The 118,266-nt window shown below is 38.0% G+C and overlaps 14 protein-coding genes across 28 annotated transcripts; 8 read left to right on the top strand and 6 right to left on the bottom strand.

Moving 5' to 3' along the window:
• Window positions 1-3,596: 3,596 nt before the first annotated feature.
• LOC149401064 (Homeodomain-like transcriptional regulator) lies at window positions 3,597-12,311 on the top strand. Of its 3 annotated transcripts, none has more exons than XM_089611569.1 (17): window positions 3,597-3,783; window positions 3,961-4,084; window positions 4,660-5,022; window positions 5,709-5,758; window positions 5,891-6,103; window positions 6,198-6,257; window positions 6,336-6,483; window positions 6,806-6,906; window positions 7,167-7,253; window positions 7,365-7,496; window positions 7,819-7,959; window positions 8,608-8,730; window positions 8,850-9,281; window positions 9,358-9,702; window positions 10,323-10,904; window positions 11,593-11,697; window positions 11,779-12,311. In XM_089611569.1, the coding sequence occupies exons 2-17, from the start codon at window positions 4,027-4,029 to the stop codon at window positions 11,959-11,961; spliced, it is 3,123 nt and encodes a 1,040-aa protein (XP_089467695.1). In that variant the 5' UTR covers window positions 3,597-3,783; window positions 3,961-4,026; the 3' UTR covers window positions 11,962-12,311. The 3 variants fall into 3 exon arrangements, with proteins under 3 accessions (XP_089467695.1, XP_089467694.1, XP_089467696.1); XM_089611568.1 differs by having other exon boundaries at window positions 3,926-4,084; XM_089611570.1 differs by having other exon boundaries at window positions 3,600-3,783; window positions 3,926-4,084; window positions 6,201-6,257.
• Window positions 12,312-16,005: 3,694 nt separating this feature from the next.
• Window positions 16,006-18,401, top strand: LOC149401063 (Polynucleotidyl transferase, ribonuclease H-like superfamily protein). Its single transcript, XM_089611571.1, has 9 exons — window positions 16,006-16,157; window positions 16,260-16,302; window positions 16,398-16,482; window positions 16,705-16,786; window positions 16,917-17,025; window positions 17,358-17,446; window positions 17,528-17,592; window positions 17,726-17,804; window positions 17,895-18,401. Exons 1-9 carry the CDS (start codon window positions 16,092-16,094, stop codon window positions 18,036-18,038), a joined length of 762 nt encoding a protein of 253 aa, XP_089467697.1. The 5' UTR covers window positions 16,006-16,091; the 3' UTR covers window positions 18,039-18,401.
• A 435-nt stretch (window positions 18,402-18,836) lies between these two features.
• On the top strand, window positions 18,837-23,522 carry LOC149401062 (P-loop containing nucleoside triphosphate hydrolases superfamily protein). Its single transcript, XM_089612137.1, has 7 exons — window positions 18,837-19,286; window positions 19,390-20,077; window positions 20,495-20,778; window positions 20,869-21,906; window positions 22,075-22,243; window positions 22,319-22,464; window positions 23,102-23,522. Exons 1-7 carry the CDS (start codon window positions 19,077-19,079, stop codon window positions 23,345-23,347), a joined length of 2,781 nt encoding a protein of 926 aa, XP_089468263.1. The 5' UTR covers window positions 18,837-19,076; the 3' UTR covers window positions 23,348-23,522.
• A 5,228-nt stretch (window positions 23,523-28,750) lies between these two features.
• LOC149401061 (chloride channel protein CLC-c-like) lies at window positions 28,751-32,213 on the top strand. Of its 2 annotated transcripts, none has more exons than XM_089612147.1 (5): window positions 28,751-29,146; window positions 29,536-29,736; window positions 29,842-30,531; window positions 30,780-31,887; window positions 31,974-32,213. In XM_089612147.1, the coding sequence occupies exons 1-5, from the start codon at window positions 28,956-28,958 to the stop codon at window positions 32,076-32,078; spliced, it is 2,295 nt and encodes a 764-aa protein (XP_089468273.1). In that variant the 5' UTR covers window positions 28,751-28,955; the 3' UTR covers window positions 32,079-32,213. The 2 variants fall into 2 exon arrangements, with proteins under 2 accessions (XP_089468273.1, XP_089468274.1); XM_089612148.1 differs by having other exon boundaries at window positions 29,536-29,744.
• A 5,068-nt stretch (window positions 32,214-37,281) lies between these two features.
• Window positions 37,282-49,768, top strand: LOC149401060 (MBOAT (membrane bound O-acyl transferase) family protein). Of its 11 annotated transcripts, none has more exons than XM_089611726.1 (24): window positions 37,282-37,403; window positions 37,532-37,596; window positions 38,385-38,458; window positions 38,852-38,945; window positions 42,857-43,015; window positions 44,814-45,132; window positions 45,216-45,274; window positions 45,453-45,634; window positions 45,754-45,802; window positions 45,977-46,080; window positions 46,165-46,229; window positions 46,337-46,407; window positions 46,748-46,807; window positions 46,922-47,035; window positions 47,392-47,516; window positions 47,609-47,660; window positions 47,750-47,812; window positions 47,894-48,003; window positions 48,085-48,177; window positions 48,288-48,369; window positions 48,521-48,598; window positions 48,696-48,771; window positions 49,216-49,265; window positions 49,340-49,768. In XM_089611726.1, exons 6-24 carry the CDS (start codon window positions 45,036-45,038, stop codon window positions 49,379-49,381), a joined length of 1,572 nt encoding a protein of 523 aa, XP_089467852.1. In that variant the 5' UTR covers window positions 37,282-37,403; window positions 37,532-37,596; window positions 38,385-38,458; window positions 38,852-38,945; window positions 42,857-43,015; window positions 44,814-45,035; the 3' UTR covers window positions 49,382-49,768. The 11 variants fall into 11 exon arrangements, with proteins under 11 accessions (XP_089467852.1, XP_089467847.1, XP_089467851.1 ...); XM_089611721.1 differs by having other exon boundaries at window positions 44,805-45,132; XM_089611725.1 differs by having other exon boundaries at window positions 44,774-45,132.
• Window positions 49,769-51,010: 1,242 nt separating this feature from the next.
• LOC149401059 (putative L-type lectin-domain containing receptor kinase S.5) lies at window positions 51,011-53,525 on the top strand. The gene is made up of 2 exons (XM_089613788.1): window positions 51,011-52,448; window positions 52,520-53,525. Exons 1-2 carry the CDS (start codon window positions 51,176-51,178, stop codon window positions 53,320-53,322), a joined length of 2,076 nt encoding a protein of 691 aa, XP_089469914.1. The 5' UTR covers window positions 51,011-51,175; the 3' UTR covers window positions 53,323-53,525.
• Window positions 53,526-55,132: 1,607 nt separating this feature from the next.
• Window positions 55,133-55,450, bottom strand: LOC149401058 (uncharacterized protein At1g03900-like). Its single transcript, XM_089610590.1, has one exon. The coding sequence runs from the start codon at window positions 55,448-55,450 to the stop codon at window positions 55,133-55,135; it is 318 nt and encodes a 105-aa protein (XP_089466716.1).
• Window positions 55,451-58,634: 3,184 nt separating this feature from the next.
• Window positions 58,635-63,304, bottom strand: ERD1 (Clp ATPase). 2 transcript variants are annotated; one of them, XM_089611204.1, is made up of 12 exons: window positions 62,347-63,178; window positions 61,991-62,142; window positions 61,683-61,912; window positions 61,466-61,574; window positions 61,236-61,366; window positions 60,889-60,990; window positions 60,521-60,802; window positions 60,314-60,408; window positions 59,917-60,211; window positions 59,576-59,809; window positions 59,251-59,484; window positions 58,635-59,148 (listed from the first exon to the last, which is right to left on the bottom strand). In XM_089611204.1, exons 1-12 carry the CDS (start codon window positions 62,973-62,975, stop codon window positions 58,837-58,839), a joined length of 2,805 nt encoding a protein of 934 aa, XP_089467330.1. In that variant the 5' UTR covers window positions 62,976-63,178; the 3' UTR covers window positions 58,635-58,836. The 2 variants fall into 2 exon arrangements, with proteins under 2 accessions (XP_089467330.1, XP_089467331.1); XM_089611205.1 differs by lacking the exon at window positions 58,635-59,148 and having other exon boundaries at window positions 59,362-59,499; window positions 62,347-63,304.
• Window positions 63,305-63,772: 468 nt separating this feature from the next.
• Window positions 63,773-69,343, bottom strand: LOC149401056 (forkhead-associated domain-containing protein / FHA domain-containing protein). Its single transcript, XM_089611203.1, has 12 exons — window positions 67,886-69,343; window positions 67,652-67,786; window positions 67,422-67,566; window positions 66,825-67,127; window positions 66,403-66,652; window positions 65,965-66,131; window positions 65,771-65,881; window positions 65,574-65,625; window positions 65,364-65,467; window positions 65,132-65,260; window positions 64,889-64,978; window positions 63,773-64,728 (listed from the first exon to the last, which is right to left on the bottom strand). The coding sequence occupies exons 1-12, from the start codon at window positions 68,959-68,961 to the stop codon at window positions 64,225-64,227; spliced, it is 3,066 nt and encodes a 1,021-aa protein (XP_089467329.1). The 5' UTR covers window positions 68,962-69,343; the 3' UTR covers window positions 63,773-64,224.
• A 590-nt stretch (window positions 69,344-69,933) lies between these two features.
• LOC149401055 (Amidase family protein) lies at window positions 69,934-73,679 on the top strand. Its single transcript, XM_089610589.1, is given in 11 exon segments — window positions 69,934-70,067; window positions 70,585-70,669; window positions 70,763-70,931; window positions 70,934-70,986; window positions 71,061-71,244; window positions 71,537-71,660; window positions 71,752-71,906; window positions 71,989-72,125; window positions 72,382-72,777; window positions 73,144-73,377; window positions 73,487-73,679. Coding segments are annotated over 11 exon segments (1,683 nt in total). The 3' UTR covers window positions 73,499-73,679.
• Window positions 73,680-78,126: 4,447 nt separating this feature from the next.
• TUDOR1 (TUDOR-SN protein 1) lies at window positions 78,127-84,297 on the top strand. The gene is made up of 17 exons (XM_089613307.1): window positions 78,127-78,320; window positions 78,889-79,057; window positions 79,461-79,535; window positions 79,628-79,741; window positions 79,834-79,938; window positions 80,170-80,376; window positions 80,529-80,738; window positions 80,814-80,921; window positions 81,141-81,311; window positions 81,409-81,606; window positions 81,770-82,108; window positions 82,222-82,452; window positions 82,535-82,723; window positions 82,801-82,890; window positions 83,027-83,221; window positions 83,320-83,694; window positions 83,780-84,297. The coding sequence occupies exons 2-17, from the start codon at window positions 78,902-78,904 to the stop codon at window positions 83,969-83,971; spliced, it is 2,955 nt and encodes a 984-aa protein (XP_089469433.1). The 5' UTR covers window positions 78,127-78,320; window positions 78,889-78,901; the 3' UTR covers window positions 83,972-84,297.
• A 156-nt stretch (window positions 84,298-84,453) lies between these two features.
• Window positions 84,454-85,164, bottom strand: LOC149401053 (NFU1 iron-sulfur cluster protein). The gene is made up of 2 exons (XM_089613310.1): window positions 85,031-85,164; window positions 84,454-84,958 (listed from the first exon to the last, which is right to left on the bottom strand). Exons 1-2 carry the CDS (start codon window positions 85,046-85,048, stop codon window positions 84,518-84,520), a joined length of 459 nt encoding a protein of 152 aa, XP_089469436.1. The 5' UTR covers window positions 85,049-85,164; the 3' UTR covers window positions 84,454-84,517.
• A 143-nt stretch (window positions 85,165-85,307) lies between these two features.
• Window positions 85,308-87,058, bottom strand: LOC149401052 (pentatricopeptide repeat-containing protein At5g61800-like). Its single transcript, XM_089613309.1, has one exon. The coding sequence runs from the start codon at window positions 86,853-86,855 to the stop codon at window positions 85,308-85,310; it is 1,548 nt and encodes a 515-aa protein (XP_089469435.1). The 5' UTR covers window positions 86,856-87,058.
• Window positions 87,059-99,487: 12,429 nt separating this feature from the next.
• Window positions 99,488-109,770, bottom strand: LOC149401051 (isoeugenol synthase 1-like). The gene is made up of 5 exons (XM_089610588.1): window positions 109,600-109,770; window positions 109,386-109,520; window positions 109,193-109,282; window positions 108,520-108,874; window positions 99,488-99,693 (listed from the first exon to the last, which is right to left on the bottom strand). The coding sequence occupies exons 1-5, from the start codon at window positions 109,768-109,770 to the stop codon at window positions 99,488-99,490; spliced, it is 957 nt and encodes a 318-aa protein (XP_089466714.1).
• Window positions 109,771-118,266: the final 8,496 nt, after the last annotated feature.

Here is a 118,266-nt window from a genome sequence, read left to right as displayed (position 1 = left end):
AGTATAGCACCACTTCAAAATAGACACAAGACAACATCATCGAGGAATCTCAGTCAAAATGGTCAAGCAATTCGCATATTATCTCACCACGTGTACAATGAGACCAAACAAGTGAGCTTGAGCCTACAAATCATCTTCTCTCACTGTTCGTCAGGGAAGTCACACTGTTCCACATGCTCAGTAGGAATACTGTTACTCACCCAAAGTATCTATTCATTTTTAAATAAATCAAACCACATCATTTATTAAAACTCATAGTTATCAACTTTACATTATTAACCGATTATTAATAACAAATTATTAAAACTCAATACATCAACGAAGCCTCCGGCATGAAGCTAAGAGTAGCTATGGGCTGCAAGACTCAGGGTGGACGCGCATCACCTACAACCGATGCTAGACCCAAAGTAACTGGGTGAGGTGGGCCCAACGATGGGTAACCCCGAGCCTTGGCCGCGTAAACCTGCAGCGGAGCAAAAGGAAGCGGAATGCATCATCGCTCCCTCCAATCAAATTTTTTGGACAATAATGTCCCTGAACGAAAATGCATCGCCCGACAACGAAATAAGTTCATTCCCATTTCACTTATTCTAATCATACTAGGTTATAGTTTCGAAAACTCTAACTTGCCGCGGAAACTGAACGAGTCTATAAGGTTTAATGTTCACCATTACTAAGCATTTTAAATTCATGAAAAAATCTAAAAAAGGACGAGTAAAGCAACCCCTACCTTTATGGTTCCCCAAAGGTGCTCGACGGGAAGCTAGGTAATGAATGCCTCGAAGTACTTGTCACCGAACATAACTGATTTTTGAAAAGCTCGAGAATCGGGTCGAACAGAGTTCATGGTTGCGTACGGTGTCGAAGAGAGTCGAGAGTAGCCTCTACTCAAAATTTTAACACCGGAGCTCCGGCAACGGTTGCGGTCCCACGACGGTGGAAATCTCTGGTGATCGTTGTCCAAAAGGTGTTCCTAGAACTCCTCAACCTCCTGAATATCTTGGCGGGGTTGGTTTTATGAGAAACCACACACAAAAACACAGATCTACACGAAATCACAAAACTTACGTTTTACCGACGATGCTCCGACGAACGACTTTTGGTCCGATTTGAAAGATGAAATTCTTCAGATTTTCCTCTTCAAAACAAAGCTAATGCAAAAGAATCATGTCACTTAAGACTCGGACGGATGAGATATGTTGAAAAGAAGTTTCCCAAACTCACAATTTCTCCGACTTCGGCCGAGCTTTTCCGATGAACGTCAGTGACTTCATGGGCAAAGTTTGTACTCAAAATGATCATTGTGATTAGGACTTTGGCGATAGTGGGGGAGGTGTATCTCACCTCCCGTTGGTTTGGTCAGAAACCCGTCCAAAAGAAATAGAGAGAAAGAGAAAGCTATGAGAGAGAAAGAGAGACTTAGCTTGTGGGAGAGAGAGAGTGACATGAAGAGTGAGAGAATGAACCTTTTTCTTTTTTAAAAAAAAAACATGCCACCTCAGCTTGGTCAAACCAAAGACAATTGTTCAAAGTATGACCATAAATAATTTAAAAAAATAAATAAAAAAATGGGTTTTACACATATATGCATATGTATATATACATTTATACAACTATATATATATATGTATTTGGTATAAATACGTTGAAATTAAAATTAACGAGAGTATTTGATATTATATTGATGTAGAAACAATTAGGTATTGAAGATTATAAAATATAATTAGCATAAATCTCAAGTTTAAAAATTGAAAGATACATATAAATATATATATATATATATATATATATATACACATATTTAACATAATTATGTAAAATTATTTCTGTTCGGTTTTCAATCGGCATGTCAGTTTATCATGAAAAATGGCATATGAAAAACAGCATATCAGTTGCCCTTTTCCATATTTTTTCCGTTCGGTTTACCGTTAACGTGTCAGTTTTCTGTAAATCAGGAGGCTCGAAACGGCATCGAAAACGACATTTCGAACCTCTATACTGAATATTGTTTTCAAATCATATACTAATTAGTGTTATCTACTTATTGTATAATTATTACTAGTGTATAATGATCATTGTTTTCAAGTCGTATTGAACTATGTCATTAAGTTTGAGTTGGATTTTTGTTGAGCTATTATTGTAGATTTTTTCCATTTTAATCCTATGTTATGTATGAATTTTTTAAAAATATTTATTCACTACATTACTCTCGATAATTACGGTATTTGACGGTATTCCTTGACAATAACGATATTCTTAATGATACGGTTTTTCTTTTCCTTTTCTGAATTCTACGGTATTCCTCTGGCTTACCTTCGGATACGAGTAAAATTTGAGTCCCGGAACGATAATGGTACTTCGTTCATTGGTATAGACACACCCAAGAAGGCATTCATGAAATGAAGTTAAAAAGTTAGGTAATCTTGAAAAACTATTTCGAAGGAAGCGTGTAAAGTAATTTGCAGTTCGTGTTTAATGAACCAAACTTGATCTGATTTGTTTCTCATGGATATTACATATGATAAAGTGATTTTTAAAATTACTTGCCAAAATAACGTGTTTAAATTAGGGAAAATGACACGTATATGCCTTGTGTTTTAGTGAAATGTCGAGATAAACTTTTGATTTTCAAAAAAATCGAGTTCATACCCTATGTTTTAACTACAATGACGAAATTATGCCCTAAAATAAATAACAGTACCACGAATCTTCTTTTTATTGAATATTTATTGACTTTTCATTGACGTTGACTATAATATTTATATGTAAACACCAATTATTTTTATTCATTCGACCATATATGTAATTTATTTAAAAATTAAAAATAAACAACAATCACTTAATGTCGAAGAACACATAAAGAAGTAAATGAGTAAAAATCGACAGTTAATAGTAATCAAAATCACATATTCGAACAGTGAATCCAAGATTCAGAGTTGCAATTCGAACACGGAATGATGTAATCTCTTAAGATATATGAATTTAATTATTTAATTTCAATTAAATGCTATTTTTATTTCAAAATTGAGAATTTGAAAGTTAGGGTACTGATTTGGATTTGATTCGGTTTTTCTTATATAAAAGTTAATATCAATAAAAGAGAGATTTGTGATACTATTATCAATTTTAAGGTATAATTTTGTTATTTTAGTTTAACATAGAGTATGAACTCGACATTTTGTAAACCAAAAGTTAAACTCAATATTTCACTAAAACACATGATATATATATATGTTATTTTCTCTTAAAAATATTACCATAAAAAATAAGTTATAAACAATTATTTTTCTTTATCTTTACATATATTTTGTTTTGTTAAATTGTTTGCAGTATTTAACTTTCTTTCTTTATTTTTTTATTTTATTTTTTATGTTTGACAATAATCTCAGATAACTTTCTATTATCGTTTGAACAAGGATTTAAAACAACCATGGAAATATTACACTTAAAAGCGCTATTTATCTAATTTCCCATTTGTTCTCTTACAGGAGGGATGGGCTAGGCCCATAGTTAAGAATACGACATACATTTGGGATTATGAGGAGAAAATGTGAAATATAGATAATTGGTTCTATTAAATTTTTGCTGTGTAAAAGATATAAAGATATTATTTGTCTATTCCTCTCTGGTTAAACCCAAAACCCTACATACATCCATGGTGATAAAATGCCTCTCTGAAACCTATTCTTCTTCTTCTTCTTCTATGTTTTCTCTTCACTTCTCTATTTCTTATTCTCCTCCTTCTTTTTCTTTCAGAATCAAGCTCATTTGACGCTTCTCTCTGTAAGTGCTTACATGCAATTTCCCCATTTCAATTCACACTACACTCTTTCTTCTCCAACTTCTTCTTCGTCTTCTTCTTCTTCTTCTTCTGTGGCAATCTCTTAATTCGAACATTATATGTTTGCTTCGTTGCCATTGGCAGGATATTGGTATCGAAAATGGAAGTTTTGTCTATAGATTAGTCGCTGGTTCCAGAACTATTGACTTCGAGAGTCGCAGCTCCAGATTGTACAAAGATTAAAGATGAATTCAAAGAGGAAAACTCCTACTCAACTTGAAGCTCTTGACAGATTTTATGCAGGTATAGAAACTTTAATCTTATATATATATATATATATATATATATGAGTGTACTAAGCAAATGAATTTTTTTTTTCTTCTGTTGATTTGAATATCCTCAAACGTCATCGTCTAATTTAGACAATGAAGCCCGTTTATATACCTGAGTTTTTCGGATAATCTTCCTTGTCTCATTCGGTTCTTGTGGTTTTTGATAAAAATATAAGAAAATGATTGATAAAATATAAGTTTTATAAGAGTATGAACTTTCTTTTAGTAAATCAGTTTGATTTATTTATTAATTTTTTTAAAAAAAAATTTTAAATTTTTTTTTATAGAAGAAACTGAAATTTGATTGAAAAATAAAAATGAAAGCTTCAGATAGTCCGAAGCAAATTACATACTATAAGGCACTAGGCCAGTCTCGGTACAGATCAGATCATTAAGCAAATATGAACTGAAATCAGAAATAAAGTAATAGACTACAGATTTATTGAATTATAGCTTTATGAACTACCAATGATTTGGTAATCATACGATTATGCACGTACATGAATGCTTGTAGTTTTTTGACTTTGTTCTTCTTCGATGAAACAGAGAACACCTATCCTTCCCAAATAGATGTAAAAAACTATGCTAAAACTCTAGGATTGAGCAACAAGCAGATTCGGAATTGGTTTGTCAAGAAGAGAAGAAAGGAAAAGAGTGACAATGAGAGTCATGATGGAATTGATTTTGCTGCTAAGAAGACGGTCACGCAATCTTCGCTTTCGAAACTCGGTAAAAGATCGGTGTTTAAGACGAAGATGAACACAGTTGCGAAGAGGAGAAAAAAGCTCCATTTTGCTCAAGATATATTTAGCGCAGATTACATTCTTGCAAAGGTGTTTCGAAAAGACGGTCCTCCTCTTGGGGTCGAGTTTGATTCTCTTCCTTCTCAGATGCGTCTCAGTTCTAAAGGTCTGATTTCTGATACTTGTTTTGTTGAGTATATTCTGTTTTTATTTTTTATTATTTTTTTAGCCTGTATATTACAAAAAAAATGTTGCCCTCTTAGTTCTTTAGACAACATTTTTGCTTTTTATTTATCATCTGTTTATTCCAAGAAAATGGCACACTTAATAAACTATTGCTAGTGTAAATAATTATTCCTAGCTTAGAAGTCGTATGGTATCTCTCCTAGTTACTTTCAGTCAAACTAATTTTTAGAATTTTAACCTATGCTTCACTCATGTTTTGTGTTTCGTTTATGTTCTTAGATACGGAAAACATTTATCCTTTCGGGAAATAGAGCTGAACCATGAAATTACAATTAAGCTCTCCAATGTGTGTCATTTGCGTGCTCAATTTCCGTCAATTTTTGATGGGAGGGCTAAGATGAAAAAACAAAACAGGATTTAGGGACTAATATGGCCAATATATTTCTTTCAGGGGACACAAAGATAGTTGTTTGTTTCTCCATGGTTAAACTCAAAACCATACACATAACTTTGGTTTTAAAATGATTATAGCTTAGAAGTCGTAGTTTACTCTTGGAAATTTTAGACAGTATTTTTTTTTTAGAACATGAGTTTCCTTCGGTCAAACTATTTTTATTATGTCTAGTTATGTTTTACTCATGCTTTGCGTTTTGCACATCTTCTTAGATACGGAAGATTCTAGCAAAGAGAGCCAAATAGCCCTGAAAAAGAGAAAGGTAAACTCAAACAAGCCTCGCAGCTTTGCTTAGAGGATCAAAAGGGTCATTCCATAACATTCACTTCCTTATTTTATTCCATGTCCCCATTCCGGTTATATACATTGATTTTTACTATCACCATCTGATTAGGCTTCAGATTGTAATGACAATGATGCCCCGATAAAGCATGGCATGGGTAAAGGATTGATGACAGCCTGGCGAGCAACTAATCCTCATGGCATAGTTTGTCCCGTTGTCACTGATTCCGAGAACAATGGAATCGGTGTTTCCTCACTATCAAGATCTGGGTCACGGAACTCACGCCCAAAAGTTAGAAAACCACTTAAACAAAACATTAATGCCGTAAGTACATTTATTTTCTCAAAGAAATTTTCATGTTGATTCACTCGGATTATAATTAGAAAATTAGTTGAAATTATTTTATTTTATTTGGAAGCAGGTAAGGTTACGAAAAAAATTACAAGAGAAGAAGAAGCACCCCATTAGAAGTAGAGAGGTAAATATGATTCGTTTCCAGAACCAGTATAGTGACTATATGTTGAGTAGAAGTAATATACATCTTGTTATGTAACAGGTTGAATTTCTCAAAGATGTGTATCTACAACTTCCATACAAAGAGAAATGCGAACTTGCTTTGGAAGGACGAGATTCTCAAGAGAATATTCATCAAATTTCAATGCTCATGGACGACGAAGAGCTAGAGACGAGAGAACTTTGCAAAGGTTGGACGAATTCCATTGTTTTTGGTGTATTTGTTTGTGGTTTATGGTAGTTGACTTTACCTTTTATCCTAAAATAATAGGCCTTCTGGGTTTGGTAGTTTTTTATATATATATATATATATATATATATATATATATATATATATATATATTTTAATTTTTTTTTATTCATTGTCTTATAGCTTAGTATACAGTATACTTGATTTTGACTTGCATTAAAAATATTGCGAATTCATCTTGCCCACAACACTATAACACTCTAAAGTCTTTAACATCGATAATTCTATGAATAATGATGATTCGAGTTTGTGTGGTATTTTAGATCGGTTGGCCAAGTTTCCACCTCAATCAGTTACGATGAAGCAGCCTTTCAGTATGCAACCTTGGGAATCATCTATAGAAACTATCAAAAAACTTTTTAAGGTCAGTTTGATCTTTGCCAGAAAAATGTTGTAGTCTTTGCAAAGTCTTAATTTGGTCTCTAGATACTTTTCTCTTTTACCATTGATATTGTGCATGTCAACATCATTTTATATTGCTGTACTTTTTATCGAATTCATTGAGAAAATTGTTTCATAAAATATATGAATTCATTGATAATATTGGATAATATTGATCACTTAGCTGTCTAGTGCAAAATGTGATGGCTTGTTTCGAATGAGAATTGAAGCTTTCTTTGGCAGGTATTTCATTTCATTTATACTTATGCTCTTGAGATCGACGTTTGCCCCTTCACCCTTGACGAGTTTGCCCAAGCATTTCACGACAAGGTCTTTATCTCATTGTTGACCTCCTTTGCTTCTTTTGGATTTTATGTTTACATTTTAATCATTTCACTACATTACATTCAGTTTGGTATAATTTGTTTTCTAATGTGTCAGGATTCCGTGTTGCTTGGGAAAATTAATATAGCCTTTCTGAAGCTGCTTCTATCTGATGTTGAAGCGGAGCTTAACAATGGATCCTCACATCTGCAGAGCCGGTCCTGTAATTATCTTGCTTTATTTCACTCGGTAAGTTCACATGCATTAAGCAATTTCGGGATCGATGTGTTATTGATTAATTTTATTGGAAGTCTATTAAACCATTGTATTGTCTTATGGCTCTTTTCTTCATGTACTGAGTTTAAATCTAATTCGTTAGCAGACTTGGCTAGGGATTGGGCTAGTGCTATGTAATTTTGTTGTTTTTTTTTTCTTTCTATCATGTACTCTCTTCCGGCTCGGCCGTAATTTATTAATAAAACACCCGATGTTTCTTTTAACTTTTTTTTTTAATTGGAAGTCTAGTTTATTTTGTATTTTGTGCTATGTAATTTATCCTGCTATATTGCAGATTAGAAATCAAGAATTAAGTTTGGAGTCGTGGAGGGGATCCCTAAACCCTCTGACATGGACAGAGATACTACGCCAAGTGTTGGTTGCAGCTGGGTTTGGGTCAAAGCAAAGTACAATTCGAAGAGAAACTCTTGATAAGGTATCCAAGCTTAGGGTCATCCTTTATTTGACTCGTAAACTTTATTAGGATTTTAAATGACACTTGGATAGTGTTTCAATCTTGGCTACGTTTTTTTTAAAAAAAAAAAAAAAAAAAACTCATTTCTTGTCAAGCTGGCCATAATTCGGACTGCTGAATGGTTAAATATCTGATGTTTCACTTTCATGTGTTAGTCTCTTTAAAACTCATTTCTTGTCAAGCTGGCCATAATTCGGACTGCTGAATGGTTAAATATCTGATGTTTCACTTTCATGTGTTAGTCTTCCGTAAATCGTAGTGTATGTAATTCAGATATTTTTTTTGCTATTAATGATTTTTGTTTTTGGAAAAAAAATAATTAATTCACCAAGGTACTTCTCTTTTGGTACAACCCATCAAATAGCTATCAAGAAATTGCTGTTGGGAGTTTCCTGTTATGAAATTCAGGTTTTACATTCACCAAAATTGCTTCTGGATTCCTTTTAGAACAATGACTTCTTTATGCTACCTCAATATCTACTCAGTAGGGACTATTCATTTTGTAGTTCTATCTCCTAATTTATTTTCATTCCTTGTTTGAACATGTATGTGATTGTGCATGTTAGAATTCGGAAATTGAAATTCGGTATTGCATGTCTGCTTTAACAGGAATCACATCTTATGCAACTGTATGGTCTACATCCCAGTACTTTGAAGGGTGAACTATTTAAAATTTTATTAGAACAAGGAAACAATGGATTGAAGGTTTCCGATTTAGCAAAGTCTTTACCTGTAAGTTTCTATACTTTTCATTTTCTTTCAAGGCAACAATCAGAGCCATCGTCACGCTATTCATTATGGCCAAATGATAATTCCACTCATCAGCAATATATTTTGTTCTTGTCTTGAAGATTGTCGATTTGAAACTTGCCAGCACGACCGAGGATGTAGAGTCTTTAGTAGTTTCGATGCTGTCAAGTGACATTACATTGTTTGAAAAGATCTCATTGGCCACATATCGTCTACGCGTTAACACTATTGTGAAGAAGGCAGAGGAACTTGAGTCAGACTCCGAAGATTGTGGATCAGTTGATGATGACCTCAATGAAAGTAGCGACGGAGATTCTGGGTGTGATATCAGAGATGGAAAATCAAGAAATTTAAGCCTCGTTATAAGCAAAAACAGCTTACAATCTACCGAAATTGACGAGAGCCATCCTGGTGAAGCATGGCTATTAGGACTAACAGAAGGCGAGTATTCAGATTTAAGTATCGAAGAAAAACTGGATGCCATGACAGCTCTTGTTGATCTTCTTCGTGAAGGAAGCAGCATCAGAATGGAGGTAAATACATTGATGATCTGTATTGTCTTCATCCATTTCTTGTTCTATAAGTTAACTTTAGTTCTTTTCCATACAGGTTCCTTCAACTTCTACATACTATCCTGCTTTGGGGGGAAAAATAAAGAGGTCATCATCGTCGAAGCCCCAAAGCCAATTCGAAGAAATACAAGGTGTCAAAGAAGCGTTTGCGCATTGGAAGTGTCACGCGATAGATTCTTCTGTATCGATGCCGAAGTATCTGTCGGAAAAGGAGAGATTCCTCGGCGTACATCCGATGCAATCTGTGTTTTTGGGGTGCGATCGTAGGTTCAATAGATACTGGCTTTTCCTCGGCCCCTGTAATGGACACGATCCTGGTCACAGTAGGATTTATTTTGAATCTTCCGAGGATGGTCACTGGGAGGTGGTTGATACCCAAGAGGTAAGTAAAATATTTCTGGCTTTTATAGGCTCTAGGGGTGTTCAGAAAAATCAATAAATTGGATTGGACCACCGGCTTTTTAAGCCACTGGTCCGGCTTAAAATGTTTTTTTATTTTTTTTATTTTTTATTTATCTAATTGTTAAGACTGGTTTAAAACAGTCCGGCTGATAAATTGAAACCACGGTTTAGACTGAACCAGACCGGACTGGTCCTTATTTTTTTTTATATATATTTATTATTTTATATTTTAACATCAATCTTAAACATTTAAAGACTTAAACCTACTAATTTGGGTAGAACGTGTTAATTAATAGAATATTTATGTAAATAATTTATTTTTTTTTAAGTATTTTTAGCTGTTCTCATATTAAATCTGTAATTTTTTTAAAATAAAATGTACTCAAAATGGATTAAACCAGACTGAAACCGTCTAAATCGGTATGGTGTGGTTTGATTTATTTTCTTAAAACGCTCTGGTCCTGTTTCAATTTTCTCAAACCTTTTAAAATGGTCCGGTTTGGAGACTGGTTATAGACTGGACTGGACGGCGCGCACCTGCTCAACTGCTTCTTCGACTCATTATTTCTGTTCTGACTCTTGCTTTGACTGGATTTGCAGGGTTTGGACGCCTTATTGTTAGCTTTGGACGACAGAGGCAAGCGAGAGGCTCTCCTTATCGAGTCATTGGAGAAACGCCAGGTGTCACTCTGTGAAGCCATGTCGAGCAGAACAACAGACAGACAATCGGACCAATCTTCTCCGAATGTAATCCGTGAAAACAGTTGTTCTCCGGTGTCCGATGTAGAGAACAGCCTAGCCGTGAGCAATGCTTTACCCTCCTCCGCTGGGGCTATACTCCTCGAAGGTGGCGGCGGAGATGAGAAAAAGAAAAAGTGGTTCCGACTCCAAGCCTTTGATAAGTGGGTATGGAATTCCTTCTACCCGGATCTTAACTCCGTGAAAAGGGTTAAGAGGTCATTTTTCGACTCTCTCACGAGATGCGAGTGCTGTCACGATCTGTATTGGAGAGACGAGAAGCACTGCAGAGTCTGCCACGCCACTTTCGAGATTGACTTCGATCAAGAGGAGAGATATGCTGTTCACGCTGCCACATGTCGAGATACCCAAGGCTCGGAAACGTTCCGGAAGCTCCTCTGCTCGCAAATTCAGACGCTTAAAGCCGCCACTTACGCAATTGAGGTAAAGACCGTTACTTCAGACAGTACTTTTTTACCCTCAAATAACACTGTTACGTATATAGCCACAAGGTGTTAATAATTACGGAATTAGGCTGTTTAAACTTTTTTTTTTATATATAAAGAAACTTAATATTTATATATAATATAAGAAATGGCAATATACCGTGTCGCACATGCTTTTTACATCCCCAGTGAAGACAAAATACCGAGTTATAGGAAGAAAAAAAACGACCGCACGCAAAACGAACACGCCAGCCAGTCTTTTAAAGGGGCGGAATCACTGGCTAAAAACCCCACGAAAAAATGAAATTACAATGCGCTCGCCCAATCCCCATAAAGATCTGCCTTAGGATAATTCTGGAAACCTTGGAAGAAGATGCGAGCCAGGCTGTTTAAACTTGGCAATAAGGTTTTAAATCATGCTTGGTTATTATTCCGGATTTAGGTTAATTAATCATGCAGTTATGGTTTAATTATGTTAAGTTTATTATTCCAAAACTGTCCTAAAACCTAACTGTAAGTGGGTCTCTTTTTATTAATGAGGTAGCCTTGGGTTTCAGTGGATATTAGTGTTGAGTATTCGTGATTATCGGAACTTGATCACAATGGCCTCTAATCACGAGATCCAAATCCCGGACCGTAATGCAATCAATCTTTGTTTCTAATGTTCCCTTGTCCATTCTGTGCAGTCGGCGATGCCCAAAGAGTCGTTGATCGGTGCTTGGACAAAATGTGCTCATAAGTTATGGGTCAAACGCCTGAGACGTACCTCGAATCTGCAAGAGCTTTTGCAGGTCCATTCTCTAACTCTTCTTATTTATCACTCCACTTCCTTTGATTCTGTTATTTGATCATCAGTGAAACCCTTTTTGCAGGTTATTGCCGATTTTATCGGGGCAATGAATGAGGACTGGCTTTGCCAATGCGATAACGGCGAAGAAATGATCGCAGGCTTTGCGACTTTGCCTCAAACCACGTCCGCGCTTGCACTCTGGTTGCTAAACTTAGACGCTTTAATTTCGCCCTTCTTGCCTGAGAAGTTGCTAGCCAAGCCATAGATATTTTAGTAATATCTTAATATATTTTTTATATTTTATTTTGTAGTTTACCAGCTCATATTTCTTGTTACAGTGTCTTGTTTGTGTAAAAAAAACCCGTGTTCTCTGTTGCTGCTGTGTACTGAGGAAATCATTTTGTTTACAACGTGTATAGTCTAAAGGGAAAGAACCGAACTCTGAAACTTCATTCGACCCTCGTCAAGTCATCCCGGCTTGTCGTTTCTAACAATATCTTCTTTGTATCATGTTTTTGAAAATTTTGGTTATAATAATCACATTTGTAATTACGGATGTTTGCTTGTGAAACTTTTGACTGTAATTATAACTAAAGTTGGGTGGGTTTTTGACATGATTGAGCCCTGTACTCTTTTAATATTCAGGGAGTGATATTTTGAGCGTTACTATTTGCCTTTTGGCATTAACGTTATTTATTTATTTATTTTTTGTTGTTGTTGAAAGAATAGAATCTGGTATTTCATCCCTTCCTGGCTAACCTGATCATTTCAGGCTGTATGAAATCGAGAAGAGGGCGTGTGTTGTTCTGATCGGCGTCTGCCTTCGTCCTGATTTTTCTTCAATCTTAAGGTGGCTCATGTTTCATGTGTGGACTCCCATTTTTATTATATTTTGCATTCGACATTGTGTTTTACTTTCCCTTGTTTGTTTTAAAGTCTCTGATAGATTGGACATTTTTACAAAGTTCATTTGTCGAGTTTATATGACATAATCTAAGTTTATGAAAGTTCAAGATTCTCTTTTCAAGTGTTAGAATATGAGCCTTAAATCCAGCTTAACCTAGAAAACAAATAACATAAAACGAAGAACAATAGACACAAATTTACAGTGGTTCACTCTCAATGTGAGAGTTACGTCCATTTTGGCGCTGCAGATTTCACTATGAACCTCAAAATGGTTCGTATCGGAAATGGTGTTTTACAAACTCTCTAGCACTCTACAAAACAATAGTGGCGCGCATGGTATTTAACGAAGAAAAGCTAGGGCTAACAGACAAGGTCGATCCGCACATCGTTGTCGTAAGGTCTTCATATAGTCATTGCCGATCAATGAGGCTCACACTTCAACATCAAGGTCTATTGATCTAACAGACAAGGTCAATCCGCACATCGTTGTCGTAAGGTCTTCATATAGTCATTGTCGATCAATGAGGCTCACACTTCAACATCAAGGTCTATTGATCTTGGTTGATTGAGTTCACTCATAAACTATAGATGCTTTTGTCAAAGAGTTCACGGCCGGTCATTTTTGTTGTGTATTATTGGTATTCCACTATGGAAATATGATACCCACGAAGGTTATCATCCGATTTAATTGATATGTCAATTTAACTTGAGATTAAGTCTATCTTTGTATTGAGACTTTCAAAATCTTCATTAGTGGTTGTATTTCTTTCTATATAACGAAAGTTCTTTATTTAAAAAAAAAAAAAAAAAAAAAAGAACTCGTGGCTTAAACATAATAATAGTTATTTTGACGAAACTCCACGTGTCTAAATCTAGATTATTCGACCAGCTACCTATTTATTGTCCATTTATTACATAGATTTAATTCACCAATAATCTATATTATCAAGCGATTTAAATATGTAAATAATAGTCTATTATCAAACACAATGCCACATTCGTGCTTATCTATCAGCGTGTTAATTTTCACTGAATTCTGGACGTTGGCATACGCATCCATTTGTACCCTTTCCCGTTTACATTTGACTTGTAGCCTTGTTTGATCATTGCTGTAATACTTGAAACCCCTATCCGCTTTGATGAAATCCTCTCTTAAAACACGTCTCAGTTCGCTAATACTAGGAAAATGCATACCTAACTTGAACTTGAAATCAGTTAGGTTTAACCGCGGGTTATACTCTCTCTTCTTTGGCTAGTCGCCGTCACTATGGATGCTTTCAAGTTCGCTCTCAGATTGAAACTCATCTGACTCTTCCTTTTAACCATTGACGTCGTTTCACACCTCATACACAACTGACCATCATTTCTGATTATCGATCGTGTTCTGTGGATGCACCTCATCTTCTTGCACTTCTTCCTCGTGGTACCCTCTTCGAAATCGAAATCTCCTCCGTGATCAGGGTGTTGATCTTCTTCGTCTTTGAGTTCAAATTTGAGATTTTGGGGCTTTAAGAGATTTTAAGGACTTAGACTTTTGTTTGTTCGTGCATTTTGATTAGTTTTTTTTTTTTTTATTATTTATTTTTTGATATTTTTTTAATTTATTTTCATTGATTTGTTATTTCTTCTGTTTTGTTTAAATTTATTACTTATTTCTTTTGTTTTTTTAATTGATTTTAACGTGTGTATTACGCACTGTTTAATCACAGCCGTTAATTTTTTCATGCAGTAACATCACAACCAAAATCATGAACTTAGTGATTTTTTCCGTCGAAGAAAAAAAAGAATGAGGAGTTTTCCCATAAATAAATAAAGGGAAAATAACACAGATATACCATGTGTTTTAGTGAAATGTCTAGTTTAAGCTTTTTTTAAGCATATCAAGTTTATAACATCTGTTTAATTAAAATGACGAGATTATACCCTAAAATAGATAACATCACGACAAATATTCTTTTTGTTGATTTTTCATGGGCAATGTAGTTTAATAGCTAACAAAAATATTCATGTTTTGGAAATAACCAACGTTTGCAAACGTTTGGAAAAATAACCAAATAGCATAGGTGGCATAAGTGATAGCTAATCAAAATTACTTATGACCTTAGCTTTTTAAATTCTCCATTTTCTCTCCTGGTTTTGAATTCGTCACTTTCTCTCTCTTACTTTCTATGTTCATTGATGAAAAAAAAATATGTTTGAAAAAAAGTAGGAGAGAGAAATGGACGAATTCAAAACCAAAAGAGAAAGAAAGTGACGAATTTAAACAATTAAGGTCATAAAAATAATTTTTATAAATTATCACTTATGCCACCTATGATGTTTGGCTAGTTTTTTAAAAATATGCAAACTTTGATTTATCCCAAACGAGTTGTTTGTAATGACGTATTTAGTTACAAAATTCATAGAAATTTGTAACTGATTAGTCAATTCCAAACATCACGTTTGAGATATAGCCAACATTTGAAAACTTTTAGGAAAACAACCAAACAGATGAGGTGTCACTTGAATAAGCTCAGATTTTCTATATTGTCATTCCAGCCGTTTTTATTTTTTATTTTTTTTTCTACAGTGATTCATCACTTTCTCTCTCATACAGTTTTTTTTTCTTATCAAAACTTCAAAACTCCATATCTTCCTTATATAAAATCGAAATTGAGTGATTCCAAATCCTACGGATTCGTAGCGAGAATAGCTTCAAAAATAGACTCATTGTGTTGGATGAAAAATCATGTCTACTACTATAAAATTTCGTCGGAGTTCACCATTGGTACATTAATTGCCATTAATTGTCGAGTTTTTAAATTATTTAAATTTTTTTTGTTAATTATAACATGTTAAGTATTAGGATATTTAAGTCAAATATAATGATTATTCGCTATTTTCTTAAAAGTTTGCAAACGTTGGCTACATCTCAATTTTATAGTTTAGTTTTAGCTACAAATCTACAACGCCCATTTTTCATTGATGTTGACTCTAATATTTATATGTAAACTCCATTTTACCCTTATTCATTTGTGTCATATATGTAATGTATTTAGTAACGAAAAAAATAAAAATTTATAAATCGTGAAGAACGCAAACATAAGAAATCGAAAGTCGATAGTAATCAAAATCACTTATTCAAGCGTGAAATTCAGGACTCAAAGTTGCAATTCGAATACACAAGGAAGTCATCTATTAGGATGTATGAATTTTATTAGTCTATTTCGAGTAAGAGCTATTTTTATTTCAAGATTGAGAATTTGATAATTAAGGTGCTGATTTAACGTTTAGTTTGATTCTTATATTAGAGTTATTATCAATAAAAAATATATTTGTGGTGTTATTATCTATTTTAAATTATAATTTCGTAATTTTGATTAAACAGAAGATATTTTTTAAAATCGAATGTAAATACGACATTTCACTCAAATAAATCGACTGAAACAAAGGAAACCTTTACAAAACCCTTCACGCCGGAATTTGTTCGGTCTTCTTCTTTGCTCTCAAATGGGAACTCCTAATCCCACCAACCACTCAAAACAACTAAACCCTAACTGGGCTCTTCTTCAAAAGGTTATTCTCTCTCTCTCTGTATGTGTTTCCATACATATCTATTTATATCACGTGTATGCTTGCGATTTTACCTTATTCGAGTTGGTGGTGTTGTTTTTGCAGAAGCTGAACAGCCACGGCCCAAAAACCTCAACTTCCGTTTCAAGTAATGATTTTTCTGTGTAACTTTGAATCGAAATAAGATGGCTTTGTACTGTGCTTCTCAGTTACGCTGACGATTACGATGATTTTTTGCTACAGGGAAGCGCAAGGAGAGATCAGAAGCCGAGCCTGATGATTCTCAAACTTCGGTCAATCCTCTAACTCCAGTGAATGATGATTTTAGGTTATTATCTTGGATTATTAGGTTTTATTTGTACTTTATTGGCTGTTATAAAAATAAAAAAAAATATCAATGCCATGCCAATTTTAGATGAAAAATCTAACAATGTGGTACCCGATAGCAATAGAATGAATGGCATTGAGTCTTCTGAAGTTTGAAACAACTGTTTGAGTCTCGAGAGTAGGATTAAGCCGCGAAATACTGATGACACGTGATATTTGTCAGTCTGACAGATTCGGTGGGCATTGATTGCGAAATGGTTGGCGTCGATCAAGGAAACAAAAGCGCTCTTGGACGAGTTACGCTGGTATTTCTCTCTCCATTGCAACCCTTGAAAATAAAATAGTTGGATAGTGTTTAGAATCGGTCTTTCTCTGTCAGGAATTAATTGCGTTTAATTTTGTGAGATAAGCTTATTGTGTGCTCTGCGTCGACAGGTTAACAAGTGGGGTAATGTTATTTACGATGAGTTTGTGCGTCCAATTGAACGTGTTGTTGACTTTCGGACTCATGTCAGTGGTATCCGACCCCAGGACTTGAGAAAAGGTTGGCATTTTTACCCTCTTTTGACTTCCCATAAATCAATGAGTAATAAAATAAACTTTACAGTATAACATCAATATACTGATTGCTTGTTTAATATGAGTTATCTCACCAAGATTTTGGATGGCCATTTGACTCGTTTGAATATCATTATCATTCATTGTATGGTTGACGATTTGAATTATATTTTTTCAACGGAGTAATTATCAGCTTCGGTTAAGACTTATGTGTAATATAGCTACACATAATGACTTAGCTGCGCTTATGATTCTTTGGCTGTGATGTGCCTTGGTTTATTACTATATTTTATATATTTTTACTATTATATGTTGCAGCTAAAGATTTCGGCGTGGCTCAGAAAAAGGTGGCGGAGTTGATAAAAGGAAGGATCCTTGTAGGCCATGCCTTGCGCAATGATTTCAAGGTATCTATACTTAACATAATTTTAGGTTATCCTTGTTATACAAACTATTATTCTGACAATTTTTGTGATGGATGTGGATAGGCATTGTTACTAAGTCATCCCAAGAAGGACATTCGAGATACATCTGAGTATCCACCTCTTTTAAAGTAATTGATTACCTCTCTTTTGATGTATATTCTTAACTAATAGTTATACGCTACATGTTGTGAAGTTTTTTTTCGTTTGCTAATAATATTATAAATCTCACTCGGGTTATTACGTGTGGTTTTGGTGAAACAGAGAAGGGTCAAAGAGGGCACTTCGACATCTCGCTTCCTTATTTCTTGATGTTGAAATCCAGAATGGAGAGCATTGTCCGGTCCGTCTTTTGCTATTGAAATTTAATTAAAACAAAAATTAGAAAATAAGAATTATGATGTGTTGATTGTGTAAAAAAAAATGGTTTCAGATAGAAGACGCTCGTGCAGCGATGTTGCTTTACCAGAGGAACAGAAGAGAGTGGGAAAAGTATGTTAAAGACCAGACAAGATTCCAACAAAAGCAGAAGAAACGCAAACCCAAAAAGAAAAGAAAGCAAAGCGAGACGACTTGAATGCCGAAAACAGCATTATGCTTAAAGTGCGGATCATAGTAAGAAACGCATTGCCATTTCGTCTTTGAGAGAACATTTGCTGAAAGAAAGGGATATCACTTTATATCTTTCCACCATTATCCTTGTAGCTCCTCACCATTCACTTCCTCATTCCTGTTTTGGTTTTTCAAAAATTTCTGTACTATAGAAGCTGACATCAGCCAAGGCTATTTTTGCTTCATTACATCAAGTAAGGGAAAAAAAATATCAATAGGAAATATTGGATATGTCTCGCTCTCAGCCACCCATATTGTGGAATGAATTTTGTACTCTGATGTTTTATTTTTTATTTGTTCCTAGTGAGACTTGTTTGACGTCCTTTCATTTAGTATTGTAAAATGTTTTAATCTATTAGTAATTTATGAAGTGATATAAGTTGCCTTAATGATGCATTATTTAAGTATGATTTGGTTTAATAATTAATACCCTTTAAACTTTAAGGGCTTCGTTCTATAACTTCAAAAGTTTCAATTTGAGTCTTAAATACGAGTACGGGAGAAAAAACGGTCGTTTGGTTTGGGGAGTCGGTCATTCTTTTAGGGAAAAATATAAAAACCGTCTAAGAGTCAACAAAATAAAATCTAGAGTCAACAAAAATCTCTCCGAAATTTGACGTATAATTTTATTTTATTTTGTTATAGTTTTTAAATAAAATATGGAATGCCTAAAAAAAATGAATAATATATGGGAATGTCCACGTAAGTAGTCTTAGGAGAATTGTCGTCGTGTAACTTAAGGATTTGTGGCTCGCAAGGGACACAGAGCGACGGTAATCGAAGTACACCAATACCAATCAACAGAGGCCACAAATAATAATGTCAGCCAATCACGAGAGCCGTGAAGATCTTTTTGTCTCACTCTCGCTCTTCTTCACTCTCGCCTCTCTCCGTGTCCACTGGAATTGCCACAAGATATTTCATTTCCTCTTCCTCTCATAAACAAGAAGAAGGTTTTATTTATTTATTTGTAAAGTGTGTGCCTTTGAGAGAGAAGAGATCAATGGAAACAGCCGGTGCCACGGCGTCGTTTTGGGCGCCGAGGCTGAGGCTGAGCCGATCCCATTTCCAGCCCCAACGCCTTCTTCTTCTCAACTGCTCCAACAACGACTCTGTCTCCGTCAAGCCCACCAAGAAGATCACCCGCCGAAGGTACAGACCAAAACCCAAACCCATTCCCAAACCCGAGCCATTCTCCGCTCTAGATTCCCAGGTAACAATACACTTTTTGAGGACCCATTATTGTGTTAATTAAAGAGATAAAGTCCTTCTGTTTGATATGACAGTGTTGAGTTTTTTTTTTTTTTTTTTCTCAGGGAGACGATGAGGCACGGCTTGAGCTGACGGCGAAGCTGAACGGAGACCCGCTGGGGCGGCGAGACTTGGGAAAGAGCGTGGTGAAGTGGATCTCCCAGGGGATGAGAGCCATGGCCGTCGACTTCGCCGACGACCTCTCTTCCTCGGAGCTCCAGCAACAAGTCGGGCCGGGCCTGAGCTTCGTCATCCAAGCCCAGCCGTACCTGAACGCGGTCCCGATCCCGCTGGGCCTCGAGGCCGTGTGCCTCAAGGCCTGCACTCACTACCCGACCCTCTTCGACCATTTCCAGAGGGAGCTCCGCGAGGTGCTCCGCGAGCTCGTCCCGGGCCCACCATCGGAGGCCTGGTCCGAGACGCGGGCGTGGAAGCTTCTCAAGGAGCTGGCGAGCTCGACGCAGCACCGGGCGGTGGCGAGGAAGCCGCCGGAGCCGAGCGGGGTCCTGGGGATGGGGATCGACAAGTCCAAGGCCGTCCAGGCACGGGTCGACGAGTTCGTGGACCGGATGTCCGAGCTCTTAAGGCTCGAGAGGGACTCCGAGCTGGAGTTCACGCAGGAGGAGCTTGACGCGGTGCCCGAGCCGGACCGCTCGTCGACAAGGCCCATCGAGTTCTTGGTCAGCCACGGCCAGGCTCAGCAAGAGCTCTGCGACACTATTTGCAACCTTTATGCAGTCAGTACATCTTTAGGTACGTAATCTCAAATCTCGTGTCACGATCACGATCAGCAATGAGAGGAGTAACTTCTGACTTTGTATTTCGTGTTAAGTCTCGTATTTTTTTTTTATGGGAGATTTTTAACATGCTCCTCAGTGAACGGAGCCTAAAAAGGTAATGCAAATAGGTAACATTTAAGCTCTAACCTCAAGGGATTGGTCTAGTGGTAAGTGCGATTCTTGGGACCTTGTACGCCCCAGGTTCGATTCCCCGTAGATAATGCCAGGGTCTCGTGGATATTAGTCGGGTCTAATCCAGACACCACGGTTACATTTCATTATATTTGTGGACTGGGTGCTCGTTGAAGCTCTGATACCATGTAAAGTATACACGATATGGTTCCACGTCTGAAAATGAATTATGAATGATTGCGGTGGTGATGATTGGCAGGGCTGGGAGGGCTGCATTTGGTGCAGCTGAAGGCGGAAGGGGAGCACAGGCTGCCGCCGACGAATCTGTCTCCGGGAGACATGGTGTGCGTCAGGAACTGCGACAGCAGAGGCGCCGCCGCCACCTCCTGCATTCAGGGCTTCGTCCACAGCCTCGGTGACGACGGCTCCTCCATCAGCGTCGCCCTCGAGTCCCGCCACGGCGACCCCACTTTCTCCAAGCTCTTCGGCAAGACCGTCCGCATCGACCGAATCCACGGCCTCGCCGACGTCCTCACTTACGAGGTCTTCCTTCCCATCAAGCCTCTTTTTTTCTATCATCGTCATCATCTTAATTACATACTCATTGATGACTTCTTTTTTTTGTTTCTGCAGCGCAACTGCGAAGCCCTGATGCTGCTCCAGAAGAACGGCCTCCGCAAGAAGAACCCGGCGATCGCGGTCGTGGCTACCCTCTTCGGGGACGCCGAGGACGTCGCTTCTCTGGAGAAGAACGGCGTCGTGGACTGGAGCGAGCAAGCCTCGGCCGAGGAGCTGATCAACGGGCAGCTCGACGAGTCCCAGAAGAGAGCGATCGCGCTGGGTCTGAACAAGAAGCGCCCGGTGCTCGTGATCCAAGGACCCCCCGGGACGGGGAAGACGGGTGTCCTCAAGGAGCTGATAGCTTTGGCGGTGCGGCAGGGAGAGAGGGTGCTCGTGACGGCCCCGACGAACGCGGCCATCGACAACATGGTCGAGAAGCTCTCCTCCATTGTCGGCCTCAACATCGTCCGCGTCGGAAACCCGGCGAGGATCTCCAAGACCGTGGCCGCCAAGTCCCTGGGGGAGATCGTGAACTCGAGGCTCGCCGACTTCAAGGCCGAGACCGAGAGGAAGAAGTCGAACCTGAGGAAGGACCTGAGGCTGTGCCTGAAAGACGACTCGCTGGCCGCCGGGATCCGCCAGCTGTTGAAGCAGCTCGCCAAGGCTCTGAAGAAGAAGGAGAAAGAGGCGGTGAAGGAGATCATGTCGGAGGCTCAGGTGGTCCTCGCCACCAACACCGGCGCCGCCGACCCCGCCGTCAGGAAACCCGGCGGCTTCGACTTGGTGGTGATCGACGAGGCCGGGCAGGCCATCGAGCCCGCCTGTTGGATCCCCATCCTCCAGGGAAAACGCTGCATCCTCGCCGGGGATCAGTGCCAGCTGGCGCCGGTGATCCTCTCCAGGAAGGCCCTCGAGGGCGGCCTCGGAGTGTCCCTTCTCGAGAGAGCCGCCGGGGATCTGCACGGAGGCCTCGTCGCGACCCGGCTCACGATGCAGTACCGCATGAACCACGCCATCGCCAGCTGGGCGTCGAAAGAGATGTACGACGGCTCGCTCACCTCCGCTCCCACGGTCGCCTCACATCTTCTGCTCGATAACCCCTTTGTCAAGGTACCTCCTTTGATTTCGAAAAAAAAAAAAAAAATTGGTTGCTTGAATTGCAAGGTACTAATAAAAAAATTTCAATTTTTTGCCATTTATCTTTTACTTTATCCTGATAAAAATTAATTTTTTTATTTAGCCCTTCCTAACTTTGATTTATGGGTGAGCCCCTGGTAGGTGACGTGGATAACACAGTGTCCACTTTTGTTGCTGGACACGAGGATGGCGTACGGAAGCCTGTCGACGGGGTGCGAGGAGCGTTTGGATCCGGCCGGGACTGGCTCGCTCTTCAACGAAGGCGAAGCCGACATTGTTGTCCAACACGTGCTTTGTCTCATCAACTCGGGTTCGCTTCTTTATAACACAATGCCTATGAATTATCAATCTGTCTCTGCTGGTTGGCTAACATTTGGGGAATCAGGTGTTAGAGCAAAGGACATCGCAGTCCAATCTCCTTACGTGGCTCAAGTACAGCTGTTGAGAGAGAAGCTTGAGGATTTCCCGGTCGAGGTCGCCACCATCGACAGCTTCCAGGGCCGAGAAGCCGACGCTGTCATCATATCAATGGTACCTACTTAAATATTCGATTCCGCTTATCCTCAGTTAACTTTACGTTTTCGGTTTAGGTGAAACTTAATCAAAATCCCTTTTCTGATTCTCTTAATTTAAAACTAAAAAAGACATATAAAACATAACTATTTCTTTTAAATAAATCATTAACCTAAAAAAAAGGGTTGACATAACCCATCTATTAAATGAATCTAGGTCGTCTGTTCCTTTTGTGTTTCTGTGTCTTTGGTGACCCTCCAACCAAAATAATAGCCACGTCATCACTTTATTTTATTATTATATTTTTCATATTTAAAAATAAATTAAAAATATTAACATCAAGAGTGGGAGACACACAAGGTGTGAATAAATATTAGCCGTCTTATAACTTCAAAAGGGAGGTTAAGTATGGTAAACTCTATATTTAAGAGAAGTCATCAACATTAGCGGTCAACTGATGTGAGATATAAGAGGTGGGATCCACTTGTCAGATGGAACTTACACGTGTCTCACTTTAAACGGTCCGCTGGCCGATGATGAATATTTCGTAAATAGTCATATTTATTAGAAATTTACTCTGCATTTTTTATTATTTTGATAGCGTTTTTTATTATTTACTCTACTAGTGTTTGAATAAAATGGGTTTGGCAATCAGGTTCGGTCGAACAGCTTGGGGGCGGTGGGGTTCTTGGGAGACAGCCGGAGGATGAACGTGGCGGTAACTCGGGCACGGAAACACGTGGCCGTTGTTTGCGACACGTCAACGATATGCCACAACACGTTCTTGGCGAGGCTGCTGCGCCACATCCGCTACTCCGGCACCGTCAAACACGCCGACCCTTCCACTTTCTCCGCCTTCGGCCTCCACTCCATCCCTTTGCTTCCTTCCACCATCAATTAATTCTCTACTCTACATGTACATACATATGTTTGTTTTGCCCTCAAACAACATGTATATATATACACACATAAACCATGAAGAAAAACACAAACAAACTGCATATTCATTCATCTTTATCTCTTGTTTTGTATATCCTTTTTTTCATTATGATTATTATTTGCTTGTGTTCTGTTGACGCAACTCCTAGCCTACCTCATGTCTCATCAAATACGTTACCATATATGATATACTTACTCCACGTTTAATCAGTTGAATTTATCATCTTAATGTTTCCGAAAAAAATAATAGAGCCTACTTACGTGTTTAATGTTTGTTGCGTGTATTGTTTTAAAAGCAAGGTACTAAAAAACAAATAAACAATCAATATGCTTGATTTATTCAACATGCATGAATTTAAGAAGAAATTAATATCCAAAGATTGAAAATATGACTCAATTTATATCTAAATTTCTAGTTATATATAGCTCTTAAATTAATGTAGGGACACATTTAATCACTTGAACTTATTGTCTTAATGATTCCTTAAATAGTAGGAAGAACGTGTCTACCAATAAGTTTGTTTAATTCACCGTGTATATGTTTGCTCCTCTGACATTATACTTTATATATAACATGAGAATATATCTATAACACGGAGTGTTATACCTGCTAACAAGAAATGTATGCATTGGAATGGGACAACACGATGACCAGCTGTCAGTAATAAGGATAATAAAAATAAATTAGTCCTCTTTTTCCTTAGCCAGATCACCATGGTCGGTTAAAAAATAAAGAATGTTGCCAATTAATCAAAGAATAATTACAGCATGTCCTTTGGATTCATAGGACTATGAAAGATATTTAAATGTGGAATAATTATGTTATATATGATAATATATATATATATATATATATATTAAAAAAATAAAAAAAAAATCTTGGGTTACATGATCTTCAAATCCGTCAAATAATGTTGGGAGCGTTTACTATTCACAAAGACCTTCAGGGGTCAATTATTGAAATGATTAGGGTTCATCTTAAACCATTTTTTAGAGATCACGGATGGAGTTTGAGTATATATTTTAAAGGGAGAGGGAATAATATAATTTTATTTTTTTATATGTGAAATAAAAATAGTAACAAAAAATTATAAATCAATATTGAGGGGGCGCTTAAGCCTCCCGTGCGCTAAAGCCCCCGGTCCTTGCTGAAACTAAACCTCGTTAATAGTATTCTGCAGGACTAGTTCCCGCAATCTTGGTATCATCCGAGAAGCTGGAAAAATCGTTTTCAAAATATAGTTTCGAAAATTTGTCTCGATAAGATTTGGAATCCTAGTTTTGTTTTAAAGTTTTTGTTAGGGGTTTTTTTTTCCTTGTTATACATATGTTTCCTCAAAATTAAAGTAAATATAAAATATTAAACGTAATGTCCATGAGAAATTTTGGTCCATGGAAAACAGTTCCAAAATTTTTTAGTATTGTGTCACATTATTTCCGTTCGGTTTTCCGTCGGCACGTCGAATTTCCATGGAAATCGGCATTTGAAAACGGCATTTTACTTGCCCATTTCCACAATTTTTCCGTTCGAAATTCCATCGGCATGACGAATTTCCGTAAATCAGGAGGCTCGAAACGGCAACGAAATCGGCATTTTTTTCCTTGGTATTGTCTACCACTATTGGGAGTCTTGTTTACCGCAAAATATTAGACGAGATCAAGGGATCAGTTACCAAATTTTATTTGGCCAATTTTGTCGGACTAATTGAAGATGAGAATTTTGATTCATCAAGATTTCCTTAGGCACTTGTGAGCATCTAGGCGATTCATTCCAGGTGATTGGGGCCTTCTCTTTGAGCCCAAACCTGGCCACGTGGCAAGATGCTGTCCAATAGATTCCCAAAACTCAAATTTGTAACCCCTAAAAATGACTAATTAAGCCTTCGATTGAGTTGACAAAAAATATTTCTTAGACACCAAGAATTATTGATTCACAAAATCTGAACAGATTTTTTTTGTACCACACAATTTTCTTTTTATATAATATCCATGCAACATAATAAAGACTTTGAAACTTAGCATTCAATATAGGATAGCTAGTTGTTATTATGGATCGGTCTCTGTAAGATAAAGTTATCAATTATTAATCAATCATCATCATTTTTTATTTCTTAATTATCTTAAAAAATTTGATTTAAATCAGCTTCAAATATATATATATATATATATTTTGTAGAAACTCTGGTAGAAAAGAAATTTTTCGGAAAAAATGGAAACTAATACGTACGTATATATTGTTTGAACATGATGACTTTTCACGTGGAGTTGGGTTAAAATGGAGATACATAGTAAAAACCAAATAACGTACTATGCTGGTATTCCACAAACAATGGCTGAAAGATACGAGACGAACTACATTCATTTTGATGCTTTTATTGGCAACAGGTAAAAGTTAAACGTAAAAAACAAAACCTTGATATAAAACATGAGACATCAAATATTGTTGTATTTGGTACAGATAAAATATATGCGTTATACTAAGACGAAGCTAAGTGAGCTTGATGCGCTGCTATGATAAAATTGGAATGTAGAAATTTGTATTGTTATAAAATTCAGTGTAGTAAAATCTTTTACAACGATACAAGTACCGTTGTAGAATCTCGAAATTTATAACAATATGTACCGCTGTAGAATCTCAAGAATTTTATATCCTCTAAGCAAAAGCTTAATGTTATTTTCTAACTTTTCTTCCAATGCTTATTTTTCCCTCACTTAAAAGAGTCTTAATCAACATGCCCTAATCCAGCATAAATAAACATGAAGGGAAAACAAACCAACTGCATATTTATTAATCTTCATCTTGTTTTTTTTTTTATATTTTTTTTATTATTATATTAGTATACGGTTATGTATGTGTGTGTTGACATAACCCTAGCTCTTATCTCATCATATAAATGCAGTAACATTACCATATATAGTTACTCCACATTCAATCACGCGAACTTGTTATCTTAATGATTCCTTAAAATAATCAATAATGTTGCGTGTATTATTTCAAACAAAATATAAATCATCAATATGATTTTGTTATTCAACCATGCCGTACCTGCCAGCTCTGACATTATAATTTATATTTATATAGCATGAGAATATTTATATTACAATCATACAATGGGACACGAAGAATCTGTCAGTCTAATAAAGGTCGTAATGTTCTAAAAAAAATAAAAAAATAAATAAGGGTCGTAATAATTTTTTTTTTCATATTGCTTACTTTTTTTTAATGTAAGAAATAAACGGCTAAAACACAGACTTGCAGAAATTACTTAGCACACAAGAAACGATCACAAGCACAACAATTTATTGACTGACGAGGTTCAGCTGAGCTAGCTTGATCCCCACGAACTCCTAATTATCGGAAAATTCACTAAATTTTAAAGAGACAAATTACACCCTTTTATTCACGTTCACACCCTGTGAAATGAAGTCTGCCACGTCAGCAGCTTCAGTCAAACAAGCTCACGAGGACTGCCAGCGTGGAGGAGTTAGTTAGGTGGTTAGGAGTCAGTTCGTCTTAGCTAACGACCAATCAAATACTCTTGTAAAGTGTATATACGAAGATGTAACTAGTAAATTATTCAATCAATACAAAGATTCTGAGATCAGAGCATTCTCTGATTCTCCGAAAATTCTTGTGGTTGAACTTTCTCTCACCCCAAGAGCAGATACAAATCTTAACAAGTTTAGAGATCAATGATCGTCCTAAAATACCTGAGATTCTGGCCGCTTTTTTAGAACAAGCTCTCACGCTCAGATTTGTGTTATATTTTTACAAATTACCCCTCGAGGTTTTTTTACATGTTCCGTAGAGGTGAAGCTGACTTTCTACTGATCACATGGTCAGTTATCAAAAATAAAGATTTGTAAAATGACTTGTAAAATTTGTAACCCCTCAAAATGACTTGTCATTAAGCTTTCATTGAGTTGACAAGAAATATTAATGAGACGCACCAATATTGATTCACACTGGACAAGACTTTTATAGTGATACCTCCCAATCTATTTTTCACACAAATCTAATTAAGACTCCCCAACTTAGCATTCAGTAGGATATAGCTGGTTTTTATTGATCGGTCACTATTACATAAAGTTATCAATTAATTCTATGATATTTTTTTTTTTCATTATTATCAAAAGTAATTTAATTCAAAGCAATAAGCTCCAACATTACTTTTTCCCCCGGTAGAAACTAGTTTTTAAAAAAAAAAATTAAAACAAAATAAAACTTCCGAAAAAAGTAGAAAGTACGTACTATTGCATGCAAAGACTTTGTGATTGAGTCATCATTTGGAAGTTGGGTTAGAGTAGAGATCCATATTAAATACCAAATGACGTACTATGCTTGCATTGCACACACAAGTACAAATAACGACTGAAAAAAACGATCGAGCCAACTATTCATGTTCATGCTTTCATTGACAAAGAAAAGAAAAGTTACAACACAAAAAACAAAACCTTGGTCATGCCTCATCATGAAATGAAGAAGTCATATATGAATTATAGTATTATTAATTTATTTTGTATAATATGCGATGTCACGACCCGTGTTGTGGGACTCAATTAATCCCTCTGATCAGGTTGTCATATTAATGGCCATTCCTATTCCCATTGGACCACCACGATGTCGTTTGTGGCTGTGAATGCATTTCAATTATTGAATAACACCACGTTTATGTACCGCTATCTTCCCATACTTACTTTGTGCCTCTCGATTCACTTTGAATATTAGTATTTAATATAAATTATATAATCAATCTTCAGTATTCGGTCGGTCTTTTGTCGTTATCTTATGATTTGTATCGACGAGGTGGACCATATTATAGGTTCCCAGATAAATACATAAATCTGATGTCTATCCAATTGTAATAATAATAATCATGATGTCTAAGGAGATAAATAAGGTCATTGGAAACCAGATTTGACTGAATTCATTAAAATAAAAAATAAAAAATTCACTTAGGCTTCCGATAACAGGAAAAGAAAGAAGGAATATGAGTAAATAAATAATTTATTAATTTAACCTTAACCTTATGGCCATAGTAGATACTAATTAAAAAACCTGACACGGCCAGTAAGCTCTTCACCAAATCCCAAATCTAGCGGCTAATTGGACTGGCGAGGAGTGAAATAAATCTATTTGTTTTTCCAAAGTAACAGTGAGTGAATGATAAATATTTTCTGTTTATATGAATAAATTTTCTTACAACTCTTTTTTTTTTGCTCAAATTTTTTTCTTACAACTCATTGACTCAATGTAAAGCTTGAATTTATTATAGGTAATCTACTTCCTCGGTTATAGCATCATCAGTATTAGTCAACAATTATTTTAACAGAGACGGAAAAATTAAATAAATAGATAGATATGAAGTCTTGTTAAGAGAATGATAGTCTAATTATTATCAGCCTCGAAGAAAAGGAAGGAAAGAGAAGCAATAAAGGAACCTCAAAAAATATAATTAGTATCGTCATCTTAAGATGAATTTCAGTACTACACGCCTCGTTTTCTTTTCTGCTGAGATATAAACACAGTTGAAAAGATTCAGTCAGATTCCATAGCTTCAAACAAAGCCATGGAGGAACAGAATCTCACTGAAACGGAGACCGGAAAGAGTAGGATCGACGTGGAGAGTCAGGATTTGGAGAGGTATTGGTCGGAAGTTTCACCAATGAGTCAGCCTTTGCTGGTGAAGACGGTCAACACGAGCTCTCAGATCGCCATTGTTGGCTCCAATGTCTGCACCGTCGAGAGTCTCGACTACGAGTAAGTCATATAATCGAACAGAGTATCAGAAACGAGAGAGATTGGAACACCTGATTTCCTCTCTATCTGATGAATCTAAAGACGATGACAGAACATTAAAGGTCTAATTCGTACAAAGTTAACTTAGTACTGTACTAGTGACTAGCGTTAGAGAATTCATTTTCATTCATTAATTGATCGATCGATGGATATCGTGATAAATTTGGGTTACGAATATATATAGGGTGGTTAAAAATGAAGCTTTGAAGCAGGATTCGAGGTCAAGGAAGAGAATCCAGATTCTCCACTACCTAGCATTATATACATGTTTTGATCAGTACAGAGCACGAGAATTAATTGTTCAATCGATCGTGATTTTGGTTGAATTCTCTGTGTATATATATATTTAGGATGGTTGAAAACGAGATTTTGAAGGAGGATTGGAGGTCAAGGAAGAGAATCAAGATTCTTCAATACGTGGTGTTGAAATGGGCGTTTGCGCTTCTGATCGGCGTCGGAACCGGACTGGTCGGAATCTTCAACAACATAGCGGTGGAGAATATTTCAGGTTACAAGCTTCTTCTCACCGCCGATCTCATGTCAAACAAAAAGTCAGTCAGTCAGTACTCAAAACCCTCCCCCTTTTTTTTTCTTCCTTTCCTCTCTTCATTCCCTAGCTAAGCTCATCATCAATTCTGACACGTGTCACAACGCAGATACTTCACGGCGTTCGCGGCGCTGCTGGGTTGCAACGTGGCGCTGGCAGTGGCGGCGGCGTCTCTATGCGCCTACGTGGCGCCGGCGGCTGCGGGGTCGGGGATCCCGGAGGTGAAGGCGTACCTGAACGGGATCAACGCGAGCTCGATTCTCGCTCCGTCCACTTTCTTAGTGAAGATCTTCGGGTCAATTCTCGGAGTCTCGGCGGGTTTCGTGGTCGGAAAAGAAGGCCCGATGGTCCACACGGGGGCGTGCATCGCCTCGATGCTGGCCCGGCCCTCGCTGACGTCATCCCTCAGCAACGACAGGGACCGGCGCGACCTCATCACGTGCGGGGCCGCCGCCGGAGTGGCCGCGGCTTTCCGAGCTCCGGTGGGAGGGGTCCTGTTCGCCTTGGAGGAGGCGGCCTCGTGGTGGAGGAGCGCTCTCCTGTGGAGGACCTTCTTCACCACCGCCGTGGTCGCCATCCTACTCCGTGGATTCATGCAGTTTTGCTCCGACGGAGCTTGCGGGTTGTTTGGCCAGGGCGGGCTTATCTTGTATGATGTCAGCACCAACGGCTCCGGCGCCACCTATGGTGTTTCCGATGTTGTAGTCGCGGTTTTCCTTGGCGCCGTTGGTGGACTTCTCGGTAGCCTTTACAATTACTTGGTCAACAAGGTCGTCAGGACTTACAGCATCATTAATGAGTGAGTAAAACTTTCTGATGCGAGATTTTTAAGATTCACTTCATTCTTCCTGCGCGCTCATTCTAGACCGTTTCTCATTATTTTTGGATCTCTGCTTGTTGGAGCTCTGTAGGCTATGATTATAATAAAAACTACCCGTCCAAGATCGATCGGCAATGAGACGATTAATTCACGACATTTGTCTCAAGCGGGTGAAATAGCCAAAATATGCAACTAACATATTTCAATAATTTTTTTGTTGGGTACAGAAAAGGGCCGGTGGCGAAGATCATGCTAGTAGCTTTCATCGCGGCGGTGACGACGTGTTGCTCGTACGGGCTACCGTGGATAGCGAATTGCATTCCTTGCCCGGACGACAACTCGGTGCGTTGCCCAACGGAGGACGAGTCAGGGAACTACAAGTCGTTCCAGTGCCCAGCGGGGCACTACAACGACATGGCGTCCCTGTTCCTCAACACCAACGACGACGCCATCCGCAACCTCTTCACCCCGCGCTCGGCCAAGCGCTTCCAGATGACGTCTCTGCTGGGGTTCCTCCTCGGCTCCCTCTGCCTCGGGATCATCACCTACGGCATAGCCATCCCCTCGGGGCTCTTCATCCCCGTGATCCTGGCCGGCGCCTGCTACGGCAGGGTCGCGGGGAGACTCCTGGAAGGGGTCTCGGGAATGGACACGGGAGTTTTCGCTCTCCTCGGAGCGGCCTCGCTGCTCGGGGGAACCATGAGGATGACCGTCTCCTTGTGCGTGATCCTCCTCGAGCTCACCAACGACCTCTTATTGCTCCCTCTAGTCATGCTCGTCCTCCTCGTCTCCAAGACGGTCGGGGACGCCTTCAACAAAGGCGTCTACGACCAGATCATGAAGATCAAGGGCTTGCCCTACCTCGAGGCCCACGCCGAGCCTTACATGCGCCACATGGCGGCTCGGGACGCCTGCTCCGGCATCCTCGCGACCTTTTCCGGCGTGGAGAGGGTCGGGGACTTGGTGGAGGCTCTGAGGGTGTCGAGGCACAACGGGTTCCCGGTGATCGACGGGGGCGAGCTTCGGGGCCTCGTCCTGAGGTCGCACCTCGTGGTGCTTCTGCGGGCCAAGAGGTTCAAGAGGAGGAGCGATGACGTGGCCGATGCCATGACTGCGAGAGAGTTTTCGAAGTGGACGGCCTCGACGGAGGATTATATGGATTTGGGGGTGGAATTGGAAGAGGAGGAGATGGACATGTACGTTGATCTGCGACCCATCACCAACACGTCGCCGTACACTGTGGTCGAGACCATGTCGCTTGCCAAGGCAGCCATTCTCTTCCGCCAGCTCGGCCTAAGGCACATGTGTGTCGTCCCAAACTCCCAAGCCCAAGGGGTAACAAATGCTATATTATTAGTGTATTATTCAGCGATCTACCACCGCCCACTGATTTTTTTTAGTGTGTTCAAATAATCATGCAGAGAGCTCCGATCGTGGGGATTCTGACGAGACACGATTTCATGGAGGAGCACATCTTGGGTTTGTATCCTCACATGAATCCTCATTATCACCACCACAACAGCTGAGCTGAGCTTTGGCTGCCTTGCTGTCCAAGACTTCTATAATTATATATATATATATAAACACGGTATACTCACATTTTATTGTTACTATTATTTTACTTCATTATTCTTGATTGATTGAGGGTTTGAATTGGTTTTTTTTTTTTTAGTATCCCAAAAAAAATTAAAAAATTAAATTTATTGTGTAACGGATGTTTGTTCTTCATTTACGCACTGAATGATCTTCATTTACTGTGTAACGTGTGTCTGTTCTTCATTTAAAAGTTAGATGCTTAAGAAGCACTTTTGTTTGTTTTGGTAAAATTGTGTTTAATTTTTTTTCACTCTTTTTCAATGTTGTAGTTGATATGAATATAAATATATATGGGGTGTTTCTCTAGCCAAATTAGCCGGAGAGGGCACATAATGTATAAATGGTGAAAAAACGATGTACAGTTCTATCAAAACAAACAAAAAATACTTTTAAAGCATCCAATAGTTTTAAGAAAATCGTTAAACTATTAATTTTATTAACAAAAATAATAAATGAAAATTTTCAATGTTTTTCTTCCAAATAATATGGCACTTATCACAAAATGAGCTCATTCCAAGTGGAATTTATTTATTTATTATTATTTTTTTTGTATACGAATGATGTCCCTCGTTTGAATCTCAAGTCTCAACAACGCTTGGATTCAAACTAAACATGGGCTCTTCGTGTACCATGGAATTCCTTCCGGGCTATATCGAAATTCCAGTCCCAAATGGTCAAGAATGTTTCAGTCTGAACGGTATTGGAATTAATTATGCTCAAATTGAAGCAAAACACTTTGTTCCAATTGATTATGGTATTGTTCAAACCGCTTAACTTTCACGACATGTCCCTATTAAAAGTAAAAAAAAACTGCTCTTAATTAAAATCGACTTATCATTTCTAAAAGTCATTTATAGTAGTGAATGTGCACTCCCAACCTTCCCTCTTAGTCTCTGCTACTTGTCGCTTGCTTCTCGACACAGCTTGCTGCCTCAGTTTGCTCTCACCGTCTATGTTTGTGATTTTTTGGTTTGCTCTGAATTGTTGATTTGTAACTTTTATGATTTGTAGATTTTGTTGGTTGTTCTTAGATTATATATGTGATTGTGAATTTATATGCATGTTTTATGTTTTTATGTATACCTTGTATGCGTTGATTGTGAATTTGTTGTTCTGTAGCTTATGTTTGTGAATTTGTTCTTGTATATATGATTGTTCACTATTTTATTTTTTTTGTGATAAGTGGGATACATTCACACTTATTAATATTTTTCGAGCAACAATCGAGACTTATTTTTTAGTCTTTTAATGTTATTTTGTATTTTATTTTATTATATAGGTTTTTAAAGAGCTACAAGTATTTTGAGGGTAGTGGAACAATTTTGAAGTGATTCAAAGACTTTTCGGACAAGTTATAGCGAAACAAGAAATATGGTGCCCTCTTCTTATGGCTTTGAGATTCTAAATTGAATATTTTGGATTATTCTTTTCCAGCATTGAATAGAGATTTCTCTTAACCTTCCAACGTATAATTATTTACAAATGGCGCACTGGCCTAAACAAGAAATATAGTGCCCTCTTCTACATGGCTTCGAGATTCTGAATTGAATATTTTGGATTATTCTTTTCCAGAATTGAATAGAGACTTCTCTTAACTTTCTAATGTATATTTGTTTACATGTGGCACCACGTGCCAGTTTGCATATTTCACCTCGTTTTATCCGCCTTTTGTGTATTTTTTGACCCTTAGATTACATCAAAGAGTTTAGAAGTCTCCGTAAAGGCCTATATACTTTGAGTTTATGTTCATTTTGGATTAGACATTATTTTATAGAGAAATTCTATGGCTAAACTTGAGCTTAGAGGATAAGAAATGGTCATTGAAGGAGATTGAAGCTTTTTTGAGAGAAGAAGAAGGAGAGGGCTTGTGACAATTCTCTCCAACTTATTCTTCATCAACATCTACCCATAATTTTATCATTTCATCCTTATATCTCCTTTGCTTGTTCTTTCTTGAACTCTTGTTGTTGTTATTCCCTTTTCTTGCTTTAATCTTGTTAGTCTTTTGAGATAATCTTTCTTGATCTTAATTTAAATTATTATAAGATTATTGGAATTGGATATTGACTGGTGACGGATTATTGATGATAGATATCTCTTTTTAGATATATATTGATCTTTTTACTCATTGTCATATTTATTTACTTGATTAAAATCATGAGTAGTTAAGCACATAAGAATGGTGCAAAAACATATTAGGTTTTTGCTTAATTATGGGTTAGAAGAATAAAAAATATTGTTACCGATGCCGTACCAAGACTTAAATTTTGCTGGTATACCTTAGTTTACCGTGGTATCCAATAAAGGACTTAAATTATGAACTTATCTTTACCGTCAGGATAAACCGTCAAATATCGAGTTTACCGATGGGTATCCAATATTTATAAAAATCCATACATAACATAGGATAAAATGTAAATAGTCTACAATATCTTCATTACATAACAAATCATAATTCCAATAATTCGACATAAACCATATGAAATAGTTCAATACAAATCAAATGGTAGAGAAAGAGTACATAGGATAACTTGGATGCATCTAGACTCTGGAGACAGTGATGGGAGGTTGTGGTCGTCGTTATAAGTGGAAGATCCTTCGTCATACATAAAGGAAGAGTACTCTGGGCCTTGAGGAGAAAGTCTTACCGATCCGAAGTTGTTGGACAACTCATCAACGCCATTGCTAGATGTAAATGACATGACATCATTCATACCTCCGTGGTGACCGCGCACGTAACATTGAATAAAAAAAGGAAGGGTGAAGACGATCGTAGTCCTCATCCGATGGTGGTATGTATCAAACCCTGCTTCAACCACTTCCACCACTATAGGAACCTCCACCTCCATCATCACTATAGGAACCTCTTCCTCCACCACCACCAAAAGAACCACGATCACCACTAAAAGAACCACTATCATATCAAACACAATAATGTAGTTAGAAACGACGAATTTGAACTTTAATTATAAAAAAATAACAAGAAATTAAAAAAACAATAAATTTCATCAAATCTAACCTTATTTTCGGATCCAGCCAAAAAATTGAAAAAAAGTCTACACAAACTTAGATTAAATACAATAATGAACTTAGAAACTAAGAATTTGAAGCTAATCATCAAAAACCAACAAGAAATTCCATGAAAACACTAAAAAAATCATCAAATTTATACGTTCGGCGGGATCAGACCAAATACCTGAAACTACGCGAAGTTTATGTCGAATTGAAGTGATATTTTGCCTGACAAGCGCCGGAAAGGAGAAGGATTCCAATGAAAGTGGTGGAATCACGTTAAGTTTTAACGTACGGGTCGCGAAAAATTTAATGTCTTTTTGTTGAAAATACAGGGGTGGTATCAGACACAAACAGTCGCTCCGATATCACTTGTAAGGAAACGAGGAGGGGGGGTGGTATCGGACACAAACGATTGCTCCGACACAACTCGTCGGTGAAACACGAGGATATCAGACACGAACAATCGCTCTAATATCACTTGTGGGAAAAGTAATGTGAGACCCGACTTTTGTACACGTTAGCCCCTGTAAAATTTCCTCTCACTAATAAATAAAGGAAATTTTATTTTCTCTGTTGAATGAATTTTAAAAATTCACAATCTTTCTCGTTTCAGATTATCAGAGATATTCTCTCTATACTCTCTCGTTTCACGTTTTAAGTGAAATTTCGAAATTTCGGAAGAAATTCATAAGAATATTGGAAAATCAATAAAGAAATTATGAAATTCTAATCCGAATACCAGGAAAAGGATTTTTTTTTAAAGCACTTGAACGCTAGAATAAATTTAAGTGCTTGAGAACGAATAAAATAATATTAAGGAATTTCTCGAAGGAACGAGAAAACAATCGAGAATGGAAAATTAAGAATATTAAGGTCGATAAAGTTTTAGAATATTTTCACGCATTTAAGGATTGTGAAAGTGAAAATATATTTTGACGACCTTAACTAATTCCAACGTGAAAGGAGTTCGAAAGGAAATTGGTGGATTAATTCCCTCGTCATATTTTCCATCTCCCGGGAAAGGAATTAAAGAAAACGACTTTATTTGCAACAATAAGAGTAAAGAAAAGATGATTTGTGGAGGAATTTTAGAGAGAGATAAGAATAAAGGAGTTAGTTGCAAATAAAGGAGGGATTTATTTACAAAATCCGAAACTTTCCTGATCTCTATCCTTTAGCAAAGTCGGTTCTAGCCAAGGAACTAAATGCCGCCGAATTTCCAGGAATTTCGGCTGGAAATTCCATTTCGGTGGGTCAACGGCCGACGAAGAGCAAAATTTCGTTTCGTCGTCGTTTTTCGCCGAAATTCGTCGTTTTTCGTTTTTGTCGTTTTTTCGCCGAAATGTCGTTTAGTAAATAAGCAAAATTTGAGTGTCATCTGGGATTCGAACTCAGGAGCTTTGATGCATACGTCCAGACGTTTACCACCACACCAGACAACAACTTTGCTTATATTATGCATATTTAATATATAATATGTATCTATATATTAGAGATATATATACATATGTATATAAACATTTATATAATTATACATATGTATATGAACATTTATATAATTATATATATTGGTATAAAATATAAATACGTTGAAATTAATATTAATGAGAGTTTTTGATATTATAGTTGTGTAAAAATATTAAATATTAAAAATTATAATGTATAGTTAGTATAAATTTTAAAATTTGATACAACTATATATATTTGATATAAATATAATTACAAATTATAGAGAGATATAAATATGTATATACATATTTATACAATTATATTTATATATGTATTTGATATAAATAATTAAATATAATTACGTTGAGATTGAATTTAATAAATGTATTTGACATTATATTTGTGCAAAATAAATTAAATATTAAATATTATAAAATATAGTTAAAAATTGAATATATATATATATATATAAATAACATATTATGCAACATTATTTCCGTTCGGTTTTCCGTCGGCACGTCGAATTTCCATGGAAATCGGCATTTGAAAACGGCATTTTACTTGCCCATTTCCACAATTTTTCCGTTGGAAATTCCATCGGCACGACGAATTTCCGTAAATCAGGAGGCTCGAAACGGCAACGAAATCGGCATTTTTTTCCTTGGTTCTAGCAAATGATAAGAGCAACAAGGAAAAAAAAACGCAGAAGAGAGAGGTAGAGGGAGATCGGAAGTGAAAGAGAGAGAGAGAGCTCGGGGAAGAAGAAACGAAGAACGGATCTTGGTTTCGAGGTAAGTGTACGTTTGTCACCTTCCCTTTCTTGTCTACTTCTTTGCTCTTCATCTTCAAAACCCATACATGAAGATCAAGGGTTTGAATCTCTTTCTTTTTCTCTCTCTCGGTTTTGCTGTCCTTGAAGCTTCCCGGAGTGGTACAAGGTCGAAGGAGAAGGATTTAAGTTCGTATTACCATCTTCAATTCAAGGTGAGGAATTGATTTCTCCCAAATTTTGAATCCGAAAATTAGGGTTCTTATTTTTGAATTGGGGCTTTCCTTCTCCGAGCTGTTTTGATGTGTTTTTTATGTGATTGAACTCGAATTCTTGGTGGTTGTAGCTTGGATTAATGATGAGTTGTGATGATTTCTCGAATTTTCGTTTGATTTAATAAACTGTTTGAACAGCCTCGGTAAACGGACGTAGACAGTCCGATATGGTCTGAGATCATTTTTGTGGATATTTTTCATGGATAGTAGACTGTATGAGCTTTCTAAAATGACCAAGAACATGTAAATCCATGGAGTATTGAATGAGATATGAATTTTCAAAGATTGTATTTCGCAGCAGTAAAACGGGATTTCCAAAACTGTAACAGTGAATTACGGGCTGTTTTTGAGATAGCTATTCTTGTCGTATATATGCTTGTAATATCTCGTTAGAAAGCTACGTGAGTCTACTTTCATTTACCGCTAGAATCAATCGATTTCAAGTTATGTAGCTCGAGTTATGATGGCTTAAGTGTTAGTGGGTCAGGCTGTCGGGAAATTCTTTCGACTTGTTTGTGTTTGGCCGAGCGTTCGATTTTGTGTGTTCAGCCGAGGCTGGTTAATTGTCGGTTTGGTATGGTCGGGTTGATTGAGATTTGTGGTTCGTCTTTTTATCAAAGTCTCGGGAGTCTCTCGGGACTCAATGAGGGACCGAGAAATTGGATTTCATGATTCGAGTCTGAATTTGGATTGTGAAATTGACTCGATGCTCGTTTTGAATTTCACAGCTTTTTGAAAGATCGAATCGGGACGAGCAAGAGAGGTTAAAGAATTCAAGAAAGAGTGGATCTCAATCTCACTCGTAAGTCGTGTTAATCGCTGCGTAGCGTTGGACTTTGAGTTAGATCGTAGATCTCATGATTTTAATATCATGTTAAATAATTGTGAATTATTTAATTAAAAGGTGTTCGGGAATTTAATTTTAGTTTATTATTTTAGAATTCTCGGTTTTTATGATTTTGGATTTATTATTTATTTGACTCGTTAAAAATAATTATTGGATTTGATTTCGTACTATTTATTTGGTACGAAACGTGTACGGGTCTTAAATAAATATAATTTCCGAAAGACCGGGAAAATAATAAATCAAACTCTCGAACCCCGAACCGACTCGCAAGAAATCCCGACAACAATCCTTATTCTCTTCGACATTTCCAAATCCCGTAACTAACGAAGTTCCATCTTCGGATTCTAGTTCTCTCGACGCTTCAGAACGTGCTAAAGTCTCGAGAAGCGTGTAAAGCAAAGAGGCTCCGGAATTCATCAAGTTCTCCGACGAACTTTTCCGGGTAAGTGGGATTTAGGTTTGAGGCGCCAAAAGGGGAATGGTGCCTAGTAGAGTAATTGTTTATGTTTATTCGTTTAATCCTAAAACCAAGAGAAACCCTCAGTTAAACAAGACGACCGAATAAGGCTTCGGCCGTTAACTAATAAGATAATAAAATGATAGGGTTAAACGATTAGCGGGTTAAGAACCTTGAAGCCTTTAAAGCTATGTTAAGCTCTTGATGAGGAGGACAACATGAGGAGGAAAGACGGTATCCTCCTGATTCAATACCGAGGGGAACTGTTCTAGGAAGAGGTCCAGCTTCACGGCTGTTGACAATTCTTTCTAAAATACATAAAGAGCCATACAGTGAAACTAATAATGTTAATGACGGGTTTTATCCCGATAAGATCTCCTCTTGTAATAGGATAGACAGGTAGGCTGTAGACAGCTCCTGTAAAACGTAATGAACCTTTGTCGGCAATGTAGCGGGTGACATTCCCAAAGGCCCTTTAATGGAAAGTCGATGGGTGGCTTCAGGTGAGTCGATGGGTGGCTTACCTGTCCTGAGGGAAGTATTAACCCTGGAGCAACCAGGGATTGGTGAAGGTTTGCTCCACTCTACCAAGCGCACATTAAAGCCCTCCTACATGTGCTAGTGGATCCCAGACATTAAAACTTCGGCTTTCCGAGAGCTAGGCTCGAGTTTTCGGAATAGCTTACTCATCTCTCATGAGCGGCTGCGGACTAAAGTGTCGATTGGGCCCTGTCCACTGATGTAAGGCACCGGGATGCGTGAGATGGATGAGATTTTGAGGAAACCGGAGAATGCCGGATTCCTGAATGAATGAATGAACTTCGATATGAAATTGCTCTTGTTAGCCAGTTATATAATTTCTTTGATGCTGGATGATCGTTATTCTTCTAAGTCTGTTACCTGCTGTTGTCATTTGCATTCGTGTATATCATGTAGCACTAGGTTAGATATTCTGCTTACTGAGTCGGTGTGACTCACTCCACAATACCCCCACCTGTAAATAGAGGAAGCTCAGGCAAAGCGGAAGTGCTAGTCAACGTAGATCTCATGACGACCTGCGGCAAGGACGGATACATGTAGGAAAGACATGTAATGTTTTATTTTCTTTAAAATCAGCTCGAACTCTGTTTCTAGTTCATTTGATATTAAGTAAGTATTTTCTTAAAGTTTTGTAAAATGTAAGCACGCGCTGAAGGCCTAGGCCGTGTTTACGAGTAGCGGTCATAAGTAGTTTGTAAAGCATTTTTTTTTTTAAAAAGAAAAAATTTTACTGTATTTTTCTACAAACTACTCATGACGTCAGTGATACTCTTTCCATAAAATGTGGTTTATAAATAATGTATGAGTTGATAGTAGATGAGTATAGGTAAAGGTCGCGATTCGAGGGCGACGGGTGTCCTGCGGGTCGTGACAAGTAAGTAGGTATCAGACACGAACAATCGCTCTGACACAACTTGTTGAAGAAACAAGAGTTGTATCGGATACGAACAATCGCTCCAATACCACTTGTTGGTGACGAATGAGTGGCATCAAACACGAAAAATCGCTCCAATACCACTTGTTGGTGACGAATGAGTGGCATCAGACACGAACAATCGCTCTGATACCACTTATTGTAATTATGTGCTCACCTTGATAACCAGATAAGTTGCGGAATAAATTAATTACACTAACAAGAGCTAATTAAATGTATCGTTATCTAACAAGATCTAGATTTACTTTATTAATTAAATAATGAAAGCATTCAATCATGTCAAGCAACCAATAAGAACAAAGAATAAGGCTTATAGAGAACTTACAGATTAGACTCACGAACAAAAACTTCTAGCTTTCACAATCCGTCTTCAAACGCCTTGATCTCCTTCTTCAAGTTTTCAGATCCTCGTCTTCGAACGCATTGATCTCCTTCTTCAAGCTTTCAGATCCTCGTCTTCGAACACCTTGATCTTCTTCTTTAAGATTTCAGATCCTTGTACTCCTTTTGATGATATCGTAGTCTTCCGAAACGTAATCTCTGGACGAATAAAGAAATACGTCGTGAGATCACACTCTTTAATCTCACAAGATCAAGAAACAAATATTGTTTCAAGATCTCACTCTTATATTCTAAGAACAAAATAGAGCAATTGCTAGGGGTAGAGAGAGAGAGAGAGAGAGAGAGAGAGAGAGAGAGAGAGCTCTTGGTCGAAAATTCTAAAGCACAAAAGTGTATCCTTCTCTTCTCATGAACCCCCTATTTATAGTAATGCAAATGATATATTCTTGGTAGTTTCCAAAATAAATTATTTTCTTTTATTGTATTCACACTAGTGAATCAAAGCTTGGCCCTTGGTTTTGGGCGAGGAAACCAGCTCTTTTATTCGTCTTTCCGTCAGTTTTCAGATTTTGGGCGAGGAAACCAGCTCTTATACCATGGTTTAAAAAAAAACTGAACTGTACTGAAATTGTCGAATCGGGTTCCGGTCTAGTTCCCGCTCGGGTTCCCTCGGAGTCCAAGGGGAACTATGGTTTTGTGACTTCCAGTTCTGGGACTCTAAAAAAAGGATTTCGGCCTGGTCTCCGTTCGGAATCCTCAAAATTTCAAACCTTCGTTAGAATGTGGAATTCAAGGGTCATGGGTTGTTAATCATAAGTTAGTTTAGCTAGTTAATTAGTGAAATTCTTAGGCGTAGAGACTAAGATTTAATAAACGAATGAGTTTTACCCTTTCCTTCATTTGTCTACTAGCCTTTATCGACAGAATATGGGGTGAGTGAGGTTGTTTGAGATCCCAAGTTTAGTGCGGTTATTTGTTTTAGCGTCCATTAGGTAAATAGTCACATTTACAGTTTGACATTGCTAAATAGCCAACGTTTCGTAAATCTTAGGTAAATAGTCAGTTTCATATATTTACAGACGTAAATATTAGGTAAATAGTCATTTCCATTTATTAGGTCATGTCATTTTTATGGTTATTTACCTAAAACTTATGAAACATTGGCTATATAACATTTTCAAATGTTTTAGTTGGTTATTTACCTAATTTTTCGTTTGTTTTAATAGGACCCAATCCGAAAGGTATACGTTCGCCAAATAGTTAGGTCCATTTCTACACGAGAGAGATTAGTGGATAATTAAGTGAAGTTAAGACCAAGCTTTTTCAATTTATTCTTCCTTAGAATCCTCAATTTTGCTGATCGAATCGATGATCCAACGATGTCGTGCCCCTTCGCTCTCGTTTTTATCGCTGTTTAATTATTGTTAATCGCTTTTATTCTCTTTTGCATTCTAATTTCATTTTCACTCTATAACATCAATAACCCACACTTTTATATTTTCATAACTAAAAAAAGTTCTAGCTAGTTTACATATATATATATATAGGAAGAGATTTTTTCGTGGGATCTGATACCGAAGCTTAAACACACATTATTACTTGACGACGTGTGCGCTTGCGTTGTGAGAGTTTTCCTTGAAATGAAAATTTTTCATCAGTACATAATTGATAAATAATTTTTTAATCTGTGTATTTAAGGAGTACACTTACTTACTTATAAGTCCATTATAAAATAAAATAAAACAAATTAGCAAGAGGAAACAAGTATTTTGTGAGGCAAATACGGATAACAAACTAGGCACCTTTGGAAATATGAGCAAAATTTCCTTATCTTTAAAATTACGTCTAAAACAAATTATATACAAAAAATATGTTTGTACTTTTATTAGCCAAAGATAACCCTTTTTATGATTCTCTACTAAATAAATAAAAAATTGAAAGGACCGAAATACCGTTAAATGAAATAACCCTTCATTTAAAAAAAAAAAAAAAAAAAAAAAAAAACATTCCCCAAGTCTTGGTTCTCCTTGTACCTTCGTTGCTAAAAAAAAAAGTGCTCCACCTAACGGGTTTCCAACAGGAAAAAGAAAAGAAGAGAAAGAGCAAAACGCAGAGATTTAGGCAAACGAAGAGATACGCTTAAGAATAAGGAAGAAGGAGAAGAGAATCCGACGGAGCTACAGCTGAAGAATAGGAAATCTACGACGAGGAATCCTGCCGGGGGTTCGAGCACAGCAAGGTATGGGATTTTTCGTTCTTCCTTTCTCTGTGTTGGAAAATTTCCGGTGGATTTGAGAGAGAGAGAATGCCATTGGAGCACAAAACGTTGATGCTCATTTCGAGGGCGGATCCGAGAGGCTTGGCGAAGAGAAGGGCGTTGTGAGCGGCGATGGAGGAGGTGGATGGGCTCACGGCCCTGTCTTTGGCCAGCACCACGGCCCACAGCGGCGAATCTGAGCACCACGACGACGACGACGACGTGAAATGATGAAAATACCCCTTTCCCTTCAAACTCCTCTAAGGTCTCTCACTTCCGAACCCCCGCCAATATCCCCTCCTCTCTCTCTCCTAGATAGATAATCACAAATTGCGCTGCTGATTAGAACAACAAGACCTCTCAAGACTTGTGGTCGAACAACACAACAACACTCGTACTTTATTATTTTCCTTCCTTCCTTGCTTACTTATCTCAGCTCAACACATTAACAAGCTTTTTTTTTCTTTCTTTCTTTCTCTGGGTATGAAGTTTGTGGGTTGGGGTTGCAACCCACATTCGATGATGTTGATCTTGCTTTACCTAATTAATTAATTTTACTAGCTCGTCTCTTGTGCTTAAGCGTCAAAGCCTATCTTCAACTGTCTAAGCTTCACATGCCTAACCCATTTCTGATTTCTCTTTTTTCTTTTCTTTATTATTGGTCGTGTTTTTAGATGGATTGACTAAGTTCTATTCATTCGTGATGTGTTGGAAAGTAGCAAAACGTTAGAGCGGAATTACTATTAAGTCTCTATTCCATCGGAAATTATCAACAGGGGAAAGTTCGTGTTCTCTCTCTCTCTCACTTAGATCGAAAATTATCAACAGGTTCATCTTCTCTCTTCCTGATTAATTTCTCCGTTTGAACTGATGCCTTGTTTGGTAGTGGAGAAAGGGAAGGAGAGGATTGATTTTTTTAGTTGATGTGACATGCGCTCTTGTTTGGTAGGAAGGAGGGAAAGAAAATAGGAAGGATTTGGAGGGATTAGTGATCCACCGGACCCTCCATTTGTAATCTTTTCAATTTGAGAAGGAAAGAAAAGTAGAGAAGAAAAATATTTTTTTTATATAAATATACCCTCAAAACAATCCATCCATCTATCATTTTTTCCTTTCTATCAAACATAATTAAGAAATTATTTAATCCTTTCTTTTCTTTTCCATTCTTTTCCCTTGTAAAAGAATTCATCTATTTCCTCTTAATCCTTCCTACCAAACAGGGCCGAAAATTCTTGAGTTCGTGTGTGGACTGAATGTCTGCGGATTTCACGGCTTTTTCCTTGGATTGATTTGTATATTCAAGAACTAATCTCATTGAAAACGTCTGAGATTTGAACACTTTCCATTCAGTGAAAAATAGTTCTGGCTATTCTTGTTTTAAGTCTGCTGATTTGTAATAACAATTTTTATTTTGTCAACTTTTATTGGAAGTGTTTTAGCTGATGATTTTCACAAAGTGTTTGATGATCTTTACAGTTGACACAACGTGTAGGCATTATTATTAGGCTATATAACGAAATTTTAGCATGCACATTAAGGCCTACTACCATGATTGTGTACAATTTATTAAACCGTTCATGCCATTCAACTTTTTTTTTTCTTTCTTTTTTTCTTTTTTCATTACTGGAATCTGTTTTACTTTGTTTGAAATTTCTCTCACTCTGTACAACATATTTATTTCTCTGTCAACATTTTACTTGGTTATTTTATATAACTAGCTCCCAATATCTGTATACACAGGAATGATATTTTAGACTCTTGCATGTATTAGAAATGGCAGATAATGATACCAGAGCTATGGAGGAAGAAGTGAAGAGTCAAGGTTTGGTTCGATTACACATACACGCCTCTTAAGTTAGAATGAGCCCTTCCTGGACTGCATAACGCGATAATCAGTCACATATAGTTTCAAAAGAGCTCAAAACTTGAAACGAAAGCCCTAGCCTTGGGTTTGAGATCTGGCCTCTCAACGCTCGTGAGACTCTGAGGATTTTAGGAAACGATGAGTCATAGTCGAAGAAAAGAGTTGGCTTTTCTGCTCCTTTACGCATTTGCCTTCTATGCATTCATTATCCGCCGATCGCTTCAACTCTCTCGCGGTAATTCTTTTTCTTCTTCTCGTCCTCCTCTTCTTCTTCCTTATAAATCTCTACTGAATTCTCTCTGCTCAACAAATGTTCAGATCACTACACCAAGCTTTACGGTCTTCGTTCTAGCTCCCTCATTTCTCAACGCCTCAATGTATATCTCTTACACACACATTCATTTTTGCATTATTTATGAGCCTGAATGTATATTATTTGCCTTACTTTGGTTATTGCACACATGGTGATAAAGAATTCCGAATTAGTCTATTTATCGTGTATGTGTGTGACTTTAAGTATTAGAACAAGGTCAAAACCCTTAATCTGTGATGTAGGATCTCTCGGATGCCCAATGGAGGAACTTTCGAGGAAATTTGTCCATTCTCACCATTGTTTTCACAATTTTCGCTGTTGTGGCTAATTTATTGAGAGCGTTGCTTCATTTAAAAGCAAGAGGGATGTCCGTTGTTTGGCTCTTAATCTCTTTGGCCTACCTCTCGTATCTTCACGGTGCTTGGTATGCTTTTCTTTTCCTTTTTTACATAAGATAATCTCTGATATAATCTTTGAAGTCCAATTGTTCGCCTAACATTTCTTCCAACTGTGTTGTCTTTGCTCTATGCTCTCATGTCAAAGCATCGTATTCATCATTGCAATTGCGTCAATGAACTTTTGGTTGGTAAAGGTATGTTCTTTTTCGAGTTTGAATATCTAGGAGGGCAACTTTTTCATATATTCTTAAGAGTGAACTTTTTGGGTTTTCGACATGTGTTGGTTTTCTAATTCTGAGCGTCTCATCGATCCACTTGTTCTCTTTGTTAGCCAAATGATGTTTTTCCAAATCGTTGTCACATTGCAGATATCTGCGCGAACAAAGTACTTCTCATTCGTATTTTGGAGTTTTAACCTTTTTTTCCTCCTTTGCAACCGTGTCTATGACGGATATTCATTCTCCACATTTGGGTGAGTGATCTACTGACTGCTCGAGCGTGTTAATAAACTTTCTCTTTTGTTGCTACTTAGTACTTGTGCTTATTATGTGCATAGCCAAAAGTGGGCGTTCTTGGATAACTACCGAGGAACCTTCCGATGGCACATATGCTTTAACTTTGGTACTTTATTTCCTCTGTTTCAATGCTTAGCTATATTACTTTCATGGTTAACATTTGTTGCGTCTTCACATACAAACATGTGATTTTATCTCCTTGTGCCTCGGCAGTTGTTTTGCGCATGATAAGCTTTGGTTATGATTATCATTGGGCACGCCAAGATTCACGATCCAATTGTAAGGTATTTGTTAGGGGTTTTGTTTTCTAGTGGATAGTTTCTGAATTTTCAAGCCTACCCTTTCTTTTGTTTGTCTATGGATCATCAATCTTTTAGTACCATCCAGATTCCTTTTCTTATGCTGACTGCGATACCAATCGCATTTTCTTGGCTTCAACGTCAACATGATAAAAGAACTTGAGTTTCATGATCGTGAGAAATTCTTAGATTTCCTATTGATTTCACATGGAATGAGACTTGATATATATATATTATATATATGTATGTATATATATATATATATATGTGTGTGTGTGTGTGTGTGTGTTTTTATATGTTCTTAACAGATATTTGGTGATTGTAGAAACATATTCAACGCTGCCATTTGTGTGCATCGGGAAAAACATGTTATCAACTGTTACAGGTCAGTAAAACTTTAATGATTCTTCTCAAGCCATTATATAATGATTCTTGGCTTCAACGTTCGCCATTGTAGTAATGGTTACTTTTCCATTTCTCATAAATGTGTTGGATTCAGGAGAGGAACATCGAGGATGACAAGTTTTCATTCACAATTTACCTATCCTATTTAGCATTTGCACCTGTTTATCTTGCTGGTCCAATAATAAGCTTCAATGCTTATGCCTCTCAGGTCATTTACTTTCACCTTTATCTCCGATTCTGAATTTTGAATTTGGACCATGGCAGTTATGTGAGTCATGACTCATGAGTTCAATGCAGATTTCTAGTAAGGAACTTCGTGTTTATGAAATTAACATCAGAGATCTTTTCGAAATATATATTTTCTTTTGAAAACTATAGTTTTGCATGTGCCCTTAAAGGAAGCCCATTTTAAATTCCATATATACAAATAAGTGCTCTGTTAATGAAACTGTGAAAACCGATACATCCTGAAGAAACATACGATATGCAATCAGAATTCAAAACTACTTGGTATTTCAGAATATTCTTGATTCTAAAGATGCATTATGTTTTATTTTCTCGTAGCTAGAAGTACCTCAGAATAATTACTCCATCAAGGATGTGGCTTTATACGGCGTCCGCTGGGTGTGCAGTCTTCTCCTGATGGAATTGGTGACTCATTTTTTATATTACAACGCCTTTGCAATAAGGTGAACTCTTAGAAGTCCAAAGATGAACCGAAATTTTTGGAATGTCATATTTCTATGTTCCTTAACTAATAAAAATTCCCTTTCTTGTATAGTGGTGTTTGGAGACATTTATCTCCTGTCGATGTCTTCATTGTTGGATATGGGGTAAGAGGTTATGGTTCTTAAAGGATGCAGAATCAGTTTCCGTATTATACTGCTTTTGGTTTCAATGGTAATTTCTCGTTATTTTATAGGTACTAATCTTTATGTGGCTGAAGTTCTTTCTCATATGGCGCTATTTTCGCTTCTGGTCACTGGTAAGTAAGCTTGAAATGCAATTCTTTCACACTGATCTAAAGATGGTTAGCTTTGATCAGTGAACTCTGAAAATGTTGCAGATATGTGGAATCGAGGCTCCGGAGAACATGCCACGTTGCATTAATAATTGCTACAACTTGGAAAGCTTTTGGAAAAACTGGCATGCTTCCTTCAACAAATGGCTTGTCAGGTGTGACCTTCAATTCTTGTCCCATATCTCTATGAATATGATGCAGTTTCATTACTTTTCAATAATGACTAAAAATCGTAGGTATATGTATATCCCTCTCGGGGGATCGCAAAGGAAGCTACTCAACGTGTGGGTTATATTCACGTTTGTTGCCATTTGGCATGACTTGGAGTGGTACTTAAATCTTCCATTTTCGCGTTTTTTTTTTCCAGCTGCATTTTTCTTGTATCACTAAGTTCATAAACTTGCACATCACTGAAATTCTTTTCCTTGGAAAACATTAGGAAGCTACTTTCGTGGGCATGGTTGACATGTCTGTTCTTCATTCCCGAAATTCTATTTAAATCCGCAGCAAATGCCTTTCAGGTAACCTTTATCTTTAAGAATCTCAAATGACCAATTTTATTCTTTTTCTGATTTTAGGAGACCATGCATGATCATTATGTAGACGAATTGGTACATATGCTCACAAGATTTTATTTCTAACATTGTTACTCCTTTGTTTATAATCTTCCAGGCTACAAGTCCATTCAGAGAATTCCTACTCCGTGAATTTCGTGCAGTTGCTGGTGCCATCACGATCACATGTCTCATGGTCTGTTTCACTTTATAAGGCTTTGTGTGAACTTTGACTGGTTGAGTATATTTGCAATATATACAGATGAAAATTCTTCTATAACGTTGCTGTGCAGGTCGCAAACCTTGTTGGCTTTGTTATTGGCGCATCGGGAATTAACTGGTTGACGACCCGGTTTCTTGAAAAAGAAGGTACTGTTTTAAACCTCAACCCACTAATAGTCTCACTAATTGAACTTTATCAAATATAGACATTTTGGACCATTATACGCTTATAAATCAAATAAATAGATTAAATAAACTGTTAAAAAAGATGGGTCGTGTCGCATGGCGTCGTACTATGTCGTCCTTAGACAACAAAATTCTATTTCCTGTCCGGAATCGTTTGAATTTTTTATTATTAAATAGATTGGAATACAAGTTCGAATCTAATCCAAAATCTTACCAATTGATGTTCGAGGTTTTTTTTTTTTTTTTTTGTGTGTGTGTCTAAAAGAGGATCAAAAGTCTAATTTTGAGTTCACATATCAAGACTATTTATGAATTAAGACTAGTTAGAAAGTCTAAATCATGAAATTTCTCTTGGCAATTTATATGTTAACAGTAACAACTTAACTATGTGCTTATGCTTTTTAGGGATACCCGTTTTGGTTGGAATGCTGGTCACATTTTACGTCGGGACCAAGGTGATTGCATGTTTGATCTTCAGTTGTCGCTCTTTTTAACCGTATCGCAATACTAAAGTTTGGTATTTTTACAGCTTATGTTCCACGTCGAAGATCTCAAGCAAAGTAAACGATGAGCACGTTCCTTGTGGTCGAGGATTTGGTCAGAACCCGATCCGGGTAATCTTTTTCGTCTAGAGTTGAATCCATCGAGCTGGAATAGCTTTTGCCTCGGGAAGATCTGAACGTGAGCGCTCATGAAGAACAAAGCACTTGAGTTTATGGCTCGAGACTGAGTCTTGTGACAGAGATTAGGGCTGATTAGCAAGGGTAAAGATGAGATCAACTACAAAAATTGGTTCATAAAATTTAAAGAAACCATAAAAGAGGTATAAAAATTCAATTCAAGAAAAAGAATAAGGTTATGCGTATAATTATATGGAACATGAATGGAGTACACATGCTATGTAGTGGCCTTTTCTTATGATACTATTATTAGCTCAGGAAACATGTGATAGTGTATCTCTGCTGTCTCTTTTTAGACTCAAAAGCCTAAAAAATGATTCTATTCACAACCTAAAAGGAAACCCAACCAACAATTATTTGCACCTTTAGTCTATGATCTTTTTGAATAATGGCACCTGAGTTTTTAAATTTATCTTTATAATTCAGTTTTGAAGGTGTAAACGGAAATTAATATAAACTAATCAGCCGAAAAAGATATTGATAGAAAAGAAAACTGTCATCACGCAGCGTATACATAAAATATAAATAAATGTAGTAAGAATGACTAGTTCTCCGTGAAGACTTCAAATTCCATATGAAATTTGCATTATTCTTAATTATATATTTATACCATCTTTATGCAAACGTATATATTACTCTTATAATATCAAGAGAAGTGTTCGCTTGTTGGTTGAATTTATTCTTAAATCTGCAAGCTTTAATGAAAAGTCGTAGATCTCAAAATCCTTAATTATTGTAATATTATATGTATTGGAACAGAACAAAAGTAAGAGTGTATACATGTGCTTACAAATATCCGTGCCGTATTTTATTCGTAAATTTTTGTCCACATATAATACGAATTTCAGATTAGAATAATCTAACCTAAAGACAATTTAATACGTAGTGTTATCCAGACAAGACAAGTCATAAAGTATCGTAAATATTCCCTGTGTTGTTTGCCGTTTTGCGATGGAGAATGGCTAATTAATTCCATTCTTTTATTAAAACTTGGAACAACCAATGCAATACCATTTACTTTCTGATATGAAACATCAAACATGTATGCTTTAAGTGGAAATCTGCATGAGATAGTAACTTTTCCATTTTGGGATCAAACGCAGGGAAAAAGAGAGGAATATCTGCTGTATAATACGACTCGGTTTAATACATATATATATATATATATATATATATATATATATATATATATTGCATATATATATAAATGTATTCATAATATAGTCGTATATGCTGTCATGACAAATGAATGAAAGGAATAAAGTAAAGTGCATCAAATAGTATTATCATGATCATCAAGTGCTGTAGACAAACAATAATCTACATTTTATCTGTATAAATTTAATACAAACGTGTTTTAGAAAGAAAAAATATAAGTAGAGTCGATATAAACTTGTGCGTGTAAATTTATTTACCGTATGGCGGCTCCTCTTTGGAAGGAAGACAGAGGCGCTATTTAAAATATAAATAAATAAGTCAATTTTGTATTTTACAATTTGGCCATGATTCAAACATTTTTTTCAAGACATTGTTCAGATAAGCCCGAAGACCAATAAATAATCATCCAAAATTCAAATGTCAAGAGTTGATATACTCTCTTAAACTTCAATTATATATTCATTTCTCTCTTGACCTTCAACATTTGAGACGTGTGTGTGTGAGAGAGAGAGAGAGAGAGGAACACAATGGTGAAGATGAACACTGATTCAAGCAGCGTTATAATTCTTGTGTTCCTGATTTGTTGCTGTAACTCCATTGAAGCCCAAACAAGCCTCAAAAAGTCGGAGCACCAATTCGGACCTTTCGACGGAGGATACTACTCAACGTTTGCAGTGCTGACAAACGCCACAATCAGCAACAAGGCTCTCCAAATCACCCCCGACTCCGCCGGAAACTTCACCCTCCAAAACCGCTCCGGCAGAGTCTTCTTCAACCGATCATTCGCTCTCTGGGGCGAGGAGAACGACCAGCTCGCGTCCTTCAACACGTCTTTCCTGATAAACGTGTTCCGGGTCGAGGGGTCGGCCACGCCCGGCGAGGGCATGGCCTTCGTGATCGCCCCGAGCCTCGACGTCCCGGCCAACAGCTCCGGCGAGTGGCTCGGCCTCACCAACGCCGCCACCGACGGCAACGCCACCAACAGACTCGTCGCCGTCGAGCTCGACACTTTCAAGCAGGACTTCGACCCCGACGCAAACCACCTCGGCCTCGACGTCAACTCCGTCAAGTCCCTCAAGACCGTCTCGCTGAGGACCGTCGGGATCGAGATCGCCCCCAACGAGACCCGCTTCCACATGGTGTGGATTCAATACGACGGCCCCGCCAGAAAGCTGAGCGTCTACATGGCGGAGCAGCCGGGGGGCGTGGAGGAGGGCTTCGTCATCCTGCCCCGCCCCGACGAGCCCGTCATGACCGCGGAGGATCTCGATCTCAGCCGGGTTTTGGCTCGAAAGTCCTACTTCGGCTTCGCGGCCTCCACCGGCAGCTCGGTCCAGCTGAACTGCGTTCTGAGATGGAACCTCACCGTGGACTTGCTTCCCGGGGAAAGCGCCGGAGGCACCGTCGGCGGCTCGGGGAGGGTCGGGATCAAGATCGCGGTCGGAGTAGCGGCGGCGGTGGGAGCGGCGGCGATCGCTGCGGGGGTCGGTTACTACGTGTGGAGGCGCAGGAGGGCTACGGCGGACCCCGCGATCCTGGGGGCCTTGAAGAGCCTGCCGGGGATGCCGAGGGAGTTCAAGTTCGCGGAGCTCAAAAAGGCCACCAACAAGTTCGACGAGAAGAACAACAAGCTCGGCCAAGGCGGGTTCGGCGTCGTGTACAGAGGCTTGCTGGCCAAGGAAGACTTGGAGATAGCCGTCAAGAGATTCTCCAGAGACAGCATCCAAGGCAAAGACGACTTCCTCTCTGAGCTCACCATCATCAACCGTCTCCGACACAAACACCTCGTCCGACTCCTCGGTAAAATCCTCGTCGTCCGTAAAAAAATGTCGGAACAACAATTTACTGACACGCGTGTCCTCGTGTAACAGGGTGGTGCCACGAGAAGGAGACGCTGCTGCTGGTGTACGAGTACATGCCGAACGGGAGCCTGGACGCGCACCTCTTCTGCGGGCCCGAGAAGGCGGTGCTGAGCTGGCAGCACCGGCACAAGATCATCGCGGACGTCGCTTCGGGGCTGCAGTACCTCCACAACGAGTACGACCAGAAGGTGATCCACCGCGACCTCAAGGCGAGCAACATAATGCTGGACGCGGCGTTCAACGCGCGGCTCGGGGACTTCGGGCTGGCCCGGGCCATCGAGAACGAGCGCACCTCCTACGCGGACCTCGAGGCCGCCGGGGTCCCCGGGACCATGGGCTACATCGCCCCCGAGTGCTTCCACACCGGCCGAGCCACCCGCGAGTCCGACGTCTACGGCTTCGGCGCCGTCGTCCTCGAGGCCGTCTGCGGCCACAGACCCTCCGCCAAGAGGGAGAATTTCCAGTTCCTGCTCGACTGGGTCTGGTGGCTCCACCGCGAGGGCTGCCTGGTCAAGGCCGTCGACGAGAGGCTCGGGCCAGACTTCGACCCCGACCAGGCCACGAGGCTGCTCCTCCTCGGCCTCGCGTGCTCGCACCCCATCGCGGCCCAGAGGCCCAAGACTCAGGCCATCGTTCAGATCATCTCCGGCTCGGTGGACGCGCCGTACGTCCCGCCGTTTAAGCCTCCGTTCGTGTGGCCGTCGGAGATGCCCGCCGTGCTCGACTTAGACAGCAGCGACAGTAACAACTACAGCATGGCTTCCACTCTCACTACAGGCTCTTCTTGGCCTGTCGGGGTATCTGAACCTTGATTGATTGATTTTTTTTTTATTTTTCTCTCTTTCTAGTTTGATATGTGATAAGGGTCTTCATCAACATCGTACCCGAAGTCAGATGTAAAGAAATATTTGTTATTTATTTTATTTTTTTGTGGTTTTTTCATAGTTCTTGTTTTGATCTATTCAAGCTCCGGTTTGTCAACGTAAGTTGTATATAATATATTTTTGGTTTCTTATTTTTGTCTTGTTTCCCCTAGCGTTGTAGCCCTAGTCAAGGCGTTATTTGACCACCAAGATCTCGAGGCTTTGTTCTCACTCTCGTCCTCGACGAGGGGACGCCAGAGTTGGTCTTGGCTACTACTACCTCCAACGTTAATTAGGGGGTCGACTTTTGACTATTGAGTCTCCTAGAAGACAACCTTGTTACAGACCGAGATTCGGATCTCATGAGAGTGGTTTAAATTCAGGATTTTTGCTCAAGAACACTAATCTGCACAAACACCTAACTTCTTCTCTTTTTGAGAGAGAGATTACGTTATTTGGTTGGCTACTTTACAAATAAATAATAACTAAAAAGTCCCAATTATAGTTTAGGTCTAAAGAAACAATTGCGAAATAATTGATTTACATAATTAAATCATAAATTCGGAATAAAAAAGAACACGATTGAAAAACCTAACCGAACGTTTTAAACCAAATTATTCCATATTTAAAAGGTCCAACGGTTATATAGCTGAATAAGACTTAAGTTTTTACAAAATAACTCAAGTTTACAAGTACATGCAAAATGATCAATAAAGACAGGATTAAAATTAATGAAAGCATGATTAAATTTAATGAAGGCAAGATTAAAATTAATAAAGACCTGATCAAATTTAATGACAATCTGGAAATCCAACGGATCCAGCCGTCTTTTCATGTGCATCAGATTCGGCACCGGAGACGAGGATCTGAAGCACAACCGGAACAACTCCTTCGGCGACGTGATTCTTGCGTCCTCGACGCTCACGACGTTCCCGATCGCTCCGACGGCGGCGGCGGAACCGGATCGCTGCGGGAGAAGACTCAACGGTCTTAGGACGCCTTCTTCGAAGACGATTCTCCGAGCAGCGTCATCGCCGGAGGCGGCGATGACGGAGACGGCGAGGGCGGCGAGATCGCAGAGGGAGTGGTGGTCGAGGAGGACGAAGCCGATTCCGCCGGCGGCGAGAGTGAAACCGATTCAATCCTCTTTCTCTCGTTAAAAGTGTTAGAGAGATGACTATTTTACCAAACAAATATAACTATGACTATTTTACTAAAGAATTAGTTTGAATTGGTCATTTCATACTAATTTTCCTATGAGAAATTGCTCAAAGTACCACCATATCAATAACTTTTTCCAAAAATCCACCAAAGTATAATTTTGGTCAAAAATACAAGTTGCCCACTTGTGAAAAACCAAATATACCCTCCACCTTAAATTTTCTTTCAATCTCACACATACCCTCTCATAACTCATTTAATATCATTTAATCCATTCTGAATTAAACTTGTTTATTTATAGGATAAATTACACTCATGCCCCCTGAACTCGGAGGTCGTTAACAACTCACCCCCTCAACTCCAAAAAACCACAAAATGTTACATGAACTTTGTTTTTCTGCGAGTTTCACCCCTTCCGTCAACTTTTATCAGTTACCATCCATCAAAGAGGCACGTTTTAAGCACGTGAGACTTCAAATGAGGAAAATTATCATTATGCCCTTTCTCTCATCTTTGTTTTCATAAATTTTTTTCTTTTTAAATTTAATTTTTTGTTTTTTATTTCTTATCTCTCTCTCTCTCTCCTTCTTATTCAATCTTACCTGCAGAAGAAAATAAAAAGAATCATATGCTCTGAATGTGCGAGGACGGTCTCTACGGAGGCCTCGCGCGCGCCGGCGGTGACGAAGCAGGCGGCGAATAGGTCGCCGGAGTTTGGGTCCTCGAGGCGGATCTCGCAGCGCCGCGTTCCGCCGGAGACGACGCGGAGGCGGCCGGACCAGATCTTGTCGGATTGGAGCCACTCGCCGCACTTGTAGCCGCCGGAGGTGCTCCGCGGAGGGATTTTGTAGACCTGGACCTCGCGGACCACGAGAAGCGTGTGCTCGAACGTCTCTTCCTCGTCGTCGAACGACATTGTTGATTCTGGAGTGTGTTCGAAGGTTTGTTGTGTGTGGGTTTGGAGAAATCTGAGGGGTTGATGATATCGCGTGGGTTTGAAGACTCGGTTTTCTTTGAAAGGTCAACTCGCCGATTATGAAAGAGCACCTATTATTTTATATCCCTCTCTACTCTTTCTCTATAATTATATATTATTATCATAATTATACTCTTGATCCCATATTCGTTTATGTGTTTGATTCTTTTTATTTTCTTCTGCAGGTAAGATTGAATAAGAAGGAGAGAGAGAGAGATAAGAAATAAAAAACAAAAAATTAAATTTAAAAAGAAAAAAATCTATGAAAACAAAGATGAGAGAAAGGGCATAATGATAATTTTCCTCATTTGAAGTCTCACGTGCTTAAAACGTGCCTCTTTGATGGATGGTAACTGATAAAAGTTGACGGAAGGGGTGAAACTCGCAGAAAAACAAAGTTCATGTAACATTTTGTGGTTTTTTGGAGTTGAGGGGGTGAGTTGTTAACGACCTCCGAGTTCAGGGGGCATGAGTGTAATTTATCCTTATTTATATATATATCTCTCTCTCTCTCTCTCTCTCTCTCTCTCTCTCTCTCTCTCTCTCTCTCTTTCTCTTTCTCTCTCGTCAGAAGAAAAAAGCTCAAAGCTTGCCAAAGTTGAGCTGCTCAAACCCTAGATTTGAGCTCACCCAATCCTTGTCAGAGTTGAGCTGACCCAAACCCATGGATTTGAGCTCCGACACACTCAAGGAAGCACGACCAAAGCTCGTAGATCCGGTCACGACGAAGACCGTAGCTCCGACCAAGCCCGTAGCTCCGATCCTCGCCGAAGATTAGTTTTGTTTTTTGTTTTATCAAACTTTTCTTTCGTTTTTGTGTATGTTTATTCCGGGTATGTTTAAATTTGGGGCAAAAATAAGGTTTCCGTGATTCTGGGTAATTTTTGAAGTTGTTTAGCGAAGTTCGTAAGTTTCGCAGATGTCAACAGTTGACGTCAACAATTGACGTCAACAGTTGACATCAATTGTTGACATCTTATGTCAACAGTTGATGTCATCTGTTGACATATATTGTTGATGTATAATGTCAACAGTTGACATCAACTGTTGACGTCTGATGTCAACAATTACTAACTTTGGATTTCTTCTTGATTTGTACAGTGATAGCAGAAATTTATTTATTATTCAAGCAAGGTGGTACTTTGGTTGAACCTAGTCGGTATCATGAGAAAAGATCTTTCGGAATTATGATGTCGTCCGAAGTGAACTTCGCTAGCTTTGTTCAATACCCTTATGCCATCGAATCCCCTTATGCCGTCAATACTCGAGGAGAGGTGTGATTCGGTTTCAACTCATGAATCGTCAATTCGTGCTACATTAGGATTGGATGACTACTTTTTTATACTTTGTTCAGACTACTTTTTTTTTTAATTTATTATGCTTTGTTCATATTACTTTTGTTTAAGAGTCTATTTGTTTAATTCATTATGCGTTTTGTTCAAACTACTTTTGTTAAAGAGAATCTCTTTTGTGCAGACTACTTGTTGACCTCAATTGTTGATGTTGATGTCAACAATTGACGTCAATTGTTGACATTGATATCAACAGTTGACGTCAATTGTTGACATTGATGTCAACAGTTGACGTCAATTGTTGACATCAACGTCAACAATTGACGTCAATTGTTGACATCAATGTCAACAGCATCAATGTCAACAATTGACGTCAACTGTTGATATCAATGTCAATAGTTGACGTCAATTATTGACATCAATGTCAATAAACAGAGAGCTCATAAATCACAGATGTCAACAATTGACGTCAACTGTTGACATTGATGTCAACAATTGACGTCAAAACCATTAAAAAACAACTACATATTGATAATTGATATATTGTTGATATTCATTAAACATGCTATCAAAAGCATACCAAAAGATTAAAATATGAGTAGTACGTGAACAACATTGCTATCAAAAGCATACCAAAAGATTAAGATAAGAGTAGTACATGAAACACATTGCTATCTATTGTTTACATTGTTTCCTGATTGTCATAAATCTCCATGTCCGATCCAACATGGGTCGCTAACTTCACTGCCCCGTGCCGATATAAGTCGATCGTGAACTTTTCGTCACCAATGCGTACAAATCAAGAAGAAATCCAAAGTTAGTAATTGTTGAATCAGATGTCAACAGTTGATATCAACAGTTGACGTCAACAGTTGATGTCAACCGTTTACGTTAATAGTTGAAGTCAAATCAAGAAGAAATCCAAAGTTAGTAATTGTTGACATCAGATGTCAACAGTTGACGTCAACAGTTGATTAAGATGTCAACAATTGATGTCAACTGTTGACGTCAATTGTTGACATCTGCGAAACTTACGAACTTCGCTAGACAACTTCAAAAATTACCCAGAATCACGAAAACCTTATTTTTGCCCCAAATTTAAACATACCCAGAATAAACATACACAAAAACGAAAGAAAAGTTTGATAAAACAAAAAACAAAACTAACCTTCGGCGAGGATCGGAGCTACGTGCTTGGTCGGAGCTACGGTCTTCGTCGTGACCGGATCTACGAGCTTTGGTCGTGCTTCCTTGAGCGTGTCGGAGCTCAAATCCAAGGGTTTGGGTCAGCTCAACTTTGGCAAGGATTGGGTGAGCTCAAATCTAGGGTTTGGGCAGCTCAACTTTGGCAAGCTTTGAGCTTTTTTCTTCTGACGAGAGAGAAAGAGAAATAGAGAGAGAGAGAGAGAGAGAGAGAGAGAGAGATAAATAAACAAGTTTAATTCAGAATGGATTAAATGATGATATTAAATGAGTTATGAGAGGGTAGGTGTGAGATTGAAAGAAAATTTAAGGTGGAGGGTATATTTGGTTTTTCACAAGTGGGCAACTTGTATTTTTGGCCAAAATTATACTTTGGTGGATTTTTGGAAAAAGTTATTGATATGGTGGTACTTTGAGCAATTTCCCTTTTCCTATTTAAAAAGCCCAACGGCTAAATACGTAACATCTCATAGAAGACCATCTCTACAATCCAACCATGGTCGTTCCGTATTGTCATTTTCCACCGACAAAATACTATAATAGATACCAACATTCTAATTCAATTGTACATGTTTATGTTGGCCTGAATAATTATTTAGATTGCTAAAAGCACTTCAGCTGTTTCAATATAGAAATGTAAGATACCGATTTTATTCCTACTAATTTAGGATATAAATTACATGTACAGTGCTTCAAAGAATAATTTCAGGCTGTACATATTTACAATTACAATTATAAAAATAAAAATACAAATAAAATTATATAACACATGACAAGAGTAAAGGTAAAGGAAACAACGTACATATATGCCTGTTGTTTCATGGAACTGAACTACAAGATTGATGATGTATTGGAGAAGCGAATTCTTGGGTTCGACTGATTTGTGACAAATGGGTTTCCAGTCTCGTCCAAATCGATTATGGCAGTGTCACCAGGCTTGTAATCTCCGGTTAGTAGTGCTTCACTCAAGAGATCTTCAATTATCGACGTGATGGCTCGCCTGAGAGCCCGAGCACCGTAAACCTGGCTGTACCCTTGCTCACATACGAGATCCTTTGTCGACTCCGACACTTCCAAACCAATGCCTAAAGAGACAAGCCTTCCTTTAACCTCTTGCAACATGATATTCACAATCTTGAGCATCTGGAACGACGAGGGCCAAAGGATTTTGAGTCAGTACCATCTTGAAACACACATAATATATACTAGAGGCGTCTTTCACCGATAATTCAAAAAGAAGCGAACCTGAGACTTCTCAAGTGGACGGAAAACAACTACTTCGTCAATTCTGTTAAGCAACTCTGGACGGAAATACTCCTTGAGCTCTTCCATGACTATGGCTTTCATTCCAGAATATGAAGTTGGTTCATCATCTGCAAGCAAGAACCCAATGGAAGCTTTTCGACCCTTTGCAATGGAGCTAGAACCCACATTGGAAGTCATCACAACCAACGCATCTTTAAAAGACACTCTTCTTCCCTAATATAAACCCAACTTCCAGAGGGGGTTAATGAAACGTATCTACTAATAATTGTAATTACAATGTGACTGTTAATATTGTTAAGTGTACCTGAGAATCTGTAAGGTGACCGTCCTCAAAAAGCTGGAGAAGGATGTTAAAGACATCTGGATGGGCCTTCTCAATCTCATCAAATAATACAACTGTGTAAGGGCGTCTTCGAATAGCTTCTGTCAATGTCCCTCCCTCTCCATAGCCCACATAACCCGGGGGCGATCCTATTAATTTACTCACAGAATGCCGCTCCATATATTCACTCATGTCGAGCCGAACCATAGCTTCCTCCTGTGAAAATGAAATGTTTCGATTAGTATTTGATGCTAAGAGTAAGACAATCATGAATATGCCATCTATGAGATTATAGAAATAACAAATTTTGCCTGATTCCTTACCGATCCAAAGTAGCAGGAAGCCAAAGCCTTTGTGAGTTCAGTTTTGCCGACCCCTGTGGGACCACAAAAGAGAAGAGCTGCCATGGGCCTGCTAGGATCCTTGAGACCAACACGTGATCTCTTAACAGCTCGGCAGATGGCAGTCACAGCCTCATCTTGACCGATGACCCGTTTTCTAAGCTGCTCGTCGAGGCCCACGAGGACCAATCTGTCATCTGCAGTGAGTTGCTCAACCGGGATTCCTGACCACAGTGAACATACTTTTGCTATTTCTTCTAATCCCACGACCGAAGGTCTGAAAAAAATCATTAAAGGAAGTAACGCAGGCATCAAATCGTGCTCTAGCGAACTACTACCATTTCACACATCATACATGTTTAAAGGCCAAAAATCTTACTGATCGTTTGACGGGGAAGGCAAAATAGAGTCCGAAGGTTCACTAGCGTCACCCATGTCCGAAGCAGAAATGTTTCTCAGCAAGCTAGTCAGGACCTGCTTATATTTAAAATAAAATTAAAAATTAAAAAAAAAAAAAAAAAAAAAAAGAGACAGACTTAACTAATCCATAAGCAGCAGACTTTGAGTAGAAGTTAAGACTCGTTACCACTTCATGCATGGCCTGCATAGTTCTTATTTCTTGCCAATAGTCACTAGGCGACTTTGAAAGAATACTGACTTGCTTTTCTTTCTTCTCCTTAAAAGCATCCATGCGAGCTCTACTTCCGGCCTCGTCAATGAGATCAATAGCTTTATCTGGAAGATATCTGTCAGCTATATATCTTGCTGAGAGATTCACGGCAGCATGTATAGCCTCCAATGTATATATGCAATTGTGATGCTCCTCATATTTCTTGCATAGCCCTAATAGTATCTGAATCGCATCATCCTATAATTTTGGAACAGCATTCACTTATGTGTCAGGGAAGAAAAATTTAAACTGCAACAAACTGATAAATTGAAGAAATAAAGGACCTTGCTTGGTTCATTAATCCACACTGGCTGAAACCTTCGTGCTAACGCTTTATCCTTTTCAAAATGTAGCCTAAATTCATCTGCCGTTGTGGATGCAATACACTACATCAATCAGAACATTTAAGTAGTTCAGATACAATTTCTTGTATGAAAACCTGTAAAAGATGACTGTAAAGGAAAACCTTTTGAATTCACTCAATTTCCTATAATGAAGATATACAAAAAAAAAAAAAAAAAAAGAACTTAAAAAAAAATAGCAGACACTGGTCTGCCAATCATAGGAAACATTGTTCTTATCTACCTATTCAATTATTCACTACTTTACTTTATAGAGAACAAACTCTCACATGTAAGAGACCTCTCCCAAGTGCTGGTTTCATTAAATTGGCAATATCAAGGCCAGAACCACCCTTGTTTCCATTCCCAGCACTGTATTCCGCAAGTATATGTACTTCGTCAATAAAAAGAATTACATCCCCTGCAATGCAGCCGAAGCACATCATGCTTAAGAAACAATATAGAAGTACTTACAAGTTATATTCCAAAACAAACATACGATTACGAATTCTATGTTCACCTGCTTTTTGCACTTCGGTTAACAGCGTAGTAACACGTTTCTCTAATTCCCCTCTCTCCTTCGCTCCTGCCATTAATAGTGCTACATCCAATGACATTACCCGTTTTGACTGCAAGAAAACATGGCAAAATAAAGTTCTAAAATGCGTAGCATTTTCAACCCGAGCGCATATCAAACCATAAAAGAAAGTGAATTTTAAGTATATTAAGCAGCTAACCAGAAGAAAAGCGGGGACATCTAGCTGTGAGATTCGAGTTGCCAATCCTTCAACAATGGCAGTCTTTCCTACCCCGCTTTGACCAAGAAGAATAGGGTTATTTTTGGTTCTGCGACAGAGTACCTGAATAATTCTCTGAACTTCCTTTTCTCGGCCAATCACAGGATCGACAAGCCCTTCATTAGCGCGAGCAGTCAGGTCCACGCAGAATTGGGCCAAAGCGTTTTTCTCTACAAATACAAACACGGTTAAATTATAGATGCTCACAGTCTGCCTCAGTAATAAAGAAAGAAACCCGACGTTCTCACCTTTGGTTTTTCCATTAGATTTCATAAGAGAAGGTTTGGCTGGAAAAGATTTGTCGGCAAAAGCTGCAGGAGCTTCGGTGCCGTCTTTGGCAAGCTCTCCCTGGAGTCTGGTGACAGCCACAGCAGCCAACTGGTTCACTTTCGCCCCTAATCTGAGCCAAAATCACGATTCAGGTTTCAAGCTTACGACTTTAGGGTTATCTGAAACTCTCCTTCATTGAAACCAACTCCGATTGAGAAAGTAAAATTAAAAGTATTAACAATTAGTACAGTGTTTGATTCAAAGACCCTTCGAATAAAACCTAACAGAGAGGCGATCAATTTAAGTCAAGCTTTGAAATCAAGGTCAAACGTACCTCTGAAGGACTCTAACAGCACTTCCGTCGTCCACCGAAAAAAGGCCTAGGGCAATATGCTCCGGCGCTATGAAATTGTACCCTCTGGACCTCGAGTACTCCACCGCAGCCTCAAGAACGCGCTTCGTGCTGATCGAGAACGGGACTTGCACGGCGGAGCCAACGTCACGGCCGGAATCATAATCTCCGGCGATCCGATCGGTCCAGATTTCGCGAACGGCGCGGCGAGCGTGGTCTAGAGTGATGCCGGAGCCGAGAAAGCCATCTTCCTTTCCGGCGGCGTCCTCGGCGACGAGGCCTAGAAGGAGATGCTGAGTGAAGACGATGTCGCTGCCAAGAGACTTGGCCTCTCTCTGCGAGAAGATGACGGCCTTGATCGCCCTTTCCGTGAACCTCTCGAACACGGCTCGGACCTCTCTGCGGCCATTTCCGTTTCTCTTTCCGGCGGGCTTGCTTGGGAGCGAAGGAAGGCGAGGAACGCGGAAACGGAATGGAGAACTGAACTTCGGCGGGGATTGGCGGGAGAGGAGAGAGTAAGCGGCGGAGGGGAATCGGCGGCGGTGGAGAGAGATCGGAGGCGGAAGCGATGGCGGCGATGAAGAAAGCTGAGCTAGAAGAGAAGAAGCCATGGCCGCTCTCGCTGGGAAGGAATCACTGTAACAAGTCCATTTCTTTCCTTTTGTTTCTTCAATAAATTTATAATTAAAAATAAATAAAAAGGAAAAAAGATGACTTTCTTTCCTTCCAACTGCAAGCCAAGCTCCCCAATGAGAAGGATCAAAAGGAAACGAATAAACGGTTAAACAAGCCGAAGAAAAGTATGTGTATATATATCAGTCTCCTCAACCCAATTATAATAATACGGTAATCTTATATTCTGTATAATCATCTAAGTCTTCCTCACCGACTTAATGATTAACTATCATTCTATAACTTAAGCAAATACCCAAAAAAATAAAGGGGATCTCTAATTATTTGTATTTTCCAAATTGAAGATGATATTTTTATTTTTATTAATTACAACTAGCAAAGAAAAAAAAAAGTAGTATCTTAAGACGACACGCAAGTTAATTGGAAAGTTGAACACGAACAATAGAAATTTCATATTCCTTCTTTCTTTAAATTTATTCGGAATTTTTCCATCGACACATAAATTCAGTAATTATAGCGTCATCACATATGTTGCTGTATTTAGCATTCTTTTGCAATTCAAGAAAAACAATCCTTGGTTTGAAGGTTGGTTACCCCTTATAATGGTACTTTATTGTCTATTTTTTAGAGTGCCAAGCATTATTATAAATAAATAAATAAATCTGAAAAAAAAGGACTGAGGTGTTCAAAAAGAGAACTTTGTAGACTACAATGCTAAAGAACTTGATTTGTAATTTTATTTTCAGACAGATAACTTTAGTATAAACCTATTACAAAGCATACACAGCAACATATATGCCTTTAAATTATTTAGCACATGTGGTCATGGTATTACAAAATAATAAAAGATCAATTCCTGTGCCTGTACAAAAATTATTTCTTGAATCGCTTTCAAGTTCAAACATAAGGAACCATAAAGAGGCTACGGAGAGAGTTCAGTTCAAGAACTGAAAGTGTAAGCTTTCAATCACCCATCTGATTCCAAATATCAGGATATGCCTTTTGAAAGGGAGCTATAAACTTGCTCTATCTATACCACCAATCCCGTATCAAATCCATTTTAAGTCTCGAAAGAATGATATGTGCGATAAAAAAATCAATGGAAGAGCAAGCCAAGCATAAATCTGGGCCGTTGCAAAACCTGCGGGTTTTAGAATTTGTATCTTTCTGACAAGGAGTCTCTGAGCCCCATTTTGAACACGGAAATATATCATGAACGTACTTGTTCTATGACGGGCCAATTTGGCTCCAGAGCATATTGGCATAAGCCTTCTCTTCTTCTTTCTCTTCAGCAACCAAATTAGTTTCTTCGGCCGGTTCATCTTCATTTGGAACCGCTTCTATTTCCACAACACTATGGCTTTCTTTCTGGTTCATAGCTACTAACGCGTCCCTCATAGTCCTTGCTGTCGCTGGCCTATCTCGCGGACCATACTTCGGAGCCGGCACTACAAATGGAAGAACAATGCCATCCAAGTTTGGGCTGCTTTTAATATCAATACTCTTCTTCCTCTCTGTCGGAGGAAAAGTAAAAACGACCCCAAGTTCGTAGTTGCATATGTGAAGTCTAGTATCTGAAGCAGAGGCGGTGAATCTTTCTTCGTCATCTTTTGTAGCGGACGAACCAGAAATCAACCGTCCCCACGCAGCTGCACTGAAGTTATGTGACCCACAATAAACCCAACCAAAGGAAGACTCGTTTGACTTTGACTTAAACCGTCTCCGAGCCACCTGTGTGCAAATTTTCTATATTTAACAAGCCTTATATAAATATGGAGTGACAATTGTAGTCACTCAAATCTTTCTAAAAAGATCAACCATTCTCAAGGACAAAAGATATTCAGGAAGTAATTTTTCTATCTAAAGATTAAAAATATAAAATTATCCTAACCTTTATATGCATCGGATGTCCAACTCTATTGTATGGGTGTGGGATTGCGTCATGAAGTACGTCAAACTTTTGCAATCTTTCCCAGGTTTTCTGTTTAATAATAGTCATACACAGAATGTGAGGATATATTTACTATTATTGGTGGTAACTACATAATTTGTAATCGGTGAAGTAATGCATAAGATAGCATTAATTAACACATGATAGGACTTATTACTCAGAGCTAGAACTGAATAATTGTACCTCAGAGAAGCAAAGTATACGTTTTGAAGGCAAAACTCCATTGCATGCATTTTGTACTCTGCTAATGGTGGGGAAGAGGATTCTAATTGAAGGATTTTTTAATTCTTGACTAGCACTCCAACAGCCCCACTGTCAAAAGAATCAATAGAAATTAATTCAATAAGATATAAATTTAATTTGCACCAGTGAGGTCATATATTCATGAGCATCGTATATTGATTGCTTGACCTACCTCTGGATCAGATTCATCGGAGTCAAACTGCAAAGATGTTTTTCCTGCGGCAGCTGAGAACGCAGCTAAAAACCTTGCATTGATTGCACCGATAGAGGATGCACCTTATAAATGGCGAGGAATAATGCATAAGATAAGAATGAAAACATGGAATTTCCTTTCTTTTTGATCCGTATGTATCTGATCTTATTAATATGAATATGTACTCACTGTAGATGAAATCAGACTGAAGTTCCTCTGGCCATTTATACTGAGCTAAAACCTGTTTAAAAATCGAATGTATGATATACCAAACAATATAACATACCATCTACTAGAGAAACTAGAACTAGGGAACTTGAAAGAAACACATCACAACCAGATATGTTCCCAAGTTAATCAGCTAATAATCCAATTATTTATTATACCTCCTGTAGTCGCCAGAGGCCCGTCGATCTTTGAATTTCGGCAATCATAGAGCTCATTGCAACAATGTGATCTCGTTGCATCATCTTCGTAATATTCTCAAAATTAGGTCCCTGAAAATGTCTCAATCGTTTTAACTTATGATGCTTTTAAAAAAAAAAAAAGGATTTAAACATGTTATCAGTCTATATTTCACCTGTGTAACATGAATGACCAGTGTAGCTTTCTTGTTACTTCCGCCCAAAGCTGCAGCCAGGGCTTGTTTACGAGAAACGCTGGCGAAGAAATTGAAGAACCCAACATCATATAGTGGAGAAACCCACTTCGCAACCTTTCTAGGCAGGAAACCAAGTGGTACACAATCTGGTGACATATAATTAACTCACTTCACTGGCTAAAGAGAGAAACTGAATCTGCATTATGCAATTGGAATCTGTGTTTGCTAAAGCAAAACTCATGAAAACATGTTTTCCATCATTGTCATATAGAATAAACAATTGTTGCGTCCAGGGAATGAGAAGGTCCCAAGAATCCCCCATACCACTAGAACAATCCCTTGCGATTAACCACAGTACAATTTTAAGTATAGAAAACTAAAAGCAATATTTAGATAAGGCAAGAAACTTGAATCTACCTTCAGCGGGCTCTTTCAGGTTAGGGACGAGAATGTTCATAGCGTATTCATCCGCGGATATATTCATATTTCTTCGAAGAATAACCTTTGAAAATCCATCTCCAATTTCGCTTGATTTGTCCATGACAGATGCCAGTTTCTTTAGCAGTGTGCCTTTAGAGTCCGCTGCTTTATGAAATAGGTAGCTTAAACCAATGGCCGATGTTTCAACCGAACCAAGGATCTTGATACCCAATGACGATGATGCGTCCTAATTACCCAGAGACGTGAAAGCTCAGTATACAAAAATATGTTTTCTATTAACCAGACTTTAAGTTATATGTGTGTGATGAGACATGTTATACCAATATTCAGGCATACAAAAAAAAAAAAAAAAAAAAAAAAAACCCTTCCATGCTAATAAAAAATTGAAAGGGACTCACTTGCAAAGATTTAATTGATGCGAATGTCTTGGGAGCTTTATACGTATGAATTCCAGGTACTGATGCAACTAAATGAGCCATTGCCCCACCAAAATCATACTTTGACAGCTCTACAATCCAATGAGCTTGAGTGGGTACGTCTTTCAGAAGTGAAGCCATGAACCCAGCCAGCTGAGAACAAAAGTCGGATTCTGGTTCTTGATTGATGTTCCGACTGTGAATTTGACTGAAAAGGGGCATGTAATCAGGAGAACCCCGGCGAGGGAAATCTTGCCACCAGACAGTATTTGTCACAATGTTCCACTGAAATCAAAATAACCGAATACCATCAAAACATCAAAATGATAAGGAAGACAGTCGGGACTCAGGACTTTTATTTATTCAACTTCAAATAAAATTTGGAACATAACAAAAAAACGCAGAGTTTTCTACATTTGACATTAACAGAGCTTTTTTTTTTTTTTTTTTTTTAAAGAAACAGGGACTTTTATTAATAACTGGCAAAAAGTCCATAATAACATAGCTTGAAGACACCAATTGTTTTAGAATGACTCTACGGTTCTAAATTTACAGAAGAGACCCAAAAACAGTGATCACCTGTGACGGTACTAAATTTGCAGAAGTCACTATAACACGAATGAAATCACCCCTTTGTAAAACCAACAATTTGGGATGATGACAGCCAATGCCTTGTCTCTTCAAGTCTTTACCAAAAGCTATCTCCTCCGGAAACATGGGATATCTAAGACGAAAACGATCACCCAAAAACAGCCCAAATCATATTGCCGAGCTCAATGTAAAAATTTACAAAGGGAAACTGTACTCACACTACAACTAAGTTAGGAAAATCTGGGTAAGGTACAGAAGTCCTTTTCTCCGGGCTCGCATCCCAGCATCTTTCAGTACTATGGCAAGCAAGTGTCAAAGGTAAATTGTTAGGGATCTCACAGGATGACAAAAACCTGCAAAAAGAACAATAAAAAATAAAACCTTTGGTAAGAAACAGACGATGAACCCCAAGTCCATAATCTGAGAAAATGCATAAGTATTTGCAACAATACCAAAGAATATCACTTGTAAAAGTTGCAATGAACATTCGGGTAATGCTTTCAACGGGATGAAGAAGCTCCTGCAAGGATACATCTTTACGGTGACTCGATGACGCGTCGTCCATAAATCCAAGGCGATTCAGGTAAAACGTCTTTCCAGGCGGATCAGGAGCGCTGCGTTGAAGATTTACTTTTCCCTTTGCCGCCCCACAATCTTCACCAACATGCTTCTCTGGAGCTTTGTCAAACCCAGCATCATTATCTGGAAGAACAACGTCATCGCTGCTTTTTCCATACAAATGAATGGCATTCGCACCATCAACAGTGACCGAACGTGTTTGAGTTCGTAAAATGTCCCTACACCGACTCAACAACCCATTTACCCTATCAACAATGCTCTCACATTTAATATCCGGGAATGAAAAATCACAGATGTCATTAAGCTTTGAAGCGAAAACCCTCTTGTGTCCCCTTCGACTAGACACCGACCCCTGTGACTGTGACTGTGACTCTAGTTTCAAATCCGACGCAACCTTCTCCTTGAAAACAATACTTCCGACGATGAACCCGACTCGAACCGAAGAACTACAACAATCCCGGTTTGCGCAGACAAGCGAGACCTCGTCCCCGGCAGATAAATCGACTTCGGTTCTGATCCTTACACCATTGACAAACAATCCGTTCGTTGAAGAAGGAGAGGCCCTCGGCTCCCGAACGTAGATCTTGCAACGGAGAGGGTCGAAGAAGATCTGGCAGTGCCGACGGCTGACACGAGCATCATAGAAGACGAGGTCGGAGCAGCGTGGGCTCCGGCCGATTGTGTAGCGGCGGCGTGGTCGGAATCGGAGGGATCGGACCGGAGAGGATGTGGCAGCAGAGACTAGAGGAACATCAAGATCTAGATATTTCAACTCCATAACCGCGCTTCGAACCACCACGCTCCTTGTTCGTCTCTGTTTCCCGCCATGGATTTCTCCTTCTTCTTCCTCCTCACCGTTGACTCTCCTTCCTCTTTTGTTGTTGTTGTGGGGGCTTGGTAATGAAGAAGAACAAGGATATTGATTATCTGACCGATCAAAATTCTTCATTGAAAAGTCACACAAATTCTGCAAAATCTTTTATCTACAACTTACAAATCACAACATTGAATTCCCCTATAATTTTGAATCGAAAATTTCAAATTCCTAAAAAAAATCTTAAACTACCTACGGATAATTCATCCGATAATCAAACAAACAGAAAGCGAAACGATTCCCCAATGTATGTTTGTATACATAATCTAAATGGACCGAGAAAAGAAAAAATAATAACAGCAGAATCATCCGAGAATGAAGTGGAACAATCGATAGGTAAAAAATAATGAGAAATAATTAAAAGAATGTGCTACGACTTAGAAAAGAATCGAATAGAAATTCATATCTGTAACCCTAATTTGGGTTTCTCTTCCTTCTTCAACATTTTTTTATGTTTCCCTCCAAATTTTTCATCGTCCCCTTTCTGTATTATCTTCAGTTGAAAACGACAAAAGAAATATAACCGACGATGATTACGAAACGACATACTATTTTAAGAGACGACATTGTTAGTCATGATAATGAGCAAAGATACCGCATTATACAGTTTTTTTTTTTTTTTTTGTAAGCTTATATTAATTGTATGAACAAATTTAGCTATTTCTTTCATACAAAGTCACAAATTTGACAATTAGGAATTATACAAAAAATATGTGACATTTCAATGGAAAAAAAACAAGGAAAGCACAATTTTTATTTTAGAATACAAATGTGTCTCATAGATATTGTTCAGCTCCAACTGTTCACCGCAACCATATTGACAGCCTCTCCATGTACATTTTAAATTTTAAAATATTTCCTTTGAATTATACCCACACTGTTAACAATTAATTAGTAGAATAACATAGAAGAGCACATGTAAATTATTTTGGCTATAAACAAAACTGAAGCAAAGAAGCGGCAAACAAAGTGTACCAAAATTTCTAAAATAAATAAAAAGATGTATAGCACGAGATCGAAGTGCATGCAAAACGCTCAAGCAAAGCAATGTCCTACTTAATTGACACGTGTCCTATGTATGTTACGCGTAATAATGTGCCGTACATATTGTTATATTTCTCAATCCAACTGCTTTCATTCTACTGCTTTGATCAAGCTCTTTTCCTTTTCTTCACGATATGGTAACCTCTCAACTTTCACTTTCACTTTCACTCTCTCTGCTTTTGGGCTTCGTTTTTAGATTTTCTTAAGAGTTTATATCTTATATTGATTCACTCTTTCTTTGCCTCAAAAAAAGCATAGTGCTAAATTGCTTAAATTGTTCTTCTCTTTTTAAGTGAAAAAAATAACATTAGTAAGATTGATTGCTGTGTTATTAAAGACGTGCAATTCATTTTCTGACTTGTATTTGAAGAGCCTTGTACAATCTCCGGAAGTCAAGAAAAAAAATGTTGTAGAAAATAAATTTAATTAAAAAGCTGATTCTATTATATTATATTCAGGTAAGAACGTTAAAAAAACTAAGCAAAATGTTGTGGCAGAAAGTTAAAGATCATTCTCATACATTTGCTTTCAGGTAAAACACAGAGTACTTTCTATATGTGTGTTGCTTGATTATTTGAAATTCAATATTACTCTATTGCCTATATATATACGTGTATATATTGCTTTAATTGTGGTTTGATATGATCAGGACAGTGAGAACAAGGCTAATCATCAGCAATCTTTGCACATCAAAACCACGTTCGAGTTATTAGACGCAAACATCTTCGACGACAAAAAGGTCAAAGCTTTTACACTATTTTATTTTATTTTTTAGTAAGCTTTGAAATGATGTTTAGTTTGAGCTACCTGATTTTATAACGGTGTTAATAAGATCGCGGAGATTGTAAAGGGTGTGCGAGATTTCAACATCCCGACAATTAGAGCGAACCGAAAACTGGTTGGCTCGAAGAATGGAGGGTTATGCGATCCGTCTCCTTTGGTGTTCGATCCACATTGGGGAACCGAGCGCGCGAACAAAACGAGTGAAATGTTCGGTTATCCTCGTCCAATTGGGTTAAGAGACCGGCCAACGAAGAAGATATTGCATTCATGACTGTAATGATGTTTTCTTTTTCTAATCGACGTTGAGGAGGTTTCGGTTTATTATTGGGTGATTAATTGATTGGCAGGTTGTGGAGCTTAGCGAACTCATTAGGACGAAGCAAATTACGTCCGAAGAACTCACCGGGATTTTCTTGAGGAGGCTCAAAAGGTACAATGGTGCTCTTGAGGCTGTTGTGTCGTACACCGATGACTTGGCGTACAAGCAAGCGAAAGAAGCCGATGAATTGCTGTCCCGAGGAGTATATTTGGGTAATAACTTTGCTCCGGACAATTTTATAACTTTTACGTTTCTTTACAAGTATTTAAATAACTCATTTTTACAGTATCTTCCTTAATATTATTTGTTTTATTTGATTTTTTTTTTTACTGTATATCGATTCATTTAGCTTTTCTCTTCCTATTTATATTTTCACTAAGAATAAAGGAAAAATTGTCTAATAAAACGATGCATTTATGAAACAAAAAAAATGTGGGATATGTTCTAGGAATTACGGTCTATAAATAGAATATTTATAGAATTTCCCCTTCTTTCCCGTACTAGGCCCGCTTCATGGCATCCCTTATGGGCTAAAGGACATAATATCCGTACCCCAATACAAAACAACGTGGGGTTCGAAAACATTCAAAGATCAAATGCTTGACATTGAAGCTTGGGTTTACAAAAGGTACATACACTACACTACATGTATAGTCTATGACCCAAGGTTGATTGATCTAGCCAGTTGATGATGTAAATATGTATGTATGTATATATAGGTTGAAATCTTGCGGGTGTGTTCTGGTTGCAAAGCTTGCTTGTGGATCGATGGCGTACGATGACATATGGTTCGGAGGAAGGACAAGGAATCCTTGGAACATCGAAGGCTTCACCACTGGCTCATCCTCCGGCCCCGCTGCCTGTACTTCAGCCGGTACTACATCACTTGTTTATTTTGTGAAAAAAAAATATTTCAAGTTTGGGTATAAGTGGAATTATTATTTTGATTTTGCCAGGTATGGTTCCATTTGCTATCGGATCGGAAACCATTGGGTCAATGACTTTGCCCGCTTCTCGTTGCGGTGTGAGTGCATTGCGTCCCACATTCGGCACGGTGGGTCGAACCGGTGTTATGAGCGTTTCAGAAAGCTTGGTATGTATTTATGTCCCCCATAAGTTAATCTTGAAATTGGATGCGTTAGTACGAATATTTTGAGGGCAAAAGAAAAAAAATATATGCGAGTATTTCAAATAGACATTTTAGGAGCCTTTTTTGCGTAAAAATTTATGCATGTTTTGTTCATCCTACAAAAGACACCTCTTTCTCTTGCCATCAAAAAAATAAAAAAAATTCCTCCTTGAGAATGTTGGCTTTATGAAGTTTTTTTATTTATTTTATTGTGTAATAGGACAAGCTGGGACCTATGTGTCGAAGCGTGATGGATTGCGCAGTTGTTCTCGACGCCATAAGAGGAAAAGACCCGAATGATGTGTCGTCTCGCGACGTGTCTCTCGGCGATCCTTTTAGAATCGACGTCAAGAGCCTCACCGTCGGATATCTCGACGATGCCGACGAGGAGGTTGTACACACTCTCAAATCGAAAGGCGTGAAAATGGTTCCTTTCAAATTGGATTACACGGTTGACTCCGTTCAAGGCATCGCTAGCTTTACAATGGACGTCGACATGTTGGCTCATTTCGACGAGTGGCAGAGATCAGGACTCGACGACGACTTCGAATCTCAAGACCAGTGGCCCGTCGAACTCCGTCGGGCCCGCATCTTCTCTGCCGTTGACTATTTGCAGGTTATATCATAAAAAATAATTTCTACATAGTCGCGATGATAGCTATAATACACGCGGCCCTGATAGTGGTACCCACTTGTATTAGAGCCACTACTGCGACTATACAATTATGGCATGGTGGTGAGGGAGATTTTAGAACCCTGGATTTTTTTTTTCCCAAAATAATAATAAATATTTTTTACTATTTTCTTAAATTTATTTATAATAATGTAGATAATTAAAGTTTAGTGATCCAAAACCCTAATATACTCTTATATATATAAGAAAAATTATTAAATATTATTGATTAAAGTCTTTGCCGATGACTAGCAATGCTCTTTTTTTTTAGTTCGTGTTCAAGGATTGATTTAATATAATTCGGAGCAGGCTCAGAGAGCTCGGGGAAAGTTGATTCGAGAAGTGAGAGATGGGTTCACGGTTGATGCGATGATCGGAAGCGCGACGGATTGGGAGAGAGTTTGTATGGGAAACCTCGTTGGGCTTCCCGTCGTTGTCATTCCAACGGGATTCGAGAATATCTCGGAGCCTCCGTGCACTGATTGTCGCCGAAGGAGCGCCAAAAGCATCGCAATATACGCTGCTCCTTACAAGGACGACATCGTAAGACCAACTCTTTGAATGAATTATAAATAAATATTAATTTTATATGTGTCGAAAATCCATGAGAATAAGTTGAATTGGTTTGTATTGAACATGTCTCATGCTCTAGGGATGGCAATGACGTACCAATCAGAGACCGATCACCACAAAAGCCGGCCTCCGATCGACGAGCTTGGACCGACCGACTCGCTCATCAACCCGCCCAAAACATAAATTCCCCCAAAAATGTTACATCTTTGAAAAACTAAATACTTTATTTTATATGTTTTTTTCCTTGGAATTATTCAAAGAAATATGATAAATAGAAGACGTCCGTTATCAAGCAATAAAGTTTTTGTTTTCTATTTTGATGGCAATTTTTATGACAAACATGTCATGAAAAAATTGCATCTAATTACAAATATGTGATGAAATTTTTTTTATCTGATTGCAAGCATAGTGATCAACGTGATAATTTCATGTTTGCAATAATTCATATTTAGGCAACTTTTGAGGCCTTTAGTATTCTGAATTTCAAGTAAAAGACGCTTTGTACCAATGTTAGCCTCAAGTATTTTTCAATTTTTTTTTAGTGTTTATTATTTACGTCATGTACACTCAACACATGAGCACAAATTAAACGTACAAGTTTTTAACTTCAACATGATTTTTCTTACATTTGTGGTGGGATTAAACCCACTCGTCACCAGCTCTTTCATGTGGAGCTTGTTGACTTAGTTTTATATTTGTTTATTTTGCATGGAGGCTTGGAAATTTTGTATTCACTTAGAAACTCGTTCTTATTTTAAAAAAAAAAAAAAAAAAAAAGAAACTCGTTCTTAATATCACGAGTATCCCTTATGTTTAATCGAAATGCGAGATTTATCCCCTCTATTTTTAGAAATATCAGACATATCCCTCCAGTTTAATATAAATGACATATACATCCCCTAAAAAATATTATATTACAAATATCACCATTTTCGTTTATTTTTTACAAAAAAATAATTTGAAATCCCTTAAATACCCTTAATGAAATAATTTTTTATCTTCTATTCTATATACAAAAAAATTAAATTAAAAAAATTTCTTTATAAAAAGTTAAGGTTTTTTTATATAAAAGGGAGATTTTAATTTTTTTTTTATTAAAATAGTAAATTAATATTTATTCTATTAAGTGTATTTTGAGGAGTTCAAATTATTTTTTTGTAAAAAATAAACGAAAAGGGTGATATTTGTAATATACTATTTTTTGAGGGGATGTATATGTCATTTATATTAAACTGAAGGCATATGTCTGATATTTATAGAAATAGAGGGGATAAATCTCGCATTTCGATTAAACACGAGGGGTACTCTAGATATTTTCCCTTTTTTTTTTTAAGTCTCTTTTTATGAAACATATTCATAGAATTTGATGCTTATGTTATCTGGAACTGGAATCGATATAACCACTTTTATCTTATGATATCGTCGTATGAATTGTCGTGGTATAACCGTAAAAGTAAGGTCAATTAAAGTTACGGATATTGGTCAAAACATTGGTTTTTTTAGGGCGTAATTTTTTTTTTTTTTTTTTTTTTTTTTATCGGAATGTGGTGTCGGAATTTTGAGTTTTTATTTTTAAATATGATGTCAGCCTTGTGATTCGCGAGCTTTTGGAACTTTATGTCTTTTTCACCAAAAACAAAAAAAAAAACTTGTTGCTCTGTCGTTTTCCGCTTTCTCATTTGAAAATCAAAGATCTATATACTACTTAAAGATCTATATATAAAAATTAAATTTTCCGACCTGAAATAATATATTTGAAAAAGGATATTTCTTTTAGATCACGTTTTCCAGGAGTAATTATTCATCGCTAACTAATTGCCCTCTTTCCTTTTTACGAAAAACATTTCATAAGAAAGAGCTTAATAACATATTGATAATTTTATGTACTCATAAGAAAGAGATGCTTTCATTTACCCACTAAAATAAATTATCAGGTATTGATGAGCCTAACGTGGCTAAATGCTACACTTCACCTCCATGTGGCTATTTCGACGAGTCCAATGAAACTTATGTCACACCCTCAAGCTTCTTTTTCTCCAATCCTTATCATTTTATTATAGCGCATTATTTTACTAGGACTTACAGGGATTTTATCCACTTCATGTGGGCGCTATCCGAAACTCATAATGATTTATTGTTTGTAAGTTTGGATTGTAAGATAATTCATGATAATCTTAGATTCTCGTGTGATTTGTCCAAATTGAAAAGTAACTCTTTTTTTTTCATGTTGTGATTGTTCGATAATCTAATCCAAAAATTCAAGATCTGTTAGATAGGTGTGATTTGTCCAAATTGAACAATAACTCTTCTTTTTTCTTCATGTTGTATTTGTTCAATAATATAATCCAAAGATTCAAGATCTATTATATAGGTTCGATTTGTCCAAATTGAACGGTAACTCTTCTTTTTCTTCATGTTGTAATTGTTCAATAATCTAATTCAAAAATTCAAGATCTATTAGATAGATCCGAGACGTAATGAGGTTGCTCATCAACATTGCAAATGAGTTATAACATATCATATTTTTTGTTATATAGTTTGAGGTATAATTCCCCCTCTTTAAGAGATTTTTTGTGCCAGATAAATCGTGTATTCTTATTAAAAAAAAATAGGGCTTACACTTGTTATTACCAGGCACGTGGTGCTTGGTTCAATTTAAATAGGGTCTTGTGCAATTTATACACATGATTGGGAAGTTTGGGATCCACGAACCCTTTAGGTTGCTATGATACTAATTGAAAAAGTAAATGAATTGTTTTTGTGATGTCTCTTATGTTGTTATAACAAATTAAGCAACATCAATCAGTTTATCATACTAGTGAAACTAAATAAATTGTAAATAAAGAGACACGCAATTGGATCCAGTTCGGCCAATCGTGCATATTTTCTGGAGGGATGATACTCCCGGTGAAAAGATAACTTCACTAAACGGTAGAGTAAGTACAACAACGGACAACTATGGACCTGAAGAAACCTCATTGGACGATCATAAAAAGCGCGGAAGCATATCAGACAAAAAGTAGACTACAGAAATTCCATGCTACCGACCTTGACGTGGAAAAGACACTAGATGTTATAGCATAGATATTCCCAACATCATAGAGAATAACAATTTTGCCAATAATAAAAACATTCCATCCATAGTATTAACAATATGCAATTGCTTCGACGACCTAGTCGACAATACAAATTGAATTATGTTCGATATTAGCTCTTTTTGGAATGAATATATACATGCTCTTTCTTATTTCAATATGAGACAATGTAAACTCGGAGGCTAATATAGTGTCCGTTCGCTCTCGCTTGTGACTAGCTTTCCTTTTTAACTACCTCTCATCTACAGTCTTACAACTCCTATCATAATCTTTGTTTTTTATTTTTGTTTGGATTTTGCGTTTAAACTGTCAATAGTTTAGGTTGATATGGTATGACTGGTGTATTGTCTGTATATATATATATATATATATATTTTTTTTTTTGACAAAATAGAAGATCTTTACATTACCGAAAAGATGAAACCATCCGATCGAGACACTAATCTTTTCAGCGATAAAAGTCTATGAGTAACATTAGTCTATAGTATTTGAGATATGTAATTCACAAACTTATTTTGTTTGTAATTATGTTCATAGCCACTTAAAGTATCTTGGTGGTTCTTGTCTTTAATCAGTGTTAGAACAACATTTTGGATCACAAAATTGGCGAATTTCGTCACTGATCGATCATTTATAGTTTATAGTTAGTTATAACATGTTTTTATGTCTTGATAAGATATTTTCTAGTGGAATTCACTTTATAGAAAAAAATTGTTATTCTTATTATATTTTTTTTATAATGTTTAAAAAAGTCAACGTGTAGGAAACTTGTTACATTTACTTTTATTAAGGCCCAGACCGTGATTAATTAGCAATAACAATTAAATATATTACACATTATGGTGGGGGAGATACAATACCGTGATCAAATCCTACAGAGTGCTTTTCTTTATTTTTATAATATATATATATATATATTCTTGAATAAATAGCACGTAGAAAATGTATTACGGAAATGACCCCATTATTTTTACTTCCTCTCCTCTCCTCTCTCTCTCCTCAAATAGTACTAACTTGACGCCAAATTCCAAGTACACTTGATTTTTTTAACTACCTCGCTCTTGTATTTTAACCGTGTGACTTTTTGTTACAATATTGGACGACAGCTATTCCATAAATAAGTATTCATTTTATAAGAAAAAACGGATCCAGATCCCCTCATCATATGTTATTGCAAAAAAATCATCACACACAAAAATTAAAATACATTAAGAATAAAATAAAATGTAATAAATATTTCATTTAATTGACAGTTAAAACTTTTTTGTTTTCCATGGTGCAACAACATTTAATTGACCATATTCCTTCTTTCTGTTTTTATTATTCAAATGATAAAATTTTTTATTTCCCTTATAAGAAAAAATGGAAATAGAAAAGGCAAGAGAGAGAGAGAGAACTGTTTGATATATATATATTTTTTTTTGCTCGAAGAGAGGTACTGTTTGTTTGTTAGTCGAGAGAGTGCTCAAGTAAAATAAAATATAAATATAAAATAAAATAAAATTAAAGTGCGTAACTGAATGAATGGTAGGTTAGGTAATTTACCCGAAAAAGGAGGGTATCGTTGTTTGGCACAGTGCTTAGCTCTTTCCCTTCGAGTTCTTCGCTTCGTATATATACATGTATATAAAATCTCACTTTTCTCTTCTATTTCTCGTTTCTTCACGCCTACATCTTAATTTTGTCTTTCTCTTTCTTCGATTCGCCGCCGCGGAGAAGGAAGAGATTGTGGTTCGAACGATCAGATCTCTCACGTCTCTAAGAGATCAGATTCATTTCTGATTGTTGACCATTATCGTTTTCTCGATTTCTTAGTTGGTAACGCTCTCTCTATCTCTACCAATCATTTTCAATGCGTTTGCGATTCAATCACATGCACTGATATCGCCTTCGTAGATCGATGTCCGTCTTTCTTTTTCTGCTCTGAGAATTCCGAACGAGCTTTGTTCTGTGTTGTGTGTGTATTTTTTATTTATCTATTTTGGATCTCAATTAATGTCATTGTGCTGGAAAGTTTCGAATTTGTTACGTGCTCGATCGAAATTGGGGAAAATTTAGGGTCAATATGTTTTTGTTTTATTTGTTATTGATTGATCGAGTTTCTCTAGATCCAGATCAAGCCACTGTGATGTTTTGCTTAGGACTAATCCAAATGCATGCTTAAGTATTTGTTTTGATCGGTAATTATATTGAATTTTTTGTTTTATGTAATTTTTAAATTTTTCTCCGAGTCAATTGTAATGGATCTGGGAAGTGGTTGTGTTTTATCTGACATGGTATATTAATATGCAATCATGATATTTGGTTTGATATTATTGATCGGTCATGGTTGATTTGTAGTTTTACTTTTACAACTAATTGACTGAATTGGTTTTTGTGGCTTTAGATCTCAGATAGCTATGGCGTCGTCTGGAACTGCGGCCACAGGATGGTACCGAGGAAGAGTCAAGGCTGTAACTTCTGGGGACTGCTTAGTGATCGTTGCCATGACTGCCAAGCCCGGACCACCGCCAGAGAAGACCATCACTTTGTCCTCTCTCATCTCCCCACGACTGGTAAGTGATTGAATTCTCTCATCTTTACTTTTGGGAAATAGCAACGAAGAAACATTTCACCTAATGCCTCTATAAGAAAACTCTGCTTAAAATTCTTATTTTGTAGCACTGCCCGTATAATCAGTGGCCAGGTCTCTGGAAAATTTACGATCATAACAGATGATATGACAATTACACAAATTTTTATGAAGTTCTTTGTCTACCTCATCGAACACAGATCAAATATTCATAAAAAACAAACTACAGAGCTTGGAACATCTCTTTAATACATATTTTCACTATTTTAGGACATCAATTTGATTGATGATTTCCAAAACTTAAGTGTGCCTTGTAATTGTTGTGTTGGATATGTTTACAACTGCTGACTGTCAATTGTTTCTTGCTTCTGTGTATCTCATATCAGGCCAGGAGAGGTGGTGTAGATGAGCCATTTGCATGGGAAAGCAGAGAGTTCCTGAGAAAGCTCTGTATAGGACAGGTGCTTAATTTTTTTCCGATCTAATGGTATTATTATTTGCCTAATATTCGTTTTTAATTTATATTTAACAAGATTCTCCCGTGTGTTCACAGGAGGTGGCATTCAAAGTTGATTATACAGTACCATCGATAGGGCGTGAATTTGGCTCTGTGTTCCTTGGTGATAAAAATGTTGCAATGCTGGTTGTTTCTGGAGGCTGGGCTAGGGTACAATATTTATCCCGACTGTCAGAGAATAGAGATCAGGTTAAGCTTTAGATATACTTGTTTTGCCAGGCCTCATCTAAATCTTTTTGCAGGTCCGAGAGCAAGGTGGTCAGAAAGGAGAGGCGAGCCCCTTCCTTGCAGAACTGCTACGTCTAGAGGAGCAAGCGAAGCAAGAAGGCCTTGGTCGATGGAGCAAGGTCTGCACCACTTGAATTCATTCTCCTTGATCATTACATCAATAGTCAACAATTTTTTTTTACCCTCTATTATAATTACTTGAGCTACACAGTTTTATATGCTAATATTTGGTTTCTTCTTGTTCTAGTAACGGACGAGGGTCACAGTTGTGAAATTAGATGCAAGTAAAATTTTTACGTACTATCCATGTGTGTTAAAGTTTAGCTTTTTTTGGGGTACTACAATTACAGGTTCCTGGTGCAGCTGAAGCATCTATTAGGACTCTGCCCCCCTCTTCTATTGGTGATTCTAGCAACTTCGATGCCAGGGGTTTCTTGGAAGCAAATAAAGGCAGTCCTATGGAATGTCTTGTTGAGCAGGTCCGTGATGGCAGCTCAATTCGGGTGTATTTGCTGCCAGATTTTCAGTTTGTCCAAGTGTTCGTAGCGGGAATTCAGGTACTAATCCTAATGAGGTTGTTGATTTGTTTGTGAGAATCAATTCATGACATCCATTCCTATATGTTTTGTTGTTTCGGAATGGATGTTTTCTTGTATCTGTGTTCTATACAACTAAAGGTTTGTCTTCTGATGCTTTTTGTTTGTGTTAGTCGCCGTCAATGGGAAGAAGAGCTGCACCGGAGACTGTTGTCGAAGTAGAGATTCCTGATGAAACAAACGGTGATGCTCCAGCTGAACCTCGAGCGCCGCTAAATTCTGCTCAAAGATTTGCAGCTTCGGCAGCATCATCAGTAGAAGCTGCGGATCCATTTGCAGCAGAAGCCAAATATTATACAGAGATACGTACTCTGAACCGAGAGGTAATTAATCTAACTCGGTAGTGTTCTTTATATTGTGTCTCTTTTTTTAATCTAATTAACAAGATGGAGTTATAGGTCCGTATTGTCCTGGAAGGTGTTGACAAATTTGGCAATCTGATTGGATCGGTATATTATCCCGACGGGGAATCAGCAAAGGACCTTGCACTGGAGCTTGTGGAAAATGTACGTACATAATGTTTAATATTGTGCTAGCGATAGCATACCTATGTTGATTTACGATTGAGGTTTCATAGCTCATATTATTTGTACTCCATTCATTTATTTATTTTGTTAGCACTTCTTGCCTGTGGAGGGGCAATTGCTGTAAACAATTTCTCAGGTTCCAGCTGTTGTTGAGCAGTTCTTGTAAGTACATAGTTAATGCTTCCCATTCATGTATAGGGCTACGCAAAATATGTTGAATGGAGTGCGAATATGATGGAGGAAGAGGCCAAGAGGCGGTTGAAGACTGCAGAACTTCAAGCCAAGAAAAGTCGTCTCAGGATTTGGACAAACTACGTTCCCCCCGTTTCAAATTCAAAGGCAATTCATGACCAAAATTTTTCAGGAAAGGTAGTGGTTCTAACAAGTTATTCACTTGCCAACTTATTTATTTGTTCATACCTTTTCTTATATTTTCTCATCTAATTTTTGTGTATTTTATCGTCAGGTGGTCGAGGTTGTTAGTGGAGACTGTGTCATTGTTGCTGATGATAAGCTTGAATACGGAAGTCCTTCAGCAGAACGACGTGTCAATCTGTCAAGTATTAGGTGCCCTAAAATGGGCAACCCCCGCCGAGAAGAAAAACCGGCCCCCTATGCTCGTGAGGCGAAAGAATTTTTGAGAACACGCCTTATTGGAAAACAAGTACAGTACTATATCCATGCAATATGCGTTGATCATGAACATCCTTTCCTCGTTTTTCCCCACATTAAATATATATTTACGTACAAGGAGCCATCTATCTGCAATAATGTTTCGTTCCATCATTATTTTGAAGTTTGAACTGTCGTCTATTGTGATTCTTCAGGTAGATGTCCAAATGGAGTATTCAAGGAAGATCGATACACTTGCAGGCGCAGCAGATTCCAGGGTAATGGATTTTGGGTCTGTCTACCTGTCATCGCCGAGTAAAGGTGATGGTGATGAGCCCGTTCCCTCTACTGCTGCCAGCAAGCAGCTTGGTGTGAACATTGCTGAGATGTTGGTCGGGCGTGGATTTGCAACTGTTATCAGGCATAGGGAATCTGATGACAGATCGAGTCAGTACGATGCTCTTCTGAGCGCAGAAGCACGTGCTACTTCTGGGAAGAAAGGAATCCATTCTGCCAAAGATCCTCCTGTTATGCACATCACGGACCTTCTTTCGGTAAGAAATATGCCCAGGCCACTATAATTTATTTTGTTTTGTTTTGTTTTGTTTGTGTTGATGATGACTGCCAGAATAAATAATACCAATTACTCCTATTTGCTGTTATACAGTCCTCAGCCAAGAAGGCAAAAGACTTTCTGCCATTTCTGCATCGGGCTAGGAGAATTCCCGCCGTGGTGGAGTATGTTCTCAGCGGTCACCGTTTTAAACTGTTGATTCCAAAGGAAACATGTAGCATTGCCTTTGCTTTGTCCGGGGTACGGTGCCCTGGTAGAGGTGACGCCTACTCAGAAGAAGCAATTGCTCTCATGAGGCGGAAAATTATGCAGCGAGATGTAGAGGTATTCATTCGTTGGCATTACGTTACACGCTGAGTTTCTTTCTCTTCCCGGGATTTCTGATGAAGTTGAGTATGTTGTGCAGATTGAGGTGGAAACTGTAGACAAAACCGGAACTTTCATCGGATCTATGTGGGAGTCGAGGCAGAACGTGTCGATCCCGCTCCTTGAAGCCGGTTTAGCAAAACTCCAGAACTCATTCGGGAGCGACAGGGTTGCTGAAGCTCACCTCCTCGAACAAGCTGAGAAATCTGCAAAGAGGCAGCATCTGAAAGTAAGAAACAACCGAGGCGACCTCTAAGAATATTTTGTCTCGAGCTTTTGTTCTCAGTTCACGTTTGTTGTTTGCAGATCTGGCAAAACTACGTTGAAGGAGAGGAGGTACCGAGCAACGGTGCAGCAGCTGCTGCTGAAAACAGCAAACAAAGGGAGGTGTTGAAGGTGTGTACTTAGTTTGTTTGCAGTACACCAAATATCAGCAGCCAGCATGTTAAAGTAAATTCATTGTAAAAGAAGCAACGGTGATACAATGAGAGCATGTCTTTTTTGTTTTGTTTTTTTTTTTTTTTTTTTACAGGTGATTGTAAGTGAAGTATTGGGTAATGGTAAGTTCTATATCCAGACGGCCGGGGATCAGAAAGTTTCGTCCATTCAGAATCAGTTGGCCTCCTTGAGCCTGCAGGAAGCCCCTGTGATCGGGGCTTTCAATCCCAAGAAAGGAGACATTGTCCTCGCTGAGTTCAGTGTCGACAAATCCTGGAACAGAGCAATGGTGAGTAAAATTCATGTTGTCCAATTGCGACATCAAAGAGAGTTGTAGCTCATAACTTTGTTTCTTTGTTTGTATTTTTTTTTATTTTTACGATGAAGATTGTGAACGCTCCTCGAGGACCAGTGCAATCGGAGAAGGACAGCTTCGAGGTGTTCTACATCGACTACGGGAACCAAGAGGTGGTGACGTACAGTCAGCTGAGGCCGATCGAGCCTTCAGTGGCGGCTGCCCCGGGGCTAGCTCAGCTCTGCACCCTCGCCTACATCAAGGTTCCGGAGGTGGAAGAGGACTTTGGTCAGGAAGCGGCCGAGTACCTGAGCGACCTTTTGCTTGGCTCGAAAGAGTTCAGAGCCAAGATCGAAGACAAGGATGCTTCCGGAGGGAAAGTCAAAGGCCAGGGGACCGGAACGGTCCTCAGCGTCACCCTTGTCGCCGTTGATGGCGAGATCAGTGTAAATGCTGCCATGCTCAAGGTTCGTCAGTGATTTTAGGAGCGGTGGTGAAGATATAGCTCAACGAAGAATAATATGCATAGTAACATGTATGTAAAATTTGCAGGAAGGACTTGGGCGGCTAGAGAAGAAGAGGAGATGGGGATCAAAAGAGAAACAGTTGGCGTTTGAAAACTTGGAGAAGTTCCAGGAAGAAGCGCGCAGAAGCAGGCTGGGCATGTGGTGCTACGGTGATGTTGAGTCTGATGAGGAAGACTCGGGTCCTCCCGCCAGAAGAGGAGCCGCTGCTCGCCGGTGAAAATGCAATGTGACCCTGTCGGTCCTACTTGACTACGCTTAAATTATCAAAACCTACTTAGGGAAAGGGGATGAGATGAGTAAGTTATAGGCATAAAGTATACCCAGGAGTAGGACCAACACAAAACGTGTAAGCTTGAGAGAGAGAGAGTAGTAGACTTACTTGCCTTTTTAATTTAAGTTTTGTTTTCGTTTGCGAATTTTGAACAATTTTTTTAACCTTGTCTTAATAATGGTGAGACATTTTTGTTCTTTTTTTTTTTGGTTTAACTTAATAAACTGCTGTACTCATGTTTCCTTTAATGAGTTTTTAAGTTTCGATATTAATCTATGTGCTCCATCTCTACCATTATTATGCGTCTGTTGGTCAAGGGAAGTGGATCCCTGTCAGGGTTGTCTGTTGGTCAAGGGAAGTTGATCCCTGTCAGGGTTGTTTCATAGGTAATTCTCTTTGTAAGAAATGATGTGATACATTACGAACGGTTGAACGTAGCGATGAAAGATTTATTTATATTGCAAATATGTACACACAGACACAGCCAAGGTCTCAGTGATGGTGGTAGGGAGGTGGGAGAATGGGGTCAACGCCAACATCCTTGAGCGTGAGAGCCTTGGTGGTGGGATTGGCGAAAACATCAGCTCGGGTGTGGTCCTTGACGACGTAGTTGTGTGCCGGGTCCTGCACGTGGGCCAGCCTCCTGAAGAAGGAGTGGTTGAAGAAGTTGTTTGCTTCGTGGATCACTCTCTCGGGCTCTGCCACCTCTGCCACCGTCTCCCTCCTGCGCTTGCTCACCGACACGTTGGGGGCGTGCATCAGCTGGTGCTTCACGGTGTACAGCCCTATCCCCGCCGACAGCCCTATCAGCCCCAGCGCCACATACACCGGCGCATACTCCCCCTTCAACGGCGGCACCCTCCACCTCCTCCTCCGCTCACCATGCTGCGCCGCCATGGTCGCCATCCCTCGCCCCGCCCTTATCCACTGCCCCTGAAATCATGCTGCCTTCACTCACTCTTGTGTCTTATCTTATGTTAGTAGCACCGAAATATTGATACTTACCGTAGACCTCAAACCCATTTTGTTCTTGTGTGTGACAGCCTGAGATCACTCGACAATACCTGAAAACTGGAGTTTTAGCAAGTTTTGGTTTGGAATTGGATATGTTCGTTTCCTTATGCTCTCCCTTTATTTATATATACCAAAAGAATAGAATAGAGAGAGGGAGGTTTCTGGAACTGCGTAGTAGGACACCTGTCTCGTCAACAGCGTTACAGCACCACTCTAGAACCCTCACGAACAGCCACGTTGTCTTCTCATCCATTAAAATAAAATAAACTTAGCATGACGATGGTTCACGTCGATGCCTCTCCAATGCATGGAGAACCGAATATATATCTGTATCTCCATGCTGCAGAGTGTCTCCGGCGACGAACTCGTGACGACCGCCACACAACATGATCAGCACACTCGCTGCCGCCGAACACCGCCGCCCCACCCTGGCCACGTCATCCCACCTCCCCTCGGCCGCGTAAACCCCGGCCATAACCGAGCGAACCCCTCCGTCGTCGTCGGCCCTGCTGACCTCCACGACTCTCTGGGCCGCCGCCGCCGCCCCCGCCACGTCACCGTGGATCCGGCAACCCCCCAGCAGCCCTCCCCAGACGTGCACGTCCCCTCTCATCGGCATCCTCGCAATCATCTCCGCCGCCTCTGCCGTCAGCCCCGCCCGCCCCAACACGTCAGCCATGCAACCGTAATGCTTCACTTCCCTCTCGATTTTGTATTCCGATTCCATCTCCGTGAATATCCGGCGAGCCTCCGCCACCATCCCCGAGTGGCTGCACCCCGCCAAGACCCCCACGAACGTCACTCCGTCCGGTTCGATTCCTCGCTCTTCCGTCATGGCTTCGAAGTGGGCGAGGCAATCCTCGCCCCGGCCGTGGATCGCGAACCCCACGATCATAGCGTTCCATGGGTACGCGGTCGTCTTCTCCGATTTCGTGTTGTCGAAGATTCGCTTGGCTTCTTGTATGAACCCGCATTTTGCGTAGAAGTCCACCAGCGCCGTGGTCACGAACGAGTCGTATCGGATACGGTTTTTGTCGATGTAATCGTGGATTCGCTTCCCACGCTGGAGATCTCCGAGCTGAGCGCACGCAGAGAGAGCCGAGACCAGTGCCACGTTGTCCGGCCTAACCCCGGAGTCCAACATGTGGTGTAAGAGCCGGATGGCTTCCTCGCAGCGGTCGGTCTGTGCATAGCCCGAGATCATGGTGCCCCAAGAAACCGAGTCTCTGTGGGGTATTTCGTCGAACACTTTACGGGCGGCGAGGAAATCGCCCGACTTAAGGAGCGCGTCGATGAGCGTGTTGTGGGAAACGACGTCGCGGCGGTCGGGGAACTCGTCAAAGACTCGTCGGGCGTCGGAGGTGTTTGGGGAGTAAGCCTTGATGAGGGAGTTGATGAAAAACGGGTCGGCGGTGAAGCCGAGCTTGAGGGCGTGGGAGTGAATGGCGGCGGCGAGGGAGAGAGCGGAGGAGCCGAGGCGGGAAGAGGCGGAGAGAGCGAAGGGGAAGGAGTGGAAGTCGGGGGAGAGGGAGAGGGATCGGAGGAGGCGGCGGAAGAGGCGGAGGGCGGCGATGGGGGCGGAGGAGAGGGTGTGGGCTCGGATGAGGACGTTGAATGAGAACGTCGTCGGCTCTCCCATGCGGCGGAAGAGGGACACGGCGTACGGGAGGGCAGATCTTCGGGCTGCGACGGAGGCGAGGAGGGCGGAGATGACGGCGTCGGAGAGAGAACCGGAGACGGTGGCGAGTGCGTGGAGTCGCCGGAGGTCCGGGAGTGAGTGACGGTGGGTGTTTATGGACACGCTTATTTTGTCCATCTAATATACATATTTGTAAAATTTAATATTCACATAAACTAAAAGAGAGAAATGAAGATGTTTGTCTTTGAGAAATTTCAGGCTTAAAACTTGATTAAATATCAAGATTAAACCTTAATTTTAAAAATATCCAGATTTTTTATTTATAAAAAAACGGACAAGAATGCCCTTCTGTATAAACCTCACTCTAAAAAATTATTTCATTTTAACTCTTCAATTTTCTCTCTATCTTTCAAATCCTCTCTACTTAAGCGGATTTCGTAGAATCATGGATAAGATTATTTATTTAGTCATTTTAAAAACTTTTGATTGAATAGGATAGAGTGTAGGGATAAATACCGATCAGATCTGAAGTACATAGTAAAAAAAATGGGTTTTAACTTTTTTGTACGATGATGTATAATATGATAGGATGAGATTTTACTTTTTTATACGATTAAATTTTAACGAAATTCTTGATTTGTACGATGCTGTGTTGAGATGTACGATGATGTTGTATGATGTTGTACGTTATGGTACGATGTTGTACGATGCATATGCTAATTTTGTTTGACTTTTTTTTTGTTTGACTTTTTTGTAGTTTTTATCTTAATTTACGACACTTGGGAGAAGGAAGAATACTTATGGATGTTCACCAATGCAGTTACGCACACTTTCGCAGTTTCGAAAGAGATAACGTACACAGAGTTAGTGAATTTGATATACCAGAAGATCGATGTAGACAGATTCGCATTCGACTTAAAACTCGAAGTCTCATACGCAATGGGTACGATCCCTATAGCTTCTGTTGTTTTAAAGGACGATGGTGACGTTTCGTATTATATGAAGCACAAAAATCGTAAGAGATTTTCACTTTGTGTGAGTTTGGTAACGAAACAGATCATGGCGCCTATTGCGTATCGATGAGTATGTAAAGGGAAAGATGTGGTAGTTGGAGAGGTGTCTCGCAATGAACCGAAAAAGAGACGGAATACTCTTATTATCGAGGACCGACAAAATGATCCTATAATCGAAAACAAACACGATGGCTGTGATGATGACTTGTATAAAGTGTACAAGGGTGCCGAAGACGAAGTGTACATGTGTGATAGAGATAATTACCACAATAGTGACGAATGTGATGAACACAATAGTGACGAAGGTGATGAAGACAATAGTGACATAGATAATAGAGATAACAATGTTAGAGGTGAAGAATTTGAAGAATTCGCTAATCAAGAAGAATATGATGACTTTGTGGAAACTTTTACAGTACCCTCGGGTCACTGTCAACCGTCGCGTGAGCCTCCGATAATCGGATCACCAATCGTGCCTTATTCATGAAAGTGCTCGAGTTCACAGTTGTAGCGACTCGAAATTTTAAGATTAATGTTGTAAATTAAGTTAATCAAAAGGACGAGAAAATTATGTAATTAATTTTCTAAGAATTATTTCCATTATTTTGGATTGGAATAATAGTTTATCGAATTAGTTGAAATATATTAAAGTAAGGAGAAATCTCGGAATAAAATAAAGGAATTATCGAGTTCGTCTCGAGTAATAAATTATTTTCCGAGGAAATGTTTCGAAAATTAATTTAAAAAAAATAAATTACATCATCAAAAGCATCGGCCATCACCGTTCCCTTCTCTCATTCTTCATCTTCTTCTTCCTTGAGCGCCTCCATCACCGAGCGCGCCGTGACTGAAAGAAAACGGTCGCCACGAGCCACCAAGGGACGCCGGACCAAAGGAAATCGCCGGAAAAGGATTGGGTGAGCACCGAAGACCATCAATTTCACGAAACAAGGTAATAATTTCTCTTACCCAGATTGAAATCTGAAAAGCTAGGGTTGAAAATCAATTTGGGGATTTTTGATTTTCTTGGGTGATTTCGTGAAATTGTCCTAGTTGTTGTTTGAGCTTGTTTACGATGATTAATACTCAAATTATAGATTGAAATCATTGTTTGGAATTTTCATTGAATTTTTGGCCGAATTTCACAAAGAATTAGGGTTATGTGTTCATGAGATTTGGGGATTTTGATTTGTGGATGTGGTATGGTGATTCTGAAACTTTTTTGAGGATTCTTGGATTGACTATGCTCGGATTTGTGGTGATTTTTTATTTTGGACGAATTGCTATGGATATTCGTATTTTTTTGACAAGATGGTTTTGAATTTTGACTTGGCCGTGAGTTTTGTTTGGCCGTAAGGTGTTTTGAAAATCTGTTTGTGAGTGGTTAATGATCTGAGTATGATTATTGTGGATTTCGGGGTCGGAAATTTTGGGTTCACGATGTTTCGGGATTTTGTGACTTGTTGATGAGCTTTGTTTCGTTTGAGCTTTGTTATCGAGGGTCTAGGATCGTCTTAGGCAGGCTGCGCAGAGCCCAAAACGGCTGGTCGGGACGACGAGGACGCGGCCCGAGGAATGACGGAGCCGCCGCGCGAGCGTCGACGAGGCGAGGCCGGACGAGACCGAGAGAACGTCGGGTGGATAACGGCGTTTCGGTTTTGGCTCGGAAACTCACGGAGCTTCCGTTTAAAAAATGTAACGAGTTATTTATTTATTATTTTGTAATTTACGAAGTTTAAGTTGTTTTTGTAAGAATTGTTCCGAGTTAGTACGTTAGTATGTTTTTTTAAGGCGGTTTCGATGTTAGTTGTGAAGAAAAAAAAATATAGATTATTCGTTATTATTATTAAGCACGTGTATAGATCTTGAGAGTTAAGACTCGATTTTAATTTAATGTTCGATTTCTCGGTTACGCGAGCTTAATAACGATAAGTTTGAATGCTTTCCTTAAAATCCGATAAAAAAGAAGAAACGAATCTTGTTATGCTAGAATTATTTTCTAGTTTCATTAAGTATAAATGAAATTAGACTCGTTCATAGAATACGAGCTTTGGATTTTATAGTCAGATATGTCTTGGATCTTACAATTTTTAAATCGTATGTTTGAGTTTGAGTATCGTGAATTACTCGTAGAATTCTGATCCGGAATCGGTTTGATTTATCGTGATAGGGCTCGAGACTGAAAGTCGTTTAGAGGGTTCACGGTGTAAGTGAACGTCTGGATTCGTGGTTTTAGTGAACGCTCGGGTTCACGGAGCGAGCAAACGTCTCGTGGACGAGCAACATAGACGCTTATTCTCGAGGTAGGTTATTATAACCCTTTGTCCTGATTTTATGGTTTGGCCTCAAATATATATTATTTTCGAAATGAAAATGTTTGTGAATGTGGCACGAAACCTAGAACCATTTTTTAGAAAATGTGGCGGAACTTCAACTCGGGATATCTGATTATGAAGTTGAGGATATTTTCGATATTATACATATATCCCGTATTTACGAAAGAAAAGTTTCGTATATCATGGATAAGCCGGTTTCACACACACATGTTTACGGTGCGGAGAGTGCACCTTGCTCTGATAAGAGGATTGCCACGGGTTAAGTTGGCAGGGCGGCTCAGGAGATAGTACACGTTTAGATGTATCTAGAGACACAATTTAAATTTCTGTCATTTACATTTCTGCAAGGCATACTTGTACGTGTATGGTGATTTACACGTGACAAGAGTAGTACTATTATAAAGTTAAGTATTATTTTCGAAAATCTTTTTACTCAAACCATTACTATAGCACCTACTGGGCCTCAGTCTCACCCCTATTTTCCTCAAATTTTTTTTTTCTAACCAGGAAACGAGAAGAAGGGTTAGGACGACCTCGGAGTTTAACGTCATCAAGTTTTTTTGAAGTTTCAGTTTCGTTATCTAGCAGGTCTGTATATAAGCTTTTGCTTATAAAAGTTTGTTATATTTACACATTATGTTTTGTTTATCTTTGGATCTGTAAAGTGAATGATTGAGTATGCACTGTGAGATGTTTAGTTACTCGTTTAGTCTTTAATAAAACATGTTTGATATCGCTTATCTTCGTTTAGTTCACGTCTCGTTTTCGGGGCGTGACAACAGTCGATGATGTTGTGAAGGAAGAACCGAGTCATTATCCAAGTCATTCTTCTACATGTAATTTAGATCTCAAATGGATATAAATTTTCAAGTGAAATATGTTAAGGTAATAATTGTTTAACTAACCTTTGAAAGTAGCAGGTAGCTCAAAAGAAATATATATTTGGCAGCAGTTTGAGAGCAAGCAGGTTTTGAAGAAACATATCCACTTGTACGCTTTGAAACATAATTTCGAATTTAGAGTGAAATCTTCTTCGAAAAAGAGATGATATGTTAAATACAAAGATGAGAAATGCACGTGGAGGCTGAGGGGTGTCGTGCAGTGGTCTGATATGTGGGAGATTACGTCGTACGAGAGTAAAGACTCATGTTTGCGTGTCGTTTGAACAGAGGGCCATCGAGAAGTTGCATCATGGGTCATTGGTAATGTATTTAAAGATAAGTACTCCATTAGCTCTATGGCGGAGTATTCGGCGCATAACGTCAGGGAAGAAGTCAAGACAAGATGGAGTTTGAACATATCGTATCTGAAAGCTTGGAGATCCAAATAGAAGGCTATTGGGTACGTGCGTGGTACACCATAACAATCCTATCAGAAGTTACCGTCTTGGCTATACATGTTGCAGCAAAAGAATCCTGGGACGTTATTCGACTTTGTGCGATATATATGGTGACAAATTCAAGTACGCTTTCTTTTTCCATTGGGGCGTGTCGTAGAGGGTTCAAATCATGTCGGCCGGTCATATAATTGGACGGTGCATTTCTAAAGACAAAATATGGCGGACAGTTGCTTTGCGCAATTGCAATGGATGCGAATTCACAATTGTATCCACTTGCATTTGGAGTTGTAGATAACTGTTAGGAATTCTTGTCCACGAGAGATAATAAATAAATGATTACTAAATAGTATAATGGTTTACTTTATTAGCATCATATGATTAGTGGGTTGAGGTCTGAATATCAGAATCAATAGCAACTATCATCCATTGCCTCCGTATTAAAGCGAGTCACGTGCTGAGCACCTGAGTTCGGGCAGTGTTGCTAAAACATGGTCGATGACTGATACATGCATGAACATCTGTATCTAAAGTCATATATGTGAGTCACTAGTGAAGGTTGATCACGACGTGCGAGCATTCTAAACTTGTGCTAAGTGTACGACCCTGACAGACTTTGGTTGTAGATGTGTCGTTTAAGTACCGTTACGACACACTAACCGGGGTCGCTGTGATGGTCACAGTGAGACTTGATCTAAATCTTGAAGTGATCATGGACATTGGATCATGTTACCGAACTCTTTGACTCATTCGCTAAAAGGCTACTATCATGCTAATCACAACTTATGTCTTGGGAGTTTCGGAGCATGATTTGAGTGGGAAGTGGTTGATAGATACGGAATCCAGCCTTCTTGAAAGAAGGTCAATGTTCACTCACCTAAGGGTTGATTCTAAAACCGATAGATTGCCGACACTTCCGAAGTATGTACGTTCGGAAGTATCTTTCGCCGGGGAAGCAACAGTACTTAGGGTATATATGTATCAAGAATGGTATAACGGATTAATTGACATTTCTCGATACGGGTTGAACCTGAAGGATCTTGATCACATACTGACTAGATCAGTGGACACTCGTCTTGATGAGTAAATATAATTCTAGTAGAAATGAGAGTTCAGTCTTGGCGTACCTAGGTGGAGTCTGACCAATATTACACAAATCGATGTTGAAAAGAGAAATGACTTTTTCGTCTTTTCATCGGATTTGTTAAGCTTCTATTACTAGGTCCATAGTTCCCGATTCGGTTTCGATAAGACGAATATAGAACCTCTAATAATAATGTGTTTTCATTATTATAATCTCACTAGCTGTAATTGTGATTGACAACATCAATTCTGAAATATGGGTATTTGCATAATTAAATAATTATTTATGGTAGTATTAATTATTTATTGTTTGATCAAGTAAATAATTAGTCAATTACTTATTTGTTTATTTTTTGACCAAATAAATAAATAATTAATTGGGTTTTAAGCAATTGGGCCTTGCACCAAAGTGGGAATCGAATTTTTAGGATTTGGCACAAGGATATGCGCAAATCCTCTTGGCCGTGAGGTAGAAATTCGTCCACTATATAATTGGTACTTACCAATATTTTCTCTTTAGTTGTTTAAATAAAGGAGATAGAAAAATATTTAAAAGGAAATAACATATTGTCCTTTATTCTCTCTCATGAATATTAAGAGAGCATAATATTTAAAAGGAAATAAGATATTGTCATTTATTCTCTCTCATGAATATTAGGAGAGAATAATATTTCAAATGAAATAAGATATTTCCTTTATTCTCTCATTAATAAATATTCTATATTTAAATAGAAAATAAAATCTCATAGATATTGATCTGATGACTAAGAGAGAAATTATGATTCATGAGATAAGATCCAATGGCCAAGCTTTGATTCACTAATGTGAATGCAATAAAAAGGAAATAATATATTTTGGAAACTACCAAGAATATATCATTTGCACTACTATAAATATGGGGTTGATGAGAAGAGATTTTGGAAGTCCAAAAATTCGTCCAACACAAGTGTGTGGCCGATTCTCTCTCTCTCTCTCTCTCTCTCTCTCTCTCTCTCTCTCTCTCTCTCTCTCTCTCTCTCTCTCGCTCGCTCTCTCTACCCATTGGAATTGCTCTATTCCATTCTTAAAAAATAAGAGTGAGATCAAACAATATTTGTTTCTTGATCGTGTGAGATTAAAGAGTGTGGTCTCACGCCGTATTCGTCCGGAGATTACGTTTCGGAAGACTACAGTGTCATCAAGGGAGTAAATGCTTGAAGAAGGAGATCAAGGCGTTTAAAGATTAGGATCTGAAAGCTTAAAGAAGGAGATCAAGGCGTTTGAAGATGGATAGTGAAATCTAGAAGTTTCTATTTGTGAGCCCAATCCGTAAGTTCTGTATGAGCCTTGTTCTTCGTTCTTATTGGTTGCTTGACATGTTTGAATGCTTTCATTATTTAATTAATAAAGTAAATCTAGATCTTGTTAGATAACCATATATTTAATTAGTTCTTGTTAGTGTAATTAATTTATTCCGCAACTTATATGGTTATCAAGGTGAGCACATAATTACAACAAGTGGTATCAGAGTGATTGTTCGTGTCTGATACCACTCGTTCGTCACCAACAAGTGGTATTGGAGAGATTGTTCGTGTCTTATATCCTACGTGTTTCAACGACGAGTTGTGTCGGAGCAATCGTTCGTGTCCGATACCCCCCTCGTTTCCTTACAAGTGGTATCAGAGCGACTGTTCGTGTCTAATACCACTCATGTATTTACAACAAGTGGTATCAGAGCGATTGTTCGTGTCTAATACCACTTCTGTTTCTCCAACAAGTGGTATTAGAGCTAGATGATTTACTTTATTAATCGATTCGTTCATGTGATTAATTTAAATGGTTTGATATTGATTTATTTTTGGGACATAGATATGGGCCCATATTCGATCCATGAACCAATTTGATATTGGGTTCATCTCTTTTTATTTATAAAGAGTCAAATTGGATAGATCAAATCGAATCAAACCATGCTTGCTCATTATGCTTGTTTATTTAATTGCTTTTCCATGCTTGATATAACTTAGAACTTGGGTCGTGGGTTATTATGGGATTTCATTCATTTGAAATTATCCAATATGATTAGGATAGTTAATTAATGAATGAGTTGAACGGATCGGAAAGGTTTGTCACCAAGCCGATAAGAGGCTAAGCCGGGGGTTAATAAAAGACGATGTCTTCCCTCATAACTGGAAGCTTTTCCGTGATGGAATACTATTAGGATAATCAAGACTAGATGTCACGAAATTCCTAATAATTAACCTATATCGAAAATTTTGTTTTTAAGGGTAGCTTAGAAACCGACAAGTTGTGTCGAAGCAATCGTTTTTGTCCGATACCCCCCCTCGTTTCTTTACAAGTGGTATCGGAGCGACTGTTCGTGTCTGATACCACCCTCGTATTTACAACAAGTGGTATCAGAGCGATTGTTCGTGCCTGATACCACCTCTGTTTCTCCAAGAATTATAACATATAAGAATTCATTTAACGTACCGAATCGTGTAGCCATCTCGTGGACTCCAACAACACCGTGAAGAAATCAGGATGAACGTCACGAGTCTTGAGGCGAACGTAACCCAAGAATTTGTCATTATATTTCGACGTCCGCATCCACTTCACAAAGGGATTAAAATCCTTATCCTTTGCTTCCTTCAATGGCTTGAACGCACTGAGCCATTTTTCGACGTACTTCGGCTTCGTCGGATCTATGCATGCGGTCTTAATGCGTCGTCTTCTATCGCAGCTGCGGCTCATTTGGTATCGGAGTTTTTTGTGGCTCTCTGCGTTTCTTTTTAAGCGGTGTCGTGAGCGGAAGTTGCTTGTCCGGAACGTCTCTTGAACGACGAGGACTCAAAGACGGCTTCAAGGAAGAAACATGCGGCTTTTTTGAAGACCGCTTCTGAGAAGAAGACGACATTTGAGAAGAAGACAGCTTCGGTGATGAAGATGATGACTTAGTCGAAGCTCGCTCGTGAGAAGGAGAAGGATGATGAGGAGTACGGCGACGACGTCGTGAGCCTTCAGCTTGGGTCGTGGGAGCGTCACCCCAGGCAAGCCCGTAACATCCGTGAAGACGACGTTCAGTCTCTCCCACATGCGAATTTGGAAGCAAGTCACCGAATTTCGTAAGAAAGTAATGCATAAGAATGACTAAGAAATTAAATTTATATTAAATATATTTATACATGATCATGCTTGATTTTCTCGATTTTACGTCCGTTCGTGTTCAAGGCATGTAAGACCATCCCTTGCGATTTCCTTAGATCTTCCCACATTTCCCGCGTTACTACAAACGGCTCAGGAACTTTGGGCTGAGCGGCCGCTTCTAGAGCGGGATACTCGGGAACTTTGGCACGAGGAAAAGATGCAGGGCGAGCAGCGGCACTAGGACGAGGAAGACGTGGAGTGTCTGGCACATGTCTCGATCAATTTCTTCATCAATAATACACGGCTCCGTCGCTTCTTCTCCCTCGACGTCTATCAGATATAGACATTTGCTCGTCTGCATCTCGAGCAGAGTGAAAAATTCTTTATATCTGCTGCCCTTGGTCTCAGCATCTGAAGAACGCCCACCTACAAAACCAAAAGTAATTATTCATATTCCAAAGTTAGTGACATAAATTTTATTCAAGTTAAAAAAAAAGACGTTACCGTTTTTTTATTCAACACGGCCTCGATGTCTTTGCCCATGATGACAATGTTGCTGGACCATGAATATATCATGGGCACTCGAATATCGTGACTTGAACCGAATCTCATCCCGATCTCTGGGATAGTGTCGTATGCCCAGTAATGAAGGGTATGCAAATTACCCGTCAACGTGTACTTCACCTCTTTTTTAGCCACGTCTGGCTTTTCCTTCAACTTCTTCTACAACGTCTCGTGATAGTGCTTCTAGTTCATCGAGAGGCTGGAATATGTCTCCGATCAACTGATATTTCCCCATGGCATCTTGAAAAAGAACAACAGGTCTTCAACGATGTACATAAATTTCTGCCACTTTTCTTCGATCACTTTGTTGGCCGACTGCCCAAGTAGATAGCCCAACACAAACAAACAGAGACCGAGCTTGAATGCATCATCCAGACTCTGACATATGTTGACTGCCGTTACCAATGCATTTAACTTGCAACCGGTAACTCCGTTCAGGTGCTCAGTTATCAACCTATCGCTCGTGCGCTGGTCTTGTTCGTTCTTAGACGGACCGTCTTCGTAACTCAACCCACAGATAATGGGGTATTCGAGGCGTCCGAATCTCACTCGTTTACTGCCTATTTCAAACTGAATCTCTCCGCATGTCGTTGCCTCGATTTTACGTTGACGGATTGTATGTACGAGCACCGGAGAGAAACCGAGTTTAGTCTCGGTAAAAAACTGCTCGAACGGAGTGCCAACTACTCGATCTTTTATCTCAAGATCATCAAATCTCTTTCTTATGATCTTCAAGATACCGGTCCCACCGTACGTGATACGACCCGGGAAAGACAGGTTGTAGACATACTTCAAATTGTCCTAAAAAAAAAAAAATCAGTCAGAATTATAGAGTATCGTATGGTATCATACAGTATCGTATAGCATCGTATGGTATCGTACATCATCGTATGGTATCGTACAACATCGTACGACAAAAAAATTGAAAAAATTTAAAAGCATCGTACACCATCGTATGGTATCGTATGACATCGTATAGTTGGATGGATTTCATCGTATAGCATCGTACGTTACATTAAGTTCATCGTATTTAACCCTAATTTCAAACCCTATCTTTCTAAAATCGATCCAAATAAGCTCAAATCAACACAAATCAGATAAATACTAAGTCCTAATACCTATTCTAACTACTTCCAATGAGATTTAACAAGAAATCTGTGTTAAGAAAGCTCGAGATTTTTGGGCTCCACCACCGCCGGAATTTGAAGCTTGTCCATCGTGCACCATCGTATCAGCTCGTATTTCGTCGTTCAATATCGTATCACGTCGTACAAGATCGTAGAAGGCAGAAATTTTTTTGGTCAAGAAAGTGAGAGAGAGTGTACGATGGAGTGAGCGAGAAGAGAATGAGAGAGAGTTAAAATTTTAAAAAATTGGTCAGAGGGGCATATGTGTCAATTTTTTTTGTCCAAAAGTCCATTTTTGGATATTTTTAATAACTGTGGTCTAATCTTGATATTTATTTAAATTTTAGGTCAAATTAATGAAATTTCTCTGTGTAAATGTTGGCTTCCGACACACTCGTAATTGTTGATTCACTTGATCAATATTAATGAAGAAAATTATAAGTATCTAAGTCCACTTAGAGCATCTCCAATGTACCAAATTTAGTTTCAAAGTTTTTTTTTTCGATATTACACTTTATCTTACACTAAAAGTAATATTCTAATAATATGTTTTTATTTGAATTTTTAATCTAAATGCTTTTAAATTAAGTGTCTTAGTAAAAAAAATTATTAGTTAGTTATAGTGTCTACTTAGATATAGAAAAATGTAATTTTATTTTATTTATCAATTATGTGTAGCATATAATATGAATCAATAATAAATTATTTAAGAATAAACATATAATTAATAACAATGAAAATTAATAAATTTCATTACATAGATAATACAATATTTTTTACAGAATAAATTATACACATTAAAAAACATAAATACGAAAATTACATGTTACTAATTGAATTAATTTTTATTCATATACTCATTCCATAAATGATCTATCAATTACAATTTTTGTCATGTTTTATCTTTGTATTTAATATTTTCTTGTAGTGTTACTTTAGAAATAGTTTTTGTAGCAGTATATTTTAATTGTTGGCTTATTTAAATTTGATATCTATAAATTAATATTATTAATTATAGACTTAATTTGGTTTGATATCTATAGACTTTTTTATTATTGGTTTAATTTAAGTGATATTGAAAAAATTAGTTTGTATTTTTTTTTTTGAGGAATAATTTGGATTATAATTAGTTGCTAAATAGTCAAGGTTTCAAATTTGTAAGAAAAATGGCCACAAGAATGACGTGGCAAATTGAAACGAAATTTAACTTTCAGAAAAACTTTTTAGGCAGCGATTATTTGAATGATTTATAATTATTAATTTTTAGATTTATTTTACTTGTTTGTTGGAATTCAATTACTAATTAGAGGACGTATTATTATCAATCATATTCATAATTTTGTTGCGGTTTTTACTCTCTCTCCCGGATAATGGATCTCAAAATTTTATCCTTGTCTTTTTCTGATTCGATTCTCTCAAGTTTGTTAAGCATAGTTTCCAAGTTACCATACAAGTTAATTATTTTTAATAATAATGCATATTTACAACTATTTACTGCTATTAACTATTATTAATCATAATTATTTACATTTTGTTATGTTTGTTTGGCACAGTTTCCAAGAAACCAATTATACGAGTTAGTTCTTGTTTATAATGTTTTATATTAATAGTTGTATGTATTAACGATTATTTTTTCTGGTTCACAGGTAATCACGAGTTATATTTGGCCATATGGGAAGTACAAAAATGCAAAAAAAAAAAAAAAATGTTCATGGAATGCACGTTAATATTTGTAAATTGTTGTTAATAATAGTTAATATACGTACCAAAATTTATTTGTATTTGTTTTTTTCCTCGTCATAATAAGAAATGTTATTAATTGTTAATTCTTGAATTCCTTACGTAGTACAAACAGCTTGACACTTATTTTTTTTTTCTTCAAAATCAGTAATTCCAACGTAAAAGTGAAAGTAAAAATGATTCCTTATTTATGAAAATAAACCAATCAATTACTATTAATTGAATCAATTAAATATTTTATTTAATTTTCAAATAATAAAGCCAAGTATTAAATACTAAAACGCTGGAGTAAAGGGCAAAAAAGTCAACAAAAAATTGTTTGTACTCTGCCACATCATCATATGGCTATTTCTCTATAAAAATTGAAATGTTGTCTATTTAGCAATTCATATGTTTAAATATGGTTATATAACTAGAGAACCCATTAATTAATCTCATCATATGGAAAATATATAAATAATATAGAGATAGATGGAGGAGCGGTGGATCAGGCAAATGCGGCGAGTTTCGGGATCGGAGGAGGATTGACAACAAAAATGCGGAGCAAGTCGTGAACAGAGGTGTAATGGTGGTCAGGAAACAACGCGGAAGCTTCCACGTGGTTGCAAGGAGAGAGAGGGAAGCTCATTTGATCTCCTCTCACAAAGATGCTGTGTAGAATCGCCACTCGTATATTGTCTGGAAAGGGAACACCTGTTGAGTGAATTTATAATCTTAAACTATTCAATAAAAAAAATTAAGCATACAATATTTGAAAAATAAATACATTCATATTAGCTGGGCCATTTAACTTTACAATAATAATACCATTTGCTATGTAATTATAAAAAATTAACCAAAATCCAAATATTGGCACGTATATTAGTGAATCATTTGTGTAAATACTTTAATATATACCATTTTACCAAACTTAACCCATGTCCAATTTTTTTTTCATTTTTGTTTCCGTTTCTCCCCCTCTCTCGTGATCGATTGGAGAGAAATAGATTGGCCGAGACGAAGGAGAACACAATAAGAGAGAGAGATGGCGGGGAATTCAAGCTGTTGTGGGCGGAGAGGAGAATAACCGAGCCGTAGAAGGAGGGTCTCCTTCAGCGTAGAGAGAGAGAGAGAGAGAGAGAGAGAGAGAGAGAGAGAGAGAGAGAGAGATTGGGCTCGGACGGCTGGCTTGTTGTGATTTGCGGGCTCAAGATCAACTACGAGAGAGGAGGAGGGATGGTGGCTTCGAAGGCGGTCCAGAGGCTGGCGGAGACTTCTAAGTGCAACTCACCCAGGATGTCTGGTGTTTTTTTTTTTTTTTTTTATTTCTTGTTTTTTTTGTTGCTTTTTATAAAGGGCATAATACGTTAATTGTTTATGTGAATGGTAGTTGAATTCCAAGGGAACCACAATGAAGAAGGATAAAAAAAGTTTAGTAAAATTTCAAGATAAATCAGTCACGAATTTGGAGAACTTCGTGATCGATCGGTCACCAAATTAAAGAATTTTGTGACCGATTTCATTAAGTGTATTATAGTTTTTTTCGCAAGTCATTTAATAATATATGTGTCAATTTTTGAGTTTTGGTTGATTATCAGTAGTTGCCAAGAAAATGGTATTATTCCCACCTTTCATGTTAAACAGAAAAAGTATATATATGTATAATTAAAGATGACGAGGAGTTGATCAAGAAAATATGAGTAGTTGCCAAGAAAATGGTATTATTCCCACCTTTCATGTTAAACAAAAAAAGTATATACATATATATATATATATATATATATATATATATATATGTATAATTAAAGATGACGAGGAGTTAATCAAGAAAATATAGATTGAGCTTTAAAATTAGAAAAAATGGCATGAAGTAGCCAATTCAAACTATGGCTTTTGCAAAATAGCCATAGTTTCATTAGGTTAGGCAAAATAGCCAATTCAAAAATCCTTCCCCAAAAATCCCAAACAAAACACGATCTTCACACAATTTCCCCAAACAGAACACGTTCGATCGTGGCTGATGAAGAGGCGGCTCCGGCGGAGCCTGATGCTACAGCGGCTGCTCCGGCGGCGGTGGAAGAGGGTGCTCCGGCGGCGGCCAAACAGGGCGGCGAGGCTGTTATGGATGAGGGGTTGCCGTCGAATCCACTCCTGAATCCCCGTCGATCTCCTCGCTTCCGCCGCCGTGACGGAGAGTCTGACAGGAGGTAAGATCGACGGAGCGATCGGGAACATCGCGAGCGTCGAGGACGCAAGAATCGCGTCGCCGAAGAAGGAGATGTTTCGGTTCTGCTTCAGATCCTCGATTTCCAGATTGTCATTAAATTTAATCCTGCCTCGATTAATTTTAATCCAGCCGTCATAAACCTTACATTATGTCTTTATAGTTCGTTGGGATTAAATTTAATCCAACCTAGATTAATCTTACTTTGGCTAGTTTGCTTATAGTTGACAAACTATGACTATTTTGCAAAAGTTTAAGTTCTATTTGGCTATATAGCCGCTTGACCCTTAAAATTATTCAAATATTTAAAAAGTAATAATTTAATTTAATTTTATAAATGAAATATAGAAAGCTATCAAATATTAATAAATAACATAAGTATTAGCATATTATATATATATATATATATATATATATATATATATATATATATATATATATATAAAGCAAAATCATTTTTCACTAGTCTCATTTATATCTACAGTACTGCTTACTTTTTTGAAAATTGCATAAATAACCCTTAAAACTTACAAAATTCCAGAAACGACTTTAAAAAATAAACTTACAAAATTCCATAAACGAATTTAAAAAACAAAAATTCCACAAACAACTCTAAAAAGCGAAAATTCCAAAAACGACTCTAAAAATGAAAATTCCCTAAACTAACTTTAAAACGATAACAATTATTAGCCGATTAATAGTTTTATAATTCAAATTACTTATGATCAGTACAATTATTGAAAACTAATAAACATATAAGTAATGATGTTGGTTAATCATAATTTTTGTGTTGCTAAAGAAAAAAAATTGTGTTCATAATTACAACTTACTATTTCTAATTTTTTTTTATATCTAAGTTATTATTTAATTAAAATGGTTTTAGATATATATTAAAAGTGGTAAAAAAATGTTAACTTTTACGTATGACAAGTGACAACCAACAATTGCAAACCGTTCACATTATTATCTAAATTAAAATTTATCAAGCCCCCGGGCAACGCTGGGGTCTATTGCTTGTATATATATATTAGCCATTGTTATTATATATATATTTAGAATTATTTTTCCTTTTTCTTTATTTCATTTTTTTTGTTGTATTAGGGTTATATATACACAGACTATTGTATTTCTCTTTAATGCATTATCATTCAGACTATTTCTTCTATTTTCGTAATCCCAAAATCTTCATGGTATTAGAGCCCTAAAATCATTTTTCCACATTCGTTCACCGTTGGATTGTCACGAAATTTTCATAGATGTTCGTGAAACATATTCTCTCATTCTGAACGGTTGGGGAAATTGAGTTTACAGCTTCCTCAACCGTTGGATTATCACGAAATTTGAACAACATGTTTAGGACAATTAGAAGTACGTTTTGAACGGCGGGATTAAAGTTTTGAGCTTTCTATGTCTCTCCGTCGGGTGAATCACAGAGCTGCGAATTATTTGGCAATTTTACTTTGCATTTGGTAGTTTGGTTGTAAATTGCTTCGTTTTAGATTGTATATTGGGTTGTTTGGATTTCAATTTTGGTTGTTTGATTTATCTTTAGAGTTATGGCGAGGCACAATGACGAATGTGCTTACTGCAAGAAGAAGGGTCATTGGAAGTTTGAGTGTCTCGTATTGTTGAGTAGAGGTAAAACGCAGCCGCAACACCAATAACCACCACAGTCCCATCAGCGGTCGTTGGCCCCATTTTTGGATCCGTATATGTTTGTGTAGTTCCAGTTCCTTGCCTTGCAGGCTTATGTCATGTCACTCTTTTCCTCAGGCTTGTCTTTGTCGTCAGCCCCAGGTATACCATCCTCCTTGTGGATCCTTGATTCAGATGTCTCCAGCCATATGTCCCCTCACTTTTCATCTTTTGTGTCATTGTCTTGTCACTTATCTCTTCCTGTTATGACCGTCGATGACACCCATATGCCATCGGAGGGCGTTGGTCTGTTGTTACATCAAATATTTCTATTCCTAATGTCTATTATATCCCTAGTCTTGCTATAAATCTTGTGTCTGTTAGTCAATTGACCGAATCTGGTTTCTTAGTCACATTTTCTTCTTCCACTTGTTGTGTTCAGGATCCGCGATCTCAGACGGTGATTGGGACAGGCCGTAAACAGGGGAACTCTATGTCTTGGATGAACTCAAAGTATCGGGTGTGGCTGCCTCTAGTGTGGATTTATCTTCTTTTCGTTTGAGTCATTTGTCGTCTAACTTTTATTTGTGGCATTCTCGTTTGGGTCATGTTTCAGTGTCTCATTTGCATTTGTTGGTTTCTACGGGAGCTTTAGGTCATTTGAATTCCCATGATATTTCTGATTGTAGTGGTTGTAAACGTACAAAATTTTGAGCCTTACCATTTCAAAACAATGTTTCGTCATCTCTTGCTCGCTTTAATATTGTGCATTCTGATGTGTGGGGACCTGCCCCTGTGTCTACTAAGGGTGGTTATAGATATTACGTCTCTTTTATTGATGATTTCACTCGTTACACTTGGGTTTATCTTATGAAGCGTAGATATGATTTTTTGGGTATTTATCGTGATTTTAGAGCTCTCGTTAAAACACAGCACTCTGCTGTCATTAAATGCTTTCGTTGTGATTTAGGGGGTGATTATACTTCTAACGATTTTTTCCAGTTACTTGCTTCTGATGGGACCATTTGTCAAACTTCATGCACCGACACACCTTAACAAAACGGTGTTACTGGAAGGAAACACCGTCATCTTGTTGAGACTGCTTGCTCATTCCTATTGTCCGCCGAGGTTCCCATTATTTTTTGGGGGGAGGCTATCCATACCGCTGCCTATGTCATAAATAGAATTCCAACGTCTCATAATTCAGGTTTATCCCCTTTCGAAAAGTTGTTTGAAAATGTCCCTGATTATGCCTCTTTGCGTGTTTTTGGTTCCACTTGTTTCATGCTTCGACTTCACGTCGAGTGCGATAAATTGTCTCCTAAGTCTGCTTTGAGTGTCTTTTTGGGATATGGTGTTGGTCAAAAGGGATATCGTTGATTTGATCCGATCATCCAGAAATTGTATGTATCTCGTCATGTTGTGTTTTTAGAGCATATTCATTTCATCTCTGTTCCTGCTAGTTCTCATGACATGACTCAGAATGATCTTATTAGCATTGAACCTTTTGATATTGACACCGATGAGGTTGTACACAATGATACTTTGGTTCCTGAGACAAACACGCCTCCGACCCCTCCAGCTACGACTGCTCAGCCATCATTTGAGATTGTGGATCATCTTCCTCTGCATCAATCCACTAGTCCTCGTAAGTCCACTAATCTTCCCAAATTATCTTATTATTCATACTCTGCCTCTTTTGTTTCTTTTCTCATGTTTCTTCACTCTTTGTCTGAGCCTTTGTCCCATAGAGAGGCTGTTGTTGACCCCATTTGGCTGACTGCTATGGCTGAGGAACTTACAGCTCTACATCAGACTTACACTTGGGACTTTGTACTGTTGCCGTCGGGGAAGAGGGCTATCAGTTCTCGTTGGATCTATAAGATCAAGACCAAATTAGATGGGTCCGTGGAGCGGTACAAGGCTCGTCTTGTTGCTAAAGGCTATTCTCAAGAGTATGGTATGGATTATGAAGAGGCTTTTACGCCAATCGCAAAGATGACGACGATCCACGCTGTGATCGCTGTGGCTTCTGTACATCTTTGGCAGATATCTCAGATTGATGTGAAGAATGCCTCTTGTATGGTCATCTTCAAGAAGAGGTCTACATGACACCCCATCCTGGTGTTGCGCATCAGCCTGGTCTTGTGTGCAAGCTGCACAAAGCTCTTTATGGTCTCAAACAAGCTCCCCGAGCTTGGTTTGAGAAGTTCTCCACTGTGATCACCTCCCTCATGGTTTCATTCCTAGTCAGCACGATTCCGCTTTGTTCGTCAAGCATACAAGTAGAGGTCGTGTCCTATTGTCCTTGTATATTGATGATATGATTATTATCGACGATGATTATGATGGGATTGAATCGTTGAAGTCTGACTTGGCTCGGCGCTTTGCTATGAAAGATATGAGTTCTTTGCGTTACTTTTTTGGTATCGATGTGGCCTTCTTCCCGAAAGGCCACCCTCTATCTCAGTCAAAGTATATATCAAATCTTTTTGATCGGGCTCATCTCACTGATAGCAGGACCGTTGATACTCCTCTTGAAACTAATGCTCGCTACTCTCTATCTGACGGGTCTCTTCTTCCCGATCCTAGCCTATACCGCACGGTGGTAGGGAGCTTGGTTTATCTCACGGTTACTCGTCCCGACATTGCACATGCTTTTCATATTGTCAATCAGTTTGTCACTGCTCATATCACAGTTCATTGAGATGTCGTTCTTTGCATTCTCATGTATCTCTGTGGTACTCAGTTTCAGAGTCTATTGTTTTCTTCCTCGTCTTTGTTAAAGTTGCTCGCCTACTCTGATGTCGATTAGACTGGTGATCCTACAGATCGCACGTCCACCACTGGATTTTTTGTTTTCCTTGGACATTCACTCATTACTTGGAAGAGCAAGAAGCAAGATGTTATTTATCGCTCTTCCAGTGAAGTTGAGTATCGCACTATGGCCACGACTACATGTGAGATTGTTTGGTTACGCTGGTTACTTGCCGATCTAGGTGTCACTCTTCATCATCCCACGCCGCTATATCGTGATAATCCGAGTGCCATCCAGATTGCTTGTAACTCGGTCTTTCATGAGCGAACCAAACATATTGAGATTGATTGCCATTACACCCGCCATCATTTACAGCTTGGTACGATCACATTGCCATTGAGAATATTGCCCACTTGAAGATAATGAATAAATGATTACTAAATTCGATAATAAGATTACTCTATTAGCATTATATGATTAGTGGGTTGAGTTCTAAACAATTAGAATCAATAACAACTATCTTCCATAGCCTCCGTATTAAACTGAGTCACGTGCTGGGTACCTGAGTTCGGGCGGTGAGCTAAAACGAGGTCGATGACAGATATACGCCTGGAAAGCTATATCTAAAGTCATATATGTGGAACACATAGGTGAAGGCTGATCACTATGTGGGAGCATTCTACACTAGTGGTAAGTGTACGACTTGGACAGGTCTTAGTTGTAGATGTGTCGTTTAAGGACCGTTACGACACACTAACCGAGGCCGTTATGACGGTCACAGTGAGACTTGATCTGAATCCTGAAGTGATCATGGACACTGGGTCATGTTACTGAGCTCTTTGACTCATTCGCTAAAAGGCTATTCATGCTAATCACATCTTATGTCTTGGGAATCTCTCAGAGCATGATTCGAGTGGGAAGTGATTTACAGATACGGAATCCAGCCTTCCTGAAAGAAGGTTAATGTTCACTCACCTAAGGGTTGATTCCAGAACCGATAGATTGCTAGCACTTTCGAAGTAAGTAACGTTCGAAAGAATCTTTCGCTGGGGAAGCAACAATGCTTAGGGCTGATATGTATCAAGAGAAGTATAACGGAAAAATTGACTTCTCTTGACACGGGTTGAATGTGGAGGATCTTGATCACGAACTGACTATATCAGTGGACACTCGTCACGATGAGTAAATATAATTCTAGTATTAAAGGAGAGTTCAGTCTTGGCTTACAAAGTGGAGTATTTGACCAAGATTAGACGAATCGATGGAAAAAGAGAAAGGACTATTTCTTCTTTTTCATCGAATTTGTTAAGCTTCTATTACTAGGTCCATAGTCCCCGATTCGGCTCTGATAAAGGCGGATAAGAACTTTCGTACATTAATTCTGGAAAACGGGTATTCGCAGAATTAAATAAATATTTATGGTAGAATTGTTTATTTATTGTTTGATCAAGTAAATAAACAATTATTAATTATTTGTTTATTGTTGGACCAAGTAAATAAATGATTAATTGGGTTTTAAGCAATTGGGCCTTGCACACATGGAAAAGTCGAATTAGGTTTTTTGGCACTAGGGTTTGCGCATATCTCCTTGGCCGTGTGCCATCAAGTTCGAAAATTTCAAAATTGGTATTTACCAATATTTTCTCTTTAGTTGTTTAAATAAAGGAGAGAGAATAATATAAGATATTGTCCTATATTCTCTCCTTATTTAAAGGAAAGTATTTAGGAGAATATATGAGAATATATTTAAAGGGAAATAATATATTCTCCTTTATTATCTCACTAAATAAAATATTCTCTATTTAAATAGAGAATAATATCTCATAGATATTGATCTGATGGATGAGAGAAAAAGTAGGATTCACTTGTTGAGATCCAATGGTCTAGATTTAATCCACTAGTGTGAACACAATAAAAGGAAATAAAATATTCTGGAAGGTTCCATGAATATCTCCTTTTACTACTATAACTGGGGGTTCATGATAAGGCAAAAATAAGGAATTAATTTGTGGAATATTTCGTGGCTCTCCCTCTTGGCCGTGCGAAATTTTCTGCCTCTCCACCTCGGAAATTCGTTTCCATTCTTAGTAAAATAAGAGCGAGATTTGAAACACCATGTTTCTCATCTAGTGAGATAAAGACTGTACCCACTCATCTTTCTTATTCGTCTCGGAGATTACGTTTCGGAAGACTAAGGTGTCATCCTCGAGTCCTTCATCAAGACGACGCAAGGAGTACGCGATTGGTTTAGGAGCGTTCTGTAGCTGAACCGAAAATCAATGTAAGTATTCGTTTTTTTGCTCAAATCGGTTGCTTGATAAATATGCTCTAGCGAATTAAATTAATTAATCATAACTAGATCTTGTTAATTATAACCATAATTTAATTAGCTTATGATCAGCGTAATTAATTATTTTTCCGCATTAATATGGTTATATGGGAGAATCATCTCCAACGAGTCGTATCAGAGCGATTGTTCGTGTCTGATACGCGCTTGATTCCCCAACAACCATTTGTTCCCTCTTCTCTTCAGATTGCCGATTTATTCACGAAAGCTCACTCCATTTCGCGCTTCCACTTCTTAGCTGACAAACTCTCAATGCTTATTGCTATAACATCGTGAGTTTTAGGGGGGATATTAGCATATACATATATATAGATATATACATATTAGCCATTATTATTATTATATATATTTAGGATTATTTCTCTTTTTCTTTATTTCCTTTTTTGTTGTATTAGGGTTATATATACCCAGACTATTGTATTTATCTTTAATGCATTATCATTCAGATTATTTCTTTTATTTTCGTAACCCCAAAATCTTCAATAAGCACACAAATACTAACTAATAACAAGATTTTTAAATTGAGGGGGGCTATAGCGCCCTAACTACTACCTGGCTTCGTGCCGGATTACTTACTGTGGGAAAGGTTTATGAGTTGTTCCTCGGTGACGTGAGTCGTGTGAAGACTACGACCGGTGATGGACTCCCATGAAGATATCAAATTCAATTGTGTCGTGATGTTTCGATTGGGGCGACATACTAACACTCGATTCTCTGCCCTCTGATCGTTTGCCGCTCTCACCGTGTACACCGCTACGTCTTCCTCGTAGTTTAACACCGCTTTGGTATTACCGGAGCCATAAACAGAGACTTGGTGGTCAAGGTTAGAGCTATGGTAGGGGCTAAGCAAGATGTTGATGAAATAGGCCGCTAGCGAGTTAGCGGACACGAACGTGTACGGAATTCCAGAAGCCTCCGTCGCTCTCCTCACCTTTAGAGATTAGATCGGTTAAAATTATCCGATTAATTGATTTGTATTAAAATACAAATTTAAACTGGTCTTGGTTGGTTAAAATTAACCAAACAATTATTTTAACCGATTTTCCCATGGTTAACCGCGAAAAGGTTTCTAAATAAATCTCATTAGTTTACAAGTTAATTACATAATTGGTTTAATCGTTTCAATTTCAAAATCTTAAGATTTAACCGGTTTAACTTTTAACCGTATTTGATGGTTAATGGTCAATTGTTAACTGTTTAATATGATTAAAGGTTAAATCGATTAACTGATTTTCCCATCTCTCCTCACCTTCCTCTTGTTCTCCAGCAACGCCTCGAACGGACTCAACACTCCTCTCACGCTGTCCACTTCATTCCCGAACTCCGACGGAACAAATCTCTGCTTTGTCGTCATATCATACCATATATCGTACATGATAAGAAGCCATGGCATATATGCATATATATATATATACATATATATAGTGTAAGTATGCTAGTACCTTGATATTGCCAGCCTCTTTGATGGCTGCGATGATCTTAAGCTGATCAAGATGGCAAGGGACTGGCAACGTTGAAATCACCACGTCCACTTCTTTAACGGCCTTCACCAACTTCTCATGCTCATCCAATGACCCCTATATTTGTTGTAAAAGCATTTTATTCGATGCAGATATGTATGTATACACAATGTATATTGTTATGTGTGATACGTACTTGGATAATGGTGACTCCGATGGAGTCGAAGTGTGCGAGGTTTGAAGGATTGTTGGGTCGGACAAACGCAAAAGTGGGATGGCCAAGAGATAGGCTAGCCTTAACCATGTATCGCCCAACATACCCACTTGCCCCAAATATCAATATCTTGCTCTTTGACCTATAATCCATACTCGTATTCAACAATAATTAATGTATTTATACGCTTGCTTTATACATCTGCTTCTTTTTCTTTTGATTTGGTGCTCCTAGACCCTTGTACATACGGAGCAAGTCCAAACTACTAGTTTCTTATTTTCTAACAACGTTAAGGGTATATATAAGTGAATATTGAGCGTAAATCAGTGCGAGCGCCTATGCAAACCTATTCAACAAAAGATAAATAAGGTCCCTCAGATCATCAGGGCAGGGACCACAATGCTCACAAAACAACTATCTGAGGTTGGAAAGTTAACGCAACAGAAAAGAAAAATATGAGGTTGGAAATTTATTCATAAAAGTTAGAAACGGGTATAGGAAATAACCATATATTTTTCCCTTAAGAAACATTCTATTATCCCATGTGGGTACTGTAGCTACTAGTAACCGTTTCTTTCACTAAATAAGTGGCACGTGACTTTCATTATAAGGAGTAAGCGAATGCAGGCATATTTGTGGGGTCCACTTTCTGGATGAGTAACCAGCTACACACAAAAAAAGAAAAAGAAAAAAAAAGAGAAAACAATTTAAGATAAAGCCAAAATAAAGACTAACGTTTCTTTATTGGCTGTAAAAAACTAAAGCCAAAATTTAATGGGTCCACTAATTTTCCTTCTCTCCCTCTTCTCTCTTTTCTTTAGCTTTCACTCTCTGATTGCCATACATATGATCAAAACATTTAGTATAGATACATATTGATATTATACATACGCCTGTACATCGGATTGGATTATTCGATTTTATACTTTTGCCGGACCCAATCCGATACATTCGATTTGTCAATATGAAAACCTAAACCAAATCGCTTGTAGTATGTGAACCAAACCAACCCGAACTTAAAACGATCGGGTTGGTTTTGATTGATTTGTTTGGGGCGGTTCGAGTCGACTTGTTCGGGTTCACCGTAATTTAGTAAGGTAAATCAAGGAAAAAAATGCCGTTTTCGTTGCCGTTTCGAGCCTCCTGATTTACGGAAAATCGTCATGCCGATGGAAAACCGAACGGAAAAATTGTGGAAAAGGGCAAGTGAAATGCCGTTTTCGATGAAAAACCGACGTGTCGACGGAAAATCGAACGGAAATAATGTGGTAAAATATATTAAAAAGATAATACATAATTATATATATGTATCTTTTGAATTTTGAAACTTGAAAAATATATTCTATATAATATCTATAGATTTAGTACGTATTTATACGTATTGGTAATTTATTTTTTTGTTGAAAGTAATATGTATAATAATGTTTTGGGTTTAATACCCATATTTTGTTTTTTATTATTACTCAATTTTAAGTAGTTTACACTAGGGATGACAATTTCGTGTTCGTGTCGTAATCGTGTCGTGTTAATCGTGTTTGCATAAATAATTGTTAGAACCAAATCCGACCATTTATTAATCGTGTTTGAAGTCTAGATCCAAATCCGACCATTTATTTTTTTACAGATCCATAACCGTTTAAATTAAACCATTAAATAGTCGTGTTAAATGGATTATTTAATCGTGTTTAGACATTCGGACTCAATTAATTGCGATGAAATTATACGAGATAAGCCACTTCAAACGTGGTAATTGCAATCTAGCCGACGTTTAAACAAACTTTCAAATATAGCCACAAGTGATGACGTGGCCTATATTAATCATGATGAAAATTACATCTTTGTCCATTTTAGAAAAATCGGCTTAAAAAAAGTTGCAGCCCACATTTGGAATCATTTTTTATAGCCAACGTTTATTATTTTTGAGACTTTAATATACGTCTCTACTATTTGAATTTCTTTCCTTTTTTTTTTATAGTACAATCGGTTTATATTTAAATCTATTTAAAATTAAAATTCTTTCAAATGATATCTAGCCAATTTGATTTGGTAGTTATCACACAACGTTTTTTAACAACAAATTCTACCATTAAAGGACTAGATATGATTCTCTCTCTCTCTCTCTCTCTCTCTCTCTCTCTCTCTCTTGAAAACAATGCGGCAATTCCAGAAGATTACGAAGCCCATGCTCGCCGCCGTCGAACACGATCTCTGACCACTCGCGGATCTTTGCAGCGCCGTCACTCTGCGGAACCACCACATGATCATAATTACGCTACCATGCTGATCCGACGGCCATGGACGGCGGTCTCCATTCGCAGAAGCACGGGAAGCCAAAAGATCCTTGGCGGCCGCTGTTAATTTATGTTAATTTCAGTAAATTTTTTAAATAGAAACGGAGCTGAATTGATCACACGTCGAGCAACAAAAATGTCAAAGGTTGAGAGATTGATAATGGTGAAGCTTTCATGGCCGGATGCAGTTGATTTTGGATGAATATCAATTCTGTTGAATATTTCTGTTTATTTTTGTAAATTTTTGTGTATATTTCTCCTCGTCGTTTGAGGCTCAGACCCACCAAACTCAATCTCTCTCTACAACTTCCCCATATTCAAGTTTATGTGTAAATTTTCTGTTTATTTTGGTTTAATTTCTGTTTATTTATGTTAATTTTAATAAATTTTTTAAATAGAAACGGAGCTGAATTGATCACACGTCGAGCAACAAAAATGTCAAAGGTTGAGAGATTGATAATGGTGAAGCTTTCATGGCCGGATGCAGTGATTTTGGAGATGTCGGTGTTTTTGGTGGGTCTCTTTGAAAGTGAAATGAAAAGTATGGAGAGAGAAAGATCTTTGAATATTAAATGATATCCTTTTTTAGATGGTTGTGAGATTGTACCCGATTGTGTAATCAAATGACAGGATTAAAAAATTCCCTTATAAAACTATTGCCTTTTAAACATATCTTTTGAATTTGGTCTTCTACAAACGTTGGCTACTACTTTTAAAAAGAAAGCATTATAATTACTTAGGGGTATTTCAGTTATTTTGTACCCGTAAATTTCAAAAATTGGCTAGATTAAAAAATTAACCAAACGTTGGCTAGATCTCAAAAACCACGTTTCAATTTGGCTACGTTGCTAGTTTGCCCTTATAAAATTAGTCAAAACTCCAAAATAAAATAAAATTAGCAAAAACATAATAGCCATAGGAAAATAAAATTACCATAAACATAATAGCCATAGGAAAATAAAACTCAAAAATACAATTATCTTTCACAAAAACAAATAAAAAAGACATACGATTAGTTTTAGTCAATACGAATACTTGAACCTTCGGATTCTACATCCTCATCACGTAACTTAAACTTCAAAACGTCTTTTATGAAAACATCGGCTTCTCCATTTGATCCTACATAAATTTTATAATTAGTAAATATATCAATACAAAAATAAATTCAAGACTAATAAAATGAATTGTGGTTGTTCGATATGAATTGAATTGAAATCAAATAAAATTGAATACAAAACATTATTATGAGATTATTGTTATTGTGTATGTGAATTGTAATTGTCCGAAATAAATTGAATTTAATTGAAACCGAATAAAATAGAATACGATATGTTATTACGAGACTATTGTTATTGTGATTGTAAATTGTCATTATGAGAACACCCATTTGACATACTAGTTAAATCAGTAATTGAAAACAACTAATTGAATATTGATTTTATGTTTATAGTTTTAAATTAATAATTTTACATACATAATATTAATCGTGTTTAACCGGATCGTAATCGTGCTATTACTCGTAATCGTTTTAATTGGGTCATATTCGTGCGGGTCGTAATCGTGTTTCGTGTCGACCATTTAATAATCGTGTTAATCGGATTTTTATCGTGTTATCGTAATCGTGTCGTTTTGACCCATTATTTAATCGTGTTACCGTGTTCGACCCAATTAAGAACCGACCCATTTATTGAGATCCAAATCCGTTTTAAATCGTGTCGTAACCGTTTCGTGTTTCGTGTCCGGACCAAATTGTCATCCCTGGTTTACACCCATCAATCATTTGCTTCTTCAAGAGAACATAAACGTGACAGTATTCGTTGGGCACATGATTCCAAACCTGAGCCCACCACAAACGACAACCAATCAATCACTCTCGTAATAAAAAAACATGCGTATTATGTTCGTTGCAAGTGATCAATACACGTAACATCATTTATTCTATATAATGTGTATATTTTATTATATGAACATAATACGCATGTATACATCTCCTTTAATTTCCAAACACTTCACCATTTGCTTCTTCACAAGTTTGTAGTCGTAAATCAAGTTGTATAGATATCTGATTTTAGTTCAAATTTGACTTGAGAATCTCTTTTTTCAGTCGCCGAAAAAAATGATGGTTCGCCGGAAAAATGGAGGTTCGCCGGAAAAAAATGGAGGTTCGCCGAAAGTCCTCCACAAAATCTGAAAAAATTTATATATGATAGATCGTCACATTACAAACAACATTCATGAAGGGAATTTTATGAAAAAAAATCATTTTACCCCGGAAATTGAAGATTTAAATTTCCGATTTTCGTTTTTTTTTCTTTTCTTTGGATTTTCGGCGAGTTTCCTGAAAATAATGAGGGTTTTATACGTGGTTTTGAACGACAATTTCCGGCAGAAAATGACCGAAACGGCATGTCATTTCGTGGAAAGCCGAACGACATAATAGAAGGAAATGACACACTTGACTTTCGCTCGCCGTTGACTCACCGAAATGGAATTTCCAGGCCAATTTTCAGGAAATCCGACGACATTTTATTCATTGAGGTAAATAAGTGTAAAACATTACACAAAAATCAATAGAAATATTTCAAGCAAATCTAAAAAAAAAAAAAAAAAAAAAATCCAAAAGATCATAGAAACTAGAAAATCACCATAATCTAAAATAAATAAGGGTAATTTAGCAAAATAGCCAACTTAAACGTTGAGAATTGCTAAATAGCCAATGTTTGGTAAATAGTAGGTAAATAGCCATTTTTATATATTTACAAACGTAAATATCAAGTAAATAGTCACTGCCATATTAAGCCACGTCATCATTTATGACTATTTACTTAATATTTACCAAACCTTGGCTATTTAGCAATATCAAACGTTTAAGTTGGCTATTTTTCTAATTTTTTGAATAAATAAATAGTTTTTTTTCTCTTGATCATGAAAAACTCAAGTCTTGATGCAAAAAATAAAAAGGAACTCAAGTCTGTTGCTATTTGCTCTTTGCTAAAGTTCATGACGACGAAGACCTACAAAACACATAACTAATAATGAATTAATTCGAATTCTCGTAGTAAGATCATGAATCATATATCATATATGTTTTCTTTTTACCTTGATAAATGACAATATATTTTGTTCAAAAATAAGACCCAGAGCCAAAGCCAGAAAAAGAGCACGACCCTCCTGATTCGAAATTAAGAGACCCTTCTAATATCTCTGCAATTTTAAAAGCACACAAGAATATTGGAATAAAATATTATTAATAATTTTTTGAACAGTTTTTTGGGGCTTCTAATTACCTGTTTTCACGATCGATTATGAAGATTGTAGATTTTCTACTTCTTCTTTCAATTCTTCCACAATTAGTGACACATCATCACCAATCAACCAATCCCTCAAACAAATCAAAGCTTCTACCATTCTTGGATGCAAAGAACTTCAGAATTTATCAAGAACTCTACCACCAGTAGAGAATGCTGATTTGGAAGCAATGTTTGAAACTTGAGCTGCTAAGATGTCTCGAGCAATGGATGATAAAGTTGGATACTTTGAACTATTCAACTTCCACCAAGAAAGTATATCAAACTTAGCAAACAAAACAAACGGCTCGCGCGATTCCATCAAGTATGCATCAACTTTGTTCCTAGCACCATGATTGTAATCACAAGTTTTCATAAGTCCACTCAAGATGGCTGAAGTACAAGTGTTGCTTTGAGGAAGTGGCTGCGATTGAGACACTTGTTTTTCTTTGGTAGATGTATGGTTCTCATTGTAAAACTTCAACAATTCTTGAAACTTCTCTTTAATTCGAAAGCACACCATATCAGCCTCCATCGTTTCACCGATTTCCATTTCAATACAAACCTTCACAAGTCCCATCTTGTACCGAGGGTCAAGAACGGCGACAATAATCAACATGTCATTGATTTTGTCCGCATCACCCCAATACTTATCAAACTTAGCCTTCATGTTGAAAGTCATGTTTCTTAAAATACTTGTTTGTGCTGACTTTAGTGTTGTTAACAGCTGCCTAACTTCATAGATTTCACGGAAGAATAGATTCGCCGTCGTGTAGTGTGTCCCGCTGAACTTTAATATTACATCGTAGAATGTCTTCAAGAAAGTAACGTACTCTTTTGCTTTCTCCATATCGATACCAGTTGGAGGCCATTTTTGTTGTTTCCCATCTTCATTCTCTCTAAAATAGTTCTCGTAATTTCCGTCAACCACCATCATATCAAATGCCTTTTCGTATTTTATTGTTGTCTCTAGCATAAGATATGTTGAGTTCCATCGGGTGGGAATTGTTAGGAATATTGCCCACTAGAAGATGATGATTACTAAATAAGATTAGAAGTTACTTTATTAGCATCATATGATTAGTGACTTGAGGTCTGATAACATTCAGAATCAATAACAACTATCATCCATAGTCTCCGTATCAAACTGAATCGCATGCTGGACATCCGAGATCGGGCGATGAACTAAAACTTGGTCGATGACTGATATGCGCCTGGAAAGCCTTATCTAAAGTCATATATGTGGAACATGAGTGAGAGTTGATCACTCAGTGGGAGCATTATACAGTTGCAGAACGTGTATGACCTGGACAAGCTTTGGTTTGAATAGATGCGTCGTTTAAGGACAGTTACGACACACTAGCCAGGGTCACAAATGATGGTCACAGTGACGCTTGATCTTAATCCTGAAGTGATAATGGACTTCTAGTTCGTGTTACCGGGTTCTTTGATTCATCACGTTAAAGGCCAATGAAGATTGAATAAATGGATGTTTTGGGAACTTGGGACATGATCGTAGAAGGGAAGTGTTTCACAGACGATTAATTGTACATAATCCAGCCTTCTTGAAAGAAGGTTAATATTCTCTCACCTAAGGGTTGATTCCAGAACCGATTAATTGTGCACACTTCCGAAGTTGGCCTACGTTCGGTTGAATCTTTCGCTTGGGAAGCAACGATGCTTAGGGCTTATATGTAACGAGAAATGTATAACAGAACAAATTGACCTATCTCGATACGGGCAGAACCTGGAGGATCATGATCACGTACTAACTAAATCAATGGACACTCGTTACGATGAGTAAATATAATTCTAGTATTAAAGGAGAGTTCAGTCTTAGCTTACACGGTGGAGTATTGACTAAGATTAGACAAATCGATCGAAAAAGAGAAAATGACTATTTCGTCTTTTAATCGGATTTGTTAGCTTCTACTACTAGGTCCATCGTCCCCGATTCGGCTTCGATAAAGGCGGATAAGAACGTTAATATAATAGTATGTATTATTATTATAATCTCACTTGCTGTAATAGTGATTGACAACATTAATTCCAAAAAGGGTATTTTGGGAATTACATAAATAATTTATAGTAAAGCTGTTTATTTATTGCTAGATCAAGTAAATAAACTTATTATTTATTGTTGGACAAGTAAATAATTGTTTAATGAGTTTAAATCTATTAGGCCTTGAAAAAGCAAAAAATCGTCTACCCCTATGGTGTTGGACGTTTTTTGCACTGATGTGGTAACCAGTATTTTTTTTCTTCTGTTTTTCTGTTCCTAAAATATAGGAGAATAAATAGGAGATATATTTTCCTATATTCTCTCCTAATATTTAGGCTAAATATTAGGAGGATATTTATGAGAATATATAGGAGAATATAATTTCCTAGATTTTCTCAACAGAAAATATTTTATACTGTTGTATAAAATAAAATCCTAGATATTGATCTGATGGATGAGAAGAAAAATAGGATTCACTTGTTGAGATCCAATGGCTGAGATTTAATCCACTAGTATGAACACAATAAAATGAAATAATATCTTTTAGAATATTCTGGAATATTCTATAAACATACCTTTTAAACTGCTATAAATAGAGGGCTTATGAGAAGCAAAAAAAATTGAACCTAATTGCCAAGGAATTTCGTGGCCTCTCTCCCTTGAGTGTTCCGACCTAATTCCTCTACTCCTTCCCCTCGGAATTGCTTCAAATCCATTCTTAGAAATAAGAGAGAAAGATCGGAAACACCCCGTTTCCAGATCTAGTGAGATATAACGAAGCTCACTCTTTTGTCTTATCTTTCTCGAAGATTACGTTTTGGAAGACTTTGGTGTCATCACATATCGAGTCCTTGAAGGAGGAGTTCCAGATCTGATTGTGTGGAGGCTTGTACGTTCAAGACGAAGACGGATTGTGAAAGCTTTTGGTTTGTGAGCCAAAAACTGTAAGTTTTCTTAAACTCGTCTTTTATCTAATATGGTTGCTTGATGAAGTTTATTATGATTAATTAATTAAGTAATCTAGATCTTGTTTAATAACCATGTTAATAATTAGCTCTTATTAGCGTAA

The sequence above is a fragment of the Urtica dioica genome, chromosome 4 (genome assembly GCF_054948205.1).
Source record: "Urtica dioica subsp. dioica isolate 48M chromosome 4, U.dioica_male_clone48M_v1_H2, whole genome shotgun sequence".
NCBI lineage: Eukaryota > Viridiplantae > Streptophyta > Magnoliopsida > Rosales > Urticaceae > Urtica > Urtica dioica.
This window is presented reverse-complemented; position numbering and strand designations above follow the sequence as displayed.

Coding starts and splice junctions, on each gene's coding strand:
- LOC149401058 (XM_089610590.1), bottom strand. CDS start 55,450: ATGTCGTTCGACGACGAGGAAGAGACGTTCGAGCACACGCTTCTCGTG.
- LOC149401061 (XM_089612147.1), top strand. CDS start 28,956: ATGGAGGAACAGAATCTCACTGAAACGGAGACCGGAAAGAGTAGGATC. Junction 29,737..29,841: donor GATCTCATGTCAAACAAAAA/GTCAGTCAGTCA, acceptor GTCACAACGCAG/ATACTTCACGGCGTTCGCGG. Junction 30,532..30,779: donor ACTTACAGCATCATTAATGA/GTGAGTAAAACT, acceptor TGTTGGGTACAG/AAAAGGGCCGGTGGCGAAGA.
- LOC149401051 (XM_089610588.1), bottom strand. CDS start 109,770: ATGGATTATAGGTCAAAGAGCAAGATATTGATATTTGGGGCAAGTGGG. Junction 109,521..109,599: donor TCGGAGTCACCATTATCCAA/GTACGTATCACA, acceptor CAACAAATATAG/GGGTCATTGGATGAGCATGA. Junction 108,875..109,192: donor TGCTGGAGAACAAGAGGAAG/GTGAGGAGAGAT, acceptor TAATCTCTAAAG/GTGAGGAGAGCGACGGAGGC.
- TUDOR1 (XM_089613307.1), top strand. CDS start 78,902: ATGGCGTCGTCTGGAACTGCGGCCACAGGATGGTACCGAGGAAGAGTC. Junction 79,939..80,169: donor GCCTTGGTCGATGGAGCAAG/GTCTGCACCACT, acceptor CTACAATTACAG/GTTCCTGGTGCAGCTGAAGC. Junction 81,607..81,769: donor CACGCCTTATTGGAAAACAA/GTACAGTACTAT, acceptor GTGATTCTTCAG/GTAGATGTCCAAATGGAGTA.
- LOC149401062 (XM_089612137.1), top strand. CDS start 19,077: ATGGAAACAGCCGGTGCCACGGCGTCGTTTTGGGCGCCGAGGCTGAGG. Junction 19,287..19,389: donor TCTCCGCTCTAGATTCCCAG/GTAACAATACAC, acceptor TTTTTTTCTCAG/GGAGACGATGAGGCACGGCT. Junction 22,244..22,318: donor GCTTTGTCTCATCAACTCGG/GTTCGCTTCTTT, acceptor TTGGGGAATCAG/GTGTTAGAGCAAAGGACATC.
- ERD1 (XM_089611204.1), bottom strand. CDS start 62,975: ATGGCTTCTTCTCTTCTAGCTCAGCTTTCTTCATCGCCGCCATCGCTT. Junction 61,367..61,465: donor AACCGAAGTGCAAAAAGCAG/GTGAACATAGAA, acceptor GCTGCATTGCAG/GGGATGTAATTCTTTTTATT. Junction 60,991..61,235: donor TTGGGAGAGGTCTCTTACAT/GTGAGAGTTTGT, acceptor TGATTGATGTAG/TGTATTGCATCCACAACGGC.
- LOC149401060 (XM_089611731.1), top strand. CDS start 45,036: ATGAGTCATAGTCGAAGAAAAGAGTTGGCTTTTCTGCTCCTTTACGCA. Junction 46,081..46,164: donor TATTCATTCTCCACATTTGG/GTGAGTGATCTA, acceptor TTATGTGCATAG/CCAAAAGTGGGCGTTCTTGG. Junction 46,808..46,921: donor CATGTTATCAACTGTTACAG/GTCAGTAAAACT, acceptor TGTTGGATTCAG/GAGAGGAACATCGAGGATGA.
- LOC149401052 (XM_089613309.1), bottom strand. CDS start 86,855: ATGGACAAAATAAGCGTGTCCATAAACACCCACCGTCACTCACTCCCG.
- LOC149401056 (XM_089611203.1), bottom strand. CDS start 68,961: ATGAAGAATTTTGATCGGTCAGATAATCAATATCCTTGTTCTTCTTCA. Junction 67,567..67,651: donor TTTCCTAACTTAGTTGTAGT/GTGAGTACAGTT, acceptor TTTTCGTCTTAG/ATATCCCATGTTTCCGGAGG. Junction 64,729..64,888: donor GACATCCGATGCATATAAAG/GTTAGGATAATT, acceptor ATTTGCACACAG/GTGGCTCGGAGACGGTTTAA.
- LOC149401063 (XM_089611571.1), top strand. CDS start 16,092: ATGGGAACTCCTAATCCCACCAACCACTCAAAACAACTAAACCCTAAC. Junction 16,303..16,397: donor AACCTCAACTTCCGTTTCAA/GTAATGATTTTT, acceptor TTTTTGCTACAG/GGAAGCGCAAGGAGAGATCA. Junction 17,026..17,357: donor ACCCCAGGACTTGAGAAAAG/GTTGGCATTTTT, acceptor TATATGTTGCAG/CTAAAGATTTCGGCGTGGCT.
- LOC149401059 (XM_089613788.1), top strand. CDS start 51,176: ATGGTGAAGATGAACACTGATTCAAGCAGCGTTATAATTCTTGTGTTC. Junction 52,449..52,519: donor ACACCTCGTCCGACTCCTCG/GTAAAATCCTCG, acceptor CTCGTGTAACAG/GGTGGTGCCACGAGAAGGAG.
- LOC149401064 (XM_089611569.1), top strand. CDS start 4,027: ATGAATTCAAAGAGGAAAACTCCTACTCAACTTGAAGCTCTTGACAGA. Junction 6,484..6,805: donor GACGAGAGAACTTTGCAAAG/GTTGGACGAATT, acceptor GTGGTATTTTAG/ATCGGTTGGCCAAGTTTCCA. Junction 8,731..8,849: donor ATTTAGCAAAGTCTTTACCT/GTAAGTTTCTAT, acceptor CTTGTCTTGAAG/ATTGTCGATTTGAAACTTGC.